Genomic DNA, 144,179 nt, shown 5'->3' with positions numbered 1-144,179 from the left:
TATGTTATGGTTTAACCCCAGCCAACAGCCACACAGCCACTCACTCACTCCCTCACCTACGGATTTGGGGAGAGAATGGGAAGAGTAAAATCTGGAGAACTCATGTGCAGAGATAAAGACAATTGAATAGGAAAACAGCCACACATGCCAGTGAAGCAAAGCAAGGAATGAATTCACTGCTTCCCATGGGCAGGCAGGTGTTCAGCCATCTCCAGGAGAGCAGGGTCCCATCATGGGTAATGGTGACTTGGGAAGACAAATGACATCACTCCAAATGTCCCCCCTTCCTCCTTCTCCCAGCTTTATACACTGAGCATGATGCCATATGGTCTGGAATATCTCTTTGGTCAGCTGGGGTCACCTGTCCTGGCTGTATCTCCTCCCAGACTTCCATGCCCTCCCACTCTCCTCTGCAGTGTGGCTGAATGAAAAGCAGAAAAGGCCTTGGCTCTGTGTAACCCCTATTTAGCAATAACAAAAAGATCACTATGTTATCAACCCTTTGTTCAGGACAAGTCCAAAACACAGTCACATACTAGCCACCATGCAGAAAATTAAGTCTAGCCCTGCCAAAACCAGCACAGACTATTACTTATAATTTAGCATTTTCTCTGGTCCTTCATGGTTTGAAAAGCATTGGTTGGGATTCCTAGGTAAGTGCTCAGTCCCAACGTTACTTAGAGATGCTTAACTGAGATTTTACAGCCTTGTTTCTAAAGCTACCTGAACTTTCAGATCTCATTATTTATTTATACGGTGCACTCATAGTAACACAAGACATAGTTTGGGGAAAGTGATACAGAAATTACCAGAGGAGATGTAACACAATAAAAGGGAATTTTTAAAAAATCACAGTCTCCAAATCTTTAAAAATTCTGTGTTCAAAACCTAAGTACGTTGTATTTACATGATGGACTCAGTCTGACTATCTGTTCCAGCTGTCACCCAATTTTGTCTCAAGAAGAACTTTAGGCATGTATGGTTCCTTCTTCCAGTCAACTTCCCTCCTCTTCTTTTCAAAAAAGTGTGAGGCAGGCTTTTGACTACATGGGAGGTGGGATGTGATCTGGTGGGGTCATCAGCCTGAGATGTTAGAGATTAGGAATTTGGGAAGCACTGAAGACCGCCTCACTACATAGTTCAGTAGTAGTCTCAGGCTATAAGTACCTAAACCCGTTTTACATTTTCTACCTGATTAGTCTTTTAAATACAAGTGGAGCTGCACAATGTAGAGAAGCAAGCAGAAGTTTTAGATTGGGTCCTGAAAGAACTGTATTTCTGTTATCATTGAATTGCCTTGGAGTAATTAGAAGAGACTGTCAGTGGCAACATAAGCTTGGGTGAAGTGACATGCTGATGACTTTGATCTCTGCCCTTTTGTGGAGCCTGGTGCAGTTATGGTGCAGACTCTGGAAACTATAACTGTTGCACATTTGAGAATGTTTTCCCTATTTTAATTTGATAGGCAGTGCACCCCAATATTTTATCTGTTCATTCTTTCTGCTCTAGGCTCTTTTCATGACAGTGTTGTTCATGTGTTGCTAGGATACTGGCATGTTGGAAAAGAGGGAGAGAAGTCACAGCTGTCTCCTCTTTATGCCAAGATCTTTAAGGCAGTATCTGAGTCCTTAGAATCAGAGATATATTTACTAAATTTGGACCAAGAGGATATGTTCAAGGTGTCCCAAAATAGAAATGTCAACCCCTTGGAAAGCCAGGCAAGTTTTCAAATGTAAACGTCCTGAGTTAGCAGAAAGTTTAAAGGAAGCAAGGAAGGTAAAAATGTCTGAACATTGTTAGGGGGTATTATGTTTGCACATGGAATGAAAGAGCACCATTCAAGTGCAAAGAGTGAGACAAATTATCTTGCTCAGAATGAAAAGTAGAGCGTATTTGCACCTGTTACAGAATACTCTACAGTAAAGCTGACAGGCTAACTTAGGGTGTCTTGTTAAAAAAAATTCAGTTTTATTAACTCCTCAATCATTAAAACTCTTTCCTTTTTGGTGCATCCTTGGTCAAACAGTCTTGCAAATACTTTGATCTTTGTTTCACTGGAAGTGTTTATAAAAAAATAGAACAGAGCTTGTTTGCTGCCAAATTTGATTCAGGAATCTAGTCACAGAGACAGAAGTAAAAGGTGTGTGAACAAACGTGGATGGTGATTAGAAAGAAAGGACACATAAGTTGTACCATGTCTGTAGATGATAGATGAGGTATTTTACAGAGCAGCAATGGGGTTGAAATCACAAATATGCTTAGAAACAGGCAATGTGACATAAAGAGTTAAATCTTGTCTCAAAGTCTTGCTAGTATCAAAGCCAATGTTTGTTAGTGGTTGGGATAGTAAGAATTTTTGAAGGGCTGGAGAACAATCTTTGTTCTAAAATTAAGAGTGGGAAATCTGGTAAAATTCATCTAAAAAAGTAAGCAACAGGACATGTGATTTTCGAATGGTTTATTATTAAAGGAAAGAATTAAAAAAAAACTAGGGCCATGCTAGAGATCCTTAAAATTTAAATCGATATTTAATTTAAACTTTACTAAACTGAAATCAGCAGCAGACACAGAATAATTAAAATGCAAACAAATAAACTTATATTTTTTAAAATTCCTAACATAAAATCAGAGTGATAACCCATTTGAATTTTCATAAAAGTACATTGCATGAATTGTAACTAGTCTAATATACACAAAACATGATCTTTCAAAGAAAAACAATAAAGTTTACAAATGAACCAATGAATTTTATAAATAAACTGTATTATGAATTTTTGGAATGCAACATCAATGTATTTCTCTAGTCAACAAACACCTAAGAGCTGAAAACAATTAATTATGTACATAATTCAGTATAGCCTCCAAAAAGGCATTACTCTATGTTCTTTTTTCCTTGCATCTTTACATTTGCTTGATATGTGGAATGGAATTTTTGGTAGTACTTTAAAAACAGGGCAAAAAAGTCCCGAAATAAACAAAAGCCATATTTATCTATTCTGATGTGATTTGAAACATATATACACTTAAAATGTCTGGTTTGTACTCTGGGTGTATCCAATTTGCAACAACTCTTTCATGCAAAGAGGAAATTAAAGAGCAGATTGCTAAATGGAATATAAACATGATTTCACTCAGGCTTGCTAATATATCAGGCTGAAAGCCGACACTCTCCCTTATTTAAAATTATTCTAAACAGTGCATGTCAAATATTTTAGACATTATTGAAAATGGCTGTCACATAAAATGTAAAAGGGCTCCACATATATTCGGCATGGCTTTACTGTCTGAATGTGTGAATCTCTGCACTGACGCAAAATTGCTACCCTGTCAGCATGTAAAAGGACGGATCATTTAATCTCTTTAGTGATGAAGTTTCAAATCCACAAAGCACAAGCTATCAGTCCTTTGAGATGATTATGATGCCTCGAACCTGACAGCTTGTGATGACAGCTTTCACAAATTCCGGAAATCAAATTCTTCCTGCATCTAACAGAAGAAGGCAGGTGTGTACATAACAAAAATGGATGAGGTTAAACATGGGGATAGTGTGATCTTTATGTTCAGTGTAATTGTTAGAAGTTATACCAGGGAAAATTATAGATTTTGGTTTTGAACCTCTTCATGATATACACAGATGAGGGCACCAATAACCCATATGGGTAAAAGGTTTGCCAGGAAAGGAATATCAAGATAAACAGATGGCTGTACCATTGCCATATGGCTCCTCGGAAATTGGACGACGCTATGGCATTTTGCCACAAGATAGATCTAGTGTTATTTCTGTGCCAATATTTTAAGCAATGCAAGGAACGAATACATAACTATCTGCAATTAGCTGTGTTATGTAAATATATAAAAACCTAACTGGTTTATGGGAATTTTTGTAGAATGATACATTTCTGAAATACAGATAGCAATTCATGGGAAAATTATTTGCTTCAGCTCTTTATTTGTCATACTTTTTACTCAGAAAAACGTGTTAAATAAACTAAGTTGCTGATGAGGCTTAATTTCGCAGTTTGTCTCTCTGTACAGAACAAAGAAACTGTCTCTGAAACACAGTGTTAGCAGTGCTAAAAAAGGAAAGGAAAGCAAAAGGAAACTACAGACCATTCAAAATAAGGTCAGTAATTCTAAAACTCAGCTCAGCTGGATAGCTGCATACATAACCAAATTATTCAGATATGACCTTGTACCCAAGGTCAAAGGTTTGCTGTTATCATAGAATGAGTACTTAGTAGAACTTTCTGATCTTTCAAACACTGCTGGCTGACAAATCAGGTGTATTGCTGTGTTTTCATGTATGCTGCACTTAATCAGGTTTTTGCACTGGCTCAGATATTTCCTTCGTTCTGGTTCAGACCAGTATTCTTTAGAAAAATAAATGAAAGCATAGCATGAGGCACAGAAAGGCAAGGGAGGATAACACAGGGTATTCCCACTTCATGGAATGGTAGCTTGGCTTATCATGTTATAATAGCAATAACAGGGCTTTTGAAAAGAAGTTTAGGGAAGAATATGTGAGTATAGGTATTACATTATTTTTATACTTAAATCCAAAGCACAAAGTTTACATTTTTATTAAGAAATTACACTCGGCAGATTAAGGTGAAAGCTTCACTTCTAAGGACTCTAATGCCTCTCAGAAAACTTTGCATTAAATAGTACTTAATATCCAAAAACATCAGCATGTCTTTAGGGAACAAAACAGAGCAAGAAGACACAAAAATAAATCCAAGTTTAAAAAAACAAAATTAAAAGGTCTCCACATCATTTCCTCCAGCATTTCAGTCAGGAGTTATACCTTCCAAGCACTAGATTTTACTGTTTGAATTCCTCAGCTCTACAAGTACTCAAAGCATTTAGAAACTCTGTGAGTATTCCTTTAGCTATAATTAGCACCAAACTTGATTCTCTCTTATTTCAAATCTTTGCCTGTAAACCATAAACACAATATCACAAAGCAGTAGGAATAATCAGAAAATAGATTCCACAATTAACCTGTGGGATGCCAGCCATGATTTTTTTTTGTGTAAGGAAATACAGAGAGTGGCTAGGGAAAAACAAAGCAAAACAAAACTCCAAAACACTAGAAAGTGGAAATGTCTTGGAAAAAATATTGCTGACCTCAAAAGATAGCTAGCAATTTTACACAACTTCTGTTCCTCTGAGCAAGCTATACTGGCACAAGTTGCCTTCACAGAAGCTTTGGAGAACCCCTTCAGAAAGCTCCTTTTAGAAATCCATGGGGTTTTCAGAAGATCTGTGCATGCTTCAAAGTTTTTGATCACTGGAGCTACTCAGTGGCCACAGAACTGCATAGCCTGCAGTACAGGTCTTTTTTTGACTCTTCATTTCCCTGCAGTATTGTAGGCTTCAGGGGAAATTTCAGCCATAACTTTGAAGCACAGAGATAGCTGAGCTGCTGTAGAAAACTCTGTGGGTTTTTTGCACTCAGCAAAATGTTTTTTCATGCACTTGCATTCTTTTCTTTAACAGGTCTCGCATCTCTACCCACATTTCATTAGAAAACTGATTCTACTGCAGAATATTTAGGAGTAAGATGAAGGCACATTAATATTTCATCTTTTTTACTGAGATATCAAGGCTCTTGACAGACAAATAGTGAGTTGACCACATCTTTTGGCATAAATGGATAATGGGTCTTCAAAACCCGCTTGCTCTCCCACCTAATTATTATTACTGTGAGTCACTGTTAAATTCCATTTGTATAATACTATATTCAGCTATATTCAGCAGATTTGTTCCACTAGGTTGGTTCAACAACAGCTCTTGGTCACAGTCTTTTAACACCTTATTCAAGGGAGGAGAAGTAGGAGGGAAAAGAAAGAAGGCAGAAAATGAGAAAAGGATTGAGAAAAGGAGCAAATGTGTAGGGAACCGAACTTAGATGATTGTTGTGGCTTGTCTGTTCAGTACAATGAGAGCAGTGTGCTCTTAAATGAAAATACTCTAGGCATTCTAAAAGTCATCTTTCAAAAACAAGATGCTGCATTTAATGCCCAATACATAGACCTCTGTAGGAATCTAATTTTAAATTTTCACCAGAATTCTTTCTACTTTGGAGCTGGGAGGAAAAAAAAAATCCATTATCAAAAACAGTGTGTTTACTTAATGGGAATTCAACCTCCCTTTTCCCTCCATACTTTCGTTCAAAATGGTTTTGTTCAAATGACATGCATCCTTGAGATATTTTGCTTTTAGCCAACTAATAATGTCCTACTTTTAGCTGGAGGGGTCTTCACTAGTGTTACTGGTATATTTGGGAGCTGTTTGTTCTGTGGTGCTGTAGTCCGAACACTGTGTTTTGGAAGCTAAAAATTCAGATGTTATTTTACAACTTAATCAGAAAATCAGCTCTAGGATGACCTTACCTAGACAGAAGACTGAGTATTGCTTGAATCCCCTATTTGCAGCAATGATTAGACTGGACAAGAGAATAGACATTAATGGCAATCTTAGGGAATAAAGAGGTATTTTTCTGGGAACACATAAATTGAGTTATTTATCATAGCAAAATGAAGGCCAGAAGGAAACAGAATTACTTTCTATAGCTATACTGGAAGAAAAATAAGGGAAAACCTGTTTGACTAAAGGACTGTATTAGCACAATAATTGGTTATAAACTGACTGTTGAATGCTTTCTGTCTGGCAGTAAGAACCTTTGAGCCCTAAAATAGATTGCATAGGGTGCTTAGGGAAACTTTTTACTGCAAGATTTAAAGTACAGCATTGACAAATGGTTATGAGCACTGTGATCCACAAAGCACAGGGAAAGATAACTCTGCAATCTCTGAAACGTCCTTTCAGCCTTATTTCTGTAATATGATTTCATATATGAACAAAGGGTTGGACCAAATTTTGTGGTCAAACTATTGCTTCTAGAACTGCACTGTTATTTTTAAGATAAATCAAAATCTCTAAGCTAATTTTTAGCTGTCAGAAAACTATGCCTTTCAACAAAATTTTTAGCTCTGCTAACCAGAATGGATATTTTCACATATATTACTAAAGCAACAATTTTTTCAGAAAGTTTTCAGGTCCCAAAAGAAGTCTTGCTCAGTACCTGGCAGAAAGGGACAACTTTTAAAAGTGCATTTCAGAGAGTAAGTTACATGAAAAACAAAGAAACCCAAAGAAACCTAATTACATGAAAGCTTGAAAAAGACAAAAATGGAGCTTCAGATGGCTTTGTCCATCTCCCAACAAAAGTCTTTTCACACATCTGGATTTTTTAGGTCTAAAACTTAATTATTGGATAAATTTTCTTGGGTATTTAATAAACATGTTTATCTGGTTTAATTTCTTTATGCTATTGTATACACTATCAAAATATATTCCTGTTACAATATGAGTTGTTTTGCTACTGGTTTCTTAAGTTACTTTGCCTTTTATTTATGTTCTGGTAGCACCATAAATCTAATCAAAACCAGAATCTGTTATCAATACATAATTATATGTAAAATTATGATTTCAAAGAGTTTAGGTAGTGATGTTAAGTAGCATCTGCTGTGGAGTTAACAAATACAACCATAACTATTTCCTTAAAATCAGGACATGCTTAGAAAACCATTTTTGGACAGAGAGTATTATACATTTCAGTTTGTGCATCTGCGATATTTGTTGCATGGGAACTTCATATACTTGGCTGAATTTGTGTGCTCAACTTCAGGATTCTGATTGCTACACTCATGGCTAACCCTCAAAAACCTGTACCTCCTAAAGTCAATTTTTGCTTTGTATAAGGAGCTAATAATTGCTACAGCACAGACACAGATCACTTGAATTTTGGAAGTATAATCAGCACTCCTCATGTAGAAAGAAGGTATTACAGACATTGAAAATGATCTGTGGGATGTTTTCTTTTCATCAATTTCTTCACTTGTCTGGAACAGGGACTTCCCCTCTGTGACTGAACCTGGGGAAAATGCCTGTAATGTCCTAGCAGCACATAACAAGCTGTGGATAAATGAAATCCTCTACTGCAGCAGCTCTCAGTTAGCTATACCCAGAAGCAGCGTGAGGATTCTTGAGATGTAGAAAGCTTTTCTACAGATGCCTAAGGACAGAGTGTTAGGATACCTAGGGTTTTCAAAGGCAGTATGCTGTATTAGAAATTGGGTTTTTGTTTGGTTTTCAGCTTAGACTATAAAACTCTCTGGGTGTTTAAAGGAAACTCATTTTCATACATTTGGTGGTTTTGTCCTCTTTTTAACTCCTGAAAAATGTCTAAAATTAGTTAAACATCTGTTTTTTTCTTTGTTTGAAGCAACTTTTTCTTTTAAACAGCTGTTTAGCCTATGATAATTGTCTTCCTCCTGGGAAAGCAGTCCATCTTTGTTGCCAATTTCCATTACCTTAGGATGTGTTGTTTTAAGTCACTAAATGGATAATTTCTGCTGAGTTTTCTACTACATATTTGTGCCTGTGTGACTGGTTCTTACCCTCTGGCATATTGGAACAATTCTTTTTATGTTTATTAAGGTGTTAGGCAATTGTTAGAGCTATGCAACTAATTGACCTTTTTCTTGGAGAAATGTAAGATATGAGATATGAATGGAGTGGTGAAATTTGTTCAGCTTTCTTTTTTTTTCTCCATTTTCCTGTGCATATACCTTCTTCGTTGTTTCAGTTCTTGTGTTCTTCTCAAAAAAAAGCTCATACTATATTATTAAATACAAGAGAATGCAGAAGGCTAGTTTTCCTCAGCTTTTACTAGAGGATGTGAAGGAGAGACTCTCAAAGCCTCATGAGTCAAACAAGAGTTCTCCAGAGCCTGAGAGAAAACACTGTAATGAAGGAAGCAGAAATTACTGAGCTTGCAGTACTCTCACTGCTTTTGTTTTCCTTGGGTTTTTGTTTTGGTGAAAATTATAATTTTTTTTATAAGCAGCTTTAAAAATTCCTCATGAGAACAAACCACTCAAGATAGCCTTCAGCTTTGACTTTATTACTACCCTGGAGTGTAGTCCATGGATCCCAGAAAAATGCTTTGTCTCCCATATTTTCAGTAAAATGCTATTTATAGGAAAAAATATTTTAACTCAAAGATTCTGGAAGATGACAAAAACTTCCTTCTACTGCAAGACAGCAAAAAGCAAGAAGTTAAATATAGTTTTTGCAAAGGTTGAGAGATCTGTTCCTTACTCTATTTTGTTAAGACAGCTTAGGATCTGCAAGCCACTGCCTGATATCTCAGTATTTTGACAAAAAAAAAAATCAAAGATCTTGAGCTTCTGATCAGCTCAATAATTTAGAGTAGTTGTTTTTCTTTGGTTAAAAATTTGTTAATTGGCTGATTATCTCCATTTCTGAACATCTGTCTACAGCATTTCCCCACAAACACTTCTTTAGCAACAGTTACTGGACAGGGAGAAAACTGCAACTTGAGAATAAAAATGTGTGACCATTTTCTAGAATGTGGTGAAGAAGCACTATGCAGAGCTGTAATCCTAGGTTCAAATTTGAACTCTGTTTCATGACAGCTTCCACTTTCCTGGTTTCCCTTGATGAGAAAATTGTTTGTCTTGAGTCATTCATCTTCTTTATCTTCACAATCTTAATTTCATTTCTGTATGGGAAAAAACAGTGTTGCATCATAGGACATGTAAGCAATAAGATCATACCAAAAAATGGATATCATAGGCATCAAAGTCAAAAGACTTTTTTTCCTTTGACACTACAGAGGTTATTTTTTTTGGGAGGACTAATGCCAAAAGATGTATGTCTCCCTTTGCATCTTCTCTCACTAATTTTTTCAGCTATGCAGTCATAATGACTAAGACTTTTGGTTGACACTTTTAGAAATGTTTCGAGTAAGCTTTCTGCTTCTTCATGAAAGCATTGGCTTTTTGCAGCAGAGCTGTAGTGAGAGTCACCACTTGCACCCCTTTGTAACAACTCCAGTTCACACAAAACCAATCTGTGTCAGTCTGATCTCTTAATTCAGAGTCTCTGGTCCACAGCACCTTGGAAGGTCCTGAGGCTTTCCTGCAGCCCTACTTTGATGAAGGCACATGAGAGTGATAGTATAGGGGTAAAATGTTTCTAAAATTGTGATAGCCAAAGTAGGCCTTGGGAACGGGAGTGGGCATTGAATGTACTGCAATTGTTAAATCATGTGAACCTGCACCTGCTGTACCTGTACAAGTACATGATGACATTGAATACGATGATTGCTTAGAAAATATTGGGAGCTGTCTTAGCTAAATCATGTGAACTAGCACCTGTGTAATAAATCAGAAATATTGAGGGAAGAGGGGGGTTAAAGTCATGCTTGGGAGAAAACAATAGAACAATATCAAGTTGATGATTAACATATGATTATACAACAGTTATGTAAGGAAAGGGTATAAAAATGTATCCATTTGAGTCCATGTTGAAGTCAGATTAGGGTTTGTCTTTGCCCCTGGCTTCCGGGCTCTTCAATAAAGCACCTGCATATCATCATCCAGGGATTATGTGTTTTCTACACTAACAGCAGCTAACCTTCCCCCTCTGTATTCAAGGAGTTGGGTTTTACTCAACACTAGGAAGGCATTTCTGTGTCTACATTTGATTTCCAAGTATACTTGTTAACCACTTTAAAAAGGACAGAGTTTGTCACAGAACTGCAGAAAAGTCAGCCTTCTATTCCATGACTAAGTGAAGCTGATATGCTTGTGAAAGGTCACAGGCAGTAGGACTAACCTTAGCTGACAGGTACTCTGGAAAGCTATCTGGTGGTGCAAGTGCTGAAAAGTTCATCTTCTAATATTGCACGCTAGAAGGTTGTTGTCAGAAGATAGCTGGGTCTTTCTTATTTCTCTTGATTACTTTTCAGGAGTGGGTTTAAGTTTGCCTAAAGGAATTGGTGAATCTAATTTATAAGTCCTTTATTTCCCTTCTAATTTGGGAAAAAAAAAAGGAAACATAATATCTTAATATTCCAATTCAGAACTTGAAGACTGGAATAAGACATAGATCTTATTGCTGGCTTTTTGAGATACTCAATTCATGTAAATTGTATTTAGTTTGAGTAATTCTTATTATAGCACTATTATAAAAATAATTAAGAGCCAATTTAAAACCAGCCTCCATGGTACTGGGCAGTATAGAAGGGATCAGTAGGTGTTCCTTTATCAACCTTCAAGGGGCAGAGAAAGCAAATGGGAGTTGACACATAGAGAGAATCACAGGGTGACAATAAACATTATTCTACTATCTTTTTCATACCTCTTTCTTTAATGATTTGCTTCAGAGTCAATAGTCACAGGGAAAAAAAGGAAAGTAAACAGGGCAGCAGGGCAGGAAGAGACTATAAAATGGAATTAAGCAGGTATGAAGAGGCTGTGAGGAAAATAAATGACTGAAGCGATTAGTAAGATAGCAAGTCAGCTAAAACTACAGGTTCAGTGAATGTTTGTTCAGGTGACCATGTCTTGCCTGATTCTGTGCCTATGACCAGGTATTTTTTCATTCTCCTGTGTGGATTTGAGGAACTGCAACTACAAGTGATCATATTTTTCTGAAAAATATGGATAGCAGAAACTCTTTCATTCATTTCTCATGGTATTTTTGGTCTTCCCATTCAGAGTCTTTTTTAACACAACATAACCTAAACACTTCCATCATTCAAATACAATGCTAACCTAGAGACCGAACATGAAATTGCTAATCAAAACTCAATCTAAATACAAAAGTGTTTATTAGGAAGACAACAGGGAAAGGAAAACATCAAGAATCTTGAAAGTCCTGCTTGACTTCGATACAATCCATTCCAGCAATAACTGATGTTTTCAAAAATGCTATGTCAGCAGTGATATAAAGCTGTGAACTGAAAAGGGTTTTTAAGTCTGTTTATTTTGTTAGGATCTGTTCTTCTCTAATGCACTTCTAGGTGAAAAGCACAAAATATGCTGTCTGTATGTATTCATGTATCCTGTATGCAAAATGCATATGAAATGGAAAGAGGTGATAAAAGTAAAGAAAACATGACAAGCTCCATTGTGCATTTATCCCTTAGGCCTTGCAACTTCTGGAGTATCAGTCAAAGCTGTAGGAAAGGGACATATGATTGCTGATATTATCTTCACTGTTATTCTTTTTATCACTGCTGCTGTCAGTCTATAACCAGGGTTACTGGGGTACTGTCTAGCAAAATTGTACTTGAAAAGCTGAAGTGGTTCCTCTCACAGGGAAGAAAGGTGGGTAGCTGGCAACTCTTCTGAACAAAAATTATTTCAACAGTTCCTGACTTTCTCCCAGAAAAATTTCATCCATTAAAGTCAATTCATATTTACGACAACAGAGGAAACGGTAATGGAGCTTTTACACTCCCAAAGTCAGTCCACATTGTGGAAAAGGTTCTTTAAAGTTACAGAGGCACAAACTGATATAGCTTTTTTCTGCCTCTACTAGGGCATCATCTGTAATGGCTCATCTGTCTGGATATCAGGTATGTTGTATTAAATTGTTACACCATGCTTGTTATTTCATTGCATTTCCTGTTTATTTGGATGGTCTGCTTACTACATGAACTCACACATTCCACATATATATGACATATATGGGACAATTACTGTAATAAAAATAATAATTTTCTATTAACATGTTATTTTATAAAGATGGAGGGGTGCATTACTCAATGTGCAGCCTTTCAGCTTGCAAGAGATTGTGTCATTCTGCTAGCTACATTCTCCTCTTTTAAATATAAAAGAGTGCCTGTCTCACAGGCATTATAAAGATGACTGCTGTTTTTCATTCCTGTTCAAATGTTGCATGTTCACTGAATTTTCTTTTACAGATAAATCCCATGTATTATTTTAAATAACCTTGAATAAATTATTCAGATGGAGAGGGATTTTTTTTTTTTTGCATGTAAAAACAACTATTTGTAGTGTATTACTTTTTGTTATTTGTATATTGGTTGTTAAAGACATTTTGGAATCTTGAGATGCATTTTCCCCTGTGAAATGTAATAAATTGTGGAATGGAAACACATGAAACCTGAGCATTTTAATTATTTGCCCAAAGAAGAATAATGTCATACGTGGTTGCTGAATCTGCAGTGAGCTCCCCACAGCTGGAAAACTGCAACAGCAATTCTTACAGCCAGCTGAGGCTTGACTCACTTATTTCACCTGGGATGTATGGAGAAACTTCCTGATTTTTCATGAACTCATGCTAGTGACAATATGGCATTAAAATACAAAAGTACTTTAAATGTTTGATTATTTACCCTTGGAAAAAAATTTTGTCAATGTAAAATCTGGCAAAATTCAAGACAGTTACACCAATATGGTTCAAAAACAGACTTAAAGAGAAATGAGGGATTTTTTAAATTTTCAAATGATACTAAGAAGCTTCCTCTGTGATTTTCTGTGGGAACTTGTTACTGAATATAAACTTTTATATGTAAATCAGACACTTGATATGTTTTTGAAAGTTTGTATCTATTGTACAATAATTTGCAATAACTTGTGAGGGAGTAAAATATCATTTTCTTGTTTATTATACTTTCTTTATTTTCCTTTGTGCTTTGCCTGTGATAAACTGCTTGTTTAATCACAAACAGTGTGTCAGACACTCCTGTAAAAATAGCACAGTTGCAATGTGTGTTTAAATTGAAAGGGTTATGTGTAATTTGACATATTTTGTAATCAGACATAAGTTGCATCAACAGCCTGGATGCAGGGTAACCATTAAAACTCCAGTTAGGGCAAAGGGAAGCGTTCTGTATAATTTATTACATTTACAGACTGTATTTGATAAAATGGTAAGAGATCTGGCTAGTTTTGCATATATCTGCTCCTTCACATAGATCAAATTTCAAAGCTTAAGATTAATCAAACTTCAGACTTTGAGTCCAGAGTTATTTTTTTTTCAACTGAAATTAGAGCAATGGGTGTCTGAATAGCTTCAACTTTCTTCAGATTTAAGGCAGAGTGTTAAAACACCTTGAATTGTCTGGCCTTCCAGAAAAATTACCATTTGGCTTCTCTTGCCACAGTCCCAAGTTATCCCATAGTCTTATCTTGGGACCATAATGTAGGCAGAGGCTTGTTGCCAAAACTTCTGGTTTCTGTAGCTATTCAAGTTTCCTCTTGGGTGAATTGGGACTTCACCTGACCTGTCATTTTCCCTCTCTGTCTCCCAGGATGGAGGAAATGTTCCAGAAAATGTACTATTTTCTGGTCTGGCTAAATTTTTGTCTGGCCAATCTTTTAGAAAAGGATAAGAAAATTTATTTCTTGCTGTAGAAATAAAGAGGCCCATTTTACAATTCACTTGGGATAAGAGGAAATCCAGGGTTAATCGCATATTTTAAAGTATGAAATTTAGCATAGTAGATGGGTCCCTGAAGTCTTTTATACTAGACGTGGTTTACATAATTTTTTTCTTATATAATTACACTTTTTTAAATACGTCATAAGAATTTACTCAAAACATTTTAGAAAAACAAAAATAGTGCTAGATTCTGCTTGGACTTGCATGGACTCTGCTAATTTTTACGTGCTCTTTTTTGAAGCATTATTTTGTGGTGCTTCTATTTTTAAGATAGTCACATAAAATCTCTGCAGTCTACCTTCACCAGACTAGAATATTTTGCTACAGGTAAATAATATATGAAAAACCACAGACTACTTAAAAACAGTTGATGCATGGAAACCAAGACAGACTTTTTTTTTTATGAAGGTTTTATTCTCTGTATATGTCGAGAAATGCTGTGAGAGTAAGAGAATTTTGCAACAATATTGCAGCTTTTTCTCACAATTGCTGCTTGCCTTTCAAGACAAGTTTGTTTACATCTCACAATTAGCACTTTTTCTCTTCATTAAAAAAATTTCCCAGATGCTTCTGAAACTAAAGTATGCAACCAATTTCACTCTCCTGGGAAAGAATAGAACCTCCTTTTTTTACCTCAGGCATCTTTCAGTATTAATCACAAGTATGTAATGACACAATGGTGACTGAAAATAAGTTTGGAGTGTTGAGGCTTGTCCAAGGATATTGTCTTATGTCACACATGGTGTCCTCCCACTACTGAGTTGCCAGTCGCCCAGGCAAAGGAAACTCTGAAAGTCGAAGTTTGTCTTTTTTTTACCATATCTCTGGTTGAAAAAGGCTGATATCTAAAAAACATAATTTCAGGTAGACCTGAAGACTGGAAAAGAGAATTAAATCTGCATGCTTGAGGCACACATGGCAGAAAAGCTTTCTTTTTATATATTCTTTTTTCAGGACAAGATAATTTGCATATAAAACCTGGTCTGCAACTCAGTCCTCGTTGGTCACTTTTGTTTGGGCATCTTTGAGAGAACTATATGGAACTTATATAGTACAAAACAAGTATTTATTAATATACCATGTCAATATTTCAGACCAATATTCTAAAAATAAAAGCATGAATGAACTTCCCACCATCTCAACTGGCACCAGACAAGCCTGGGCAAGTGGCCACTGGTCAATGAGGTTGCATCATCTGTTCTTTTCTAGGTTTTGTGACAAAGGCTTATCTGCATCCCTCAAAGGAGAATGCAGAGATGGCATCTGGGGTGAGGAGGGCCAAGCAAAACCTCACCTTCCTCCCAAGCCCATCACAGGAGCCATCTGTCCATCAAAGGCTCATCCCCCTAAACACAGAGATGCACAGGGGCACAAAGTCATTCAGCAAAACAAATTAAGGACTTGGAGCAAGAACTGCCTTGTCCAGGCCCTCCCATATCTGTCTCAGAACAGCCTGTCCTAGAGCCCAGTTGTGAAACACACCAAAGTGAGCCAATGCAGGAATGCTTTTTGCTTTGAGGGGGGCCAGTGCCTAGGGCTGTGAGACACGTTAGGGGATGCAGAGGAAATGTACTTCAGGATTTCACAGGAATTCTTATGGGTATAGGGGAGGGATCCAAGTGGTTTGGTAAGGAATTAGTGTGGGAAAGTAGAGTCAAAAGGGAATAAAAAGACTTGGTCATGTGCTGTTTTCTGGTTGATTGATTACTTGTCTGTCCATTCCCCAAGCCTTGCCAGTACAGTCTGTGTTATATATTAAATTTCTAACACTTTCCCACAGGCAAGATCACAGCAGTAGCTGGCTATTGGGGGACCAGTGTAGTGGCCAGCTCCTGGTGACACATGACACCATAGGGTCTGGCGGTCCCTAGAGATGAGAGCCCCTGGTCCTTTTGTTAGTGTCTAAAGGGAAGAACACAGAGGGGATGTCCACTGGGGGCCAAACATGGCATGGGGGCTGTGTGCAAGGAATCAGTGCCAGGAACTGGAGAGCCCTCAGGGGTTTGTATGTCCAAAGCACTAACTTGCAGACAGCTGAACCCTTGAGTTGTGAGTTGCATATCCAGATTTTTTTTTTTTTTTTATTTTACTCCATGCTGTTTTAGGCAAAGATGTATTTATGTACTTTCCAGCTCTTATCACTTGTCTCCCAAAGTATTACCTTTATCCACTTATTTGACATTAGCTTTCACTATGTCACTAATACAGTAATTCTCTAGATATTAGAGATAACACAAAGGTACAATATTTTCATTATAGGTAATGTAAAACCACCTCACTTTTCGTGTGACAATTAGGGCTGCACAAGTGTTGAAATATATGTGAGGGGATGCATATATTTTCTATTTAAAAAACAGAGAGTAAAAAGAGAGGTAAAACTGCATATAAAAAACCAAAACAAAACACTCTCTACAGAGAGGGAACTCTAAAAGCAGCACACACAGTTTGAGCATTAGTGATTAGATAGTACTTTCAAGCCTATTTGTTTTGAAAAATCTGTCCTTCCTACACAGTACCCTTCAGGATGCAATGTAAATTGAACTGCGGGGCACTCTGTAGCAAATCTACAGTCATTATCTCTTAGTTGATTCTGTCTTGTGCCTCATAACTTTTCAGAGGTACATATGAAGCTCCTCTCATAAAAGCTATTACTTTGTCTCCATGATACCTGTTGATATAAGATGATGAAATAAAGATGATTACTCATCCCAGCAGGCACCTGCTTTGACCTTGTTGTGCGTAGTTTATCACAAACATTGCTGTGTGGTATTTCAAGTCGAAAATTAGGCAGATGCAAGAACATAACATATGCCACTGGGCCATTTTATGTCTTCTGGCAGTACACATGAGAAGTTTATAATGCCACAAAAGCAACATTATACAGATGATACAGCAAATTTAAACTAAGCCCACTGCTAAAATTGGTCCACATGAAAATGGGACCTAACTACTTGCTTTCTCACTTTCAGAGCAGAAATTTTGCAGACTACACTGAAAAAATCCATCGAACAGAAAATAGACAAAGATTAAATATATATTTTACATGAATTCGAATAGGTAAGATACATCTGTTAACATTAATGTACACTTATAGTTAGTAATATATTCAAAGATAAATTTCTGTAATTTGAGGAGAAATAAACAATTTTTAGTGAAAAATTTTAACACCTTCAAATATAGAAACATTCCTTTTCCTTTTATGAGCAAGGCACAAATATATATAAAGGCACCAAAACCCCCCCAGATGTATAAATATAGCAAATACAAATTTAAATAAAATGTTTTTAAAAAGTAAAATATTCTCTCCAGACCTGTCCAGGAAAATATGTCCCAAGAATTTCACACATCCAACAAAATCAGATAGATTACAAAGCCTTCCTTTTTCACTAGAGTTTTCTTATGGCACTTTTCCAAAGCAACAATCATTTCTTCTCCTGATTTGTAACCTCCATCACTGCTCTTTAGGACAGCTAAACAGATGCAACAGAGGAAACAAAGTCAATAGGACCAGCAAAGTAAAAGACTCATAACTTCTATGTTTTATTTCACAAAACAGTTGTATTTCAGAAGACCACTCAGCTCTTGAAGAAATGTTGCTGGTTACACAACGGAGAAAACTGTTTCAAGATAAGATGTTTTTGTCCCTACATTATGGTGATTAATATATTCAGAAGTAACTAAAAAGTACCATAATGAGCCTTTGAGATTCTCTTCAGCAACTGTATTTTCCAACTAGACAAACATCTGACAAAAGACCATGAGATTAGCTCAGTTGGTTAGAGTATGGTGCTAATAACATCAAAGACTTGGGTTCAATCCATGCCTAGGCCATTCACTCAAGAGCTGGACATGATGATCCTTCTGGGTTCCTTCCATCTCGGAATATTCTGTGATCTGGAAATAATAACAAATCATTTTTTACATTCATTGTAGAGCATTCACATCAATCAAAGTTCCCTGAGAAATATTCACGAGTGTTTGCTAAAGTGTAAAAAAATGAAACTTAGGTTTGAATTAACTTAAAAGTATTAAATGCTCCTTGCCTCCCTGATTAGCAGAATAAAGTTGTTACTCTCCCCCACACACATGAGTCTAAAGTTCTGAATAGTACGTATGGATTGCATGAATAAAAACTGGACTCTAAAACTGCATTTAAGCAATTTAGACTTATACATCCTATTGACTTTCAATCACACTCTCCTTAGATAAATCATGTACATGGAAAATCTCATCCCAAATCCTGAGATTGAGTTTAAACTGTACATGGAGCTCCATAAATACTTTGCCACCAAATTAATTTGAAATTTTTGTAGCACACATTAAGGTAATTTTATCAAACCTACTATCCTCTTGTGTAGGCTGAATTTTTGACTTTTTTTTTTTTTTACAGTCTTTCTGTGTAGAAGCTGGAGACAGAGGTCACTTTCAAAGGACAATTTGTGCCATCCTAAAGTATCTTTCTGGAACATTAAGATCAAATCTTATTACTATTTACTTCTAATATACCCCACAAAGAGCACTGTGAGCTCCTGATTTGACATTGGTCTGGTTCCAGCCAGAGCGCTAGCCCTGTGTGCCACCTGACATTGCATCATATATTACATACCCTTAGACCTGTTCCCGTTTCCATTTGATTAAAGAGAGGCTTTCATAGATGCTTAAAACACTAAGCACTGGAGACCTATCTCTTTTACCCCAGTTCATGCTGTGGAAAATGCTACCTTCTCAACAATCAATATTATTAACAATTTGCTTGTTTACAAAGGAGACTGACGAGCATGTCCAATGCTCATCGTTGAATTTATTTGCTTTGCTTTGAAAAGTTTATTTTCCAGCCTTTCCACAGGTATATTATATTCCCAAACATTTTCTTAGCTGGAGCTTCACATCAAAAAAATTATTAATGACAAGAAATCTCCACACATCTTGCCCAGATTACTAGCAAACCTCAAGAATAAGAGTAGAATAGTAAAATAGGATGGGAGCTTATACTCACATCTTAGTAGGTGCCATTACTTAACTGTGTTTATTCATTGGACAATATTAATGGAATAATGTTTCTACTTGTAGAAACAGAAAAGAAGGAATATAGAGAGAATAAAGCTTAAATCTTCTATAGATATTTCAATCAGCTCCTGCCTTCTGTTTCCACACCTCATCCTTCTTTATTCCACTAAGAGTCTTGTCAGAATTCCTTAGTTTAAAGTAAGTCAATGCAATTTAAAGGCTGCAGACTTATTCTTTAATGAAAATACATAAGGGTATTAGGAAAGCCAAAATTTGGTAACCATTATACACAGCTACAATAGTAATCTCCCATTCCAAGTGAAGTGCATGTAGAAATAATGATAATCTTATATATAACCCTGTATAACAAAGGTTGACTTTGCAGCTGGAGAGTATACTGTGGAATGTTTTAAACAAAAGAACAAACTAGCAATAATTGTTTTGTGTATTCAGTAAGCAAGAAGACTATGTGTATATTTTATTAATGTTACCAGAATAATTGTAAAGCACAGATGGCTTGTCCCCAAGACTATCACACAAGACAATAATATAAGGTAGTTAAAATGTGAAATATTGTTCATCATGTCTTATTCTTTTCTTGAGGAAGTATTTTATTTCCTGTATAGGGGTAATAACACTTAAAAATAATAAGAAGAGAAATAAAAAGAAGACAAATATAACTGGGGAAAAATATGGAAGTCAAGAAAGGCATGCCTATTTACATCAGCCACAAGACATTTTTTCTAAAAACTCAAAGCTGCTTTAGGGAGCAGGATAACTGAAAATTTTTTATCTTTTTATGGAGCTGATATACAATATATTTAACTCCCCTTCCATTTCTTCCTTCACTTTCCACATAAATTCTAAGTATTCTTTACCTGGAAATACCATGTTACATTTGACAAAAAAATAGAAAATATTTGGAAAAGCAGTAACCTTTATTTTAGAGACTGCTTTTATGTGCATTCACACATGCTCTGTATTCCCAGATGGTTCAATCCAAATACCTGAAGCATTAGAGTTATCATGAGGAAAACAGAGCCACAATGGGTACAGAGAAAAGTGAGGTGGTTTTAATTCAGAGATGTGTCCCAACATTTAAGTGCTGTTCTTTGACCTGCACATCAAGACTCTGCTTTCACAATGTGCACAAGCATATAATTAAATCTGGCTTTATTCAAAAAGCAGTTCCCAGCCCCTGTACTTTTGTAATAGCTTTTCCTTATGTCACACTTAAGCCCTAATTCCTGACTGTCTGAAACAGTATTATGTCTGTAAATACATTGGCATGCAAGAAGTGCCTCTCTGTCTGAGAAAAGCTGAATTTGGGGTAAGAGAAAAAAAATACTTTCTTTTTATTTCCATCCTTTTATGACATGTGTAGAACACACATGATTAAGTCAGGGCTGGGTAAAATTGGCTCAGTCCTAGTTTCTTCCAACAGTACTCTAACAGACTTGGCACCCTTCCATATCTCCATACTGCACCTTTATTTGCCTTCAAAGTCATACAGCAAAACAAGCACTCTGTTTAATGCTCTCTAATTTTTTTAGAAGTGCTTATTCCACCATGTCCTCATTCAGTGGGGGACTCTGAACTATGTGGCTTTTTCTCTTGCTTGTTGTTGTTGAGCTGCTAGCAGAGAAGAGGATTCTAGTTCTCAGTGTAGCAAGAAAAGGCGTTTATTATTTTGATTTCCATATATATATAGACTTTTCAGAGGTCGCCCAGATTGGTCAGCCAGAACCCTCCCCCTAGGCCTAATTGGCCAGGCCTGAACTGTCCAAGTCTCAAGACACTGTTTGAAAAACATCCAGACTTTATCTTTGTTTATAAAACACAGCAAAATGTTCTCATGAGAAAGACCTGTGCTAGCCACACTTGCTAGCTTGTAAAATGAGTCTGTGGGCTCATTTCTCTTAAATGATTCTGTTCCCACTTTAGTCTAGGAGTATTTTATTTTGGAGTCCTGTGGAGGAGCATTATTCAGTTGAACCTTGTGTGCTCTTTTACATCTAGAAGCTTCTCTGAAAATGTTAATTCTGTAGTTGTCCCTAGACAGCCATCCTGCCAAGGAAAAGGGTTCAGTCCCAGCTGAGCATTCAATGTAGGCAAAATATACATGGGATATAAAAGGCATTGCAGCAAAGTGGCAGTAGAGTTGCTCTATGAAATTGTATATTTTTTTACAGTGGTGTCACAGCAGTGGTAGGTAAATCCAAAATCCGTACTCTTCATGATGCTACACACTGGCATATTGTTAGCTCATGGGGAAGAGGATATGGATGCTCCTTTGTGAGGGGGTAAGGAAAAGCAGTGAAAGTATTTTGTTTGAGAGGGTCCTCTATGTTAGGCCCTAGGGAAGTTCTCTGTCATGTGTATAACCTCTCCACAATCACAAATCTGATACTGAACTTCAGACACAAGATGGTTAAAGAGACAAGCTTTTATTATATCAAAAAATCATGCAATCATTTAGGCTGGAAAAGAATTCTACATTATCGAGTTGAACTGTTATCCAGTGCTTCCATGTTCACTACTAAACCATGCTCCTAAGCACCACATCTGTACATCTTTTAATTACCTCCAGGGATGGCAACTCAACCACTGCCCTGGAAAATTGTTCCAATGTTTGACTACAGTTCTAGTGAAGAAAATTTTTTTTATATCCAATCTAAATCTCCCTTGTTTTAACTTGAGGCCTCTTCCCCTTTTCCTATACCTTGTTACTTGGGAGAACAGATGGACCTCCACCTCACTACATCCTCCTTTCAGGTAGCTGTAAAGAGCAATAAGATGTTGATTATGATCCATTAGCAGCACACTAAATAACAAATAAAAAAAGAAAAAAAAAAGAAAACAAAACTTCTGAAGAACATAGTGCTCTTTAATGGATTCCTAAGCATAGAACAGAAAATTTGAACAAATCCCATCTAAAATAAAACAAATCCACAAAGATTACTATACTTCCCTTCTTTTTGCATCCTAGTAAGCTGTAGATCTACACAATACTTCCATGTAAGCCATAAACACTGTTTCATATGATTCTTACCAACTTTCCCCTTCAAAGAACTCTGACAGATCTAGTTGAAGGAGCATATCTGTCATTTTCTACCACTTCTCCAAATACCTTGGAATTAAAACCTCAAAATCCTTGGAGAACTGTCTCTTGTTAATTTCAGTGTCCTTCTCAAAGAGCTCCTAAGTCGTGCTAATGCCTTGCAGGTGTGGGAGACATGACAGCTTGGGTTCATATCAATTATTTCACACCTTTCTCTTTTTTCTAAAGTTTGTACATTACCATGTGCTGCATATTGACAGTCATGTCACTTTTCAGAAACTGTAGCCACTTTCCACAAGCTGTAAATCCTTGGTATAGCTCTCAATGTAAGCTATCAGTGTAGGAAGAGATCCAACAAAGATGGTTAAAACTCAAATTGTAAAATGAAGCACTTTTAACACTATAACTATACTTGTCAGAGCACCAATGCTACACTTTGATGCTTCAGATACAAGACTCATAGAAATATAATAAAATGAAACAAACACACTGCATTTTCTAATATTAAAAGCATCTACTTTTCAAGAAAAAAAAACAAGCAAACCCCGAAGCTATTAACTTATTCTGTAGAACTGAGAAAAAACACTCATGGAAGGCTAAGCGGAAAATTAACTAAAACAGCTAATAACAGATAATTACAAAACTACTTAGAAGGTCATCTATACAATTACATGTTCATGAAAACCCCTTGCTGGGAATTTAGCACAAAAATTTGTCACAATATCCAAGCAAAGCCCAATGTTGGATAATCCAGGAAAAGTAGATGAAGATGACACTATGCTGAGATCACCTCCTGATGCAATAAGAGAAGAACAAACATGAAAGAAGAAATTGATCCGTCCTTTGACTAGACTTGATTAGATTTCAGGAAGTATCAATACATTTCCACTATTCATTTCAGAAATGAATTTTCTAGGATGGTTTTCTAAAAAATAAAACAGTGGATTTCGTCTTCAGAGGACAAATCTGCAACAGTGCAGTGTGCAAAACATTTTGCTGTATCTATTTGTTGAGATAGAAAAGTTGATAAGACTAGGGAAAGTATTTACTACCTAGCAAGCAAAGACAAACAGAAAATGGAAGAAAAGTGAAAGTAACAAAATTTTATGAACTTCTGTAGAATATTATACAAGAATTTTAAATGCCAATGTAAGAGATGGGTGAGCACAAACCTGATTATTTCCATAAAATTATGACCTGGTTTGGAAAATTCAGCTTTGCAAAATTTTCAAGGCAGATTTCTGTTCTGAAGGTCGAGACAATTAGCAGTAAAATGTGGCTTACACTACCTTTGAGCAAAAGAGTTCTTCTTTTTGTTACCAAGCAAACAACAAAGCAAAGAAAATTAGTTGAAAATTTAAATGCAATGAAAGTATAATCAGTGCCTCAATGAAACAATTTTAATGTTACTGCATGGTACAAGACTACGTGAAAAGGTATTCTGACATGTTAATAAGACCACCTACTAAAGAATATTCCAAGACTCTGGGGGAAAAAGCAAAAACTAAACAAAAACAAACACAAAACCAAAACCAACCAACCAAACACCCCACCCCAAAAAAACCCAACCAAAAGCAATGTTCCCACAAAAAAAGCCCAAAAAAATCAAAACACCACAACCACTAAATTAAAAAAATAAAAGACTTCCATTTAAAAAAATAGTAATTTAAAAGAATATGTTAGAAAAATGAACTGGTGTAAAGTGTTCAGCAGTGAGATAGTTTTTCTGTGAAAGACAAACTAAAGTCCTTGCAGAATGGGATCCATGTTTCCAAAAGTTTGAGAAGTGAGATGTCCTAGGACAGAAGTAAAAAGAGAGAGATGGGTCAAAAAAGGAAGTAGAAAAAGAACAAACAAACCCCATTATTTAGGTCTATGAGACAGGGCATAATCTTTTATTAACATGTGGTGATGGGCTTATTATGATTGTTTTTCAGCATGAAGATTATTTAAAGACATGGAAATGAAGGAAGAAAAATAAGCAAAGGGATCCCCATACTTCAATTCACTTAAAGTATGCCCGGTAGCAACAGTAGCACATATGTCTATCCTGTAAATAACTATTCTTTTATTAGCAAAAACTCTGTGTATATAATTTATCTACTGTTGCATAAGATGAAGAAAGCAATATAAATATGCAAAAATCAGTATTTTGAAACCTGAAAAATAACATAAAAAATTAGAATAAATACAAATTCATTTGGTCTCCAAACATTCAGCTTGAAAGGAAAGCCTGGAGCCTATTTTTTAAAATCAAGCCATAGATTTTGTATTCGATAATACTGATTTATGTGTCCTGTTTGATGACTAGCAAGAATCCTTTCCCAAAAGTAGTTACACTGCAGGAGGTGCATTGTGTTCTCTCTCTATTAAGCAAGAAAATATTTATAAAACAATAATCAAATCAATATATATCACAGCCTCAAGATCACTTCCACTTCAGACAAGTTTGAAAAACTGGTCCTCTAGACATCAAAGCACTCATCTAATAAATCATATACAGGCTGCCAAGTAACTAGCAAACCATCCATATAACAAAGATGAATAATGACTTGCACAGTTTATAAAAATGTTCTTAGGAATGTCCTTAAATAAAAATCATGGCAAACATAAATGAAGTGCATATAAAACAACTCTGGGACCACATTGCTGAGCATGGCCATAAGTGATATACTGACGACAGTGAAAATCAACAAGAAATATTAGAGAAAAATCCTGATGAGAGAATGTATCTTCTGTATTCCTCGATACTGTGAGAAAACATATACCTGCTGTTGCTTCTTAATTTGCCTTCAGTGCAATACTATGCCTGTTATGAAATATATGTCTGAACTTTGTTCACATATACGATGACAAGGATAGTAAGTGCTTTTGATAGGAATATCTAGCTCTCTTAACAAGAGAGAGAAATATGAATAGAATGTGTATTTTGTGTGAATCCAAAGGTTCATTTCTGCTTTTACTTATGTCAGTGTTGGTCTTGACACTTCTGTTGCCTCTAGAAGAGTTGATTGGTATGTTGTAACTGGAAAAAAGAACTAAAAAATAAATTGTATTACAGAGGAAAGCACTTTAAAGAAGGTAATGAAAGGAAGAATTCAAAAGAGTTGATTATTCGGGTACACTAGACTGCAAAGACAGATGGAAATTGAAAACAAGCGTATCTGTAGCCTGGTCACATTTGTACTGGTTTCCCATTTTTCTCCTTTTATAATTTATAATCCCTTGGATTCCTTATTCATTCCCACCTGAATCACAAAGAGGTATTGTATGAATCTGTCAGCTGATATTTATTAACTATATTGAAAAGGTATTGGGTATCCCACTGAACATATTTAGGTTAAGCTTTTAAAATGTCAGTTGAAAATTATTTTAGAGCAATATATTTTCAGAATAACTTTCATTATGAGCAATGAAATGGGAGGTGACCAGAATAGGAAGGACTTAGAGAAGCATTAAATAGAAAAACAGAAAAACAAAAGCTAATGAATCAACCTGACACTCAAGAGCCTTCTCAAGAATGAAATACTGAGTAGAAATATTGGACATGTTTGTCATGTGAAGTGGTGGGAAAATGATGACATTCATGCTGAAGATAAGCTCTATAGGTCATCATATTTATTTCCTTCATGTTCAGTTCCTCACCAGGACTTAAAATAGTTCACTAAATTGAAACTATAGAAGATGTAGGCCCAAATGTCAAAACGAAAACAAAAGTTTATGTATGTTGCATATGCAGCTGATACTCAAGTGTGAACAGTCAACTATGTTGTTCCTGATTGGTAGAATATAAATGACCATTTTACTTCCTTTTTATCATAGAAAAATTCCCTCTTAATTATAAAAGAGCTGTTTTCATTGTGAAAGGTAGTGTGTGTGCTCTTATTCCTTTCAATAGGCTTGTTTTTTATAATTTTTACTTTCTCAATGACTAGTGAATGTCTGCAATCCTGTTTTCCATAACATTGTTAAGTGACAGAACTTTTCTTGGAATTTGTATGTTAATCAGGTTGTGTGGTATAGAAGATCAAGGAAAGAAACACATAGATTCTGGTTTCATCATGTCTTATGTCTCCCCAGATATGACATTTTTCTTTGGCTGTATGTCTAGCTTTTTCCTTTATATGTTTTTTGTGATGAATGATAATATTTTTGAGCGAACAAATTATGCCACCCACCTAAGAAAGATATATTATATTTTGATTTTATTTTCCAACAGTGGCACTAAGGTATATCAGGATATTTTTTAATGCATCAGAAAAGGTAGCCTGTTTTTGTTTCAGTACTCACACTGATTCTATTCTAGTTCCAGGCACTTAAACCACGCCCATCACAGTGACAGCATAAAATGGAAAAGGAACAATATTTTCTACTGTCTGATTATAGCTGAAGCTATACACACCTTTTTACTTTTCTGGGAGTTACATATATTAGTTGGTCTGATACTAAAATAAACTGATATAGTACAGATGATTTCAAGACAAGCAGTGACAAAACCAAGCCAAGGCTGAAGGCTGGGTTCAGCAGTGCCTGTTGGTACCACATATTTCAATATCACTTTCAAGCAACACAGAAAGCACCAATAAGACCAGCTTAAAAAAAAAATATGCAGAATTGATGTATCACAGTTGGAATTTCCATTCATATTATTCTTGTGGAACAAAACACAGAAGTTGGATGACATCTAGTTAATTTTCTACCACCAGTATAAGGAAGGCCATATTAACTTCTCCATCTAGAAACAAGGATTGGAGATGTCATCCTCTACTGATATATCACTCATAAAATTCTTTGTCATATCTTCCATTTAAAATTCTAATTTCCGTATTACAGATGCAAAATGTATTTTGTAAGTAAAGCTTTTCAATATTTCTAGCTTGTATGCTGGCATGTATTGCTTTCTAACCCATTAAAATTATGAAAAAAAGATTTTGCCTAGTGTGGAAAAGTTAAAAGCTTGTTCATACAGATCTCTTCTTCACAAGGACAAACAGCTAGAGGTAACTGAAGATTTTTCAGAATGTATGAATGCATATATATGTGCTTCACAATCAAATAGTTTCATTTCTTTCCCTTCTCAGGCTTGAAGGAGTATAACTCCCATTACTTTTTTTTAATTAGCAGTTATTTGTTGTGTTATGTAATTTAAAATTGAAATGACGTAGTGTAATAAAACGTTTTTAACTTTGTGGACCTAAAGAGTTGACAAAGATATATGTATCCTTTCAAGAAGGATTGTTGCTATATGCAGAAATCAGTACTTTATATAATGTTTACTACTGGCTCTACTTATGACAAAAATATAGAGTAGGGTCTTCTGTTCAGTAGAAGCAAAAAGATAAAAAAAAATTACTTAATTGCACTTCAGTTCTGTTTCCTAAAATTCCCATTTCAGTGCCTTCTCTCAGCACTTAACCACGACTCCTTCCCTAGTCTTGTCTTCCTCTCCTACCATGTGTTCTTTTCAATAAGCATATCCTTATCTTTACTCCTGATCTGCCATATGTCTAAAATCCTAGCTGGCTCCTTCACTGTTTTAACAGATATACTTTCACCATGCCTGAAACACAGTGTCTAGAACACCTGATGGCATTAATGAAGCCTGTAATGGATTTTGGATCAAAGATTTTCTTGGAAGCAGCCATCATCAGCTCTCAATGTATTCTGCATTAAGCTGCCTTTTTCTGGCAAAGATTTTCAAAAAAGCTTTCTAATCTGTGTGTAAGATTTACAAAGCTGCTGCCTTTTGATGTTCCAAAAACATTTGCATGATGGACATATCTTGTTATCCATATGGCTTAAATTTCTGAGATACTTTGGTTCCCTTCAAATGTTCATTTCATCACATCTCATGAGGTAGTAAGATATTATTATGCTTATTTAGGAGATGGGGAAAAGAAAAAGGGAAACTATAAGTCTAAAAGGCATCCTCTAATTCAGGTGTATAAAATTGTTTTAGGAAGCTAGATGTCTATAAATGAGTTATCTCAACAAATTTTATGTAACATCTAGCATCTACCTCTGGCAGGTATCTTAAAGATGTAGGATGTATGGCTCTTGTTCAGGACAACTTGAAATTATAGGTGTTTGTCCCATACCCATCCAGTTGTCTGTCTGCATGTGCATCTCATTGTCTCCCTGTTCCATTCCCCTCCCCATGTTTTTCTCTCTCTCACACAAACACACACAGAGGATTATATCTCTCATCCACAAATGCCTACTCTCCTTTCATTCAGTTTACAAGCTTGTAGGTTTTCCAGCAAAAAATCCGAAACTTATTTGTAATCTTTCTTTTCTTTTTAACTTGTAAACTCTCAATAGGGTGCTTTTAGAAGTATCATGTCTCATATCCAAGGATGCTAGATATTCATTATGACTTCCTTTTAAGTCACTGCATGTGTCTCAGAAGTAGATTTTACCCTTTTCCCTGTATCCATTTCATCCTGCCCATACCTAGACATTATAACTCTTCTACAAATCCTATTCTATTGCATATGTAACATTACATGACATTAGTTTTGTAGCAAAAGTTTCTATCATTATTCAGAATGCAGAAGAAACTTTAAGTCTCTTTGATGCATTACAGCTCACATCACATCATATCACTTTGAGCCACACAAAGCCATACGCTGACAGAATCAGACATAACAAGACACAATGCATCAAATCTCTTTAGTTTTATACTCAAAGTGCAAAGACAAATGCTATCACAGAGGCTTGTAAGGCTGCTTAATAAAACTCATCACCAGAAAGCAGTGTATCCTGCAGTAGTGCTGCTGTTTAAGTGCTTCAGTAGAGCACTAATACGATATTTGATAGCACAATGGCAGTACAAACTTACTGACGTGGTGAAATGAAGTGTTACTAAACATAAAAAGGCAACTCACTAAATAAATCTAGAGGCACAAGTTTTCTGTAAGGAGCAGTGTCAGTGAGACACAGTATTTTCCTCACCCCTTACCCTCCTACTGATTTTTCTGTTTACAACCCTGTTAACTACCATCCCATTTAGAGTACATGTTATTTTCACAGTACTCCTTAAGCTAGGCACATCCAAGAAAGACCATCTGTTCACATTTTAAAACTGTAAAAGGGTATGATTCTTGCTTGCCCAAAGTTTCAGTCTCCTTCCTAAGGATCTTTCAGTCCTGAAATCTGTTCCTACCATTATCTACCAGGAAAGCATTATGGCTCTTTACCAGGATTACTCTGCCCCACTGGAGCACTTTCAAGTCTTTGGAACATAAAAGACAGCATTTAATATGTGATTATTTTGATAGGGTACACTAGTCAACTGTTGTACTTGATCTTCGATAGTACAGTTAAAGGACAGGCTTTTTGTATGATCCTTCAGGATGGTTTAACAGCTATCAGCTTATTGTTAATAATATTCAGAGTAACAATGATTCGATTATAGTAAAATCTGTTAAAATATTACTGTATTCTGCAAAGCTACTGTGAAATGGCACATTTAAATGCTGAACATTAAGTATGTATTTTCTCTAGAGCATGACATATAAGTTACACAGTCTTAAAACATCACTCAAAATGTTTATGAACAAAGGTTTCTTTATAAAAATGGAAATTTTATGGAGGTTGATCACTTCATTTGACCAAAGAATGCAAGTAGAAAAACTGAATTATGAATAAAAAGGGTTCTCTTTTAAGAAAAAAATAAAGAATCAAATGAGAACACTTGAAAGCAATTAAGAAGATGTCATGATGACGACACATACTTGAAATAAAGGAAGTAGCTTTCTAGTCTTGAGTTGTCATTACTCCATTTATCTGTATTTACTTACATGGTGATATAAAATACAAAGATAAAAAAAAGTTTTAATTAACAATCAAGTGGTCAGCAAATAGCATTAAAATGTAACTTTCTCAATTCTGAGAGCTTCCAGAAATAGAATATCAGTTTAATTTCAACCTTGTTTGGCATGGTATACAAAAATTAAAGAATAAATTGGAAAAAAAGGTGTCTTGATTCTCCAAGAATGAAAATAATAGACCTTTGCTAGTATCCAAGGGATGCACTGAAAATCTTAAAGAATGGCTTTGTCTGTGTGTCTCAGCACAGTTATGTCATGTTTTAACATTAAAAAGTCAATCATCTGAGTTTTGTGTAAACACCTGTTGTGCAAGTGCCAAAAGAAAAGGGTTTGTCTTTCACTCAAGTTTTAGAATTACGCTTCTCTTCTTAAAATATAACAATAAAAGTAAAGGGTAAACACTTCTATCTTTGTAGGATGCTGATTGAAAAAAGGACTCTTTAAATAGCTTTCAGCTAAAAGCAAGTTCAAAAAATTTATATTGATTCAAAAGCCCAGAACAGCAGTTGAAAACAACAGTCTTGGAAAGATGTGGCACTTTTAAGAACTAAGCTTTATTCTTTGTCATCTTCTGCAATTGTACTTTTTCCAGGGCCCTTTCTGCATGAATAAAAAATCTTTCTTCAAAGCTTTAATTTCTTGTATATTTCCAGTGTCTTCTCATAAATAAAAACTAAGGGGGAAAAAATCTTAGATGATTCACAGTAGTCTGTTAGTTCCTGGCACTGTGGTAGATAGAGACTATGGAAGAGCAGAGGCAGTAGCTGGGCATGAGTATCTCTTGTTAGCCAGGTAAAAAGAAACTTGTTCATGCAGCAGCGTGTCCATTCAGAACAAGGATTAGTGAAAAAAAAGACATCTCTGATAATGACATCTTCACTCAAAAGTAAGGGATTATTGAAGTATTTATACTCCAGAATGGGTTTAAGAAGACTCAAGAGAAGAAAAACAAACCTTTGCAGTAGACCTGCAGTGCTGTAAAGACCTTATGGTGTATATACTCAGCATGAAGCTATCTGTCTGTAAACAAAAATGACACCTGAACTGCAGAAGTTAGATGCATATCCCAGCAGCACCTCATAAGTACACAACAAAAGACAGAGATCTGAATTTTATGTCTATATACTTTTGTCTGTGTCTACATGAATTAATTTTGGGGCTCTTTATAATCTTAAATGAAGTAAATTGCTGTATGATATCAAAAGTACAATATACTACAGTTTAGTAGTTAAATGAAAGTGTTTTATAAAAATTGTTGGAAAAAATAAAGACATTAAGAACTTGAGTTCTCATTGAAAAATAAATGGCAGAAATGCCTCTAGACTTTCCATGGTTTTAGAAGGAAAACTTCAAAATTTGGAATGTACTTGAAAGCCACTGGAACAGTGCATGAAATACTGTCCAGTGACCTATCTCCATGCATGCTTACAATTAGCAAGCCACTGAATTCTTCTGGAGAGGTAGAGTTTCTGAAAGCTTAAAATGTCACTTGATAATGAGTATGTCCTTTCTGAAACAACGCATGCAAAGAGAGGTAATAAAGACTGCTCAGTAAAGGAAAGAATTTTGAGGAAAGAAGCAGAGTCTCAGTTTAGAAGTAATTATGAAAATGCATTTTGCTTGTTTCTTCCAAGACAAAGCAACAAAAAAATCTAAATCGCCCTCAGAAGTTTTAAAGTTATAAAAGCCTGAAAAAACAGACATTCTAAATGACCAATTAAAACCTCAGAATCTTTTTGTTTCACTGATTAGAGAGTTATTCAATAGCTGAAATCCTCTATTTTAAGATTGAAGAGATTAAGACCAACCAAATTGCCTTTTAGTGATATATTTCTTAAACATTGAATTATGCTTTACTTTTCATAAATCTCAAGATTACAACTGTAAAAGTGAGACATTCATTCTTAACTTAATTATTTGATAAGATTAGAAATAAATTATTAATCTGAATCTCAAAGAAATCTCTATTTTTTTACATATTAAAAAGAATCTTTTTACTGTGCCTGTGGAAGGAAAGAATTGGCAGGCTAACAATCTACAACACATCTTCAATGGCAAGGAAAATCCATTTCCCGTATCCTTCATGTTTGAGGCATTTCTCCATAAATTCTGTTAGATGTCGCTTTTCCATTCGCTCTAACTCCCATGTGAGATGAGCTTTGTCTGACCAAGAAAGGACAGGGACAAGAAAAGGGCCAATTATCACTGTTCCTTAAGTTGGAGCATTAATAAGTTATGATATTCGTCTGGGATCAGTACCACACCATCTTTTCTACTCTCACCGTACCAGATCCAGTACCAGCTTAATCTTTGCTGGAGAGGGGATGTTAACAAAAGGCAAGCACTGGTACCAGCTGTACTCTACAGAGCTGTCGTGTTCTCTGAATGCACAGCAGAGCTGAATGGAATACACAGGAAGGGGTAAAAAACACAGCCCATGAAAAATCAAACCAAAGTGAACAAACTTGAATGCACAGCAGAGAGATAAACCTCCCGAAAAGTCTCATGTAAATATTTATCATCTTCTGTTAGGAGCACATGGCTAGGTGAGTGTGTTTGAGAACCAGAGCAAACTGACGATCAAGAAGAGGAACAGGTGGCTTGCTGGGGTTGGTTAAAACAGAGTGAGAAAATTCCCCTGCATGAAACTCACCAGCACTGGCCTGGTGAGATGTGCTCATTCAGCTCTGTACTGCTCACTTCAGACTCAGTAAAGTGCCACCTTTTGTTACGCAGCTTGAGAGCCAACGTTGCATCATTTCAAGAGTGAGAGGTTCAGAGGAATGAGATGCTCAGAAAAAAGAGTTCTAATAATGGATTGAAGTTGTGCTTAGATATAATTTTGATAGAAAAAAAAGAAGATAAAAGTAGAAATAAGATTAAAGAAGGACTGGAAGACATGAAATAAGCTTCAAATCCCATATAATATGTGGGAAAAAAAATGGGAAAAGCACTTGTCTTTATGGATAGCACAGACCAATGATTGTGTTGCTGAAATACATTTGTTTCTGTTCCTAGCATTGACTTGAAGAGATAGGCTGAATATTGTATTTCTAATTTAATGAACATCACAAAATGATCAGATGTTCAATAAGGATTATTAAGTAAGTAAGACAGATGGTAATTTGCCTATGAATTGTTTTGAATTTTTGTTTTTATTTTTATTTTTCAACTCATAACTCTCAAAAAAATTCCAAACTAAGATACCTTGTTATCTTTATTAATGAAGAAGAGTGTGCAGTTTAGATACATATCTATTAGTTCTTGGAATGCATAGCAATTTGTCAAGAGTCCCATTAGTGAGCACTTCTGTAAGATTATTGCTATAGAATTACAGAGATAAGCAACATATCACCAGCAAGGGCTTCATTCGCAAGTGACCATCAAAAGGTAGTTTTGTTTATTGTTAACTTGAGAGAAATTTCAAGCAAATTGAGAGTTAAAAAGTTCTACTTTGTCTTTGGAAACTCTTAGAAGTTCAGCTCCCTGTTCCTTAGAGGCCTTGGAAAAAGAGGAGGTTTATCTTTACAGCCAAAATATGTCCTAAGATCACATAGAAGGGTGCATTACATCTGAAGAAACACAGGAATTTTGCACTAACAGAGGAGCTTAAGCCCCAGTGGGCAGATGTTTGTATGGCTGTCATCCCACTACACTGGAGTGCAGTCCTGAAGGCCAAATATATCTCTATGGGTCATGGACACAGCAATATGTTGGGGTTTTGTTGCAATGGGCTTTTCCCTTCTCAGTCAGCCCTTGGTACTTAATGCTGAAGAGCAGTAAGGGAAGGGCACATCGGCCTTTCACCTTCTACAGCTTTACTTTTTGATTTGTGAAATTAAAAAAAAAAAAAAGGAGTTGCTTTATTTTGCTTTTTTCGTAAAAGATAAGTAATGCAAATATTTTGAAAATAGCAATAAGAAAAAGGATAATTTGCTTTTAAATTCTGTGTATAAAAGGTCACAAAGTCCATCCACATTTTGAACACCTTATAATATATTTAAATTACTTCCAGAGGTTGTAATTTGCTATCTTAATAATATTTAATCATGACTGTAATCAAGTTTCTGTTGTGGAAACACATTAATTACAAAACTGCACTGCACTTTCAAAAATATCTATTTTTTTCTTTAAAATTTAAGGAACAGAGGCCAGAAAACACTAAACATGCACCAAGAGAGAAACATGTTAAAAATGGACAGTACTATTGGTTCCCTCGTACTTATATTATAAAAGAAACACTGGACATTCGCCTAGTTTTTTCAAGGCTTGTCTTCTTTTTCTTTCTAGAAATTACTTGGCTATTTTGTCAGTTCTCTTACGAGTTTTTACCTCCTGCAGCCTGATTGGCATCTGATATGGATGAAGATATTTGGAAATTCTGGTCAAATAACAGCTGAGAACCAACCTTTCAAATCCACAGTATGGATGAGGTTAAATTTACTATGCACATGGCATGAAAAACAATCCAGTCATGTAATTTAAATATGATTTATTCTGGATGAGTTATATACTGGGCTTTTGCAGTTCAGTGACAGAGAAGAAACAGAGAAGAGGAAAATTAGCAAATCTTTGACTTTTATGTCACGTAGGCTTGCTAACTTTTCTGTTCATACCTGCTCTTAATCCCATACATGATTTTGCTGACTTTACAGTGATGAGTAACTTTCAATGTTTGTGTGATGATTGGCTAATTTTCCAGTTACCTCATTGCATTCCCAGGTGGAGTCTCTCTCACTGATTAATTCCATCCATCTCATAAATGACTGACATAATCTACTGATTCCTCTTATATTGATTTAGACTTTTAATTTTGTTATAAATAGATAGATTCATTTCTTTTTGGCATTCAGTCTTTTGTCACTCTGAAATTCTGTAGTGATTTTAATTCAGTTTTCTTATGTGTCTGTGAAATTTTAAGCCAGGGAGCAACTTTTCTTCAGTTAGGCTTTATTTTTCGGCTCATCCGTCCCTGTGCTGGCATGTATCTGAATGAAAGAAATCACTAAGAGGCATGCACATGAATATTTGATCTTACTTTTTTCTTCTCTACCATATAAGACAATCAAACATGCATTTTAGCTTCCAGATGAACGACAACTGTCTAACATTCCCATTTTTATTGTGGTTATTCACGTATTAGTCTTTTCTTTTTTTTTTTTTAGCTTACAGACAAAAGGCTAGAGTAAGTCTCATCCTGTAGACTGGATTCAAAGATTAAAAAAAAGAGAAGGGGAATATAGCAAGAAAGAAATACAGTCTGGAATATTGAAGTTGTAGGGGTCCGGCGGGGTCCGGCCGCCTGGCCCCAACGAGCTCCGGGGCTTCGGGAGACCTCGGGGGCCTCACCTGGCCCAAGCTCTCAGCCCTCCCGGCTGTTCAGCTCTGTCCAGAGGCGGCTGCAGTCAGCCTCGGTGTTCCCAGGCTCGCTCCTTGGAGCGGCAGGGACCACGCGGCGGAGGCGGGTGCCTGCCGGGCAGGAACGCCGTGGAGTCGCTGGTCGCTTCCCGTGATAAAGAAAGGGCGACGAGCTGAGAGTCCGCAGTGTGCAGTTTATTAAGGAGAAGCGGCGCGGGGGAGGCACACTGGGGGCTCTCGGGTGGGGCGGTCCACGCAGCTGCCGGGCGCAGAACCCGGCGGGGCTGGGGTCGCGGCCACACCACACCGAGAGAACAAAGGGAAGGGGTTTTTAGGGGGAAATACGGGGTTTCCCGGGGAGGAACAGCAGGGGCGGAGCCAACGGGGCTCCGGGACAACATGAGGGACAAGCGGGGGAGCAAATGAAATATAAGTAGGGAGGGGATTACAAGCAACTCATGGGGGAAGCCCGGCAACAGAACATTCTAGTGAGGGCAAGCAGCGGGGGCGGTGATAGGGGCGGGGAAGCAAACCTTAAACCAATAAGCTTAGGAAAAACTTTCCAGGGGAGGGAGAGAGCGGTTTACGGCCCGGCCTCCTCCGAGTCCCAGGCGATGGCATCCTCGGCAGCGTCCCCGTGGATTACGCCGACCGCCGGCCTCGGGGACTCGGGATCTGCAGCATCGGGCCGCCGCACCCCCACAGAATATGAGAAGAAACAAATAGGGAGAACTGAGGGGGAAAGGAAGAAGCATACATCGTGAAATCACAAGTCAAGAAGAAACCTATAACAAATTTCTTTTAATATCGTGCAGGATGCCAAATACCTCAGTAACCCACAGGAACCAGTAGGAGAAATGACACTTAGCAAGTTTCATGAAAATAGTAAAAATGATGAAATGGAAAAATTTCAAATTAGTCAGCACTGGGGCTTGAATATCTCAAGTGCATTACAGCTGGGCCCACAGCTATAAAGGTGAGGGTATGAGCAGAGTAACTTTAGGGATAACGGCATACTCCTAAAGATAAGAAGTCAATCTACTCGTTAACAAGTGCTCCTTACTTCCGTGGGAATATCAGCACTCTGACTTCAAAGGGTAGTTGGTTAGCCCATGATATTTAGCTGTTACCACAAGGACTGAATTATCAATAGCAAAGCTCTTGAATATGAAAGCAAATGTCTGCAAAAACTCCACAGGATGCTTTTCCAGTCTTATGAAAAAAACCCACTGAATATCTTTTTTCTTAAGCTTTAATAAATAAACACTTGTGATGGCAGTGACAGAAATTTCATAATAAACAGTGAAATTAGTCCTGCAATCAGTCTGACATTCAGTTTTGCTGCAGGAGTGTCAAGACATTCTGCAGTGCAGAAGCTGGGAACTCTAGGAATTTCTCAGTAACTCCTGTATTACTGTAATTAAGCTGTTAAGACCATTTTCCTTGGTTGTGTAAGATGTTTACATAACATTACAACATAGTGCATTCACAGTGATAGAGATTGATAATTTTGACGGGCACTTGACACAATTTTATTTCTGATTTTTCTGCCATATGCCATGCAGTAATGATAGTGATAGTTACAAAGGAACTGACTCTTTCTAGCCTCATTAGTAGATATTGTTCCCAATATTTATTCCTAAAAGGAGCAAATGCATTGTTACAGACTATCTGACTGAGTACATCTTGAAGAATTATATTTAATCATTTCAAAATCCCTGAAGAGGTAGTGTGTAACAAACAACTATTTTTGGACTAAGTTATCTTTGGCAGTAGTATCAAAGATACTTTCATCAATGCCTGAAGTTAGAAAAAAGAAGAGTCACAAATGCCATGTAATTTAACCATCTTCTGAACTAGAAATTTATTCAGTCAGAAATATCTGAAAATAAATTCTTTTGTCTCTTTTGTTTCTGAAATCCCTACCTATATTTATAGGATATAGTTTCAGTGATTTCAATGAAATAATTTTGAAAATAGATATCACAGTATGACTCTGGGAATGTAAAATCACATACCTGTAAGGAAATTAATATACCTTTAAGCAATGAAGTATTGATTATCCAAAACAAAAAAGCCTATACATGAATATAGAAATTACTCTGTCTAGTTTTTAATGATAATAACTTACGTCATTCGAACAGGAATTGGAACGACCAAAGCCAGAGCTATCAAACAATAATTTTGGAGTTCCAAGGTCTTTCTTCATACTTTCCTCTCAGCTACGCTCTGGTATCTGTTTTCTTTGGCATCCTATGGGGCTCTTTTTCTACTGAATATGAGTTTGAATGAACTCTCTTTACAATGTAAGACAAGAGTTCTTAATTCTTCTTAGAGCTCTGAAATGTGAATGTATTGCGTTTCGGTAAGTCATAAAACTGAACAAATACTACCTTGGAAAAAATAATTTTGTAAGTGAGTTTAAATATTAATGCTCTGTATGCCTTATTAAAATTCTTAGAATTAAATAAAAGTGAGTGATATTTCCCTAACATTGTTTGCAGAAGACAGCTCAAAAGCTAACAATATTTTTTATGCAAGAGGAAAATAAAACATGCTTGATCCAACAAGAAAAAAATTATTTACTACACAGAAGACCATATAGAACCACAGAATCATTAACTTTGGAACAGATTTCTAAGATCATCAAGTCCAAGTATTGACCTACAATCTGGAATTCATCATGTTCTGAATATATTTCGGAGGGCTGCTATGACATAAGACCCGTGGCCAGACACTCCAGCAGGAAAATAATTCTTTTGACCCTCTTTTTAAAAAGAGAAAAAAGCTTATATAGAAAATTTAATTTTCATAAATCAGTTAGCTCTGCACAGTTCCTCTACTGCTACCTGGCATGTCAGTGTCATTGCACCTGAAATGTAACTTTGGAATGTAGTAACCTCTTGAATGAACAGCTCCTCAGAGAAACAGTTTATTTCTCAACAGAGAGAGCTTTAATTTACCTTTCCTTCTCTTGTCTGTTCACCTCTGTGAGAATATCACTGGCAGAGAAACAGAGGTGAGGACAGTAGAGTTGAATTGTGTCCACGGCACTCTTACACTCTCAGGAGTTCAGTAAAGCTGAAACCTTAACCTCATTTAAGTGATCAGTGTAATGAAAGAGCCTGTGTAAAGGAGCCAGGCAGCAGCTTAGAAAATTTGCACCTTGAAATTGGCAGACGTAAACATATTCCCTGTAGTTCCTTGCATGCAGACTCTGATTTAGATGGAAAAATGGTAGAACTAAAGGGAGAAGGGTAATCACATTGATATGTTGTATGTACATATAAAAATGTCAGAGTGCGTGATTAAAGAGCAATCACAATGAGTGCAAAGACTGGTGGAAGAGCCCTAGGAGTGTCACCAGTGAAAATGGCACTTACTGAACTGACTATCCCAAAGCTAGCAAAGAAGCAAATTTGGTCATAGCTCCTGATGGGACACTCACCAAGAGTCACAGAATCACCAAATGGGCGAGTTCAGAAAGGACCTCATTGGGGTCACTTGAGCCAACCTCCCTGCTCAGCCAGGGTCAACCTAGAGCACAGGGCACAGGATTGCATTCAGGCAGTTCTTTAATATCTGCATCGAGGAAGACTCCACAACCTCTCTGGGCAATCTATTCCAGTGCTCTGTCACCTGCACAGTAAAGAAGTCCTTTCTCACATTCTGGTAGAATTTCCTGTGCATTAGTTTCTGCCTGCTGTGTGCTGTCCTATTATTTGGTCTAGAAAAGGCTGGCTCCATTTTCTTGAAACCCTCCTTCCAGTGTGAAGGAAAAAAACTCTATCATGAAAGTCACACAAGGTAGATGGTGTGGTTGTCCACAGAAGTAGAGAAGAACAAGTATGATAGAGATCTTGTGCCAGTATATTTAATTGCCGAAAGGTATCCTTCCTTTATCCACTTCTCCCTTTTTGCTGACACTGCTTCTTGGTAGAAAGGTTTTATCTTAAATGCTAATATTGGTCCACATGTTACAATAAGGAAAAAAAGCATAAAGATAAGAAGTATCACCATTTAAATGAACAATACTACTCTCTGACTAAAATGTCACAGAAGTAAATATGAAATTAAATGCATGTTTAGCAGTTGCAAGGACCAGCATGCAGTATATAAGCCTAAAAAATGTTCATATTGGTAGCTGTCATTCCCATACAAAGAAATTTATCACTGCTCAAATTAGTTCCCCTTTTTTCCTTTTTTTGCTATCTTTGCACAGTCATACCCACATCAGTATCAGTAGATTTTCTTGCCAAAATGTGCCTTATTCTTTCATTCCATGTAGGTAATGCAAACTTAAATCCATACCTGCAAAGACATTTCTACTCTTTTGAACATTACTGAATTGAATCTGTACTTTCTAAATGTGAGCAATGTTTCATAATAAATCTATGATACAACTGAGTTCATCTGCAGCTTCTGCATTGTATTGGTCATGTGGATTTGCAAGCTATGGTTATCTCATTAAAACCATTACATAAAAAAAAAGAAGAATATGAAACTAAACTGTCGTTACAGAATTAACATCATTAACACCATCTGCATCCTTTACTTATGAGTAGTTACAGAAACATTTTTGGATTTATCATAATCCCCTGCTTTTGAAAAGCCATATTTGTGCTTTTTAATTGAGCCCGAAATTAGTACACAGAAAAATGTAATGTATTGGGTGGGAGAAACAGTGAGACTCAATTCTCATTGAAGGACTAGGATTGTTCAAATCGTTCAGGTACTCTTTTTTTTGGTACCTGTGTTTATATATGGTTAGGCTTGATTTAACTGTCTAAACCCAAGCATCTTTTTGAGATTTTTTAGGGCACTCTCAATGGTCTAAATCTGCCATTGTAGAAAGATACAAGTTTCTGGTAGGACCTATGTCATATCCATAGGTTTGTGTAGCTATCTTGACTACCTTGGACCATCTTGGATGGACCAGAGGCCATGTTTTGGTTTCTGATTTGATCTGGTAGTCAGCACACTCAAGAAGCTCATCTTACACTGATGCAGGCACATGAGATGGGATTTGATTACATAAATACAACCTCCTTATACAGTTTTGGGCAAACAAGTCTCAAGTTATTAGCTGGTCAGCTAAATAGGTCCTTAGATTCTTCTAACCTCATTTACTATATCTCCATTAATTATGGATCAGTGCCCGTTTGACAGAGAGTTTGTCATTAAAGGTATTTTCCTCAAGCAAGTATTTCTTATTCAATATTTTTCATTATTCAGGTAAATTGAGTACTTTTTTAAAATAGGCCAATAACTGTATAGGTAATTAAAAAGACATGCATCGTACAATATAAAACTGCAATGCTGAACCACCTTAAAAATACATTTTGTTTACCTCTTTGTCATAAAATATACCTTCACATGTAGAGCAAAAGGTAATTTTTCAATATGGGTATATGACTTGGGCCATGTGTTTCATAGTTCATAAGTATAAATTATAAACACCCTCCCAACCCTCTCAAAAAAAACAACAACCTAAAACCCCCACAAACAAACATGCAAAAAACCCCAAACAACAAAGAAACAAAACAGACCCAAACTATTGGTACTTCAGTTTGACTTTTACATGGAATGCGTATTTCAAGAAAAAACCCTGTTATGAATATATTCATACTGCTTAATTCAGTTCTTACCATATAGGAGATTTACAGGGAAGTAGAAAAACTGTATTTTAAAAGTTGCCAAATAACTGCAGAGGATTAATCAAAGATGTGTCTCTCATACACAAAGAAAATGCGCACTGGAAACAAAAATGAATAGCTAGTGGGCAATATATTTACCCCATTATTATTTTTGGAACTAGGAAACCAAAATATAAATACTTGGTTTAAAAAAAAACCTGTGTTTTTGCTGAAAATTAATGAAAAATTTAGTACTTTACGCCTTCAAATGTGACCTGAGATAGAAATTTTAAGAGAACAATAGAACTTACACTAAGAAATTAAGTGTTTTATAAGCCCCTGGTATGTTTTATCAGACCTTTTCATTTTTAAATATTTAAAATAGCTGAGAAGTATAGTATCATGAGAAATGGCAAGCAATTCCTTTGGAACAGAATGTTGAAGCCAGCTCTGTAGATATTTCTTAATACAGCATCCATGATATTTAAAATATTTTAGGTGGTAATCAAAAATATTGTCCCTCTGGGCAAGAAAAATGATGTATTCTCTAGTGAAGCAAAAGGAAAATTAAGAAAAAACATATTAAGAATTAAGAGTGGGGTGTTTTGGGTATTTTTTGGGTTTTGGTTTGTTTTTTGGGGGTTTTTTGTGGTTTGGTTTTGTTTTGTTTTTTGTTGTTGTATTTTTTTATAATCTGGGCTATGTAAAATCCTAATTCTTTTGGTTTTGGGCAATCACCATAATGGTAAAATAAATGTACGGCTAAATACACAAGTTGTAATCTGCAGGAGCAAGAATGGTCAATAGTCCCTGTTATTTAGCAATTTAAGCAGCCTGCTAGTTCATCAATATACCTGAACTATTTACACTCCAATCCAGCTCAAAATAGAAGATTAATTTTGTTTTATTTTAATTTTTCCCCTAAGTCCTTCCATTCTTGGAACATGGCTACTTAGTCTTTTCAAGGATTTTAATTGTTTTAAATAGACAATTTTCACAGGATATATAGGAAGAAATTTTCCTTTCGGTAAATGGTGGTTTGAACATTCCCAGTGTGTTGGCTTTTCTGGCAGCGGGGAACAGAAAGCTCTTTCCCTTAACACATTTTACCAAACTCTTAATTTCACATTCTTGGTTCTTTGACAATAGGTATCCCAATGCCCTTCGACTACCATAGATTCTACTAAGACTCTGTGAAAGAACACCAGAGCACTTGTTTCAAGTGGAAAGAAAACCCAAAGAACTAATTTCACCAAATCCAATAAAAGATGCTGTATGTTGTATTTTCATATGGCAGAACTGAACCCATGGAGCTCTGCACAGAGATTCATATCATCAGAGTGGAGGCAGTGTTGCTGCCACCTGCCTTTCCTTTCTGACAAGAAGGAAAAGCACTTTATTGATGCCGATCTCACCCTCTGTACAGGGTTTTCATTCCAGACAGAGAAGCTCTTTTAGTGGCAGTGTTGGCTCCAATCCTCTGACTGCTTTCCAAAAAGCTGCTGCTGAGGGCTAGTATCAGACTTATGAGAAAAGGTATCATAACTAGTGCTGCATGAATCTGACCAAAAATTTTAAAAGATTTGAACACATACATAGAGAGAAGAAAATTATAAATTTTAGAACTTGGCATTGTCTCCTGTCTATGTAATTTTATTTTGACTTAAGAGAAAAAAAAAATTTAGGTACTGAGCATATTATTCATAATTTTTATTGAATTGATTTCATATCTGCCATGTACTTATGCCATTAAATTCTACTATGCCATATAAATCTCCACAGCTATGATTACTCAATGATAACTGTATGCCCTGTTGAACCTTCCTGCCTAATTGGTAGTTTACAAGGAAATATCTATGTTGGTTTTGAGATTAGCATCCTGTTTCCTCAGCAACAAGTAATATTTACTTGACATGCCCAAAGTTATTAATGTTGGTGTGTCTGCTTACGCAAAATGTAAGTAAGGAAATATTCTGTTCAGATGAGTAGGGAAAATAATAAAAACATTAGTTGTTTGGAAGGGGAATATTTTCTGTGTTACTACAGAATTTCTTGATTCCTGCTCTGGTGCTCATTTGCAGCAGTGAAAACTAGATAAATCTCAGATGATTTGAAAATCTGGAAGTCATCAAAGAATCTGGACCATAAAGTACTGCAGAACTCTCCATTAGGCTTCACACAGGTGCTACATGTAGGAAGTATCTGAAGAAATATCTCTGCCAGCTTGGTTAGAAACTGGATAGCCTGTACTAACTTTTTTAATAAATGGAGTTAAAGGAGTGTCTTGGCTGTGTAATACCACATGCAACCAGCTAAGGCATGGGACTGATTTCCCTGAAATCTGCTGGCCAGGATGCACGTAGATGATTTGGAGATTTTGCTATTTATTTGCATTTTTTCTTCATGATTCTCCAAACAGCAGGAGGAAATTCTTCATCCTTCACAGTCCTACTTGCTCTCTCATTCTCCTCTGGATCTACTGGAGCGCTTCTTGTGGAATATTCTTTCTTACCTTCTTAAGTTACCTTCTCTTTACAAGTGGGTTCCCACAGCCAGCTGTAAGAAGGGAGTTCTTGTTGCTTCAGTTGTGCTGCTGCTCCCAGCGTCTCAGAAGCCATTCCCTCAACCTCCATATCTTCACTCAGTGCAAATGTACAAATTCACGGGCACTCCCTGCAGTGTCTCATGCTCCCACAGTAAGGCTGTTTCTGGACCAGTGGGCACAGTGCATAGGAAAAAAAGACTACCATCTGACTTATGGAAAAAAAGGAATAGGAAAAAAAGGAAAAAAAGACTACCATTTGACTTATGTGTGACACTATTCAGTATGGAAATTTCATAGCCAGTAATAGCATTCTTATCTTTAGGTGTATGCATTTTAACCTCCATAGCAAACAGTCCTTGAGATAAGGCAAAACCTGAAAGATTCAGTTGAATCCTACAAGAAACATGTCTGTTACTTCTCATGAAGATTCTTTTTTTTTAAGTTCACCATGACAGAAATACCATCTGTTAATTCTCTTAGATTAAGTTCACAAAATCACCAGCCCTATTTCCAGTAACATAAGAACCTGAGTAGTTTCCGAGTACAGGAAGATTCATTTTGAGACAGTTTGCTTTGTCCACATCACTTGATTTTAATCTTGTTCATTTGTCACTGACAGCATCACCTGCTGAGCTAAAATGTTTTTCAGACTGAAACTGGAGGATGGGCAACCAAGATTAATGGCCCACAAATCACATGTTAGGAAGTGGTTTTCTTTGACCAGCACTGAATCCCCATTTATGTTATTGTTGGATGGCAGTAGGAAACTGTAGTTAGAAAACAGTGCACATTTTTCCTTTATAATATTTCATTTTCGGTCAACTAACCCCCAAAAGTTGTCAGATTCATCACTTAAAGACACCATCTGCTGACCTGTCATGGAGGGTGGTCAGAACTGTTGCAGTGGAGCATTTTTTCTCCCATATTTGTGTCTAAAAGCAGCCATAGGAGAAAAGGGTTTATTTAAGATACAGACCTACACTTAGTTGTTTTGTTGGAGGATTCTCCACATGATTAACATTTACCAAGGCAACAAAGAAATAGATGAAGAGGGAAAGTAAAAGCAGTGTGTTGCACGGGACAAGGTTCTTGTATAAAATGTGAACTTTAAGTGTTTTTTTCTGTTCAGCCAGCTCTGCTAGACACACACATCTCATCCCTGGTTCACTGGGATTTTATTGGAGCCACTGAATGTAATAGAGTGCAGGCAGATGGTGAAGCCAAGGAATATCATTGGTGCAATTTTAGTCTTTTTTCATGCCATACATTCAAAATTTCTGGTTTGCTGACTGTGTGCATTTGAGAGAAATCTGACTTTGAGGCAAGGAAAAGCAAACAATATGCACTTACACATTTCTGGTGCAACTGGTTTTCAGTCACAGCAGCACAGACCACAAGATTTATTACAAGACAGCTTACAATTTAAGTTAGATATTCCAGAGATGTGCCCTGCAAATACTACTCCCAAGAAGTCCAGCAGCAAATATCCAGGCTCCCTATTGCACTAAGACATGTTCTTCTGAAACCTCATGCAATTTTTCTTAGATCACTAATTATTTTGCATTGTAACCACAAAAATTTTCCTGTTCTTTTTCTTATGACCTACAGTTATGTAAGAAAAGCTATAATAAGTGTATAAAGACCACATCTATTACTATCAAAAATACAACTTTGATTTAACTACATATGAGTGCTAAACACAATTTAAATGTAATTTTGGCAGTAGTCATTAGCATGATATCCTAGCCAAATATGCAGATATCCAATGGATAAATACCTTTTTTCCATGAAAGCTCTTTCCCTCACCTACAAAACTACATTATCCTGTTTCCAGCAAATGCTAAACTGTCTTCAGGCAAGTCTGCCTCTCATCCCTTTAGAGGTGTTTCCCATTCCTCTGCTCAGGACATATAATGTAATGAGAATAGATGATTTCAGATATTTACTAGCTAGATAAGAAGAGCCTCAGAGACCATGAGGTTCATTTGTTTCATTCTGTGGGTCAGCAGAGTCTTTCTCTGTGTCAGTTCAAAGGAAAAAAATACTACCATCGCCAGTGACTACAAAAACACCCCAAAGTGAAGCACCTTTGTGTCATTTTTTACCAAACAGTATGGCATTCTGAATAATCTGGGATCACTATGGATGATAATAGGACTCATAATAGGGTTCAAAAGTCCTTTCCAAGAGGAAACATTTTCTTATATTTTGACAAATTGTTTAGGCAAAAAATTCTAGGTTTCTAGAATATTATGACTCCCAAAATTTTGTTCGAAAACCATCAGGCAGAAAAATTCTCTGTGTCTGAATATTCTTTGCTCATCAATGGACAGAAGCAAAGGCTTGCTTTCCTTCTGTTGTGGCTATTCACCTGTGGTTCTAAATAAAGAACATATGGAAACTCAGTGCCTCTGTTGGGGTTTTGCCTCTGCTCATCATCAAGGAACAGAACTCGTTATGATCCATAAAGACATGTCCCAGGAAGTATACTTATATCAAAAGCTCATTAGTCTAGAAGTAGTAAATACTATGTTATCTTTCCAGTAAGACATAAATGAGCAATATCTGCTGAGTCTGACCTTTCAAGTATTTCCAGTTCTACCTTGATCAACTCAGCAAGAAGAAACAGAACATGGAGGAAAGAATTTACATCATCGATTCCTCAGAAAGAAGGTTTATAAATCATCATTTTAGCATTTTTGCATAAATGTGAGCATGTTCTTATAATCTAACTAGGTTTGTCTGAGCATCCCTTCTCCCTTCAAAAACTTTACCTATATGACACTGCCCTAAGCATCTGTTCAGGGGGGATGGCTGAGCCATTGCTATTAAAAACACTACTAAATAACTGGAGCTCTCCAGGAAGGGGAAAAGACTGGAAACTATGGCATTTTCTCCTCTGCCTTCTGCATTTTAAACAGGCATTGTGCACCATGACTTTGGGGCAGTAACCACACAAAGAGCCATTAAATCACATTTTTAGAAGTTTCCTTGGGCAGAAGGAGGTCCAGACCTTTGGTTGCACACACTCCTGGTGCAGCTCTGCTAGTCAGCTACTCCAAGGAGCAAAGTGGGGACAGGAGATTTGATCCTTAACATCCTCTTGTTCCTTGCCATGCCCCCTCTAAGTGATAAACTTCTCTCACCACACCATGTTGATGTCAAGGTTGGTGTCTCTAAAATGGACAAGAACATGTCAAAGTCATACTTTGACATACATTGCTCCCCTAAACTGCTGAGCACTGAGGAGTGGGCCTCTTCCAGAATCGTGAATTAGTAGCCTGGTTGCCATCATTTTTCTCAGATATATATTTTAATAGAATTTTGTTCTGGCTCAATTCTCTCTTTGTTTTCACTTTCTTTTTTTTTTTTCCCAGTGGATGGATTAACATGGTAGCTGTTGCTGCTTCATCACTAACAGATGGTAATCAAAAACTGTTTAAAGAAATCTAACAAACATTCAAGTGTGATTTACTGAGTGAAACTAAGAACACTGCCTTCCTGCTGCTGATGTACATCATCTTTTCAATAATTACCTACAGATTTCTTTTCGCATTCAATAACGCTAGTTGTGGGAGTAACGCTTATATCTAAAATATTGTACTGGTATTAAAAATTAGAGGGAGAAAACAGCGCATTTCACCTTACTATAGCAGGGGTTTTTTTTGTTTGCTGGAATGGACTTGTTTTTGTAATAGTTCATTAATTTTTCTTTTTTAAAGAGCTGTCTTTAAAAACATATATATTTATTTATTAATTTTTCTTTCTGCTACAGTTTGTGGTTGGCATATTTTTTTTCCTAGTGTATTTCAGCAGCTACTTACTGAAGAATATTTCTTATATGTTACTAAGAAGATATTCTTGGCTCTCTTGGACTTCAAGTGGGACCTGTTATTCATGCTTCTGAACTTTGAATAATGCAATGGCAGCTCGTAATCCTCTTACATGTGAGGATTTTCAGCAACGATTCAATGCCATGTGAGATGTTTTCTTTGGCTTTTGAAACTGGCCTTCACATGTGTGCATGTTACCTGAAAAGCTCTTTTATTCAGAGGGATTTTCTTTTAGTTTAATACCCATGTGATTCTTCTTAAACATAAGCCTGTGTACCTGTGTAATTCAAAATGCAAAGCCTTCTCCAAAACAGTGAGATACACATAAACTGTTTACTAGCCACCACACATTTTTTACACTGTGAAAAGTGCATTTGTGACCTTAGTGCCACCATAAAGTCCAGAGAAAGTTTTTGGGACTACTAAATCTTTGGGTTTGAGTAGTGGCAGAATTACAGTCAGTGGAATTTTTAAAATAGCTCTTTTAAGCATGTTTAAAGTGATAACATATCCACCCCAATGATTTGATATCTAGAAGAATCTTGCCATAGTTAAAGCTGCAGAAAATCACCTGGGAAAGTATTTTACAGCAGTGTTTTGTGACCCAGGTCTAAAATTGGGCTCTGAGTTTAGACATTTTTGTGACTATCACATCTCACCAAGCATAATACTCAGTCATGTAGAGGAATGGAAATTCCTGCTGCAGTACTTCAGGCTTTCAACTGCTGTGTAAGTAATGTGCTGGTGCACAACCTGCTCATGAGGTGCTCAGAGCCAGCCATGAGAAAACCGGTTGCAAAACGAGTTTAATGTCTAGCTGAATTTAGAACTGACATAAATACCAGGATTAAGTGTGTAACAGCTTCCAAATGTATTCTTAATTACTGTTGTATATTTTAATGTGTTCAAAGAGGATGTTCCCTAAAGGCATCTGGCTATTAATGAGTTTTATTATGGGTCACTGAACAGAGAGAAAAAAAACAAATATAGACAAGCACAAACTCAGGGTTGGGAAGGGACTATTAAATAATTAGCCATACAGTAAAATAGCAAAGGGACTCACCCATCTTTCAACCACATGGAAAAAACCTAATTGATGCACAGGTTGCCTAAAAAGAGCAAGAAGCAAAAGAATTTAAATTGCCCCGTGAGAAACAGTTCAACATAAACTTAATGTGAGATGAAGGAATAATCACTCAAAAGAGATATGACCATGGTTTACAGTGAGCTTCTTATAATCAAGGAAAACCACAGCTGATGTCATGTTGATTCCCACAGCTGCAAGCAGCACTAATCTACCCTTCTGTAAATCAGTGTAAAAGAACCACTTGCTTGCAAATACAGGAAATTAGTGTGTTGATAAGATTAGTGAATAATAAACTTGATGTCACTGACATCTCTATTTCCCCACTGAGTAGAAAAAGCCTTTATGGAATCCTGTCTTCTCCTCGATGTCTCTTTTCAAAGATTTGTGACTGCTGAAATCCAAGGCAAGATTTTACAGTGAAATAGACTTTGGCTGTGTGCACAGTATAGAATTTTGTAATCTCCTTTATAACATGCAGTCATATTTCCATTACTTTGTATTTCTTTTTGGTACTGATGAGACCACCATAATATGTCTGCCTAATGCAAAAGAACTAGACTCTTTAAAAAAAGTGCATGAACTTTCAAATCTCCTGCTTCCCTCCTCCCCTCCTCCCCACCTCCCCCCAAATTGGAGGCTATTAGAAGTTCCATATTTTAAACTATCTTTTGATTACCTTCATTAAAAATCAGTTGGTCTTGATGGAATATCTTTTAATCAAGACAAAACCTGCAACTGAATCAATGACCTAAATGTCTCATTCTTTGTGCTCACACCAGACAGTGCATATGGCTGTATGAAATGTCTTAAATACACTACAAAATTAAGGAACATTACAACACAGAGATAAGATTCTGTGACCCTGTGGTGGGTCAATGCTGGAGCTGTCTGTTCCTGATGGACTGAACCCCATGGAATGGACTTGTGCAGGAGCAATTTGTGAATGACTATAGCCTGTGGGAAGGACCCTGCACCGGAGCAAGGGAAGTGTGTGAGGAGTCCTTCCCCTGAGAAGGAAGCAAAGGCAGGAATAACATGTGATGACCAGAACTCACATTTCCCATCCCTCCCCAGCACTGAGGGGAGGAGGTGGAGAATCAGGAACAAAGTTCAGCCCAGGAAGCAGGAGGGTTGGGGAAAGGTGTTTTTAGGATTTGGGTTTGCTTCTCTTTATCCTACTATGGTTTGATTAGCAAAAAATTCAATTAATTTCCCCAAACTGAGTCTAGTTTGCCCATGATTATAATGGCTGAGTGATCTCTCCATGCCCTTATCTCAAAGTATGAGCTTTTTGTTGTAAATTCTCTTCTCTATTCAAGTCAGGTAGGGAATGTCAGAGAGGCTTTGGTGGGCACCTGGCATCCAGGCACAGTCATCCCACCACAATATGATCTTACTTTAGTATGAACCCTGCCCTGAGCTGTTTATCAGTATAAACAGAGCAGGAGGGCCATGGCTCTCTTGGAGAACCAGTAGTCAGTACATGGGTGTTACAGGATGTCCTATTTGTCTTCTGGATGAGAAGGTGGCTGGCACTTCTTTCTATGCCACTTTTATCTGGATATATATATATATATATTTTTTTTTTTTTCTGTAGGGAAGCTTAACTTGGGGCTTTTGTGGCTGTACCTGCAAAACAGCTAGAAAATTCCTGAGTTTGAGGAGATGCATTTTTCTTTCAGGATACAAAGGTACCTATAGTAAACCTGATTTTAGAAATCAATAGGAAACAGCAGACAACAGCACTACTGATGCATTATTCCTGTTTAAATTAAAAAGTAAATGTGAAGTTACTAAATTTTTAAATGCGATGAACTTCACTTATGGTCCAAAGTATAAACTGAGTATTAGACAGTTTAACAATATTATAAAAATCTGGAAAAGAATAACATGGATACATTACAGGAATCCAAAAAGAAAACCTCTGGGAGATGAGCTAATGGTAGCAATTATACAATATGTAGCAGGATAAAAGTTCAGCAGCATAAATATTGATGGCAATTAGCTAAGAATTAAATGCACATTTAAAAAGGTAAGTGCTCCATGAGAACTGAATGCTTCAGCAGAAATCTTGTTTGGAAAATGCAGTGGGAGATTATTTCCCAATGTTGTACTGTATCATAAACACACCACTACTAGAGGTTTTTGATTAAGTGGAAGAGATGAGATTTGTTTCTCTGAAACTTAAAAGCCTCACACAAGCATACAAAATGAGAAGCAGCTTAGAATTAGACTGCAACAAAGGAGACTTGGTTTTATTCCTATAACAAAGTCACTGTAAGTCGCCCCAAAACTTACTGCATCCCCAGCTGATAACAACTGTGGTCTCAAATATATATATATATATCCTATCTAAATATTTGCATGTTAGTTTATATAAGGATTGATATGAGATACATTTCAGCTACTTAAGTTGCTTCACATGGATATCTGCACACCAATGCCACAGCTTCACAATTTGGGCAGACATAAATAGGCTCTTCTGCTGAACTAGGTATTTTGCCCTCTCCTCTCCCTGGCTGCACTACTCCATCCCTATAGCACTGCCCCTTCCATTTTGGCAGAATTTGCTGTAATTTCAGTCTCTTTCTCTGGGTTGATTCTCTGGTTCAGACCAGAGTTGTGCAAGGACATATGAAGGGCAATGCCAAGGTGAGAATGGGCAGACCTGAGTGGGGGGTTGGTGTTAAGTTCCAGCAGCGATGCCAGCATATTCCGGTTTGGGCTGTTTGAGGAACCGTGCCATCACTAAGGAGAATTAAGGTGAGACAAAGACTGATCTGTCAAATTCAGGAGACAACAGCTGGTCTAACAAAGCAACAGATGGTTTTCTAAGAAAGGGCACTAATACTTGTTTTATTAACCCACTCCTGAAATAGAAAGTCATTCTGGGCAGAAAGATGGTAGGAAGATTTACAGGTTATGGCTGTTCTCAGTGAATCATCAATCGTTCCTCTGCATCTTCTGGAAAAGCAAAAAAGGTTTCAGTAACTCTATAATGGGAAATATCTTTGTAAACCTCAGCTTTTTTTATCCTGTAGAGCCATGGGAGGCAGACACATACTAATTCACTGGTGGCAAGAAGAGTTGGTAAGACTTATGGTGCAGAGAATACTTGGTAATTCATATACCCAAGAAACAAAGAAGAAATTTTGGATGGAGTGACAGAATTGTCCAGGTATTGTTCAAGCTGGTGCTTTCTTCATAGCACCAGTAAGCAGAAAAAGCACAGCTAATATAACAAAACCAAAGTCAATTTCTATTTGGTGGCCCCCTGGAGAGGGGTATCTAGAGCCTAGCCCTCAGACATAAGAGATATGAAAACAGGCTCCTTGATCCTGAGCTGTCACTACAAATCAGACCATGGCCAAAACTCTATGTATGGTTGTGGAAATTACCTCCACAGAGGAAAAGATCACTCAAGAACCTGATGGATCAAGGACACCGGGATTCATGGCTGAAGGGAAGGAGGCTACCTATTTCCCCAGTGCTAGGTGTGTCTGGATACTTCCCATGCCAAATATCTGTGCTGTCCTTCACCAGATGTAAACACTGGGTTTGAAGACTTGAAAAACTGTGTAAAAGGATAACTGTAAGGCTAGCCTGTTACTTTAGGAAGATATTTTACCAAGAAATTTAACACAATGCAAATGTCAGTGAGACAGAATCCTTGACAAATGGTGACCTTCTGCAGCTGGATAGAGATCTTTCTTTTTCAAACTCAGCACAATTTTTTTTAACATTTTTATCTAGCATTTTTATTTACATCTCTTATAAATATTTTCTAACTTGTATGTTGAAAATAAGTACTTTGCATTTATGCTAACACTGCTAAAGAGTGAATTTTAAGAGGAACTGATTACCATGACTTTGTTTAAGATGAAAAACATAATACTTGAAGCCAGACAGTGCTTAACATCAGCTTCATAGAAGAATCAGAAATTATGCTTGGTAATCTATTCTTGAATGCTCATATTTATTCACATTATACAAATTTATATCAATGTAACTTGCAATGTTACACATTGCTTCTAGGTATCTTGAAAGAGCTCATCTTGCCTCACCACTTTTATTCCCAGTTTTAGCAAGTCTCACTTATCTCTTACTCTTCAAATGATGAGGCCTGTGACAATCTAACTTTTGTCCCAGAGTGAGTAGCTTATCCTCTTTAGATGGTGCCAGAATGTCATAAATGTTTATTATGAACCTTTATTATAAGACTTAGCAACTTACTGAGTATGATTTTTCCACTACTTTGCACAGTGCAGAATCACTCACATCTGAGCAATGGGAGTGTTCGGTGACTACTGAACGGTTTTAATCAGCAAAACTATTTGAAAACTATTTAGCACTTACTTTGCATGAATATAAATAACAGAATATACAAGGAAGTAGGAAAGAAGAGAATAAGATGCCTTAATTGCTCTTTATCAACTACTTTTGTTGCAAAGGAAGTTTTCATTTGAGAAACATTTCCTATGTTGATGTTGATGTTTTTAAAAATCAAAGCTATATTAAGAAATTACGGCACTGGAGGAAAAATAGCCTATGTCATTGAATTATACAAGTATCAAAATTATCTCTCTTTTCAAAGAACCTCAGATGAGAGAAAATTGTGTAGATCTCAGATGCAGTTGTACAAATAATGAGAAAATGTTTGGGTTTTTTCTTTCCATGACAACTGGAATACTTCTTGTTATACCTAGCAATTAAAATGGAAGCTAGAAATATGAGGTAGAATACGCATATTCACTCAAAAATATAGAAGTATCTATAAATAAGAGAATAAATAGGTATAGATTTGTGGAGTTACCTCTCGCAGAACTGTGAGTGAGACTCATAACCTGGGTATCCCCGAAGAGGGTTCTGAGCAGCATAGCATGCCAAAATACAAAGAACTTTAAGAAACCTACTTCTTGTCTTCACCTGAAAATATATCATTATAAGTAACATAATAACTATTACTTACTATAATATATGAAATGTATAATAACTAAAAATGAATAAGGAAATAGCTATAGGTATTAGATTATAAATAATGGGTTGCAAAATCTCTGAATTATATCACTCATACTTTGCAGGAAAACTTTCTTCTAGCTAGTAGTTCTAGAACCCTTTACTGTTTTCTTAAGCCCCTGTGTTGAAACACCTCAAATTTTCTTATAAAAATAAGTGGGACAATTTAGTGTGCAAAATAATAATTATGTACGTGTCTGAAGGACTGAAGTTCGAGCAGCCAAATTACTTGATTTGTGGGTGCTCTCAGGCAGCTAGAATTCTTAATGGACAAAATTATGGATGAACCCACTGAAGATAAAAATAACACTCACAGCTTTCAAGAGCTGTGTTAGAAATGCGAGCCACCAAATAAATTACCATCTACAGATTTACATAAATGGAAATATGAAAGTATCATTCTTCAGACATTCTGAATACCACTAGAGCAAGAAATGATTTACTTGAAGCCTGAAATGGGTTGTTGCTGGATTCAGAGAAACACTTTGTCCTGGTAGATCAATATCATATAATGGTCTAGAATTCCAGCACAGTCCTGAAAGTTTACCAAAATGATTTGGAATGAGTACTTGTCTGCTCATAAATATAGTAAAATGGTTGTATTCTGTGATGAAGGGGAAATTCAAAATCAAATAGTAATTAAAATTTATTGAAAGACAACAGCAAGGTATCCAAGGTAGCTAACAAGAGATACTTCACTTTCTTAAAATGGACCTAGATTCTCACTGAGACTTGTTGCAGTGGATTAGCCCCGTGTACTTCCCTGCTTTTGTCCCATTTATGACTTATGTTCCAGAATGTTCCCCCAGCAAAACATCTCATTGGTTTAAAGCTTTGTACCCTTCCTCGCAGTACAGTTTGTACCCCTGTCCTTCCCCCTTGGACCTTCTCTGGTTGGCCCTTTGGGGCTGGACACGCCCCGTTTCCCCCCCTTTTAATGCTGTGCAGCCTTTGTTCTGGTCTTTTGCGTTCCGGATTCCTGCTGCCCCGCTACCAACCCCGGTTCTCCGCCTTGCTCGCCTTCCCTGCGATCCTACAATAAACCTGCTGGAATCCCAAGCGCAAGAGTCTACGCCTCCTTCGTTTCTACCGCATTCCCAACGCGCTACTGTCCCCCTGGACGCAGCACCCGCCCGTGTGCTTCCTAGCCATGGTGCGTCCGGAACGTGTTCAGCGCAACCAATCACCTTTCGTTGCCACTTTTCGGCGTTCGGCCACTTTTCGGAGGGCAAAGCAGCAAAAACTGGGCAAATGTTTTTGATTTTAAAAAATATGGTGTTTTGAGAATTGTATTTAAGAAACTTCGATATTGTATTATCTTCTTTCATGAAAGTCTAAAGGATGAATAAAAACCTTAGATAAAATTATCATCAATTTCACTGAGTAAAGCTACTCTCTTCTAGTTAATACCCAACTGTTTATTTTTCCAACATCAGATCTGCTGGGAATAAGGTCTAAAAGTGCAATAGACTTTTCATTATTATTGCTTGATGTCATATGGGTCTTCCAGATAGGAGCAGGATGAAGGATTTTTTTTTTTTAAGTTTCTTTAGTGCCTTAAGCCTGTTTCCTAGTAATCTCAACAGTGTAACCAACAGGACTGTAGAGTCAGGCAAGGGACTTGAGCATGTCTGTTTTAGCCAGTAAAAGTAGTGGAATCTATATATATGTATGTATATATATATATGATATATGTGGATGATAAACTATTATCAGATTTAGCAGTTTAAACAGTTGTATGTTTAAAATAAAGTAGAAAGGAAAATAAAAATAACATGATTAACCAACAAACTGAAGTAGTCTTTGAAGCCAGGAAGACACTGAAACTCAGTCTTGGTGAAATAAAGAGGAAAATAAAATTATGTTACATAAAACATAAATTAAGTGGCTTCAAAGGCAATCTGAAGTGCAAGGTTTGAAAGCTTACAGAGAGAAGGAAAATAATTTCACTGATATAAAGGAAAAGATTTAGTAAGGAAAAACTTTCTATTCGTCATTTTTTTCCATATGATTCAAGTTAATGTCACGGAAACAAGCATATTCATAGAAATTTAAAATGAATCCCAGTTTTCCTTCCATATCATATTGCTACTTCCTACAGCTTTAGATGATGGGGGACTCTTAGTCACACCCACTCTGCCATATAAATTCAAGCTCCCAGAAAGTTAGGTTACTTAGAGAAACACATAGCTTCTCAGGTGCCAGGTGTTGTTGAGGAGCTCAGAGCCTTAGTTCTCAGTATCTCAGGACTGAAAATATTCCCTGTTCCTCCACAGTGCACCAAGCCATCTACTGAGGGATGTCAGACTGCCAGCTTGGTGAGATGCAGACGGGCCAAAGACTCTGACTTTAGCAAACAGACAACCTGGAATTAGTTCTGCTTAGGTTAGCAAGGAGAACAGCACAGCTGGCAGACTACATGGTGCTGAGGATTGGTAACTACATTACGTATGCTTCAGGAGGGGTTTCAGACTAGCTCTGCTCTGTGTTGGGAACAGAATGCCTATTATGACTGAGATACTCAGACCATTTTTGCTAGTTTAATTTCATCTGAAAGAAACCTATTTTTGGTGCTTTGTTACAGCTTTGTGAAGCCAGCCAAAAAAAACCCAAAAAAACCCCCAAAACCAGAAAATGGAGGGTATTGGGAGATTTATTTAGAAAAATTGACCCTTGATCTCAAGTAAAATGCTCATGCAGAGACTCACTCACTGATGATTAACTTGAAGAGAAGCGTCTGGTCAGATTCAAATTGCTTTCGTTGGCAGCAATGAAAATGGATTTTTGGCATGCTGAAAACATGGAGGGAAAGATCTGAGCTTGTGGAGCTCTCTTCATTTTTTCTTGATCAACTTTTAATTAAGGAATCAATTTTAAACCAGATTGCCAGGGAGTAAGAAGACCAGTGTTTCCTCCTCAATACTACAGAAAAAGCAGATGAGTTCTTTTCATCCTTCTTTACCAGACTTGGCAGATATACACCTACCCTAAAGCTAGTCTTGGCTAGTAATGAAGATGAAGCACTGTCAAAAATCAAGATGAAAAAAAGATTAAGAAGTTGATGCCAGAAAAAAAGTGAGAATTTAAATCACAATAACTAGTCAGAACTGAATAGTAGAATTGGAATGAATGAAAATACTGTATTGCTAACAAAACAAAACAACAACAACATAAAAACCAAAACAAAAAAAACCCTCAGTCTTTACTGGACACATATGTTTACAGGAGGTGATGCTGTGACTTGCTAACCATGAATGTTCACTGCATTACAAGGTAAATTAATTTTAAAAGGTGTACAAGTTCTTAGCTGATGAATATGATAAATAATGCTGACCTCTCATGGATTCTTTGCAAGGTAATATGCTTAATTTTACTGAAGCCCTTTGAAACCTTAAAATACAGCAGATACAATGTTTGATGTACATAGAATTTTAGCATACCACATTGGTTTTGTACTTTTTAGAAAACATAACTTTTTAGTCTTTTACTCAGGCTTTGAAGCTTACAGGTTGTGGAGTGCAGTTTTTCTGTGGATTACAAACACAGCTCTGCCATTTGTCATGGACTCACCCAGACTGCACTGGAACACAGCATAGCAGAACACCTGCAATACATCATTTTATCATTGTATGGGGCAACACCACAGAATAGGTTTTTAGAAGAAAGAAAAAAGGAAAAAATAGCCCAAATTCTCAACACTATTTTTGCTATAAAACAAAAGTAAAGGGACCTGCATTGGAAGTCTCATTCTCATTTTTAGGAATAAAATGGTGATATGGATGTCATCAGGTCTCAATGGATGCAATCAACAGAATAATATTGCTGTCTCTCTACCAACTGGCAAAATGAAACCCAAGCTTTCTTAGATTTTGCAGGGTTTTGGAAAATTGACTTTTCAAATTACAGACTGACTACAAACCCTCTCTATCAAGTGACCTGGAAGAAGAACAATTTAAAATGCAGTTTTAGATAATGACAGGCTTTTAAAAAAATTAACCAGGAAATATTTCATGCAGTAACTATTCAGCCAGTCCAGGCAGGACAAAATATTAAAAATGTGCTCTACATGGCAATCAGGCAGAATGGCTCTACCTGGAGTCTCTGGCAGAAGGCACTAGGGAAGACTTCAGGTTAGACTTTATTGGAGTTGGGGATACAAAAATCTGAGGCCAACTGTATTCCAACTGAAAAAGAAAACTTGGCAATGTATGAAGGAGTTTGAGCAGAGGTTTGAGCTTCTTCAGAATTTAGTGGCCCTGAAGCACAGCTTCTCCTGACACTGGAGTGCTTGCTGTTCAAAGGGATTGTTTCTTTTGCAACTTATGCCATGTGGAGTAAGTGGGTCTCACTGATCACACAACAGATTCCGACAGGACACCATAGTCACCCAGGAATTTTGGAAATGATCATGGACTGGCCAAAAGGCAAAGATCTTGGAGTACCACCAGAGGAGGAGATTATGTATTTTGAAGAGGCCCCACTGTAAAATGAACTACATATTGCTGCTTGGGTAGAAAACCCGGTTGTAAAAGTAAATCACAAGAGTGAGGGCACTGAAGAACATTACCAGCAGGTAGATCAGGCTGCTAGTATTGAAGTGTCTCAGGTGGGTGTGGGATCGCAACATAAGGGTTAATTGGAGGGCTCCATGACACCCAGGGCAGCAAGGCAGGGATGCAATATGAGATGGGGTCATGATCAAAGTGTGGATTCAACCACAGATGCTGTTGCACAGGTTATCCACAGATCTGAAACATGCATTGCAATCAAGCAGACTGAGCAGTTAAAGCCTCTCTGGTATGGAGGACAATAGCTGAAATATAAATGGGGAGGCCTGGCAGACTGATTATCCCTCACTCCCACAAACCTGCCTAGGCAAGTGCCATATGCTTACAACGGTGGAAGCAAACACCAGATGGCTGGAAACATATCCCATGTCCCATGCCACTGCCTGGAATAAAATCCTGGGCTTTGAAAAGGAACTCTTACGGCAACATGAGTCATACAACAGGATTAATTCTTAAAACAACCTCAGACACCAGGGCAAAGAGCATGGCACTGAGTGGGTTTATCATAGAGCCTATCATGCACGAGCCTCTGGAAAAACCAAACGTTACAACTGTGTGTTAAAGACTATATGACAGCAATGTATGCTTGTGCTGGGATGTTCAAACACTAGGATACACATGGAGCAAAAGCTGCCTGGTTAGTGGCCCCACCCAACCAGAACTGGCTTCATTAGACAACAATCAAACAGACCAGACCACCTCTCGTGCCTCAAAGAGCTACTGTGATATGTGGAATTAAAAGCATTGTATATTCAACTCAATGTATAACTTCAAGAAATGCCCCACAGGTTTAGGGAATGGTATCTTTGTGTGTATATAAAAGAAAGGAAAGGATGTATTGAAAAATGTGAGACCTGGGCATGATATAAGTAGCATAGAATAAGGAGTGGATATGATCCTGATTTTGGCTGGGAGGGAATTAATTTTCTTCCTAGTAGCTGGTACAGTGCTGTGTTCTGGATTTAGAATACAAATAATGTTGATAAGCCACTGGTGTTCGAGTTGTTGTTAAGCAGGGTTTGCACTAAGTCAAAGACTTTTCAGGTTTTAACACCATCCAGTCAGCAAGCAGTCTCAAAGGTACAACAAGTTGGGAAGACAGAAAGGCAGGACAGATGACCACAACTGGCCAAAGGGTTATTCCATACCATGTGGCGCCAAGCTCACTGTATAAACTATGGAAAAAGCTGGTCAGGGACCACTGCTTGAGAACTGTCTGGGCCAATGGTGAGCAATTGCATTGTGCAACAATGTTTTCTGTAATCTAGCTGTTATTATTATTATTATAGTAATTCATTTTTAAATTTTTTCTTTTGTTTCTGTCTTATTAAACCATCTTTATCTCAAACTAAAAAAAATACTTTTTTTTTTTCCAATTTTCTCCTCAATTCCACTTTGGGAGAGGAGGGAATAAGAAACTGAATGGTGTTAGCTACCTGCTGGATTAAGTCACAAGACCACTGATCATTAATGGTTAAAATGCATGAGAGGAAAGAGGAGAAAGTGAACATAGCATGAGCAACTTCTTTGTGATATTTCTTAATTTCTAGTTTTGAGCATTCTTAGTTTTGTGCTCATGTAATTTTTATAAGTGCATCATTACTGCTAAAGTAGCTGTCATGAAATACAGTTGATACATAGAACTGTAGGGTTCAGAAAAGAATAAGAAATGTCATCCAAACAATAGAAATCACAACTGCCTTGCCAAGGATTAAAAACATTCTTGTGATGTCATTCTTCATGCTTCACAACACAAGTCCTAACAGTGATTGCCTGGGGTTAGGAAGAGATGTCCCTTTCATTACAGGTATCTCACATCCAATTCTGAATTCTTCAGCATCACAAGAACACCATGTCTGACCATTAGTCTGATTCAGCATGTCAGCTTCTGTGTTCCCTTTCTCTGTGTCATTTATCCAAGGCAGAAACTCTGCTTTATTACCTAGTGATAAGAAAACTCTTAACTCTAATAGCTGTGCCTTAAAGGAAACCAGCCATGAAAGAGCGTGCCAACTCTTGATTAGTAACATATGCAATTTCCCTTCCAGGCCTCTAAGCAGAGGATTTGGCAGGTGTGTGTAGTTGTTATGATAAGAGAAACATATACTGCATATTAGGAAATTATACAGGAATGAGACATGAAAACTGAGGTAGAACTGGGGCATTATCACAGAATCTATTGAAAGAAATAGTCTGTACAATTATAAAAGTTATATTTAGGAGATAAGGTAAAAGAAGAAATCCAGATGTCATAATATAAAAAACAAACAAAGAAACAAATGGAAAACTAAGTTTATTGAATCAACTGTACAGAGAGATCAATAAGGATTTGCCAGAGCCAACCTCCAGAGAAGCACGGTCAGTTATTATAAGAAACTACCTCTTTCTCTCAAATAGCTGAAATATCTTACACTGTAATTTAGCATGAGTATGCAATGAAGACTTTATCTTTCAATATGAAAAAGTTATAAAAATAGAACCATTTTAATCTCCAAAATGTCACTGATAACTTTTGAAAATACACTTGACTCTAAGTTATTGTTCAAACTAGTATTCTTGCTGTATTCGAAATCTTCAGAATCTTAAGTTGAAATCTTCTGAAACAGTGGTTGAAATGACAATGCTGCCTCTGACATGTAAATGTTTTGGCATTTTTAACAGCTGTATAATCTTCTACATTAGCCCAGTTTCACAGGCACAGTAGGCACATATTCCTATCTGCTCCCTGTTTCACTGTCCTGCATTGGCACAAAAAAGGCAGATGAATCACACTTTGCAGTACTTAGCTCAAAATGTGTCTCCTTCTACTAGATTCCTCTCACGAGTCTGTCAACTAAAAGATATAGTACTAAGTTTTAGATGCACATTTCTAACTTGAGGTAAGCTCTGAGATTCTTGACCCTTGAGTTTCCCAGATTGGATACAGTTTGGATTCTCTCTTTTCCCTGCTACTAGGTCATCTCTATCTACACAAGATCAAAAATTGGTAAATTTTTCTGAATACAGGTAGTCCCTTATGACTATCCATTCAACAGCTGAATGCAACTCAGCCATTTTTGTGTGTGTGTTTTCTTAAAAGGCAGCTGGAAATCCCAATCACACTCTAGTTATTGGACAGGTCTACTTCATGTTAAACCTTGTTGAATTTGCAGTTCAAACTCCAAGAAACTTAACTAATTTTTCTAGTTCAAAAAGAGGAAAAAGATTCTGTTATGTAACACAGATTTTTTTATTTCCTGGTAAGATTTTGGCTTTCCCCCAAAGAAGGATTCAAGGGTCAAGCACCTTTTCTCCTCAGGCTTGTGTTTGTGGATATAGAGTTATTAACATAAGTTTTTAAATAGCACATATACCCCTCTATAGGAGACATCAACAAATACATAGCAAAACAGTTCTGCAGCTACATAAAAAACACCTTTTAATATGAGTGGAATTTTTTCTTCTTAAGATGACACTCTTCTCCACAGAAAACTAATCAAATTATGCAGTTTTCTTTTACTAGAACATGTAAAAGGTTAATTTTTCATACTGATGAGCACCTACAGTCTAGAAATCAGGACATATCCTGTTGGAAATGTAAAACCACTAGCAAATGATAAAAAATTATCTTCCTTCCCAGCATGAGGTGAGTTGCAAAAAATGAAACTGTTGCTGTCATAGTTACCATTGCAGGATGATTGCTGTTAAAATATTTTCAAAAGAGTTTGATCATACTTTTGATTTTCAATTTGTCTTAGGCCTCTTAACCTTCTGTAACACATTGTGCTGGAGGATTAAAACCATTAGTCTAATAACTATAATTAGTCATAATTATCCTAATAGGGGATATTAGTTAATGAAATCTCATTTCAGTGTTCTTAATAAATTTAATTAATACAATATTTATGTCAGCTTGAAAAACAGAGGCATTTTGCAATGCACCTAAATCTTTATGACTTACCAAGAAGTATTAATTTAATGGCAGTTGCCAAAATACAATCAAAGGTGAACTCAATGTCCCATGAATTTATCTTGCACCAATCACAATAATGTCAAGATCTGTACGCCTCTTCCCCTTACTTTTTTTGAAAAGAATTTTCAAATATCCCTGCTTGGTACTTTTCTAATGATTTGTCTTTCTTCCAAATGTCTTGGGTTTATTTCTGCCCTTCTGCCTCTGAAGAAATTCAAATCCTATTCAGTCACTAATGTACTTTCCTCACAAATGGCCCATTTTTCCCTTTCTAGGAGATGGCAAATAAAGCCAAACGAGTAGAAAAATTTCCAATAGAAATGCAGCAATAGATCACAATGTGGAAAGGATCTCTATATCAATGTTGCCTCTCAAAAGCTCTGGACTCAGCGAATTCATGCTTACATTTATGAAATACACGCTTAAACCAGCACGTTGAATTTTGCTGTCATAGCTCAGGGCCTGAAGCAGTGTAAAGAAAGCTTTAGATTCACAGAAATATCCTTACCTGCAAACAGAGGCAGCTCTAACTTTGGGTAAAGTGAGGAAGGCCCATTCTCAACTGTAGTCCTCAGTAAAATCTTATTCCCCATCTTTGCTAACCATGATGATGCGCAACCATAGTAGCACCAAGCCTGTCACCACAGCATGTTGGAAGTATACCCTGCCTGTGTATCTGCCCTCAGGTGCATAGCACCAACAGCTAAAAAGCCTTAGAGTCCTATGTTTAAGTATGGTCAGTCAAAGGAAGACAAAAGTTTAAGAAACATGATAGATTCACCAGGATAATAAAATATTTCTGACTAAAAGGAATTTTTCATTGTTTTGAGTAACAGATTGAAAACTCTTGTGAGGTTTGCTTTTTCGCTAAGAAAAATTGATAGGAGTCTTTCATCCTTTCAGCCTCACTGCCAAAGAGCCACGGATGCTTAGTCTGCCTGTCCCTGATGAAAGCAGCAAATGGTCCAGGAACTTGGACCATTCATGTAAAAATTGAAACTGATAGCAGTCTTCTAGGTGAGCAACAAGGGACCCATCATTTTCACTCTTTCCACCATAAAAAATGCTTCTTAAAACATAAAAAATATATACCCTACCAGAAATCGATTTTAACACAAAATTATCAACTACCTCTAAGCTTATAACACTTGTGCGTGAACTCTGTACTAAGTAAATTTCATCTCCAAGTTAAATGTTAGCATACCATCTAGCACAGAATTTCTAAAACGATGTAAGTAGGTTAGGAGGCAAATTTTGTTTTCAGCAATGACTTAAACATTTATATTTTTCTTTAAAATAAAAATTTTAATGCTTTGGAAATTTAAGTCTAAGGTTTTCAAATATTTGTCACTAGAGATAAAATGTAAAAGTGAAAGGAGAAAAAAGCAAGCACTAATCTGAGAGTTGGAGTATTAAACCTACAAAGACAGTTAAAAAAACAGTGCCACATTGAGAGTGACTTTTCTATGGAAATGGGCTGATATGGATTAATAATTTTGATAACTTTTACTTTGCTTGTGATTTTTTTATATCCTGAGAAAATTGTTAGAGGGAATCTACTGAGCTCTTAGTTCCCACTTCTCCCCAGTCACACATTCCATCCCATTCCCTTATGCCAGCCTTTGAGGTCCAATGGTTGCATGATGTAGTCAAGTAGGGAGCCGATGTACTGGGACCTGATCATTTATTCCTTTTTTTTTTTGTTTGATTTGTTTAAAGCAGTGTCAGCTCATTAAGGACATGAGAGTAGAAGCATGACAGGATGAGAAGTGGGATCTGCACTGGCTGCCCCATTTTATGCACTGGAAATAAGATGGGTAAGGGAAAGAAGTGAAAAGCTAATGAAACTCAGAATAAAATTTCACAACTGGCTTTTTCTCAGCTGCACCTCTGCACAGTTGTCTGTTCTTAAAATTGAATGATTAGGACTGTCCAAAGAGGCAGGTTTATCTTGATGTAAATCATGCTTATAAAACTTCCTCTTCCATGTCTATGATTTTTGTTACCTTGTATGCCTGAATGTCACTGTGGGAGAAAAAAATCAGGAGTAATGTCTACAAGCTACTTTTGCCTTATCTTTCCTAAACAATGCATGTCTAAAATCAACGGTGATGTGCAAGGTAACACAAGTAGTCAAAAGGCAGCCCATGCTGCCAACATTAACATACTGAAGAGCCATAATTTGAAATTTTTTTATGTCTTCCAAAAGTGTTCCCCTGAAGAAGGTTAAGCATAATAGTGTTATGCATCTCATTCTTATGAAAAATTAAAAATTCCAATGGGTTTTCAGCTGAAAGGAGTCTCTGCTACACAGCCTGACTTTTTTTAATTACTGAATAAGTAAGCATACTTACATAGAATTCACAAAGGCCTCCTTGAGCTTTCTTTACCTATCAAAAAGCTAGAAGCAACATGCACAAAAGAACTAAGCTAGTTACCACCCAGAGACTCAGGAAAAAAAAAAAAAAAGGGGTTTGTCTTGAGTTCTTATTCTTGGGGTTTCTCACTTATATCAATCCTACTGTTGAAATTTGCCCTATAGGGAAAGCAATCTCCAAGCTAATGTATATGCAAAGCATTCTAACTCCATTTTTGAGGATTTCAGAGGGACTTCAGAAGCATTTAGCTTTGGGCTATCCCTCCATTGGGAAGAGAACCCTGCCCAAAGAGAAGCTTTACAGTAATTATCATCATCCTGGATTTTACAAACAATGCACATGATAATGAAGAATGCTTTAAAATATCACCCTAATCATTATTAATTCCTCTGGTATTTATGGTAATAATGGTAATTGTGATGAACTCATTTTGCATTAATGTGAGTGCTTCTGGAACTCCACATTAATTTGTAACATTATATTGAAGTGTTATTCAAGAAGGATATTACACCATTTGTTTTTAAAATGTTTGCAAACTCTTTAAAATCAAAGACCTCCTGAAAAAGCACTTTTTTTGCAACTGAAGAAATTGTTTTTGTTTGGTTCGACCCATATTTTCTGCTAAGATTTAACAGTGATGAAAACTGACAAGGTTGAAGGGAAGAAGCTGAGGCTCATGTCACAGGGAATACATACAGAGAGAGAAGAAAAATCTACTTTTCAAAGGCATTTGCTTAAATTATTTTTGCTTTCATTTTACACCTAGTGACAACTGCCAGATTTATGCCACTGGAAATTAAAAATTATAAGTATATTCAGTATATAAAGTACGCCGGCTTCTGCTAATGTTGACTGTATCTGATTGAAAGGTTGAATTTATAATGAGACTTGGCTGATTCAGTTTGCATATCTGTTCCAGTGTACCATCATGACTGCAGTATCTTTACTAATGATTGGAGTGTTACAGATGTCTTAGTCCACTATGTTCACAGTATGTCAATTTTTCTTAAATTAATAATTTAAACTGTAATCCTTCAAACTCTTGAAGTTAGCTACCTATGGGGTTTATTTTTCCACTCAAACTGCCTGTTGCACTTAGGCCTGAGCATCTTCTGCATGGGTGAGAGGCCAAATCTAAAGTAGATATGTGGTTTGTTCTTTATTTTTCAAAGCGTCTTTCAAAATCTTAGCAGGTGTTAAGATTTACTTTTCACACACCATCAGCACAGGACTATTGCTCCATATTATTTCCCCTGGCAGCAAGGCTGATATAAGTAGCCTCTGAATCCTGCCCCCTCCTTCTCCCTTAATATCTGCATGGCAAATTCATATTATTTAAAGCACCTCCTTTATTTTTGCAGTGTTATTGTCAGTGCAGCTGACGGGAATTCACAAGGGGTGGAAATCTTTGGCAAGGGAAGAATAATGTGCTTAAGTCAACTTTGCTTCTCAGGGAAAATGGAAGGACTAGTCTCAGGTTTCTGTATCAGTAAAATTCACCGAGGGCTTAAACTAAATGTCACTTAAGTAGTGCATAGGCTGCTGTTCACAGGTGTTTGTGCCCTGCCAAGGAAAAACTGGTAAGAATTCATTCAGATTCAATAAAAATGTCAGTACTTTCAATACCTTTTCATTTTCACATTTTATAAACACTGGAGTTTGTGAACTTTTTATGCTAAAACACACATGAAAATCAATGAGCAAAGTCAAATGAGCTTTGTTAAGCCCAAACTCTGTTATTCTAGACAGGACACAGCTGGAAATCCTTTGAGCTTTGCTGGCTAGTCCTCTGGAATAAAGAATGTGTAACCCCTTCACTCTCACAGATATTGCTATGTGCCTATGATTCCTGGTTACTAGCTTCTCTCCTCTGAGCAACGAGCAAACAGGCAGATCCAATTGCAGCTTAGATACTGCTAGCATCACACTGCTGCAAAAGATGTATTTATGCTCCCTTTTTTCCCAAACCTTTCTTCATGCACTGCTTACTTCATCACTGGCAGCTGAGGATATCTGTTGCATTAATGGAATTGTGTAAGGAAGGTTAAAAAAAAAAAAAAAAAAGTGAGAGAGAGAGGGAAGATTTCTTGTGAAAAGATAGATTCCTTCATATCTTTCATATGCTCAGTGGTGCTAGAATGTTTCCCTGTAAAGGAAACCTTTGCTTTGACCCGTACGTGTATACTTCAAAAAAAGACAAAAGCAAAAAAACAACAAAAAAGTCTTTAACCTGAGTTAGACAGCTGTCCAGAAACAGGCATACAAAAATACCCTCACAAAAGTGAAAGTGAGCAAAAGATAGTAGGCATTTATCTAAGGACAGCTCTTCTGTATCTTCCATTTTCCTACATGTTTATATGTCCATCTCTACAGCAAAAGTTGCAGGAGGAAAGGAAACTTTCCATACAGGGTTGGATAAAAGTAGTTTGTAATCTCTGATGTTGTTGATCATGACATCTGACAAAATGGCAAAAGACTACATTTTATAGAAACTGAACACATATTTAGTTGTTCATTTTTTTGATACTTGAAAGAAATCAAAAGATTCCTGCTCTTGATATCCTCAGCATAGGAGGATATTTTCCAAAATGCCAAGTGAATTTTCCTGAATAAATGCATTCAACTAAAATGAGTTGAGAATGTATTTTTAATACCTTTAAAAATTTTATCTATTTTATAAAGTTAAATATATGGGTGTGTAAAACTGTTTTCTTTCATACAAATAAATGTAAAACCCATGGCAAGAAAATTTCCAAAGGAGCGAACAAAACTGACTGTAAAAGCAGAAAATTGTATATAAATAAAAGAAAGCTCAAAACCTCAATTAATAAAGGTAGCAGGTTTTTTAGAATTTTATAAATTTGTAATTTTTCTACAAATATATGAGCTTACTCTAACACATAGTAAAAGAAAAATATCTCTATATCAAATTCTAATGCAAAGAAACATTGAATATACAGTGAGAAAAGAAGTTAGCACCTAAACATGTAAGACAAAAAATAATAATTGCTAATATTTTGGTACATTCTCTGTCTTATAATCTAGCTTTCTAAAGTGAATATGATTGCTGCTTGTTGCAAAAGATGGTTTCTTTCCCACAGCACTAGATTTTTGATTCCCATATTCCTTTCACGCTTCCTCATCACTGTTTTGGTTGGTGTTATCTCTGTATTAACTCCCTTTCCATCAGTTTTTTATTCTTAGTGTTGTTTGATAAGCTTTACATTTCGGCATCTTTTGCATTTGTATTGCCATTTTTTGTTTGTAAACAAAATGGATTTTACAGTACCTTGCATTTTAATTTAAAATACCATGAGAGCCTATCAAACTTTAAAAATTTGCTTTGAAAGTATGTTGAAATTAGCATTTGTATTTACCACTTCACTGTGCTGGTAATAATCAGTGGAACGAGATGTTAAACCACAGAAATTCATCTTTTATGGCTCGATAATCCCATCAAGAGGGAACAAGAATAGGCCGTTCTCGTCTTTAATAGACTTTGAGATGCGTCTGTCTGACAATGGATGTCAAACAACATCAGTCATATTAAAAAATATTTATATTGTCATGATTTAATTACTTGAAATGAGATTTATAAAGACCAAAAACTTACATATTGGTTTTGCTCAGTAAATGTACAGCTTTTTACTCAAAGGGTTGCATAGAAATACGATTTAAATATAAGAAATATAAATTTGTACTCATTGGTTTCATTAAATCATATTAATGCTATAACCATAAGATTAGAAGAAAAATAGTAGAGAAAATCCCATAAAAAAAGTAATGAAATAGTGCAAATAGGCTAAAATTATTTACATTTTTCTAAGCCAAAGCACAGGGGGAGGGTTTAGGGCCATATAACTATAATGAATGGACTTCCCAAAACTTCACATTGTGTCATTGACTGTTTTTTGTCTCCATGTGACGAATTTTCATCTCAGAATTGCAATCTTTCAAATTAAAGTTAGCGTTTTGCTCCAGCATCTTTAGAACAATTGTACCTCTGCATATTGATTACTGCTCTAGATCCCATCTCTGAGATGAGTACTTGATATAGTGCCATCAGTGAAGTCAAGAGGTCAGAAGTGCATCTTCTATGGTATTTTTCAATTAAAAAAATTAGACAATGAAATTAAAAGGCAAATGACAGGGACAGAGGGTATAAACAAGACTTTTACACAAACAGAAAATAGGGGAGTGAAACTTGCATGAGGAGGTATTGACTAGCCCCACTCAGCTCCTTACTGAAATCTGTCACCACACCAGACTGAGTTACAGATGAGATTAAATTCTTCAAGATGATCTGCCCATGGTACCTCTTGATTCAAGAACATAATGAGTCATTTTTCATATACGACTCTAAACTCAGTACCTGGCTTGGGATCCTAGCAGTGTATGCAGGTAAAAAGAATTATATAGGAACATAGCAAAAAATTTGGCATTGAAGTTCAGAACCTCCCAAACCTGGGCTTTGAGGTGGCAATTTTCAGGTAAGGAGAGGGAAAAGGGATCCCTTTCTCAGAAAGGCCCTAGCCCACATGGTAATCACCCACATGTGTAGCAATGTGGTTTTTTAGGATTCCATGTGGCTTTTCCTTTGTTCCCCTGCTCTGTATGTTATTGGCTGTTTTTGAAATATGCACCCTGCTTTACCCAAAATCTATTGGTGTGTTCCCCTGCCTGTCTTGCCTTCAGACCTCCCGGGATAGGCTCCGGGGGAGCCAATTCTGCCCCCTTCTCTTCCCTTATAAGCCAATGCCTGCGTCAGCTGATGGTCTCCATCTTCGAGCTGCCAGCCCCTCTGACCTTCCCCTGCTTTCCTTCTCCTCTTCCCTTCCCTGCAACCCCCACCTAAGGACCCCAAATAAACTTCCCTGGCAGAACGGAGATGGAGTCCAGTTCGTTCTTTCGTCTTACTGCATTTCCTGCTGAATTTCTGTGGCCAGAGACCCACGCCACGCTGAGCGCACCCCAGGGGCCGCCCGACCCGGACGTGGTGGAGATACGTGCCCCAGGGACCTCGTTTTGTGAGGCCGCTGCCTCCTGCCGTCCTCCCGCAGAGAGAAACATCACACATGGTTAGCTGTGTACCCACCCACAACTTCAGCAACTCTACCAGCTGTTGAGGAGCTGGCAGTGAATATCCCTGGGGATCAAGGACAAGGAGGGATCATCTGAAGATTTGTCCATGTCCCAGCTGCAACAGAGAACACAGTGGCAGCACAGGGTTGTTTAGCAGTAGGTCTGCTTCTGTTTTTCTACCCTTTCCCCTTCCTCATATACCCTGCTCCCAGCCATCTTATGGCAGGTCAGCAGAGCATGTTAAGTGATCCTACAAATCCAGTTTGTCTGATAAATTCCTTTGCAAACCTGTTACAACAGATAACTATGTTAGATATGAGCCCTTTCATGCAAAGGTCTCCTTGATTACACACATCTTAAATATTTGTTATAAAATATAAGCAAATATTACATCTGATGCCAAGTTCTTTGTGACATTTCATTGCTGGTGTCCAAGAGAGATGCTGCTTTAGTTGAAATCAAAAGGAGGTATACTAATACCTGTCGTTTACTTGAAAAATAAAAAGAAAACCAGCATTTTTGTCTAAAACAAACAGATCCAGCTTGGATGTTTTCAGATTTTTTTTATTTTTTTGTCTCTGAAAGGCAAGGAAACACAGTATGTAAAAACCAACAGCAGCTTCCTTGGAGACTTTGCTACCTTTCTGGTAAAAAAGACAGAATATTTTTTAAATAGAATAATTCATCACTTTGTAAGGACCAGTCAACAATACAGAATAGTGATTATGCCAGTGGGAAACTATTTGAGAGTAAATGTCAAAGCCAAAGTATGAAAGTAGGAAATACACATTTTAGAGGAGAATCTACATAAAATTTTTTAATATAAGTGACCAGCCAAGAACTCAGTGTTGGGGGCTATTTTTAATACTGAATTCATGACTCTAAAAGATATCTTCTCTTATATATTTTGATTATGTTAAAATACAGTGCATGTAAGAAGGATTTTCTTGAAAACATGAATAACTACATATGCCATATCAGATGCCAAGGTTACACCTGACATATGAGATTGTTTAATACCACTGAGATGGATGCACAATCAGCTAAAGGACTTTTTAAAAATTGGTAGTAATTTGTTTGATAACTTGCCTGAGCTCCCTAAGAAAGATTAATCTGTTTAAAGGGAAGTATCAATTTCCTTCTTCCCAGAAAATTAGATCCTTTTCAAAAAAACTAATTTAGGAGAACACAATTATTTCTCAACTAAAATAATTACATTATAAAACTATTTTTGTTTATGAGCTTTTTAAATTCGCTAATACTTATGTATAAGGATATTTTTAAGAAAAAAAAGCTATATTTTCCCAAATAAAAAAACTATTTAAGGTCACAACTACCGCCTTAGTACAGAAACAAATCAAAGTCAACTATTTACATGAGAAGCCACAGCTTCTACTAGTATCAACTATCTTCCTAACTAAAGCAGTACTTTAAAATTGAAAAGTTTTTGTGCTTTTTGGTTTCTTTTGAAAGTTACTATTTCTTTATTCTAGGATTTTTTTTGCTGTAACTTACTGCACTTGGCTGTTACTGTCAAGGGACCTGGCTATCCTATAGAAAAAAACTGCATACCTTGTGGGCTTTTCCATGCATCAATATTCTATTGGCTCAGAAATTAAACATGACACCGAATTTTTGTTTTTTCTGCAAGTCCTTTGCCTTCATTGACCAATGTAAATGTGACTAGTAAATAAATTCATTGGAAATTTATTTCTTAGGGCCCACAGCCATGTGGGTTTGAGTCATATGAAATGCTAACATTTCTAATAAAACATAAGTGGAAAACATTTGTTGTATTCAATTTAGCATTTTGGAGTGTGTTGCAACTGCTGATAGTGGTTTAAATTGACTTCCAGCTAATGACATTAGAAAACTACTTAATTCTGATTACAAAATGAGAGACTTTACAGTCTAATGAATTTTTAATAAAGCTTCTGTGTATCATTGTATGGGCCTGCTCCTTAGCGCATGAGATGGAGATAACAGTCCTCATATTTCGTTTCCCCATTTCAGGAAAATGATAATAAATCATCTGAATATTTGCAATTCCACCTTACTCTCCTAATTATAATCTCTCTTATAGATGCAGGATGAAATTCTTTCCTTAGTTAGACCTCTACATTTGAAAAATTGATGCTTACAGCTTGATTTGTTCTTCAGAAAAAAAAAAGTGGTTATTTCTTAAACCACACATACAAAATTCCACAAAGTTCCAATCATGCAGAGTGCACTCAGATATCTCAACATTATCTGCCTTAAAGACAGGTATGTAATTTGTTTTAGTTGACTCAATTACGTGCATTATCAAAAAAAAAAAAAAAAAAGAGATAAAATATTGCAAAGTGTCCTAAAAGAGGCAGTATGCCTTCTTATTATCCAAACGGGAGTTCAGCCAAATATGTGATCAGTGATTAGTGTTGCTCAGCTTGAACCTGAAATTGGTGAGCCTGCTGCACTTCATAGCAAAAGAAAGAGAGAATATATTTTAATACAGGACTGATAGATTTGATGAAAGTTTGGAACATTTCATTGAATGTTAGTGGTTCACATTTGTAATAGAAATATCAAACTTCTACACAGGAGACAATCTTATAAATACACTTTGTGAACAAAAGATCTGAATTAAATGTGAACCTGCCAATCAGAACTAATGTGGAAAATCAAGCACTAGTAACCTAGTAAGAATAAGCAATAAAATGGTTATATATTGTGCAATCTGGAGAGATTTTTCCTCCACTTGGAAAAATTATTTCATGTATTTTGATGGAAGTCTATGGCTTTTAATGTCCAGTTTGTGATGAACTTAGTACCCAGGCTTGTCTTTCGAATTCATTCTGTAGATATTCCTTTAGACATCCTGGACTGAGAGGTCAAGTATAAAGTATTTCTTGTGAAAGATATCCTTCAAGCTGTGTATGGGTGTTTCTATTGTTTATTGATTATATGATTTTATTGTTGTACAATCTTCTTTGATGGAGTCAATCCACTTAGTTTCTAAAAAAAGCTTTTAATTAACTGGATATGATAGATTGTATGTATGTAGGATCATGAACTTTCATCCTCCAGCTTCTTCAAGGTAGTTGGTGACCCTCAACAAGATTTTTTTTTTCTTCTAATGAGCTTAACAATAGTGGAACTGGGATATTATAGGCTATAGTTGATAAAATTATTTTCCATGCAGGTTTCAGTGCACCATAGCAATCAGGTCCTTGTAGTCTTGAATTTAAGAGGAGAAATTTATGCTGTAAAAACAAGCAATCTACTGTATCACTCGAATTTGTTTTGAGGTGTAGCCTGCTATAAAGACTGGTATTAGATTGTGACAGTGAAAACTTAACAGAAAAGGATAATTCAAAATTTAGGAGACATTCTTTATTTACTGTTAAAAGCATCAGAAATTTCAGGAACATAGAACTTTGGTATCTGAGATGTGGTAATCTAAAGACAACAGTTTTGATCTTTGGTGTTTAAGACCATGATAGCATAAGCTTTCTTGATTTCTGTCATATAAAGTTGTACCCCTGAAATTTTAATCTTCTTACTTGCATTCAGAAACTGCATGCAAATTGCAATAAGTCATATCTATTTTATAACTAAGGTCCAGATTATTTCCTGGAGTGTCACCCATTTTTCCTTTTAATGTGCCTCCAGAAAAAAAAAAAAAAGTTATGTGGTGCTTATGGTGACTGTGTGCACTAAATGCAGTATTTTAATGGATGTTGCTACAGTGTGAGAAATTTTTTTAAACAAAATTTATACTTTCAGATTAAAGCTAATGGCTAGTTGTGCACTCAGCATATGGTTTTCACAAAGTGCTGACAAAACTCTCCTCCCACTAAAGGAAATAGGAGTGTTTCTGCAGAGTTCAGCAGAAGCACACTAAGACAAAGAAGAGGACTACAGCAGTAACTAAGGTGCTATCCTTCTTAACAGATGAGACACAGTGATATGACAAAGAAAATCCATTCTGCAGAATTACTGTACAAATTAGGCTTGTGCTTAGGGCTTAGAAAAATAATGCTCTCAGCGGGTGATTTAGCACAGGTGAAGTCAAGGTGGTGATACAAGCACGGCTGAATTCTCTCTGCATGAAAGCCATGAACACAGTCCAAGTTTCTTACTCACCTGACAGCTGCTCCATGTCGTAGAACAGTGATGTCATTTTCTTCCTCTTGTAGCTGTAAGTAAAAATTAGAATACCAGCAAAAACAAGTGCTATTACTGCTGCCAGTATGGTTGTAAGGCTTGTCAGAAAAGAGGAGAGCAAGTAAAACTGCGTGTAGGCATCAAAGTCTATACCAGAATTCCACAATATACACTGAGAAATGGTTGTATAGAAATACAGGCTTACAAGAAGTGCACTGCTTTAGTGTAAAAAGTCTATTTGCTCTTCTGTACCCCTTGAAAATCAGAAAACAATTTAGTAATTCTACACCCAGAGCTCCTGTCCTTTTATCTGGCTCTTCTAGAAATCTATGCAGCCACTCAGGCAGTACTAAACCAAAAAAAAGCATGGTCATCTATAAGAACTGCCTGAACAAGGTGGACAAGGAGCTCTTGAGAAGTCAGTCTGTGGTCCATGCTCACTGTGGTCAGTTGCACTTCTTGTCCTTTTTCCTAAAGAAATTAGTGCTGCTGCTTCTCCTTTTTGCCCTCCTTCCTTTCCTCTTCCTTCATCCTGAGTCAAACCTCCCTTCTGTTGGCAGCTACTGTTCCTTTCTTCCTTAATGTTAAGAGTCGCCTTTTTTACTACAAGTGAACAGCAAAAACCCCATGTATTTCTCAGGGTCTGTGTTCCCTTTATAATATAATCTACTATTAATAATACATGGAGGGCTTATTTAAAATATCAACTCATCTACTGGAAAAAGAAAACAGCAGCTTCAAACTGTTCCCCAGCTGAAACTAGGAATTTAACTACAGCAATAAACTGTATGAAAATAATTCTCACAAGTCAAAGGGGTTATTCACAAGGCAGAGGCTAATCAGGCCTCAGTACCAAAACAGAGACACTAATTGCCTGATTTTCAGTGTCACTGGACACCTGCACCTCCTACTGAAGTGCACATTGTGGGCAGAGGAACAGGATAATAAGAATGTATGGGGTAGTTTTCTGTTATTTTGTAGATTGCAAAGAGAAATGTACAAGAGCAGATAACAGTACCAGAAATAGTTTATCCCCAGTGTACTCTGAGTTTGCCATTTTAATTCCTGTTTGTAAAAGTGGTCAAAATTTGTAATGTTTAATGTTCAATAGTCATTATTGGTACAGAGGGTTCAGCAAAACAATGTTGAAATTAAAGCTAGAACCAATGTAATGTGAGCTTTAAGTCATATATAAGAAAATGACAAATAACCCAGCTCAGATTTTGAGAATGTTGTGCGATAAGCTGCATAAAAATTTCCATGGAAACACAGACAGTTGGCCTTTTAACAAAAAATCTGTATGTTGAAATATCAACATGTCTTTTTTTTAAATGGACAAATGAATGAAGATTATGTTCAGTTTGTGTACAATAAAATAGAATTGCCCTGGATTCCACAAACAAATTGTTTGCTGCAAATAATTCATTGATGTTTCCTTCTGTACCATAAAACTCTAATAATTTTCCAGTCACTTCAATAAAGCAATAGTTCCATTTTTTTTTCATTTTCATGCCTTTTTGCAGTGATAGTTATTAAAATATTGTTTTATTTTAATTAAAAACTGGTTTGTAAAATGTTTTTATTACTCATGCAGCAAAGTTTGGTTTAGCTGGTTGGACACCTTTAAATATAAATATGTTTCAAGGCAAATGAAAAGCAACATTCAGTCCAATTGCAGTAAACAATTTTAATGTTTAAAGAAATTGTGAACCACAATACTGAATTACACTGTATTAATCTACAGATACCTCAATGATGCCAAAAGTAAGGTGCTGGAGGATACATAAAGAAAAAAAATCCAATTTCCAGACATTAAGAACCTCAACTACTTTTTAAACACTCCCACCTGCCTCCGGGTTTGTGACAATATATTTGTGCCCTATCTGGATGTGCTAAATTTTGCTGGATCTACTTAAACAATTTTCTTTTGCTAATGCTAATTTTAAGGAAGGGAAAAACACTTTGATCCAGTATTTATTATTATTAAGCAGTGTTTGAAATCCTGGAAAAGGAAGAGAAGGGAAAAGAAGGGAACGGAAAAGGGAATGGGGAAGAGGAAAGGGGGAAGGCTGAAGAAAAACAAGAAAAGAGATAGTAAAAGTAATTTTACATTCCAATACCATCTAAATACTGGTCGTAGTCCGCTACCTGCAGAATCATTTTACAATTTCATCCAAGACTATATCTGAACAGATATGTTAACAGAATACTTTTTTTATATTCCTCCATTTAAAAACCATACCTAATTCAGACACCCTGACATTCTGTCAGTTCTACATGCCTGCTAGCACAGAAAATTTCCAAACAGGGAAAGAAACAAAAGGTATAGCAAGAGAGAGCTATACCTAATTCATGCATTCTATGAGTGAATTTATAATATTTTTCCAAAATATTGTAAAATCACATATATCACATTTTCAATAAAAATGCTGCCTCTTTTCCCGCACAGATAGCTGTGAATGCATCAGAATTGAACATTGTCTGGCTTTGTCCCTTCTGTGCTGCAGAATTTACTGGAAATTCTCTACATGCTTTTTGCAGCTTCTCTCATCCAAGGGCATAAGCTGGCTACAGAGAAATTATACAATCCTATACACAAGAATCCTTCTCAGTCTGTTTATTTACTTCTGGAATTGGGATGATTTTTGAAGCAGAGGCTATGAATCTGGTTAGAAAGAATTTGAATAAAACACAGATGTCTGTTGAAAGACAAACGTATGAAACAACTTTCTGTATAGATGACCTAAAGGCAACATGCTCCTGAATAAAGTACTTAGGTGTAAAAACATACATTGCTTACTATTTTCCACGTGCAGAGGATATAATTTTGAAAGAAATGAGGTTTTGCATGGTGCAAACTGTACTACTGTTGCTCCTAATTCAAAATTTTTTGCTAATTCAAACTTAGCATTTTAGGGCTAAAACTTCTTTGGAATGGTGCCTAATAGCTTTTATTTTCAACAAAAAGATCAGGATATATTAGGAAGCCAAGAAAAACATCTTGTAGTATTAGCATCATAAATAATGAACAAAAAGACTTAAAGGTAATGAAGTTATCATTTGTGGGTTTGGTGGGTTTTATTTTTTTAAATGCCTGAAAATTTAGTTGGCTGTAAAGCAGAAAAATTCATTTTGGGAACAAACAATATTATCAATTTCAGCCTAGTTACAGCCCTGAAGTGGACAGATGTAACAGTTTCTTAGGCAAGTAAGCTCAGTAACTCAAAGGTTTGTTTAAACATGTAGTGCTCATGTGAGTGATAAGCTGTAGGATAGAACTTTCTTGTCTTTGTTAGAAATATAGAGTTTGGTGTGTTGCAAAAATATTTTCATTTGGGAACAAAACCAGGTTTTCAGAATGTTGCTTCCCACTTAAAAATTGGGGGGTTTTGTATTGAAATACAGAACAAAAGCTTTATGTCTTTTTAGGAAACATCATTGCTTTGAATGTTTGGGGGGTTTTCAGGTGAAACAGAACAAATGGTTATTTCTCCAGCTAAATTCACAATCTTCTGCTATTATTTTCTTTCAAGCTAATTTTTAATTTAATTTTATCACACATGATTAATACACAGCAAGGATTAATTGCTTAATCTCTTTTGAAGAGAACATATTAGAAGTTGACTGAAGCCATCTAGAACTGGCTTTATGAGTTAATTGTAGGAGAGACCACTCTAAGGGTTCCAGAGGGACTATTTGGGTTTTGTCTGCTAATAGTGCTGTTATTGTTCTGTGGATCCTACTCTTTGAGGGAATGTGAAAATGAAGCTGAGGGCATCTTAGCCTTGATCATTTTTTCTCTTTCCCATCTACATCCCTGGACAGAGTTCAAAATAAATAATCTACATTTGAAATTACCCCAAAATACTTTCCTCTCTGCACCTCAGGCTAGAAGGAAAATCTCTTTCTAATACCTGCCCTTGGGGAGATTTCTGCCATTATTTGTTGCAGCATAAGGGCCCTTCTAGTAGGCCGAGTTCGGAGAGGCGGGTGACTACTGCCCAAAGGCAGTGCCAGAGAGGTGAAATCCAATGGCTCCGAGCTATAACCGAGAACCAGCTCCCAGGCAAAGAGAGGCGTAGTCCGTTTTGCCGAAGCAGGAGAAACTTTATTGAGGACGAAGTTGAGCGGGGTAGGAGGGAACCTGGCAAAATGGCCCCGAACCTCTCGGGACAGGGCTTTTTAACGGGCGCAGGAAGGGGAGGGCAGAAGCAGGGAGAGCCAATGGGGAGATCAGGATACGGGATTGACAGGAGTGTGGTACAATCAGGACTTACGAGGGGAGGGCTGACACCAATCATCAACCAATCAGAGGACAGCGAGCAACCGAACAAAGAGGAACCTTCCAGAACTAATACCATAACGGGCGACAGAGGGGAGGGGACAGGGCCCGTCTCCACGCCCAAGGCAGGACCATCAAGCTGCAGGCCTGGGGGTGGTCAATCCCATGATGGTATCTCCCGTGGGCCTGCAGGGCTGGGCTGATCCATGCAGGCCAGGGCCACCGTCACAATTATTTTAAAAAGTCAAGAAATACTATGTTATGTTACATCATCACAGCATGTAGTATGTATTAATTGTTTTATTTCTTAAGAAACTTCAGCATAGAGGTGCCATTGAGTCAGGCTAATTTAAAAAAAAAAAACAAACCAAAACAAACAACACAAAAAAAAACCCCAACTCCCCCCCCAAAAAAAACCCAAAAAAACCCCCAAAAAACCCAAGCATGTAAACCCAAGCAAGTAAAATGCCCTTTTACTACTTTGGTTATTTGGTTTGTGATGTAAGCAGCCAGATTCTTCAAGATGGTTAAGGACTTCTGTATCCAAGTGTTTTGTTTGGCCCTTCAATAAGTGAGAACATAAATGCTGAGAAAAAATATATTATTAACTAGTCATTGTATTCACATAAGAGGGGCAGTGCACTCAGTTAAAGTTTAAATTTAGTTTTTTAAAATTCAGCTTGAGGAAAAATTGAGACATATTGGCTGTGACTTCCCAGTAAACTTATTGAGAACTTTGCCTTCAATATCAAGGAAGGCAAAATGTCACTGATTTCTCATAGGACAACATCTATAGGTCTGTGTGCAAAATGCCATGAGATGTAGACCTTTTTAGGAGCAGGGTAGACTGGCTGTGAGATTGCCACTATTTTTCTGTTATAAAGATCAAACTGAAATTTGGAAAAATTCCTTTAGATTTTATCAGTTATTAATGTGGTATACTGTCTCTCTTCATCCATACTGCAGACAGAATTAAGATTGTTTTGTAATAGCTTCAGTCTTTAAAATAAGTTTGAATGTCAAAGTCAGCTGATACATTTTTTTCACTGAAGTTGATGCAAATTATTACTTTTCCCAGCACAAAATACATTACAAGTAACTCTAGTCTCTAGGCAAATATTTCTTATATATCAGAAACAGACAATTTCCTGAAGAAATTTCCCTTAATTTTTGTAAGACAATATGTGCTGTACCCTCAACCTAACCTCTTCTTTTCAGTTTGGATTTGTCAGAAAGAATTATTGACATTCTTGGAGACAGGCAATATTCACAGAATATACAGTAGTGTTTACTTTAAAAAATGAGACTGTTCAATCAAAGAAGGTAGACAGCTAGGACTTTCATCTAAGCCAAAGTCATCTCAATGGGAACTTTCCTGCCGTGCAATGCTCCATATTCTAAATTGTTACCATGCTGTGCCTGTCTTCTTATTTTTAGGTAACAGATGCAGCTCATTGCTTGGAATACAATTTACAGATTTCTATAATAGAGGTATGAATTATTAATCTGCCTTTCAGTTGTAACTTTTTGTGTATTGTAGCTTAGTAAATAATGATAAGCAAGAAATCAACAAGAACACTATGGTATGTTTCCTAAAATCAATCAGGTACAAGAACAGAGTTAGCAGGGACAATGCCTAGACAGGGTGTAGGCTTAGTGACCACTGCGAATATATTTATTTGCTGCATCTTAGGAGCAAAATATTTTGCTGGAAAAAAATTTAGTCTGAAAACCTTCAATATATCTAGAAGATTCCACATAATTCAAGCAGCATATAGTGCAATACTTATGTAGGTGTTTGTTGGTCTCTTCAACCTGGAGGAGACTGAGGGGAGACCTCACTGCAGTTACAAATTCCTTGTGAGGGGAAGAGGAGGGGCATTGATCTCTCCTCTCTGGTGACCAGTGACAGGACCCAGAGAATGGCCTGAAGTTGTGTCAGGGGAGGTTTAGGTTGGATATCAGGAAAAGGTTCTTCACCCAGAGGGTGGCTGGGCACTGGAACAGCTCCCCCGGGAAGTGGTCACAGCAGCACCAAGCCTGGTAGAGTTCAGTGAGCTTTTGGACAATGCTCTCAGGCACTGGGTGTGACTCTTGGGGATGATCTTGTGCAGGGCCAGGTGCTGGACTTCAGTGATCCTTGTGTGTCCCTTCCAACTGAGCTTATTCTGTGATTCAGTGATTAAAAAAAAAAAGTGAAATTTTGTCCTTTTGGCACCAGAGGTTATTTACAAAAACAAGGAGATGAAAGAAACAAAGACTTCTCAGTGATTTTCTCTCAGCATCTTAAGCCTCACTATTAAATAATCAGTTGAATGTATTTTGTATCTAAAATAATGTTAGCTAATATAGTTTAAGGCTACTATTTTCCTTCTATTCCATAGCACTTAAGAATCCAGAATTCACCATGGTGTTATTTCGTCATTTGAAATGTGGTTCCTATTTCCATTTAATCTACTCCATTTTCTGTAATGGGTAAGGTCAAAATAACAACGAAAAAGTTTCATTGACTGTACTATGAATGAAAGCAAAGTAATTGGCCCACTATTTCAGCCATTGAGCAGATAATCAGTATTTTTTATATTTTATAGGATTCTTTAGTATCCTTTAATAATCTCTTGGCACATGGCAACATTGTAATTTTGTCGTATTTTTATAGGCTATGATATTAATATAGGCTGATGAGTCATCCAACTTTTGTGCAATTAAATGAGCACACCCTATCTCTGAAGTATGGTTCTCTAACTTTAGTAGACAGCATTTTCATAGAGGTCATGGTCATAATTTTAAAACATTGATCATTGAACTAAATTTAACTCATGACCCATGAAGTTATTTTTACTTCTGCTGTATGCCTAACACCATATGGGAATCAAAATCATTACTAAATTAGCAAAATGAAAATCAGTACATTCAACTGAGTCTTACTATAGCCAGACTTTCAATAATTATGGAAAAAAGTCATAAACACAAAATTTCTATATCAACAGGACAAATGTAATCATGGTAACAAGATATCATGACAGAACTATATACAACTATCTGTTTATAAATTAAGGCTTATGAAATAACGCATATAAAACACTAAGTAAAGTGGCACTACAGACCTTGAAACCTTGTCTGTCTTTTTGCTAGTCTTATACTACTAGTAATATTAACAAAAAAAAAAAACAACCAACCAAACAGGGAAAAAAAAAATAATAACATTTTTTTAATGACCCTGAAAGTATCTGATATTTAGAGAACTTCGGCTCATATGTATCCCCATAGCAAATAAATACTTATTCTTAGATTTCTGTCTTCAGGCAAGGGCCTTTCAAAGCTGTTTTGCATTTTATTCATTTCACACCAAATGCATCTGGTATTCTTCTCTATTATTTGGGGTTAGAAGTGCTTGAATATTGCTGTAACTTTAGAATTCAGACATGCACGCATGAGTGTGGGTACAAAGTTTGCATACAATCTTCTCAGGATGTGCGTATGAATTTCATGTATTAGAAAGGCTCAGAGCAAGGTATGGATTTTCTGCATGATGCTTCTCTACTTTCTCTTGCAAGCCTTTACCAGCAAATTTTGTACCCTCATTAAGCACTGACAGTAGCAAACTGTGGATATGGAAGGAGCTAACTGAATTTAATAACCATGGAGAAGATACATTGAAAACCTTGAAATCTCTCTCATCCACAGTTGTTTTTTTCTCTTGTCAACATTAGCTTAAGGTTTGCTCTCAGTAGAGGATGATCCAGATTCTTCAACAATTACAGATCCACAAAGATAGCAGCACTCTGCCCTCACTAATATCCTTTGGCAGACTGTGCCACATGCTTTGTCATAAATTGCATTAAGTCTTGGCAGAGCTGCTCATTTCAGCTCTTTGTACCCAGACACTGTCTTTCTATAAAAGTAATCCACAAACACCACAGAATCAGTCACAGAGTCACAGACAGGGTAAGGTTGGAAAGGACCACAGGGAGTCATGCGGTCCAAATTCCCTGCTCAAGCAGGAGCATCCCAGAGCATATTGCACAGGATTGCATCCAGACTGTTCTAGAATATCTCCAGAGAGGGAGATTCTACAACATCTCTGGACAATCTGTTCCAGTGCTCGGTCACCTACACAATAGAGAAGTTCTTCCTCATGTTTGGTTGGAACTTCCTGTGCATCCATTTATGACCACTGCCTTTTGTCCTATTGCTTGGTATCACTGAGCAAAGCCTGGATCCATCCTCTTGGCACCTTCCATTTAGATATTTACAGATATTGATGAGGTCCCCTCACAGTTGTCTCTTCTCAAGTCTGAACAGACTTAAATCTCAGCCTTTCCGTCTAAGAGAGATGCTCCACTTCCTTAACCATCCTCACTGCTCTCCACTGAAACCTCTCCACAAGCTCCATGTCTCTCTTGTCCTGAGGAGCCCAGAACTGGACACAGCACTCCACATGTGCCTCACCAGGGCTGAGTAGAGGGGCAGGATTACCTCCCTCAACCTGCTGGGATGCTCTTCCTAATGAACCCCAGGACACCACTGGCCTTGTTTGCCACAAGGGCACTGCTGGCTCATGGACACCTTGTGTCTAACAGGACCCGCAGATTCCTCTCCTCAGAGCTGATTCCCAGCAGGCTGGCTCCATCCTGTCTGGTGCCTGGGGTTGTTCCTTGCCAGGTGAAGGACTCTGCATTTGTTCTTGTTGAACTTTAGGAGTTCTTCTCTGCCCCTCTCCCCACCCTGTCGAGGTCCCTCTGAAGGGCTGCACAGCACTCTGGGGTATCAGCCACTGCTCCCAGCTGTGTGTCATCAGCAACACAGACTTCCTTCTGATACAGCATCACTTTCACAAACTCATGAAAATACACTAAAAATACAGAAGCATCTTTGGTTTTTTTCTTTTTTTTCTCCTATATCATTGTGTTTCAATGAAGTTTAGTACTTGTCATGAAACACAGGATTTCCTAACCAGATGAAAGAGCCCTAAGACCTTTCTAATCAAGACCTAATAGTTACCTTCAACTCAGAAAATGAGTTCTACAATTTATCTATTGATCTATCAGTATTGAACAAAGAAAAAAATATTTTTCTATAATCATCTCCTTCACTGGAATAATTACGCATAGCCTCATCAAGATTCCTTGAAAGATTTTGTGACTTTGCACAGGGGTGTGACAATAGTAGCTCCCTAACCAGACATTTCATTAATAATACACATGAAATATAAACAAAAATTGCCTTAAAAGCTACACTGAAAAAAGTAAAAAATGATACAGAGAAGCTTCTAATTACTATCATCTTCAGCAGACTGCAGATGAAAACAACAGCAGCCTCTGTTTGTGATGCATAGCTGCTCTGCTCCTTCTCTTTCCTTTGAGAAAACCCTAGCTCTCAGATTGAATATACCAGCCAACCAAGTACCTACCAAATATTGCTTTTTTAGACAAGCTTTTTTCCTTTCTTAATTGTCCACAATATTTCACCTATCAATACCCTGAATTTCCTCAGAGATAAAAAGAAACAATCTAGACAGCATCTTTCCCCTCAGTAAAAATAGTAACCGCACTATGCCATTAAGAAACCAGAGCCCTATTTATTCATTTCACACTTGGTTTCTGGAGGAGACTGGTTTGTTTCTGTCCCTGGAGGAAGTGCCTGGTATGAGGTTTGAAACGTCAGGGATAATTAAGACAAACTGTGCTTTTTTGCCCCAACAAAGGAAATATATCCCTTAAAATAACTCCCTACTGAAATCTCTGAACAAAAGCCAGCCCAGCACTGTTGAGGTAGCTTACAATGCTAAATCAATTGTCAGCATTAGCAAGACTCTGAACTGGAGCATCTTGCCGTTTCACTGCAATCCAGCAGCTACTGTGCTATCAGCAGGTATGAGTACAAATAGGATGCTGAATAGTCAGGTATGAAAGTGTCAGTATGGGGATCAAATAAAAAGACATATAACAAAGATGTTTATGTCTCAGACACTGAAAATATAATTACTGTAAGGTCAAAGTTTAGAGCTCAGAGGCATTCAATAACATTTTTCATTCAACCATTTTAGTGTCAGTAGTCTTTAAGAAGTGTTGGAGTTCATGTTCACTTAAGAATTGTGCAAATTACTGTATTCTGTACAGCTGGTTCCCCACTGCACTGTAAAAACATCTCTAAGAAACACCAAGAAAATTTCTTTGCCAAAGTGAACTGGTGTCAGACCTTGGTTTCATGTCTGCTTATTGAGTTTTAAGACAGGAAGGTAGTAATTTTCTTCATATAGTTGTTTACTAATCCATCCTCAGGACAATGAGTGAGCCCAAACATCTAATTTTTTTGAAAAAAATTTCCATCACACTGGGTTGTTACAGTGACTTTAATTTGTCAGTGTTTGATTTTCCAGCAATAATTCAATAGATCTTGGATTCCAGGTGCTGAAATCTTTTTGGAATTACCAGTGCAATGTTAATCCTCTTGCATTTTCTTAAACCATTATGGCATGTAGTTTACTTTTTTTTTATGTTTTAGTTTCTTTTTAAATAAAATTAACACAGTAAAGAGCTTTTTTGCTCCAGCACCTTTTCCTATGAACTAATGCTACTTAGCCTGAATAAGACATTGATGATAGAGTGTTTTGTAAAAGCAGTTTTTCTGTAATATAACACAATGTTTAATACAATGGAAAACATAGTTTAGAATGCTAGAAAAACAAGTCTGATTTTCAGTTCTTGTAAGATGTATGACAGAATAGCACACAACAAGACCATATAGAGGATGATAAAAACTGTGATTATTACATGAACACTAGAATTTGTTCATAATTTTTAGATCTCTCTCATCGGACCACTTTCATACAAAATGCATGAAAACTGGATGGAAACCTTTGTTAAATTGTTATAATAAAACCATGTTAACATATTTTGTAATGGTGATGGCATAAAGGACTTTAAGAAAGGTATTCACAATGAACTTGGTCTCTGTTGAATGTTTCCTTCCTGCAGCTTTGGTTCCCACTGTGGATGATGAAATTCTCTCTGAGACAGAGAGACTCAGTGGTGTTAGATAGGAACCATGATAGAAACAGCACTGCGCTTAGGGACTAACTGAGAAAAACTGGTAGGAAAATATTGAAAAAAGGTCTAGCCCCTCTTCAGGTTTCTCTTTTCTTTCTTTAAAACACAGGTGTTTTTCCTGAGAAAGCTGACAGTGCTGTCTTTTCTCCACCTTTTTGATTGTGCCATAGGGTTCAGTCTGACTTTTCTAATGTCATTTAGGAAATAAGAAGGTCACGTGAAAGCAAAATTTCTTGAGTTTCATTTTATGCTTTACGAGTCTCATAAATCCCCTGCAACTGAAATACACAGCCTTTGGAGCTGGAACTGGAACAAGGATGCTCTTTCTGAGTGATAAGACACTGATTCTTATCTTATCATGATGAGGTCTTTCCCCTTACCTCCTGAACACAGCAGACAGTTACCAGACGTGAGTATACAAAATTTTGAAAAAACCTAAAAAAAGGCAAGAAAAGAAAATTGGTTATGCAGAAACATGTTTAGGGAAGAAAATCTTTTTTGACATTGTCTTCTTCAGACAAATTCCTGATTCCAAAACACAAGAGCTAGTGAACAGACAGCCAGCATCTTTGGAACAGATATTTAGAAGCAGTAGTTATAAACATTAGCCAGCCTCTACCATGGACTTAAGGACAGAATTGGTTATACTTGACAGAGAAAGGAAAAAAGAGTGGTAAAAGAATGGACTATTTGACACATGACTGTGTTAAGAATGGCCACAGTTCAAGTACTGGTCATGAATATTGCTCTTCAAAGAGCACAGTAGGAGGAAAATAGTGATTCAGAGGGAGAGATGTCCCTGTGGAAAAGCCAGTAATTCTTTGAACTTGTCAGACTTACCTTGCAAGCTCCGCATAGATTCAGATGAAGCAATGAATGCACCAGTGCTTGATGGATATTTCCAGGATAACACTGTTCTCTTTGCCAATGCATATTCTTTAATGTCTTGGCGGCTCACAATAGCTCTTTCTAGCAAGTCCTGCTTCATATATCTCAGTCTCAGAAAATTCTTATGAAAATCTGCCTGCCAAGTTACAAAATGTATTCTCTCTGGTATTATCATAACCTTATAAAACAGACTGTCTATTGGCACTGGAACAATTTATGCAAGCAGAGAACATTGCCCAGAATTTACCCTGTGACAAAAATCTCAATAAAAGTATGTTTTGGATGAAATTATTTATCTCCCACCTGGTAATAAGTAAATAATGAATATATTGCCATTATCTTAAAATCAAATATTGTGAGCACAAGACTTCTGGATTTAAGACTAAACTTGAAAAAATTTATTGTAAGAAAAGTACTGTGACAGTTAAACAATGCTAGCTTGGCCATAATCTTGTTGCAGAATTTTTAAGGGGTTTTTTTTGTTTGGTTGGTTTTTGTTGTTGGCTCGTTGGTTGGTTGTGTTGTGTTTTTTTGGGTTTTTTTTTCCTCTGGCACTCAAATTAAATTAAAGCATGCTGTTGCCTTGTTCTTCTGTTCTAAGTACAGAAATTTTCTTTTATAGGAATATCTTCTTGTGTATGTAGAACAAAATTCATCAATTTAAATTATGAAAAATCCATTCCTTGGGGCCATTGCTTCAAATAGTTTGAATATGGTGGTCAAACTTCTTTATGTGTGAGCAAGTATGAAGTGCATTGTATTTCACAGGATTTTCATGCAGTTTTAGATAATGTATAAAAATGGTTGGTCTCCTAAAAGTGTGAAAGTATGTCTAAGTGCAAAGGTTTTGGTACTTAATGGCCTGAAAATTCTTTTATGTAACTAGGAAAAAGGAACATATGGTTTAGTTCAAAGACTGATTGTACTTTAATTGTATTGATGGGTTTTGTCTTTTAATCAAGTGAACAAAGAATGAAAAAGTGCATGTATCTTCTGAGGCCAAAGAAAATTCACTGAAACAGTAGAGAACAACTAAGTATTTTGCAGATGTCAACTATTAAAAAAAAAATTTGACTTTCTATTCAAGCACACAATTGAGGCCTCCAGGAAAATTTGTCACAACCTTAGTTTAAGTTCTTATCATTGGCAAGCCAATCCTGACAGCAATTTATTATCTGTTTGATATGTTTGATCTGCATCAGTTTGCACATTTTTTATTACAAAAAACAAGGCATGCCATTTGTGAACAGACTGGAGAAGAAACTCTTTTAACAGAAGGAATATCTGCAGAAAAAAAAAAGGTAATCTTGCTGCCTGAAAAACAATAGCCAATTATTCCAGAAAACAAAGTGGAAAAAACATTCTGTTGAAGATTAAAGACAATTTGTATGCTGAAAAGGTGAGACATATGATCTGCTGACCATATATCTGGTTGATATCTGGATGTCTATAAGGGAGAAAAACTAAAGTGTTCTGTTAAAGTGAGCATTCCTATGGTTTGCATATTTAAAAATACTTTTTACGAATGTTCATCTCCTTTTCAGAAATATTATGATTTGAGTTGTCATAATCAGATGACTATAAAATTGAAATTAAATCAGACACCAGTACAGCATTCTAAATTTATTTTTGATTCAAATGGTTTTTAGTATGTGAAAATCATTGAAGTGTTAATCTATGCTTGAGGAGTATAAGGCTTGCTTCAATATTTTATAGGAGGGATTTTGATCTATGATTTATCAGTCAACAGACAGCACTAAAGGCAGGGTGGTTTTTTTTTTATTTGGAATCAATTATCCTCTTGGAAGATAATGTTTCGTTTTTTTTAATTTCTGTTTTGTTTTCTGCCATTGGAAAAAGGGTTTGGTATATGTTTGTCAAGTTGAGTGACCACCCATGTAAGTAATATAAAATGCAGATTTTCTTCTGAACTTAATAACATATTGGTATGGCATTAACATCTGGACATAACACTTTTTTTTATTTGCAAGTCCTGTTCAACCCTGTCACATATCTTGACTTTTCCTCTCTTGTGCCATTAAATGTTATTTATCGTTGCTTTTTTTTTTGTTGTTGTTGTTGTTGGGTTTTGTTTTCTTCTATCTCTGATCCATGTAGATTGCTAGGCAAGAATTTGACAAGTCCAACAGTTTTCCCATTCTTGGCATTTGCATCTCATAATGTATATAACAAGACACTGTAGTCAGTGTATACTTTTTCTTCTGCTGCTATGGCTACCTTGAAAGTGTTAGGAGAGGTGAGTAGTGTTAATATTTGACTGAAAAAGAAAACAGTCTGAAAGAGCAATATCTGAGTTACAGATTTCATAACAAATGTCACTTTTTTTTTTTTTAACTATTCAATGACAACAACAACAAAATTCTAGGAAACGTATAACACTGTTTCCTAATTGAGTCCCAGTTCTTCTGAAACAGCATTACTCTTCTGAAGTTCTGAAATAGCATGACTTTGGGTTCTACAGGGAGCTGTGCCTGCTGGAGAAACATTTTACCTACCAGTAAGAAAAAAAAATTCTTACCCACCTACAGAAACTACAACCATTTCTTCTTTGGATATTCAGGTGAATATCCCCATGTTTTGCATATGTAGATGCTGAGGGCTTTCTGAGATTGCTTTGTTATTGAATTAGACCCAAATGAACTATTTCTGACAAGAGGCAACACCCTTAGTGAGGGTTTCCCAGCACAAATTTTGCAAAAGTCCTTTTAGGTGTAGGAACATTATCCTGTCATCTGAGGTTCAAATTGCCTAGAAGAGACAGAAAAGAAAAAAAAATAAAAAAACAAAATGCAAAAGACAAACATTTTGTTCATCTTGTGAGAGGATACACAAGGATTAGGAGCATGCTTATAGTGTGGTTCTTAAACTTTTATCAACTTCTGATAGCACTCCAGCCTGACAGATATTTCTCCTCAGAAAAGTCAAGAAAAGGCTGTCATCTTCTAACGACCAATATCTCTAAAATCCAGCAGTCAGTCATAACTATGAAATAAACAGTTTATATCTTAAGAAAAAAAAAAAATTGCTGCCCCCTGAGATATGTGATGTGAGACTGCACTGATACTGATCTACTTACTTCAGGTCAAACAAATATTGGTTTGGAAATTTTCTTGTCTATATACAGCCCAAAGCATCAGACATGCTAAAATAATTCTCTTCCTTTGGACTATGCAAGCAATACAAGAATCATAGAATTCAGTTATACATTTCCAAAAATACTCTCTGAAGCAATGAAGTCTCAAGTGAACTTTGACCCAGTTCCTCACACGTATTTCATATTTTCTGTAGTGTTTCTGAGGAGAAGTCTCTACCAGGAGCTAAGACCACAGCCTGATTGCCCTGGCTGATGGTTATTGGGGTCTGCATGCAACAGCAGTTTTGTTATAGGTGATGCAGTTTTATTAAGATTCATAGCTGTGTGTGACATAAAGGCACATAACTGAAAAGAAAGTCTTCTGAACTGTTCTCTTATTACGCAGCATCCAACTTAATTGCAGAGAATAATTTCTTTATGTGAGTTACTGTTTACATGAGGATTCTCCCTAGCCAAAATGCTAATGCAAAAATTCTATTATTAAGAAAGGTTGGGGTTCATGTCTTTTTTTCAGGGACAAAAATGGGCTAGCTGTTTGCATTATCTGCATTATCCCTATGGCAAAGCAAATGTAGCAACAAAGCTATTCCTTTTTAGGGATGAGAATCTTGCTGTGCAAGATTCACAGCTTTTCAACAGCTCTGCAAAAAACTAAAAGTGATTAATAGCATTGAGAAACTAAAGTTTTAAACCCCACATGGATAAAGTTGCTGAAAATCCCATTGTGGTCACAGAAATGTTAGTACACTAATATATTAACTTCAGAAACCCTGAAAGAAAATGAAGTCTCTGTTTAGTTTAATTTTTCATGCATATATACTTTTCCATGAAGCTGAAGTAGCAAGAAGACCAGCATTCATTTTGAAGCCTCATCAAAAAGTTATAGCAAAAAGTTGATAGCAAATTTTTGAGTGAATATCTTATTAAGAAGTATATTAAATATACACATTTTCAAGGTAGCTGGAGTTTGTGTGAATAGTTTTTTTCATATGGCTTTCACACATATTTTGTGTGCTTGCTTATGTGAACATCTGTTGTGACCTGGATTTCACCACAGGATAATCTGGCTTTATACATCAATTAGGAGGACCAGTTTCTGTTTTATGAGAACTATAAATCTAAACACATTGCAAAATATTATGAAGAAAGGAAGGAGACATAAAAGAAAAGGGCTAGCTGCAACTGTAAGGGTCCAAGATATTACTCTGAACGTACCTTGATACGAATTTGTGTAATGTTCATGCTGATTTGTACAAGATCTGAAACACAGTGTTGATGCTGTTGCTGCTGATTATGCCCTGATTTGTATTTTTATGGTGTAAATCACAGCTTTCAGCATGCAACTTTGTACATTTCTGTAATGCTGGTGCTGGCATTGTGCTTTCAAACATATTTTAGAAGCATCAGTGCACTGCTATGTATTTTTAGAAAACTAAAACAGGTTTTGCGGGTGCTATGATATATATCTGCTACTGCTGCTATCTTTTTGCTTCTACTGTTCCCTTGGCTCACATAAAGTTAGATTTCATTTAGTTCCCAATCCATTTTTGTTAATTACAAATACCTTTCATCAAAAATTATTTGAATTTAAAGTGAGAGGAAACATAATGATACTTTTGAAAGCAACACTTTATGGAATGCATTCCTAAAGCTTTTATGAACCCCAGATGTGTATTTACATGTATGCAATTTATCTTGTGGATGCATCATAGAAGACGTTAGGAAATTATGCTTCATCTTTAGAAATTCTGTTATATGCTTTTATTGACTTTTCACAAGCTCTTGATGAGCAACATTCAAAACTGAATACGTAGAACTAAGTCTGGAGCTGCATTAGAAAGGGATAATTCAGGTATGAAGGTATGAATAAACATCCTAAAATACATCCTCGTATGGCTTTCATTTTGCCAACACCGTGTCTTGACATAACAAATACAATTAACCTCACTTTCTTACCCAAAACACACATTAGCAATGAATTCCTCCCTGTGGTACTCTGTGGTTGCAAAGATTTCTAGCAGCATTTTCTAGAGCCTGAGGGGGATTCTAGCCCAGCACCTGCTCCTCTCTTTGATGAGGCGTCACCAGCAGCCCCCTCGCCTTTGGGCTGCATCTCTGATTGTCGCAGTACACCTGGAAACTCCTTGGAAAGACAGGATGCTTGTGTTTGGGAGTTCAGTTAGTTTTCTCGCCCACAGCTCAATGCATCTTTAACAGCTTCACTCTTTTGATGGTTTTCTGTGCTTCAGCCCTCTCAATTTTTCTGATTGATTTATGACATAACCTTATAATGTTGTTTATCTCCTTCAATATCAGTATTTCAGTCAGTTCTGATAAACACAGAGTAGGACAAGCTAAAATGTAGGAATGTAATTCACTTTATTAAAAAAGGATTAAACTGCTTCTGAATTTGGGACCTAGAGCCATGAGTCTCCTGACTGCTCTTAGGAGTTTGTATATACCTTTTGTATTCTGAATAAAAACAGAGAGTCTCTGCCTCTAGAAGATATTTTAATGAATTGCAGGGGATAAGCCTGCAGTTATGTATATTCTACAGGCTTCTGGTTTTGAATGATGGGTCTCAGGTGGATATTAATTTTGGGGGTAGAAGGTAGCTTGCATCACTGCACACACTTTTCTGAGAGGCACATATTTTCTTTCTATTAACAATCTTGTTGACAGCAGGTGCTTTTTTTCATGGATAGTAAAAATAATTTAAAAGAATAATCTATTACAATATTTTTTACTTTTTTCCCCCCTCTTCTTGGTAATAAACTCTTTATTTACTGGATAATTATTTTCTTCTCTTTTTTAATGCATAAACAAGTATTCTTTTCTGGACATTTTTGATTAAAATAACGCAGTGGTTTGTCGGAATTCCAAAGTTCTCATTGGATCCACTTGACACCTTCTTGTATGATGATGGATTCTGCATCTGGATTTACATTTCCAGGTACAAATAAATGAGCTTGAATCACATTTATCACTTTACACAGCCATAGTGAAACAAATGCATGAAAAGTGGATTGAAAGACCAATTAATAACTAAGAGCTGCTCCAGCAAAACACAAAATTAGCAGAGGTTCTGGCTTATGGGTCTGAAGAAGATCTTTCAAAAAACCCCACTGAATCTTTCACCTTTCTCAAGTTTTCTCAGTCGGTGTAACAAAAGCTGGTCCAACTTTCCTGTACACACCTTGTCTCATTTAAGGACCTTCTGACCATCACAGCCATAACTACAACACTACTACTACCTAAACAACATAAATATGTACATTGTTTCATTTTCTTGCTGACCATATGTCTACGAAATGATACTAATCAGTCAAAATAACTATGTTCTGGCAAATTACACCCATTTCCCATTATTTTACTTACAGTTTTTATACTCTAAGGATGAGTTGCTCTGTTCGCTATGGTATATGTGAAAAATTAAAAGGACACAAACTGAGTTAATTGACAATGATGTTAACATTTTCAACTGTTGCTCAACTTTATTTTGCCGACAACACTTGAAAAAAACCCACACTTTTAGTTTAAAAAATACCTTAGGCACAGCTTGAAAATGAAGCCCAGGCTTCCAGAGAGGCTAATGCAATGTAAAATTATAAGCTACCAAACCCATTGATTACTATATACCTATGCTACTTGTTTCTTATTGAAAACTTCATTTTACTTACAGAGACAATTTAGTATAGGAAAACATGAATCCTGCAAATGGTCTAAAGGCCCATCCTGCAACCATTTATTAGTAGATTATGTGTTTGTTGTCATGAATAATCCATTACCCTCTGAGTAGTGAGCATAATGCCAGGTAGTGACTGCCTATAAAAATAGACCTATTGGCTGCAATTCATAAATTGTCTCACTGACCTGAGTAAGCACATGCATAAATGTTTGCGGCATTGCACTTACATGTTTTTGCCTTCAAGTAATCAGATGGCATGCATCTTTAGTACTCAGGTTCAATATCAATGAAATATGGCAAAAATGTACAAATTTGCCTTTGTGTTCATGCTATTCTTAGCATTTTATCGTCATCAAGGTTTTAACCCATCCTCTGACAAACCTTTACCAAAATGGAAACCACATTATACTACAAAACCCAACATGTCTAATAGATTTCCACTGATTTTTTTGTTCTGTTTTGTATACGTAAGTGCCATTTCATGCCTCACAAAGCAAAAAGCTGCTGTGCTCTTCTAAGAAAATCATCTTCATCTATAGGGAGAATTATGGTTCATAACATTTGAATACTTTCACAATAAACTCTCAAATAATATTAAGAATCCTTGCCCAGATCCTTCAGCCACAAAAAATAAGCTATCTCCATCAAATAAACCAGTGGTGTCTATAATGATTACTTGGGGACATCTATGCTTACTGCCTGCAAAAATTATGTCCCTGCTATTATTTTATGGTTTCAGCAACCATAAAACTACTTAATAGAAACCATCCATGTTCAAAGGCCAAGTTATCCCTACAGTAGATCTGCTTTTGTGAAGCACAATTAATGGACAGAAGTAGCAATTGAGAAAGTACAGCATATCCAAACCAAGATAAACAAGAAGAAAAAATTATTATAAAACTGTGGCTTATTCCTTAGTATGTTATTAAATACATGAAATATCATTTTCTAAGGTATGAATTACCAAAAGGTTAAAAACAAAAAAAAAGGAAAGAAATATTTTTTCCTTGATAGTTTATATAATATACTGTTTCCATGGATCTCTAAATAAAAGGCTAATTTTTATTTCTCAGTTAGTATATCTGTAGGCCTCAGAGTAACTAAAGAGGGCTTTGTTCCAGAATGTTTCTATGTCCAAGAATTTGTTTAAAAAACACAGATATTAACTTCTCTTGTACTAATTTAGAGCAAGAGGTAGGAAGATGAAAACAAAATCATATTTTTAAGGAGTACAGTAATGACACGTGCAAAAACAGGTTGGATAGTGCATGTCTTTTTTTTGCACACCAATATTCAGGGGCTATGATGTTTTCTTAAAACTCTGAAGATGAAATTTCTCAATTTGCACAATTACTGTGTGCAGAAATCCATCCCTGCTTTTTCCTTTGCATGTTTCTGTAAAGTTTTGCATCCACGTCCTGTTATGACTCAATTCAGTTTTGAGTGAAATAGCATATGGACCCAACTCCCCAGAATAACACTAATGAAAAACTCTTGCATTTCAGTGGGTGTCACAGTTAAAGACAGAACTGAGAATGAGAAGATTAAACAGACTCAGACACAAAAACACTTAAAACACACACACCTATGTACAAATTTAGGCACAAACAACTTCCCTGCCCTGTGGGTCAGATGGCACCACCCTGGCAAAAGGGTGGGAAGCTGAGTGTGTCAGTTTTTATACCTGTAAGTTCACCGTAAAGTAAGTCTAGCCCTCCTGGATCCCATTGTTATTAAGGTCTGTTTCCCAAGGTACTCTCTGGACCTTGCTCAGTGTCTTGAACAGGGCAAAGTCCACCCTCCAAAGTACAAGGTAGAGTTTTTGTTCATCTCCTTCCTTAATTCAAGGCCTTGTTAGCCTTCCACTGCATTCTTTTAGCCTCACATTGATCATTCTTCCTTGCCAACAAAGGGATTGAGCAAAACACCACCTCTCTGGTCCTGTACATTCATTCAGCCTTTCCAGTACCTCAAAGTCCTTTTTGGTTGCCCTAGGAATTCTCTCCTCAACCTTCCCACTGGCAGCAGAAACAATCAGAAGGGGGCAATAATTAGAGGGCCGAATCAGTCTGGGGTGTCTTTTAGTATTATCTCTTATCCAGGGCCCTGGAGGCAGCAGACTTCTCTGTGGGATGGGTCCAGGCAGCATACAGGACCCTCAGTTCCCCTCAGAAGGGAGTCACCTACAATAATTACCCTTCCTGACTTCTTAACAGCCACAGTTGTAATGCATTGGGTTGACTGACTTCCTCTGTGAAACCCCCAGGAGAGAGCTTTATCTTCCCTATCATTTGCTTGACCCTCAAGTTCCAGAGCCTCATATCTTCTATTCTGTAAGGGCAGAAGGGACTTCTGCTGTCCTGAGCAGGATCTGTTTTCATTTCTACCTATCTTTTAGGTCCCCTCTTTCTGCCTCATGACAAGAGGGTCAGAATTCCTCTGACACTTGCTAAGCTTCCATCTGCCGCCTTTCCCATGGATGGAAGAGTGTGATTCCACCATTTTGCCTCAGAGTTGCCATTGCTGTTGCTGCTGTCCCTGTTTATCTTGCTAACAGAACTGAACATAGCCTTTCACAATTTTTTTTACAAAGCATTTAAATGAGACTCAATATTACATCATTAATGTTGTGACACTTTCTGTCCTGTTACTGGTCTTTGTCTGTCCAATTACTCCATGTTGTGACTCTCAGCTAGCTGTTGCCACCAATCCTTTCCCATTAAGTGACAACTTTGTAGGGTGCTCTGAGAAAGCTGAGGGGTGGCCTCATCACAGTGCACAGCTGTGAAGGGTGACAGTGGAGAGGGTCATGCTGGCATCTACTCTCTGATGACCAGCAATAGTACACAAGAAAATGAAATGAAGGTGCATCAGGGAAAGTTCAGGTTGGACGTTAGGAAAGTGTTCTTCACTGAGAGGGTGGCTGGTCACTGGCACAGGCTAGCCAGGGAGGTGGTCACAGCACCAAGCCTGATAGAGTTCAAGGGGCATCTGCGTGATGTTCTTAGTCACACAGTTTAACCTTAGGTACTCCTGTGAGGAAGAGGGTGCTGGACTCTTACAGGTCTCTTCCAGCTTGAGATATCCTATGATGCTATGACCTGCACCATGTATCAGAATTTTCATGCTGTCAGTCTTCCAGGGTTTAATCCTTGTCTTAACCCCTCATTTATCTCATAACCTTTCAATACTTCCTTTCTCAATCTCACTCAGATGTCACTTTTATGCAGATGGTGCCAGGATTTAAATTCCTTTCACTGTTCTGAATATAGAGGCTTCACATAATGGCCTTAATATCATCATCATCATCTCTTTTTTCCTTATTTTTCCTTCAGCCTAATTTGGATGGTTTTGGTAACACTAAAACATAAATGGTACTTCATGTTCTAGATGCCATGCTAAGAAAGAATTAGAGGAATAAGTAACAGGATCACAAAAGGAGATGGATTGATTATCTGTCTGGCAGGAATATTGTGTTAAAGAGTTAAAGCACCAGAGATTTTTCAAAAAATAGAATAATGAATAACCAGAAAGATTATAGATTTTCACTATATATATAATTTTAACCTAATGGCATTTGCATTTTTTTCTGCATTGTCTGTGACCGTTGAAGTCATAGCAGACTTAGAGAAACATTTCTAATAACAGTTAAATAATTTACCTAGAATTTTCTGGTTTACCCTGTAGATACATAGAAGCAGGCTCTATTTTTCCTCTAGCAATCAAGTAGAGGCCCCTGCAAATGTTTGTACCATTAAAAGTTAATGACAGAAAATAACTTAGACGTTTAACTGAATGCTCCTTTATTTATTAAAATAGAAGTGTGAAAAGAGCATTCCAGAAATAATTACTTCAATAATCTTCATTTTTAATATCTCCATTTATGATGATACTCAAGATTTCATGTATAAATATATACATGAAATAAATATACTTTTAATTTATAAAATTTATAAAGTAAATATTAATATACTTTTATAAAGTTATATATATTCTATATACTTTAAAAATATATAAAATATTTTTATAATATAAAATTATAAATATAAATATAATATATATATACACTTTGTATATCTAAATATATTTTAGATACTTATAAATATACTTTTAATTCTGAGAATACTTTTAAAACATGCTATTATTCATGACGGTTTGTACTTTTACTTTATGTATACTCTATGTATGTGTTATACATACAAATATATATGATACAAACATATAAATGTTCTTTATGCTCTAAAAATACTCTAATGGTCTTTATATAGATTTCTTCCCCTTCATTCTCTTACTAAATATTTTTACATGTAGTTTTAGCAATGTGACCAGAATGGCAGATTTACTGTGAAACACACAAAATTCATTCAGAATGCTTTTTTCCTATTTCTTCAGCAATAGTATTATTTAGCATGTATCATATGGATGCTTTCGAGACGAATTACACCAAAACATTTCTTCTATAAACACTTCGGAACTCTTTCAGAAAGCTACATGTCTGAGGTTTTCAGCAGCTAGCAGAAATCCAGTCCTTCAGATAACATTTAACTTGCCTCAGTGGCCACCAAATAAGGATTCAATAACTTATATGGAGTCAGCATATGAGAAGTCTGTTTTTCTGAGGTTCTCACTTCAAAAGACCTAATTTCCACATGTGTTCAGCAAAGTCAATTAAAAATGCATATGCTGTCTTTCTTCCTGTCTGCTTTGATATCTTCTTAATAGTGGCTAGATTCTAGTTTAAATCAACTAGCTTGCAGCTAAATCAAAATTCTGCAAGCCACAAGTCATGGGGCACTTGGGGTAATCCCAGCTTTTCTCCATAAAACTTTTAAATACGTTTATTTGGAAAAATGATCTTTATATGAAGCATTTCCTTACTCATTGAAGATGACTAAAATCGTAAGACTGATAGTATATCCCATATTTTACGTGGCACAAGTGTTTAACCCAGCCTTTAGTATTATCAGCTTGCTTCATCCTGCAGGGTGTGAAGACCTGTCCTTTGCCCTGCCTGCTCAAACTCCCATGGCATTGCTTGAGGTGGTAAATATCTGTGGGGTAAACATACTTATTGCCTGTGTACAAGAACCCTCTCCTATATGGCTTAAAAAATATGCAGTCTGTTCCACAAAGCAAATTCCATAGTTACTACAGACTAATTTTGGATGTTCCTGAGAGGAAATACTCTGTTTTATATTCTGCATAAGGACAGAGTTGACATATTAGGCAGGAAAACTCTACATCTTCTGCATTCATATCTTCAGAAAAATTAAATTGGTAAAATCACATGGAGTAGTAATACAGAAGTGGATTACAACAGCTGCAAAACCTTTATAGTATCCTTGGAACATTAACAAATAGTCATCAGAGAAGCTAATAGCTTAAACTGAATTGGATCATTGCATAATCGGCAGTTAGTTTAAAAGAAAAAGTAGGAAGGAATATCTATTATCGGTATTCTAAAGATGGGACTAGAAACAGTGATTTAAAGTCTTTTTTTGTCTTAGTAAATCTTTTCCTCTTTCTTCTTTCTTCCTTCTCCGCCTTCATCTGTCTCTCATAAGGCTCAGTAAAGAAGTTTGCCATGATTTCTACAAGAATCAGCAAACATAAAATATGGGAATCCTTTCTGGAGCTATTTTGTATATTCAGCTTATACATATGAGCTGGTACTTTTGCTGCTTATTCCATCCTATTTACCATTCTTCTGTTCTGGGTAACCTCTAATTGCGTACTTTTCTTGTGTCTCAGTAAAAATATAAACTTTTGAAGATGAAACCACTTTTGCTTTCTGTTTTGAGATGTTTAGTCAGGTTATAACAGAAGTTTTTCTGTAAAGATGTTACTATATATAAAATATAGGATATGCCAATAATACAGTGCTACTATAATGTTAGTACTATAACATGCAAAGAACCTCCTGTTATTCCCTGCTGAACCCCTGCCTTCATTCCCTCTCTTTAACCACTTCTTCCTCTGTTTCTCCTCCTCATCCTCTGCTGTGCCTTCTGCCTTCTTCATTTCTGTTTCAAGTTGTCTTTATTAGCATCCATTTCTTCTTTCTTTTTCAATTCACCTCCTTCCTGCCTTACAAAAAAAAATTATGTGAAAATAAAGCTCCTTTATCTTTCACTTCATGTGTGTGTGGTCCACCTGGGATATGGTCTGTCTACTGCTTTTTATTATTCATTTATGCCATTGGGATAACCTAGGAAAAAGCTACCTGAACAAAGCTGATGCCCTAAGGCAACTTTGGGGAAGTTTGCTTGTTTATTTGTTTGTTCATTTAGTTGTATTTTTATTTGACATGGATTAACACCCTGAAGTGCACATTTCTTTGGCTATAACTGAGGGGTTTAATATAATTATCTGACTTAATATGGGAGTTCAAGTCCAATGGCCTCACAGTTTTCCTAAAGAAATCACTTATTTCTGTTTTCTCAAAGACACAGTTTTCTAAAACAGTGTTAGTCTGATGCCCTAAGCTTTTTTTGCACCAAGGGCACCTTGTCAGCTGAAACTTAAGGAACCAAAGTGATGCTCTCAGATATTATTTGAATTGCATGGCCTTGGGGCTTCCTAAGGCAAAGATGGCTGCAAAAAAGATAAATTTATGTTCCAAAGCCATTTTTTTCTGTTGGACAAACTGATGTGTTCATAGAACAGACTTTTCTACATGGGCCTTGAAAGACAAGTAGGAGAAATTCTTTAAAACTGGATGCCCTTGGAAATGCATTTCTCCTGATATAAAATGATGCCCCAAAGACATTAGGAATATCTTACACTACCCAAACCCATAAAAGTAACAAAAAGAGTTTTCCTGAACTTGGGTGAGATATTGTTATAATTTCTGTATTCTGGTTGCATAAATTTCGTATTATTTAAGTGTCTGTATTAATTATGTTGCTTCTACATGTAGAAAAAAAATTAGATATATAAAAAGAGTGCAAGACACTTTGCATTCTTTCAAATACTGCTTCAGTGTTTAGAAGATGTCTTCTAAAGATAAAGGTTTTGTGAGTTCTGTCAAAGAAAATTAATGTTGAGGGGAAGAATCTTACAAAAATTCAGGTAAGGAGAAAGACTACTGACAAATAGTTTGCCAGTATTTGGCTTACTATTGTTTATCTTGTTCATCAATGATTTGATGAAGGGGCAGATGCCTCCTCAGCAATTTCATTGACAACACAAAGCTGGAAGGAGTGGCTGATAGCCCAGAGTGCTGTGCAGCCCTTCAGAGGGACCTCGACAGGGTGGGGAGATGGGCAGAGAGGAACAACCTGAAGTTCAGCAAAGGCAAATGCAGGGTGCTGCACCTGGGGAGGGAATAACCCCAGGCACCAGCACAGGCTGGGGCCAACCTGCTGGGAAGCAACTCTGTGGAGAAGAACCTGGGGGTCCTGTTGGACATCAAGCTGTCCATGAGCTAGCAGTGTGACCTTGTGGCCAAGAGGCCAGTGGTGACCTGGGGTGCATCAGGAAAAGCACTGGACTGTGAAATAGGCTTCCCAGAGAGTGTATGGAGTCTTCCTCACTGGAAATATTCAAGAATGGTCTGGATTCCTGCGCCATGTGCTCTGGGATGACCCTGCTTGAGCACGACCAGATGACCCAGCAGTGGACCAGATGACCCACTGTGGTTCCTGCCAACATTACCCATTCTGTGACTCTGTGATTCTATTAAACAGCTGTTTCTTCAACATACTACTTATTGGATTGAAGGAAATCATCGTTTTTGTCAGTCCCAGTCTGGGACTGAGGAATCCAGAGACAGTTCTCTTATATACTCTAGAATATTATTTTTTATTCTTCCCCTAAAAAAAAGTATGAGGAATAAACCTTAATTAAAAAAAAAGAGGATAATAGCTTGTAAATAATTTTCAGTAAATTATATATATCCTAAAACTTTAAAATCAATGCACATTTTTTATTTATAAAGTAAATTTAGATTTATTTAAATATTAATGTTTTATATTAAAATTAATATCTAGAGTACTTTTGTAAACAATCACACAAAAGGGCTTTTTCTTCTTTATTCCAGAAGCACAAATTGTAAGTAATAAAGGATTCAAAAGAATACAGACGATCTTAAGAAAAATGTTTCTTTTTTATATGTTTTAGAATGTGATAAAAGAGCTTTTCATGCCTCATTATAAGCTCAGTTTGCCTTTACACTGATGTAACTTGACTGATTTTTGTGGGCAATTTCACATGATAAGTATTAATAGGAGTGAAGAACAATGTACTTTTTATAAGTAAGGAAAAAAAATATTTCTTTTGTCTTTCTCAACTATCACATGTACTTCTGTATTTGCTTAATAGCATGAAGATTTTAGCACATTTCTAAAAGTATTTCAGTGAGATTGTTGTGTAACATCAAACAGATATTGATCTTAAATGTTTGCAATATTAATTGAACTTTTTTTGTTGAGTTTTTGCAAACAATATTGGTAGCTTTCTAATTCACTATAATTTTTTATGTAGCCGACTCTGAGGATTCCTTTCTCTTCTTGAAAAATGAATCCAGAAAGTGTCTATAAAACCAATGGAGAAAGTCAAAACAAAAGATGCTACAGCATTTTTTTTCTGGATATACAGATGTAATTCTAAATTATGAACTTTTACTGCTAAAGAAGCATGCTTATATAAACTCAATTTTAAATTATGAGAGTCTAGATGATGGAAAAGAATATTCTGTGTTTTCTACATTTCTGAACATGCTTTTGGCATTTTGGTATTTTGGCATGGTAGAAAAACATATGGGCTTTTGTCAATATTACATTGGCTAATATTGTCAATTGTCCAGCTAATACATTTATTTACATGTGCTATTGATAGCTATTCATAAACAATTTGAATACCAGACAAAAGAATAAGATACTTAATTCATATGAAAAGTATATTCAGCACAGAAATTGATTACTGTGCCATAATATCAGTTCTAACTTCTCTGAGTGTTTGGCTACACTGAAGGAGATTGTGCTATCCATCGAAACCCCCCACAACAAAAGTTTGCTTCATTATTTGCCACCTAAAGTACAGGGACTGGTAATATTCAAGGAAACTTCTGTAATATCTGTATTGTATGGTATAATCTATTAATTTTACCATCACAGTTTAATTTTAAAAAATCAATGAAATTATTAAAAGAACAGACACATATATAAAAATATATGCATATGTGCATACCTGTGCATTTTCCTCTTCTTTGCGTAAAAACTTCAGGCAAGGTAAAGACTCAGTATTCCTATATATTAGGTTCAAAAATATCTACATTTTATTCTTATGTATTTGAATGAAGTGAGCTAGAACTTCATGTAAACTCCTTAAATCTTTCAGGGTAGTATTTTATTAAAGAAAATAATTTTCCAAATATTTCTTCATCTTTTGCTATATTTATTGCTTCACAAAACTTGTTTTTATTTCCTCTTCTGGATCCAGTCACATAGACCTGTTATCTCAGACATCCTAAGCTTACAGAAAACTAAAATGTTGATATTTGTGTTTAGAAATGAGGTCTCAGAGGGACAGTGTAAAGGAAGGAGTGAGTTTCACAACCCCACAGAAAATGGTAAACTGACAAGTTTAAATGGTCAAAATACTTTTGACAACATGTAATCTGTCAAAATACATGGTTTTTCAAAGTCAAGTTGTTCTGCAATGGTTTATTGATTTTTATGAAGATTTCTGTAATGAGATTTTTGACATTTTTTGCTTCTGACCAGAAGGACTAACTTGAAACTTGAGGATCAAGTATTCTGACTCTGTTTCACTCAAACTCACAAAATATTTTGGTTTCATTGCAAGTAAAATTAAATACTTTGAAAGCTTTTAAACACATATAAAATCTATAGCATTGCTATGCTAATAAGAGTCTCTCACACAAGCAGAGCCCACATCACTTCAGGGTTAGGGATTTTGGCTAATATAATACAATTCAACCAAAACCCAGTAAGCAGTCTGAGAGCTTCCAGCTATTTTCTGTGTTTGAAGGAAGATATTCCATTTGATAAGTCAGATGTGTTTGTTCTGCACTATGTTGAAAGACAATCCTATACTGCATAATCCTGCTAGTCTCAGCGTCTTTGTGTCTTTTCTATTACCTTTCTTCTTTCTTCTTGAAATTATCACTGTCAAAGTGATATCTCAAGGTCTCCAATAATTCTGGCCTTTCTTCTGTCTACTTTCAATTCTAATTGCCATTCTCATTTACCTTTTCTCTTCAATTGGATGTCCCCATTTTTTTTTGTCTTGTGGCAATCTGGAAATCTCCACTTTACTAGCCTTTAAATCTTCAATATTTTCATCTAGAATGTAAAAAAGTTCAAGTGCTTGGAAGTACAAATTGTATGCAAATTGTTAGGGCAAGAATTATTGCTGCTAATAAAATGAGACCTCTTTTGCTAAAGAAGAGGTTACTTTTTTCTCCAAAACTGTATTATTCAAGAAGTAAAGGCCTGTGTTGCTGCAAAGAAAATAGCAAAGAAAAATATTCAAATAATGCAAGGAATTCAAATATAAAGACTGATAGATGGTGTTGTCATTTTCATGTATTTCCAAAAATATTTGAACAAGTCATATATTGTAGAAGGAAGTTGGAAGAATGATTAGTCTTTGTAGATATTGTGTTGGACACAGCCAGTGGTGCCGCAAAATCTTCTGCATTGTTGGCCAGAAAAGGATTAAACTATCTTTAGAAGATAAGCAAAACAATATTTCTTTTCAGTAAAAATTAAAAGGTTAATGAGCATATGTAACTAACACTATACAAGTTAGTAAGGAAGAAAATTCCATGCTCTCTGACACTATCTTCATGAATGATACCCAAAGAACTATGCTAATTTGCCTCCCAACTTGTCAGATGAGATTCAGGAAATAGTGATAACTGAAGAATGGAAAGCAAATTGGTGAACTTCACAACCAAAAAAAAACCAACCCCAAAACCCAAAAATCACCAAACCAACCAAACAAACATGTTTTAAATAACTTCTAACAATCAACCAGATAATTACTTTTATATTGAGGAAGGATATCAAAAAAATTCAGAGAATTTGGAAAAATGTCTAAATCATCATGACTGTGTCAGAACATGGAGGACTCAGAAGTTAAAAACAGAATAAATTTGACAAAATTCTCTGTTTGTATGTTTTGCAGCATGTGAAGAAGTCAAAAGTTACTAGAGAAATCATAATAATTAAGGGAATTCCTATGTGCTATTTAAATTTTTCACCACGTATGTTTACTGACCCAATTTTTTGGTTACAGATTGAAATAAAAATTCTGTTAAATAGCAATATGACACTTTATGATAATAGTAATGATTTTCTTTCTAAATTTCATGACAATTCCATATACTCAAATGCTCAGAATCAGACATGTTGACCAGAATATTCATCATAAATTCCAACCTCATTCAGAACCTCAGGATGTGGTATTACAGTTAAACAAATATTATTCAGTCAGTACTAGCAGATCAGAGTGTAATCAGCTATGCAAACCACAAGTACATATAGTACTTGGCTTTAGAAAAATTAACAGGCTAATGTCTTAACAAACCCTGCTTAAAATGTAATTTAAATCAGTCTGTACACTTCTAACAGACTCTAAACCTCTTTATAGTCAATGTTCAAAATACAGAAAGTCCTTTTTGTAAAAATTCATCTGAAAGGCAATAATCCACCATTTAGGGGAAGAAAAAAGAAATCATTTGTATTGAGAAAAAGCCTAAAAGACTTTGTTCCAAATGTTTCATAGAAAATTACAAATGCCATGAGCAAGTGCTAAATTAAAAAATTTCTCAACTAAAAATTAGACACATCAAGGCTAAAAATAAATGTTGGTAATAGTTTATTCAATTGTCCTGTAATATTTACAGAAAAGTCTATTAGTAAAGTTATTACTAATAGAGATGTTTATTCCTCTAATTGAACTTAAAAGTTATTACAGTGCTATAGAGTTATAAAACTCATAGTTTTATTAAGAACTTGCTTAGTACATTTACTTTAAAAAAATCTATATACATAAAACTGACAACAGTGGAAGAAATAATGCATGTATGAAGCATCTTCTTCTCTATGCAGATGAAGTGTGTGTTCACATCCTTGGTTTAACATTCACAGAAAATCAACTAACTTAAAGAGTAATATGAAAAAATATTTGTGTCAGCAGTTTTAGAGTAATCGTATTTCAATATAGCAGTACACAGTTTAATGAGAATGCCTTCAAAATAAATCAAAGCACTGGTGTTCTTTTTGAAAGGTTCACTCATCACTGAAATATTCCAAAGAATAAAAGTAATTCCTGACAAACAGTAAGGAGATCTTCAAAGAAGAATGAAATATGAACATAGGAAGATTTATTTAGTGTTTCTATTTAATAATGTATTTACAATTAAAGATATTTACATAGTTAATAAATTCTAGACTGAAGCACAACTTCAGAATCTGAAATCTGTTTACATTAAACAAAGCAGCTTTTGATTTACTACTCAGTTGAAACAGATTGTTGTAAACAATCTACAAAGTGTCCAAGGTTATTTATCTTTTTTTCTTCATTTAAGTGTAATTTTGTTTCTATATTTATGAAGGAACCCAATTCTCAACAAATAAAAATGAATGGAAAACAAATATTGCAAGATGCATCTGGGAATAGTGTGTTATCTTCATCTTCGAAATTCTTTCTCAGCTTTATTTGCCTTCGGGGGGCTGCTGCTTTCTTATTTTCTTTAATACATGCATTGACTAGTGCAATTTCTCTCCCTCTCAGATGTGGCAGGAAATTTCATGTGTTTTGATAATAAGTGAGTAGACACCCAAACTCAAATCCCCACAAGCTTACTTCTGACATTCTCTAATATTACTATGATTTATCAAGTATTTCCACAGTTCCCTCCTGGCTCCTTTAAAAGATATTTTAAATGGCTTAACAATAAATCTGTTTAGTGGCTGTCTAATTTGACACACATTTTGACACAGTCAATTGTCACACATTTAACATATCACATGATAAGAAAACAAGCTTATAAAATTTAAATTTTGCTATGTATGAAAAACATAGTGTTATTACAGAACTAGGATTGCAAGCAGTGACTGGATGATTAAAGAATCCAATTTATAGTTAATTATCTTTTAAATACCATTATACTACCTTAAAATCCAATTACTTATACACCTGTCAGTATCTGGCTATCAGACTAAAGGTTCTCTTGATGTATAGTCTAATTTGCCTTAAAAAGTTAGAATTGTATGTAATATGGAGAACATGTAAATTCGTTCATAAATCTATTAAGAAAAAAATTGAAGGACATATAAGGCAATTAGTACATTAAAAATATTGGATGCAAATAAAATATTTGCAGAATATAGAAGTATGAGCACCATATCTAACAATGTGTTACCTACCAACTTCATGCTCCACTGATCTGAATTTTAGCTAAGAATTTTTAGAGTTTGGTTTTAGAGTTGGTTTTAAAGTTATCATTTAATGAGACTTCAAAACTAATTTTCATAATCTTCAGAGAAAATATTGTTTAACATTCAAAAGAGCTATCGGTATTCTTTTTCAAAGCTCATACTAATGCCAGCTTCAAAAAGGGGGATGTTTATGACACCAAGATAAGAAAATACAAATACAATTGTTAATCACTGTGTAATTACAAAAAAGATTTTTCCTAGAGTCATAGCAGAGATACCTTGCAAGTGTTTATGTCACATTCATCTACTGACTGTATTCTTTCATATTTAATTCTTGCATAGGAAATTCGTACCAGTTTACAACAAATAAACTTTATAAAACTGAAGAAAACTTTGCGAAAGCAAATGCTTCACCTTTTTAAAATCTTTTGGAATGTTTGCATGTTCTACAATATGTTCTGGTGATACACAGGAATTCTTTGAACAACCTTTGTTCAGAAAGATCCCAGGGACTAAATGGAGCCTTGAAATGCAGTCACTGCACTTATGGATGCAAATTCATAATCTAAAAGTGACTTTAATTAAATATATACATATATATATTTAACAGTTAAATGCTATTTCTGTGTAAAAACTGAGGCGGAAGGCTTTTTTATTCACGTCAAAACAAGGCACTTTCACTATACATTGTTTTATTGGGTTGTCTTCCTGTCTCATGACCCATTATGGAGGACAAGGTCCTGAACTGTAATGCTGCATCTTCAGTATCTCAGGAGAGATCTGTGAAGAGCCAAAATTATAACCTTCAATACCTTCATTCTAATGTGAGAACATTCCCAACACGTTCTGGGGTGCTTTGCTGCTTTGTCCAGAACTGTTCACCAGTCTTCCTGAGAAAAGGTCTGCAAGCAGATGATTCTGCCAGAATATAGAGATAGCAAGTTACAAATATAGCCATGGGTTAGGGTGTCAGCAGACTGCAGCTGGCTAAAAGTGAATCATACTTTATATCTTCAGTTTACTGGAAAGCCTAATATATATTCCTTTTTTTTTTTTCTGCTGACACGTTTGAAGGAGAACATCAAGCCAGACATATAGGTCCTAAGAGGGACTCTCAGCCCTGGGCCCAAATCAATGGATAAGCAACAGCTGTAACTTATCAAACTCATTCCTTTTACTGATGTCTCAGGCAGGCATATTTCCTCTGAATTTCTTTCCTGCTTTTTCAAAGAAGCAAGGGGAGACAAAACCAGGCCTTAAGGTAGGGTGAGCACATAGAAATGATCTTCTGCTACTGACTTACCTTTTGGCATAAAAGCTAAAAAGACAAAACAAAACATCAGTTGAGGATAAGAGTTTGAAGACCAACGTGTAAACAGGGTGACTGATGTCACTGTTTCCCCCACAAATATTTTTATGAATGAATTGAACATAAAAGATGAAATTACTTCTTCACTTTGTTTAGACTTGGGTAGACAGTCAGGCCACACCACTGTGTCGAGCAGGGCAAGAAGAAACTTATTTATTTAATTTTAAGTAGTCTACTTCCATACAAGAAACCTTTTTTAACTGTAGTCTTTTCAAAGATTGAAGGATTTCTTACAATTAGATAAAAAATATAGAATTGTTTGACTACAGAAGGCCACATGTTGGCATAAAAATGACCCCAGAAAATCTATTACAGGGACTCTTGAAGGAGTAAAGTAGTTTTATATTTGCTGGTTTTTCAGTTTCATTCTGTCATGTAACACACTTGTCAGCATATCTTAAAGCCTAATGTTAGACATATGCACAAATGCTGATGAAAAACCAGATATGTTTAGCCTTTTGAAGAATATACACTATTCAAACTATTCTGAAAGCCTTTAAGTTTTCCTTTTCCCTGTCTGATAGTTTTCTGAAAATTCCTGTGAGGTAAAGTCCAGAATGGAGATATTTTAGAGGTGATATAAGTGGCATTTCAAGGTGCCAGGGATATCTTCTGTGCTGAGAAAGAGGGAGAGCACATGTGAGGTCTATTAGGAGAGGCAGCCAAATACCACTGTATAATAACCTGGATTCTAGGATTTATTACATTGGAAGACATGACTTGATGTTTGCCCACAGGCTGAAGCTGGGTGAATAGGTCATGAAAGGGAGTCAGAGAGACCACTGCTTGAAAGAACTAAGAAGGGGACATGATCCATTCTGTACATAAAAAAAAAGTCAGAGCAAATTACAGATTTCCTGGAGAGAACAGTGTTCCTGCCCATGCCCCCTAGGTATAGATATTTACTACGTGATGCAGTTTGACAAGCTGGCACGTGTGATTGCAAATTAGAAGCAGCCCATTCACCTTAAGTTCAGGCTGCTGAGACATTCATCTGACAACTGACATTTAAAATTCCTTGTCCCAGTGGAACACCTTTCTGGTGTCCTCAGTAAACACACCAACACACTCTGGTACATTACCGACACCGGTAATAATAAACCTATTACCAGTACAAAACTGTGTATGAGATTTAATCCTCTGAGCTGCTGATTATCCTGAAATAAGCTGATAATTAACTTTTGAGGTGCATTGTTCAGGTTGGGATGCATGAGGCAAGGGAAGAAAAAGTGTGAGGTACAAAGTATAATCAATATTTACACCCTGGGATCTTCTATTACTAGAAAGACTTGTTCAACTGCATCAATAAAAGAAGTATGTGCTCCTAGTGCTGCATGTGTCAGGCATTAGGGCCAGTATTAGGGTGGGAGTTCTGCCTCCAGCTACAGAAAACAGACGAAAGTACCTTTCTCAGTCACCACCTGTCCCAACAACCACAGCAGACATCATTTCTGGGTGGATACTCAGTCAAAAATGGTTTCTCCTCACAGAGATGAGTAAGGTCAGGCATACACACTAAATAGTATGAGTAGAAAAGGATTTGGGTATGTTTGGCAAGTCCTAGTTATTTTCTGGGGAGGATTGGTATGGGTGTGATCAGGAGGAGTCACATGTACATGGGGTCCTACTGACACCAACTTTGGCTTGAGAATATGAATCTAAACTCAAGCACATTTGTCAAAGTCAGCACAGATGGAGATCTTTGTGTTTTTTGAGATACAGTAATCTCCTAAATACAGTTCAAAGAATAGTGTGGATGTAATTAAACAAAATAGTTATATTCAGTTTTCATTGGAGAAGTAGTACTGGCTTGAAACACCTAGTAGAAAAAACCAGAATTTATATATTTTGATACAAATCAGGCAGGTAGACTTCTACCTTTATCATTACTCCACATTAGAAAGTTTTTTTTCACACAAACTATTTCTTTTAAACTGAAACCATCATGTATCTAGTTTTTACACTTAAGTGCCTGAATTCCCATCCTTTCATGACAAAATATGTGGATTTTCAATTTAAGTTTTTTACTTGACTTTCTTTTCAAAACTAATCAGTTTTAGTAATAAATTACTAATATACTCAAATAATACTAATTGCAATATCATATGTTATTTGCAGTGGATAATTGTACAGGTTTACATAAGGATTTGGATGTTATGATAGCAGTATATCAGGCAGTATGTCTTGAACTGTTAGGATAAATCCTCTTATTATTTTCCTGCGAATCACTGGGACTAGGTTTTGCGCTCCTTTAGTCTTTGAAGCTCACTGATTTTTAAGTTTTGTATTTTTTTGATGTAATTTGATTTTAAATTAAACCATATGGGGCTTTACTCTCTTTTGCAGATGTTGTCCAATAAGCATACTAAGTTAAGCAATCAATATATATGATATATGTTACACATCTGTAGCCTCCAGAGATATTTGCCAAAGAATTAAGCACCAATTACATGGTATTCTTCACAGAGGTTTTTTATAAAAATCCCTGAAGGTGCCAGTGGTGAATAAATGCCTCAGGTTTAATATTTAAGAAAGCAAGCATCTCAAAGAACAACTGCATCATGCTCTAGGGAAGAATAAGCCAAAATGAATAGATTCAGCAAAAAATTAATTCAAGATTTGACTTGGCACCAAAACCATCTAAACATAATTTGCCATGAGAAAGGAAAGCAATGACACCACTTCAAATTAAATGCTGGCGGTTTTCCCTGTACACTGTTCACAAAAATGCAGTTAAGATTTCATACAAAGTATGTATATACTTTCTCAAAAGGCTTTTTTTGACAGTTAGCAGTTAGAATTTTCCATTTAGATGTCTTGAAAATTTTAAGGAGATTTTCTTCAAAATTAGTATTGCTGAATAATGTAGATCTGAAATAGATGTCAATGTGGATAATGAAATTATAAAGCTGAGATTTGGGGGATTGGGAAATAAGAGATGAAAATAAGAATGATTTTTGATGCTTATATTCGTTTCCAATAACCTGCAGTCACAAAACAGGACGATGTAGCAAATGCTAATTAACCAAGAAGACACATCAGCAGCAACACAAATGTCAATAGTTGTCCATGGATTGTAAGCTTAGCTGAGATGACAGAATTCACCCAGAGTAGCCACCTATTTCTGTTTTGTGATAGGTCAAATTATATATATTTCATTAAAACAATATTTTCCTATCACTGCTAAAATGTCAAAAACTTTGTGGCACTTTGATACCTCCAAATGTCTCTTACATTAATTTTTCTACAGATAAGAGAACATTATGGCAACTAAGTGGACAATTTTGTGTAACTTTTTATATGTACTACATAAAATTAAACTTGGGCTTGGTTCTTGCTTTAACAGAGAGAAAATTACTCAAGGTTTAAGAGATATCCATACACAGATAAAGGAATATAATTTTATTGCACCTAGTAAATTACTTCTGAGAATGCTAAGGTTCTCTCTTATCAATTCCCACTGTTATTGATCCCTTCAACGTATTATGAGGAATAGCATTCCTAACTTCTTGGTATTAATGTCAGATGTGGATTGATTAAAAAGTTATTTCTTCTCAAAATTTCCTGAAGTTACATAAAAAATTGCACACAGCTTTCTATGAGAAACATATATTTGTCTTTAGAGGGTGCACAGTTGCAAAGGAATCACATGCTCTCATTTTCCAAACTATTCTAAACTACTTAATAACTTAGCAATATGTCTAACATATAGCTTCTCAGTTCCATGTGTAGCTATGAGTTCCAAGGATTTTTGATGTGTTGTTGGAAAGTGTCCTACTGTTAGTTCCTTTCTGTTTAACTGGGCTTTTTGAAGCTATGATGAGAGGTTAAGTAGCACCAAAAATCTATTTTTCTTAGTCCTTATTGTATGCTGACATTTTTTATTACTTATATAGGGGTCTAACTGAAACAGTTTCAATCATTTTATTTTTGTCTCACAATGGGATTTTTATATGTTTACTATTTTTTCTTATGCTCCCCTGCATGTTCGTTTTCCTGACAGGGATCAGTGCCACATTAATAACATGGAATGAAAAAGGCAGGCACAGCTATGGAAAAGAAATCTTCATTGATCATATCAATAGGACAGAGTTACACACTGAGAAGTTTGAGTTTACCTGGAAAAAGCCTCACTGCCCATTCTCTCCCCTGAGGCTGTGGTAATACAGCAATGTCCTCATAAGCCTTGAGTTTTTTATCTCCACTTCAAGTCATCACTTCAGAGCCAGAACTGATCAGACCTCTTCCAGCTTTTATATTTTAACTTTTTTTACTAAGTTAAAATTTTTAAAACTAAGTTTTACTGAGTTTTAGCATGCTTAGCAATAGTAACTGCTAAGATTTTGTTTATACACCTGTCTTCATTACTTCATTACTGTTATCATGAGAGAAACTTGCCTATAAAGGATGGAAACTCTTAAAACCTAAAGAATATATAGACTGCTGCCAGGTTATATAAAGTAGAAATTCTCTTACCCATGGGAATGCTGTTGCAGTGAAGTGGGCAAGGCAGTGTTCAGCCTGTACTTGCACATAGTAATTTACTTATGGAATTCAGAATTTGGGTTCCACATCTAAATATTTGATCAGATTGCTGAACTATGGTAGGTTCAGAGAAATTATGTCTATAAATAATATACTGATAGCAGCTACCATACTTAAAACTATTTAGAAAGTCACCAGTGCTGATGTGAGATTGCAGATCCAATGCAAATGTCTCCCTGTTTGACAAAAAGGGATCTACTGTAACTAGCATGGAATAATAGTTAGCTGAGTCTGTGCCAAATTTCATTCAGACACAAATCAGGTAAATTCGTGCACAACAATCTCAGAATCACCTGGTTATATGTTTTCAGTCTCTTATAAGCCTGTTTCCTGTGTATTGTCATAATCCTCTGCTCCATTTCTCTGTTGATATAGCTGATCATTAAAAGCTATTTTCCAAGGTATTTCTTTTCTTTCTGGTCCTTCTGTCTACTTTTCTACTACATATGGTCTGAGAAAATGAACAATTACTTTGGTAATTAGTGCCTAAGAGTCTTCTCCATACAATAAATAATTAAGAAATAGCTACCTACCAATGATTCATTTCAGTTTCCAGAACTTTAGTTGCTCTGCAATTTTTTATTTTATGTGTGTGTGTTCTTGTGAAGCAAGCAACTGTTGACTTACAGAAAAATACACTATCATTTTTCATGGTTCTATCAAGCTTCTGTGCAGGTAGCACCAGTATTGAATCTGATTCCCAAAGTGATGAATGTAAGAGTAGTTCTTAGGCTTTGGGATTCCAGTCAGAAAATATTCTTCTGGTGTATCTTTTAATTTTACTTTTATAAGAAGTTTTGAATCAAAATAATATATTATGCCCTAACTGTCAAACGCCCTACCCCAAACATACAAAATTGTCACCCATTAAAAAATCCAGACAAAGAAACAAACCCAAACAGAAACATGTTACCCATTAACAAAGGAAAAATAGTATTGAACCAATGCAGGCAGTTAACTTGCATTATAATCAATCTGCAAGTGAGAATAAACATATTAGAGTGGAGGTTTAAAATGCCTATTTACTGAGTGACCAAAGTTAAATATCTCAGGACAGCATTCACCTTACCCTCTGTACTTGAAATAAGATGCTTCAAATAAATAATATGGAATGTTTAACAGAGAAGCATATATAACATCTTTTTTGTGTCTTGAACTTTTGCTGTTAAGTAACAGCTTGAATTGTGTATCCCTTTTTAAGTTTCTTTTTTTGTGTGCTAAAATACTTCTTTCCTAATGTTCTTTGAAAAGATATCGGAAGGAAAGGAAAGGACCATGTCTATTTTTGTGTATCTTCCCAAGTGTTAATGCATCCCAGATTTGCTTTCCTTCTCCGTTCAAAACTATGTTTTATGTTCTTCATTTCTGGATGGACAAATACAAAGGAGAATTTCCCAATCCCCTTTTCTATTAGTGTATCTATGTGTGTAAATGAAGGCATCTTAGTGTGTGTTTCTATATGCAGACTGCATTTCACAATGTGGGTACTGTTCTGGGGTATACTAGATATATGATTTTATTACTTGTTCGTCTTATAAATTCTATCATCAGTTTCATGGACAAGTATTTTGATAATTAGTTTCACATACAAAAGTCAAAGCTCTTTCTCATCCAGCTATCCCTGTTGTGGTTGCGGGATGTAATTTATTAAAGTAAAAAAGAGTAAATGAAAAGCTGTTGTCTCAAAGTTTGGTTTACTTGTGTGGCTAAAGCCCTCAATAAAAAGCAAATTTGAGTTTAGGGTATGTAGACAAATTGTTAAATTACAGTTTATGTTCAGCCCAGTTTCAGATTCTCACGTTCAAGCTTGCTACTTGTAAGTAAGGATCAAGCAAAGTTTCCCAAAATTTGACTCACTACACACTTAGCTTTGTTTTCTCCTATCTGGACCTCTGCTATTTACTTAGTGGTAGTTTGCTCCATAGACTGAAACAAGTATCACTTTTAGTTGGTGCATGTGATGATAGGAGCTTTGCTCTGATCTAGTAAATTGGACAAGCAATACATAAAATAAGTAAAGTGGCATCATTGAACAATAATACATTAATTGCATTATGATCTCCTACTAAATTTTAGTGGCTTGTCAGGGACAACACAAAATTATTTGAGGACCACTAGTAAGATTAATCTGAAATTAAAAATGTAAAATAAATAGTTATTTTGTACATATAGACTTAATAATTATTTTCTACATAGTCTTCAGACTAACTTCCTTTCCTTTTTCCTTCAATCTTGTCGTTAAAAGCTAAGAATAGAAGACATGGGTGAAAAATGGTACTTTTATTTAACTACCCTCAAAATAAAACACATTTTTTACTATAGAATAATGAACATTTGTCTTGAAAGTCTCTATACTGAGTCACAAAAAATGCTCCTGACTTCTTTTTATGGTTTTTGTGGTCTCAAAAAAAGCAGTGAGAGTCAGTACACACAGATAAGAAGTGACCATAAGTGACATATTTGTTCTCCATAACAGAAACTACTCACACAACAGTGTGTGGCAGACATTTGAACAGAATGTGTACATAGAGATTCATACCTTTGTGTGTGTGTGTGTGTGTGTGTGTCTATCAGATAATTTGGGATGACTGTGATGGGAATATTTAAAAGGCTGGCGGATAAGGACATTCTTGAAACTTTTAAATCAAAATTTACTAACTTCATTAATTCATAAACCTCTTTGTCCTTCTTATATATTTTTAATCATTATCACTGCAAATAGGAAACTGATTGCCACTGAAAATCATATCCTGAATTATCAGTGAGCACACAATACCTTTAAGCTGATACTGTCAGTTTATTACATGATAGCTGTGATCCATAGATGACCAGGTTTGTGTGCTCTTTGATAAGAGAAAAGAGAACAAAGATGACCTCATCTCTTTTTTTAAGGTCTTCATTGACACATCATGCCTCTTGCTGCTACCACCCGAAAGGCATCTCGGTGCTCCAAAAGCTGTTTATCTTAATTTAATTTTTGATGGCCAATATTTTTGTATGTTAGGCAGGGTGTTCTACCTATCTGCAGTCCCCTGTATTTATTTTGTTCATTGTTCTTTACCTTGAGATTGCAATTTCTGACACTGATTCTCCCGCATGCAACTTCACATGGCTTTGCTAGCACCTTTGCTGATCACGCTGCTCCCATACCTGGGTCAAATGCTTCTGTATTATGTCTGACATACCACCAGTGTCACAAAAGTTTTATACACTGTTGCTGGTATGACTATTTTGATAGGTTTATATTTGCATTTGAGGCAAGTAATATATAATATTGTTTCACTTAGTGCAGTTTTTATACGTAGGTTTCACAGACCTCTGCTTTAATTGCAATGCCATCTTCTTAATTTGTTTGTTTTACTTTTAGCCCCAAAAAGTGGTCATGCCATTTTTTGAATAAGACCAGGCTGATCTTAGAATCCTAAGCCTTCTGTATGGAAATTAGAAGCACTATCTAAAGTGTATTGGATCTGGCTAAGCTGGAGTTAGTTTTCCCCATAGCAGCCCTCATAGCACTCACATTGGGTGCCAAAAAGGATCATAGTGGATTGGCCTTGGCTCGATGTCAGGTGCCCACTGAAGTAATTCTGTCACTTCCCTCCTCAGCTGCACAGAAATAGAAACAAAAGGCTTGTGGGCTGACATAAGGTCAGGGAGAGATCACTCAGCAGTCACTGTCATGGGAAAAACCAGACTGGACTTAGGGAAATTAGTTTAATTTATTACCAATGAAATCAGAGTAGATAATGAGAAATAAATTCAAATGTTAAAACACCATTCCCCCACCCTTCCCTTCTTCATGGGCTCACCTTTTCACTCCCAATTTCCCTACCTCCTCCTGCCAGCTCTGCAAGGGGAGGAAGGGGGTGTCAGTCAGTTAATCTCATGTTCTTTCTGCCAGTCCTTGCTCCTCAGGAGGAGGACTCCTCATGCTCTTCCACTGCTACATTGTGGAGTCCATGCCATGGAAGTCAGTCCTCCACAAACTTCTCCAGTGAGAATCCTTCCCACAGGCTGCAGTCATTCACAAACTACTCCAGCATGGGTGCCTTGTATGGGTGCAGCTTTTCGGGATCAAACTGCTCCAGCATAGTTCACCCCTAGGATAACGATGTGGGCTGCAGTCCTTTGAGAGCAGCCTGCTCCAGTGTGAGTCCCTCACAAGTCCCATCAGGAAACCTGCTGTAGTATGTGTGTCCCCAGGTGTCTGCCAAGAGCCTGCTCCACTGTGAGCCTCCTCCATGAGCTGTGGGTGGATTTCTGCATACCTGTGCTCCTCCATGGGCTGCAGGGGCACAGCTGAGCTGCCTCTCCATGGTCTGCACCATGGGCTGCAGGGAATGTCAGCTCTCCTGCCTGGAACACATTCTCCCCCTCCTTCTTCACCAACTGTGTTGTCTGACATAAGCTGGCATATGCAGACATAGCTGTTCTTCTCACATATTGAACAGTATTGGACAAAAGCTTTCTTTTTCTTCTTAAACATGTTATCCCAGAGGCTCTACTACCTTCTCTAAATTACTTGCCCTTGGCCAGTGGAGTGTCAGTCTCCACGCTGGCTGGCATTGGCTCTGTTGGACTTGGGGGAAGCTTCTGGCAGCTTCCCTCAGAAGTCACTCCTGTAGCCATGCCTGCTACAAAAACATTGACACGCAAACACAATATATTAAGAAAAGCATTTTATTCCTTTGAAGACTTTTCCCTGTGATGATACACAGAATAGTTTGGGTATAAGGAACAAACTGGTACTGAACATTGTCTTATAAAGTTGGTCAAAACATAACTTTAGCCCTAAAACATTAGCTTGGTCAAGATTTCTCATCAAGGTTTAGTCAGTCCATCATTTATTATAAATTTTAAGCAGAACATAACTGTAAAAGTTCTTTAATTTTAAGCCTAAAGTCTCTCCTGAATGTCTGGTAATTCCAATGTAAATCGACATGTTTATTTGGTTTAAAAAAATACTAAGCTGCCCTGTGTATAGGTGAATTTACACTAGAGATTTTATCAGTGTAATTATTTAATAAAAAATCATATACCATCCAATTATTATTCTGCTAGTGAACATTTTCTATGTAGATCAGACCTAATTAATTTTATTGGCAGGCAGAGCAAAGGAGTCAGCTCTCCCTGTTGCTATAGATTCATGGACTGCAGCCATAAAAGTCCATTCAACCATCCAGCTTTTTTTTTTTTTTTATTTGTGTAATGTAAGACTTCAAATTAATTCCTGCTTGAGTTAGTGCAGCTAGGGGGAACCAACCTGCATTTAAGAATAGCAAATGCTTATCACTTGATAAAAATGTATCTCGTGCTGCTCTTAAAACTATTTTATTTATAGTTTGAATATGTCTCACTTCAACTGCAAGCCATCTGGCATTATTATGTAATTTTTCTGATAGACTGAAGAAACTTCTCTTGCCAGTCAGTTGTCTCCTTTGATTATAAAACTTAGTTGCTACGAACATTTTCTCCACTTCTTTATTTTTGCTGCTCTTCTTTTAAGCTGTTCCATTAAAGTCATGTTTGATGGGAACTCCAAAACTAGATGTTACTAACATTAAACTACGGCAGACTAAAATAAGAAAGTTTGGAGATTTTCCAGAGACATTAGATCACAATAGTTTTACTTAAGGAATCACAGATTGCATTATTCTTATGAGTTATAACATAACAGTCAATGTTTATTCTCAACTAATTATTCAAATTACTCTAAGTATTTCTCAGACCTCTGCTTTACATGATAGTGTCCACCCCATTGCAAATAAAGCCTAATTTTTCTTTTGTATATTTTTACTGTATGCTTAACAGTAGTTAACATTTTTCATTGGGTAGACCAAAGCTTATTGAAAAAAATCAGACTTTACAATATCAGTAACTGGTCTTATTCAACTATTTTAACCACTTTTCTCTTAGCATGCTCAATGAGGAGTAATGCTTTCCTACCAGACATATGTAATAAACAACAGTAAAACACAAAAAAATACCAAATCCTACTAAAAACTACTGAAAGTTTTTCAACTCTCAGTTAATTTTGAAACTTTCTACCTACTCAGTTTTACAACTATTTATATTGTGTGAGACTGATTTTGTATCTTCATTTTTTATTAGACATGATGTGGTATAATATCAAGATAAAAACCTGTGGTGCAATGGGTGTATTTCATCAATCCAATTTTAATTGTTAGCAAAACTTGCAGTGTTGAAAAAGTTATCAAGTCAGTTTGATGAGATTTATTTCCCATAAACCCATTCTGACTGGCATTAATTATATTTACTTCCTCTATTTCTTTATTAATCAAGTGTTCTCTCAGCCTCTTTCCATCTCATCTGTCTGAGATCAATGTCAGACTGACAGGCCTAACCCAGGTCATCAAACTCTCCTTTCTTTAATGTTATCACAATATCATCTTTCTTTCAGTCTCTGGAGAACTGCCCCAGTGTTCCAAAACTTACAGAAAATCAATGTCAATAATGCAGAATATTCATTGGTCAGACATTTTGCAGCAAGTTAAGTATACTGTTTGATTAAAACCTGTTAAACTTCAGCACAAGCTGTGTGACATTAATCCAACAATCAAGTAAGAAAAAGTATACCTTTTTCAAAGTAATCTAAACACAACAACTGATATTTTCATAAGCAAAGAACAGGAAAACATAAATTGGATTATTAATGGATAAAACTTACAATTAGAATTAGAATTGTTTCTGACACACACAAAACCTCCTCCTTTTTAGCCTTATATTGACTACATTTCTCCATGTGTAGTCCAAGCTTTCTTTCAAATTCCTAACTTCTGATTTGTATTCTTCCATTGGTAACATAGAGAGGCCTTAATTGATTATTCAGCTGCATTGCATTGCATTTGCGTAAGTTTACTTATAAGTATTTCTATGGAGCAATTATAACTATTTCTATGCAATTATCAACTTCTTGAATGAATAGTTCTTAGTAACATATATGACTGATATTCTTTCCTTTGAACTCAAGGTGTTTCCTATCTTGCACATTTTCCCAGTACCTGAGAAAAAGGTGGTTTTGGTGGAAGAAAATTGTGCATCTTGACTGTGGCCTTTTTACTTAATTGATGTATATTTGCAAAAGTTATTTATATATTTAAATTTTCAAATAAGAGTTTTTGTGTAATGTAGCAGAGTCTTTGAAGCAGCAGTTCAAGATTAATTTCTCATTTCAGCTTCCTGGAGAGGTTACTTTTTTAGATAATGAAAACTGTCTTTTCTTATTATATGTCAATAGGATTTTTTTCATATTATAATTTTGGCATTTCAAATTCAGAATTTTCTTCATATCTTCATGTTTGCATTTTAATTGGATGAGACTATCCAGTAGATAAGAACAAAAATGCCAACTTGTATTTCTAACCTTATTATTTAAAAACTCTGAGGAACTGTATGACTTTGGCATTACCACAGTGCCGTTGTTTCAGTGCATAACCAAGACAGACAGAGCGAATTTATGACTATTTGGAGTATTTGACAAATACTAAAGGAAAATTGCTATATAAGCAATGTATAAATACAGTCAAGCAATTTATTTCTCATTTTCTAAAAAGCAATTTGATAAGAAAATGTTTGCAGAATTAAGTGAATGGCTGCATTATACATGTTAGTAAACAGATTGGATTATTTCCTTTTCTCCTTGTGATAAGCAACTTTGCACTTCTCTAGGTGTGACTTTATTGGTGTATGAATAATTCAGTTTTTTCAACTAATTTATCTCAAGAATGAGTGCTATCCAACATTTTTCTTTCCCTTTCCTGCTATAGCCTTTGTCAATTCCTCCTTATGAAGTAAATTGTTGAAATATAGACAAAAGAGAGATAAAAATTCCTCAAGGCACAGTGAGTGAAACAAAGGAATATTCAGTTTGGAGAAGTTATTCTTGATTTATTCTTGACAGGTGTAATTGAATTAGATTTCTAGGGGAAATAGCAAATGTTGATTAGAGATGACAAGCGCTTTTTGACACTTTTTGTAGCTTCAGCATATTGTATGAGTATATCAGTAATATATGAATGGAGGTGATATTACCAAATTCATTACTTAAGGTCGACAGTCATGCTTGTCAAGTAGTCGAAATTCAGATTGAAATTACAGTAGTTCATATAAACAAAAGTTACACCATCATTCATGAAATTTCCATGATACAGTGTCACAGAGAGACCTGGAATTAAGTACATGTGCAAAAATATTTTGAATAGATTGACTTATATGCTGTGAAATGAAAATTCAGGTCAACATCGGTATACATAATGAAAAGGTGAGTATAATTAATCAATTATACTTAGATTTTCACATAATTTATTTTTATTTGAATGAGAAAAACAAGGCTTTTTTAACATTTCAATAATATGCGCAACAAATAAAAAAGTCAGTAAGTCCCACAGAGCTATTATACATAGTGAAGCCCTTATACCATAGTGATAATAGTTAGTAGTTAATAATATTGCTGGAAATTAGAGTTGCATTGGTCATTTTCTTCAGCTTGCGAATTTAAAATGTGTGCTTCAGGATATCTAAAATTAACATATAAAGAAGCACACGGGTTTCCACACATGTTTTAGATAACAGCTGTGTGAAGCTATACTTCTGAGAAATAAGTTACCTTTTTTGCAGTCATAATAAATTAGGCCCCTGCTTGTTAAAGCTCATTTGAAAACTCTTTTTCTTAGTCTTGCCTGCTCTTTTGGTCATATTCTGAAACCAAAATGTCTTCATATAAAAAAAAGTGCCAGCACTCCTTGCTTGACCTCCAAAGCTCCCAAGGCCTATGTTACATATATCTGATGATTACTAATTATATACACTAATTTGGCATATATAATATCATATTAAAAGCCAAATGAAAACATTCTGCAGCACATAATCTCTAAAGTCTTTGAACATGTTCAGACATACATTTTACAATTCTTTCTGCATACTTCAACTGCTTAAAAGCTGACCTTACAGAAAGCCTTTGGGGTAAAATATGTGAATGTTAATAATCCCCTAAACACTTATTTACATTATAAACTCTTAAAGCTTCAAAGGAACTGTCACACGCTCCTCTCCCAAACATTTCAGTCCCATGTCCATTCATCATTTGCTTTTATCATGCAAATTCTCAGATAGAAAGGAAATTCCAGGCTGAATGAGACATTGGCACTTAGAACAAATACGGGGGTTTTATTCAGTGAGTAATGTTCTTTAATTTCAGCCTTTGTTAAGATAATTTCAGTAACAGTCTTACAGATTCCAGTCATAAAAAGCCATGAATTTCGTGTGAGTTGTGTAAAGTCAATATTATCAATATAAACATGACACAGCCTTGCCAGGGAGTCTGATTAGGAGGGAACCTCAGGACTGCTTTGCACAGCACCGGCAGCCACAGTCCCTTCAATGAAAAGTTTATAATCCAGTTTAAATCACAAAGTTTTAAGTGACTGCAACAGATTGGAGAAAAGCAGTGATGAAATAATGATGAGAGCTGCTGAAATCTGTTTGTTAGAATATTTTTTATTGCAAAGTGTTGTTCTAATCACACTGTTAGCATATGTGATATTATGCCATCTTAATTTGCCTTACCAGTATCTTCTAAATTAAACTTCTCATAAAAAGCTTAAGTCAATTATTTATTCTATATTATTAATTCTATATTATATTTTATTTTTTAAAATTTCTTTCATATTTCTGCATTCTTTAGTATATTTATTTTATTAGTTCTATATTTTGTGAGTTTAGCAATAGTAATAGACAGTATTTAGAATCACTCCTAAATGGCATAATAAATAGCTCAAATGTGTTACCTGCTTTTATGTAATCCTCTACATCTTCAATGCTACCTTAATTAAAATATTTATTTTTCTAGATTAAGATATCTTTTTTTCCTGGAATTTCAGATCATTTCATTAGAGAGCAAACACGAGTTCTGTAGAAAATGAGATAAACTCTCCATGTACTAACTGGAGTCATGGCTGTTTCAAATATCTTATGTATCAGACCAGAATATTTTTGGATAATTGAAATGATGCTGTGTTCAAACCATCTTTTCTGAACCTACATTGTTAAGAATTTGGACTTTAATATAAAAGGTTCAAAGTTGTGGCAAAAGCGCACACAAATTCTACTTATCTTTCTTTACAGGTGTACAGATCCTTGAAAATCCTTGCTGTTCAGGTGTGAGCCTCCTTTCAGAAACCCTTCAATAGAAAATAAATAGGAGAAAAAAAATTCTAAAGGCAGAGCTTTGCCGTATGTTCTTTATAGTACCTTTTTTCTCTGATTGTCACACAGAGGAAGGTCATAGTTTGTTTTATTTCTGTATCTTAGAAGAGAAAAATGCAATTAAAATCTCTTATAAACTTATCAGAAAGCTGAAAATTAAACAAAATTTAAAACACTATATTAACTGTATCATGCACTACGTAAGATATTGTGATATTTTATAGAAATCTCACAGAAACCATCATATTATGCAACAAGAAATAAAAAGCAAGCCTATTTGGGTTTACATTCTTCTAATTCACAAAGGATTTCCAATTGAAGGCATAAATCATGTAGCATATTTAGAAAATACAAAACACTTTTAAAGGAAATGGTTTAAAGTGAAACAAACTCCTTGTAGATAGTCGCCATTTCAGTCTATGTAAACTTAGTACTACAGGTTAAAAATAGAGATAAATAAATCAACCTACTCTTACTGCCTCGGATCTGAAAGTTCCTTGAAAGCATTTAGTCACAAAACTCATCATTTGGAGCATTCTTTGCAGTGTAGGTGCTGTGTGTGAGCACATAGATGTGACTTGTAATCGCTGTAGGAAACTCTATTTGCAGTGGATTAACTTAAGTTTTCTAAATTTCCAATGGGGAGAAAATAGTATAGCTATTTTAAATGGCATTTTATTTCTGACTGAAAAAAAATATCTAACAGAGTACTATGATTTAGAACATGTTTTTTAGGGATATAAGGTTGATACATTTTCAACTAATCTGGAAAAAATCATGTTACAGCTTGTGACATCAGCAGTATCATTTCAGTGTGACAACTTTTTATGATTTCTGTACTCTGTACTGGGGAATTACATTTAGTGTACTTTAAAATTTGTTTTATCATCTTGTAGTCAGTGATTGTGAGACAGAATCCTAATTTTTCAAAATATTTTTTTAAGGTCTAAATTTATGTTACATTTAATTGCTAGAATGCCCCACTGAAATGAGTGATAGAAAAGCTGAAATAGCACTCAGAAAATGAAAACTGAAAAAAGCATTTAAAGCAATAAAGAGGTCTAAAAGGGAGAGGTTATAAGAGCAAACAACTCTGAACTACCAACATTTTTGAATAAAGAGATCTGCAGAAGAGCAGTGTGCATGCTTAAATCCAATATCAAAGAAAAATGTTGTCCTGAGCACATCCACTGTCTGACTTTGCCTGAATACTGGATGAAAAGAGAAATGGGCAGTTTTATTATGTGCAAATTTGGATGCATTGCAGCTTTGGACTTACTGAATGCAGTTCTTTTCATGGGACACTACATCAGCATTGATTAATGAGGTTTGTTGGAAGCTATTCAGTTGGCAACAAATAATTAGTGGAAGGAAATTATCAAGTTCTTCTGTATCTCTGTGTTCTCCATTCATTTATTCAAGTTTGAATGCCTCTTAATCTAACCCTGGCTCTGAAAAGAATTGCCACAATCATTCTAAGCTTACTTTTCTAGGTAGAGCATGTCATTCATCAGATTTCAGATATGGTGAGTCCTATTGACAATTGTTCTTATTTTTCAAAAATATTTTGAGGTCAATGAGCTGTATCGTGTTCATGATGGGCAAATTAAGCATTTCTGTCATTTTATTTTAAAATGAGAAAAACCAGTTCTGAATATTTTAATTTACTTGTCTCTCCTGCAGCACATATTTCCCCAGCAAATTAAGTTGTAATGTTTGTTTTTATTTTAGGTGTTAAAACTAAAGATGTGAAAGGAGATCTCATGTGAAGAATTCAAATAAAATTCTCCCTTCCAATCTGAGCTCCAGCTGTGCAGTTAGTAGGGCAGCAGACAGAACAGTGACAGTGACAGAAGGCACTACTATGAGTGGAATTGAAAAGAGATATAATATGAGGAGTACCCTTCTCCAGTACCATGAGTATTGCTAGAGTAAAGGGGACACTACAGTATCTCTAAACTGTAGAATGTGATGCTGTACTTGTGTGGTAGATCCCTTCCCAATTGTTTTTTTGTCACCTTTTTCCTAATTTAATTCAAAGAATGTTTGTTTAAGGCTCATGCTTTCCTGGACTGTCACTGGAAGCTGACTCTCCACCTGTTTGCCAAACTATCACATAAGGCAGTAAACATCTTTTCAGCAAGATTTCTCCAGTGTGAGCAATTGATTCAGTTATTACACTCACATAATGCAATCTAGAATAGAAAATAAATTGAAAAATTAGGGGAAAAAAATCATGCTTTAGCCTGAAAAATATTGGGAATTCCTGATAAAACAAGTTTTATGCTGCAGTGGGTGAGAAAATGTAAGAACATATCTTCAGAAAGTTAACACATACAAGAAGTATCTGTCTTCATACCCTGTAGTTTAAAAATTATTTCCACTGCACTTGGAATTGAGGTGATGATACTTGAATTGAGTGTGGGCAAACTGACTGGAAAAACACATGGGCAGATAGAGGAAAACTGTACACAACCTTGTCAGCAGTGTGGCACAATGTCAAATTTTGATTCTTATAGACTGACTATACAAAACAGTATTTGTTAAACAGTTACACAATATATTGATAACTTTATTTACCCTATTTCACTTCTTTTGAATTAATGTAATTATATAGCAACTATCAAAAAGAAAGGTTGTCTTTATAGTTATCATTTATTTCTTCCTCCAAGACATTTTTGATTGGACCTATAATAACTAGATAAGTTCAACTTTCATGTGAAATTATTACAAAAGAATTATTAATACCTGATAATAATTTCTATTACTGTTTCTGGACTTTTAGCACCTGGAGTACCCACAATATCTGAGTCTCTGCTGTGCAAATCTTTGGTCAGCAATTGACTTTCAGAATTAATTAGCCCACTTTTTAAGACAAACTCTTAAAACTTCACAGTAAAAGTTGTCTGGCTTTCCATACTCCTAGGTACAGACAGTTTCAATAACCCTATGATTCCCAAAATTCAGTTGCTCTGTTGCTTGGTTTCTTCCTTAGTTACATTTTTACTGCTCTCATGAACACAGGTTTTTAAATTAAACCTCAAGTTGTCAAAGCTGGGCAGTTTAGTTTAGACAAACTGTAGCTGTTCAGTGCAAAAATGAATTTTCCTGCCAGGACAACTAGCTGCTTCTCTCCGGCACGGAGAATGCCCTGGCTGAGAAGCGAGACTGGAGGAAAACATGCATGGGTTATGGACCTCAGGCCTGACCCCTCACATTGGCCCCAACTAATATGGCCATAGAGGTGCAGAAAAATCTATAACTGAATAGAAAAATACCAGGTGAATAGAATCTTTTACTGAAAAATCTTTCTTTTCTTTTTTTTGTTTTAATTCTTACCATGTAAGAAAAGTCCTAAAAGTTTCTTGTTGCTTGCAAGTTTTAATGGTTTATTTTGACTCTTCCACTTCTTTGCAGTACTGCCTAGAATCAAAAGACAAAAACATTCCAGAAATATTGAGTGGTAAGAAAAAAAGCAATTCTTCAATGAAAGCTTTCAGGTGCACAAATGTGGCTATGCACACGTGTGATACAGGATTTCTATAATTTTTATAAGATTAATGAATTAGTACATCTAGCAGGTACATCCAATAAGAGGCCATTTTCCCCAGCAGCCCACCCTTGGGTCTGCCTCTTGGAGTTGGTCCAAGGGTTCATTGTCCTATGTCTTGTTATTTCTCTCAAATTCTGGTTAAAAACAAGATGTCTTTGTTAGAAATTCTCTCCTTGGGAATAAGACCAAACAGAATTTCAAGAATGTGTTAGAAAAGGTTAATATGAGAAACGACAGGAAAAACACTAGAAACTAAACAACTATATATAAAAAAATCCACAAAGCAACATATATATGAAAAAGCTAGAAATACAGACATCAGCAGAGATTTAAAAAAAAAAAAAACATGTAAAAAGGAACATATTGAGAAAATTGTAACAAATATTATGCATGAATAGTTAATATCTATAGATACCTTTTTTATTCCCAGACATGGCTCATATGTCCTCTACAGTAAAGTGTTGAAAACGTTCTGTTGTGGAACTTAGTATTCCACTTCCAAAACCAATATAATCAGACTTTCAGGTAAAACCCTTCAGCAGTTTATTCCTATGTAAGTACCTCCTGAAAGAGCTTGTACATCCCTTCTTTGATTCATTATTTATGTGAGTTATTTCAAGGCACTAACATTACTAGCTCAAGAGAATTTAATAATATACCATATTCACTTTCAAAATCAAGTTATGTTCTTACCTAGAAATCATTCTTCTGCCCTCTCTGTAAAGGAAATTTATAGAATTCTATAAGAACAGCTCAAAACACCACACTGGTTTGGAGAATGAGGAGTTAATGTGTCAAATTTTTGGGGGAGGGGGGAAGAGATTAGAGTATGTCTTTCTCATCGTGGGCCATTCAAAATCTTAAAACTTAAAAGACATAAAAAGCAGTTGCAGGCCTTTCAGAAATTCACTGCGAACCAATGGTCTGCTGAAAAAAAAGGAAAAGCAGTTTTGTAGAACAGTATTTTGATTTTATTTGGGCAGACAAGCATTCATCATGACTGCAGATGAAGACACTGAATACCTAAAGAAAATAAGTGAGTTACCAATCTTTATGGGGAAAAAGATAGCTATTATAGAGGTTCTTTGCCTAGAACAGAAAGGCATAACAAGAATCAATGCTGAAGTCAGAAAAATTGAAATTAGAAGCACAATATATTTTAATAGTATTATTAACCTTGGTAACAAGCAACAAAGAAAGTGACAGATTCTCTATCTTCTGGGGTCTTTTAGTGAAGATTATATTTCTTGGAAGACAAGTATTAGCCAATGATCCATATCCAAATGCAGATTATCAAGTTCAGTGGAGGTTGTCTGAAATGTAATGGCCTGTGATATACAACACAACAGACTAGCTGATGCAACGATGCCTTCTGGCCTTGTGCACTTCGAATCAATAAACTTAAAACTGAAAAAAACTTACAGAGCCACAGTGATGTTATATATGCTATAACCTATTCCTCCCTCATGAGCTTCCAAGGATACAGAATTTTAAATAACAGTTCTTTCTTCTTAATATAATAAGAAAAATGCAGTTTTCTTCTGAAAGAAATAACAATAAGGGTAAAAACCTTCTCCTTCTTACATTATTGGAAATGCTGATATTAATTACAGTAAAGTCAGAACTTCAGCCCAAATCTCTAGCTCCTATGGTTGAAAATAATATACACCCTGAAGTTCTAACATTAGAGAAGGAAATTGTCATGTGTTGTTTGAAAGCTACATTTAAGCACAAATACATTAAAAAAATTAAATGATATTTCTTAAGTGCTGTATTTTTTAGTAAATTTTTAGAATTAATTTGACTGATGGAACAACTTTGGTTGCCTTGACTTTGCAAAGGTACATGTAGTATGTACATGATTCTGTTAGCTGCAATTCAAGAAGGTAATGCTAAACACAGGAATTCAACAAGGTATGTACCAAGTTCAGTGTCCTGGTTTTGGCCAGGACAAAGTACATTTTTGCAGTAGCTGGGGGGCTGTGGCTGTGGGCATGTCTAAGAGGTATTCCAGACCATTTAACCTCATTCCTAGAGGTCAGAGAGAAGGAAGCCTCTTGAGAAGGAAGCCTCTTCCTCTCTCTCCCTCTCTTTCTCTCTCTGTCTTATTTCCAAGAAAACAGGCATCACTTTCTGTTTGGGAAAAAACACGATGGAGAGAGAGGAGAGGTGGTGCTGGCTGCACATGCATTGCTTTGGGTTAGATTCAGTAAGCATTTCACATGTAAATCACCTTCTTTTGTACACTTTTGTTATTAATATTGTTGCTGTTACTATTCATTTTTCTTATCTCATTGTTATTTCTGGTAAATTGTTTTTATCTCAACCTGTAATCTCTGCCTTTTGTATCTCCCACCAGAGCAGGGAGGGGAGTGGGACTGTGAGGGGAAGAGAGCACTGAATTAGCAGGTGCCACTCCTGAATCACAACACCCAGTAAGGAGAATCTGGTAATGGTTATTATGTTAGGAAAATTGTAACGCTGTAGAAAGATTAATAGATTTTTTTAAAGCATCAGTGTTTTTTGTTATTTCTATGGGTGATGCTGGCCCAGAAAATAGAGGAACTCTGATGACCAAGTTAAGAGATTCTGTAAGGACAGAAAAAAAGGCAGAAAAAAAGACGCATAGATGAAGAATTAAGAACAGGATAATTAATGATATTAAAAAATAAGCCAGAGAAACCAACCAATATTCTTTAGAGACAAAGTAAGGCAAGATGGAAATAAAACTTACCTTCAACTGTCCTTCTCACATGTCTTTCAATCCAGTCAGTGCCATTAATTTTTAGCCTCCTATATTCTGCTGAGCATCTGATATGCTTGTACTAAAGATTGTTCGTTGCAATGCATTTAAGTCATTATCTAAAGTATATGTATTAACATTAAAATTTTATAGAACATACATATATTGTGGAGTTGTGAAGTTTTATCAAAGGTGTCCTGTCAGTCTTTTCTTAGATTCAGCCTTGTTGGCAAGCTTGTTCTTTTTATACCTCTTCATTTTCACCTGGGGTAATTAACCTCTCTGTGTGGTGACAGTTTTAAAAAAATGTGAAGTTATTAATGACCATCACGATTCTATTAGAAATGCAAAAGATCAAATTCAGTAGGAAATTTTGATCAAAGCAGAAAAGGTAAGATGTTAAGCTTGAGTCTCTTAGCATTTTCTCAAGATAGATACATAAAGAATTTGGAAGACCAATAGCATAACCTTCATCAAAATTCCATGAGAACATTGCTGTGTTCTTAGGACATACTGCAATACAACACCTTGCAAACACTTACAATCTGCTTAGGTATTCAGGGAATATCTTGATTGCTGCCAGTTTCATTTATCATTAAGATATGCTGCAAGAAGATAGAAGAAAAAAAAAATTAACACAATTCATATATATGTACTTTTATCAGTAGAATTTTTATAACAGTATTAAAATCAGCTGTTTTACTTATGATTTATGTGGCAAAACTCAATAGACGGTTGCAGCCTGAAGTTGCCTCACAAAGATGTATCTGTCTGGAGAAGTGATAATGTCTATTCATCTTGCTCATTTTAGTGAATTCCTCACCTCCGTACATAAAGATCAGATTAGCTGGCTGAGTTCTGGAAACACACACAAAGACAAGACTGGAGAACCACATTCACACCATCAATCCACAGACGGATTACAAGGCTTCAGGTTTACCATACATTTACAATTTTAAATCCTGCTATGGGATAGAAGCGACTTGCTAATGGAAAATTCAGCTGACTGTATAATGGAACAACAACTATATAACTATATAATGGAAAATTTAGATGACTCTATCATGACTTCATGAGACTGAAGGCTCTTTTATCACTGTCTAATACTGCATGTCTCCTAGCACATTCAGAACTGACCGATGGCTTCCTCTTCTGATTAGACAGGCTAGAAAGAGTTCTTTGCAGTTCAAATCCTGTTGGAGTTGCTACTCATATCCCATTTATCATACTGCTACCCTCTCAATTAATTAATTCACCAGTGTCAGCTAACGGTGCACTCAAAGCTCACAGTGTGCTCTGCCTCTAAACCATGCTCTTTTGTTTAGTATGCAATATAATCTAAGCATGAGAAAATGAAAAGCATTCAAACTCTATATGCTTTAATTCCATATCCCCAAAAATGCAGCAATCAGTATTCTTTTCATTTGCTAGCAAAAAAATAAAATGTAGCAAAATATGTTTCAGAATTATTTTAAATACTACTAATTGAATTGCTTCTAATCAAAACCTTCAGGCTAACCATGGAAAACAGGCAGGAGGACAAACAGAAAAAAATTTAATTTTATAACACACATTTTGGATAAGCAAGTAGGCAAACAGAAAAATAAATATAATTCATGAGCTTCCAAAAGAAAAGGAATGGATTCTTAGTCCACCAGATTAACCCTGCTGTAAATACTACTGAATTTAGTAGACCAAAACAGTTTTCCATATATTAGAAATCTTTTCAGCTTTAGAGGTAATTTGACACTGGATTTACAAACTAATCAGCCTTCATCATGGTACTTTATGACCAATGGTTTTGAATTTAACACTTGCCTAAAAACTGGTTTGATCAGTCCAGAGTAGTGTATCAATGATGAGAAGTAAATTAAATGGGGTTTTAAAAATAATGAAGAGTGTTTAAACTTCTAGGATTTTTTGTGTCAAAATTGTTAATTGGTACAATAGACAATATTTGGAGAAAACAGATGAAAGTGGTCTTTAAATATTGAGAAATTTAAAGACAAGTTACAATACACTTCTTAAAGTTCAGCTAGGATTGTGAAGTTTTTTTTTTTTTTTTAGTATGTAAAGAAAAGTCTCCAGTGAGGTATTTACTCCTATGTCTAATTCACATTCACACTTACAACATGAAATGATTCTTGCGGTACTTTTTGGAAGTGTGTTCCATTTTTAGGCCATATACTAAAAAGATAGTAGTCCAACAGCAAACAGATGGGTATGTAAACACTGAACAGAGCCACATGGTGACAAGAGCTCTGAATTCTGAGCCCTCAAAGGTGCCACATGAAAACTATCTCAAGACCTTCACACAGCTTTAGTTACTTAGCTCAGTAAGTGCTACTGCAGAGCTAGGCAGGTAGGAGAAAGGTGGGCAATCTCCAAGAGATTTCAGCTCTCTCAGAGCAGAGATGCTGCCCAAAGGCACCCCATCTCATTGCTCAATCTGTTTGACCAAGAAGCATTAACCTGAATAAATTTACTAACTGCAGCTTGACAAGAGAGCAAAAACATGTCCAAAGGCTTGCTTACATATTCCAGCTACATCCAATAAATCTATTACTTCTCGAAAAATTTGCTTCACTTATATCCCTTAGGCTACTGCAGTTAGGGTATTGCTTCAAAAGTTGCCTCACAGATGTACCTGGGGTATCCTTAATCAAGACAGCTTTCACTGGTGTTCATAGAAGTGAACCAACATGGACTTTCATCATACTTCCTACACTCAAAGGCTTTTGGATTGGTTTGTTTGAAACATGCATCAGATTGACTGCTGGGATCCCAGTTCCTGAACCGTGGCTAGCACAGACCTTTCCCGTGAGAATTCTTTTCTCTCTTCCTGTGTTTTATAAACAAAGATAAAGTTTGGATGTTATTAAAAACAGTGTCTTGAGATCTGGACAGTTCAGGCCTGGCCAAGCTGCCTAGGGGGAGGTTTCGAACTGACCAATCTGGGTGATCTCTGAAAAGTCTATATAAGTTGGAATTAAATAATAAAATGCTCTCTTTATGTCACACGGAGAACCAGGTCTTCTCTCTCTGCTAGCAGCTCAACAGCAACACTGAACTAAGTGCAAAGGTAGAAACATATCTTCTTCAACATATATTGTTGCTGTCCTCATTATTATCATCATCATTGTCATCATCTCCAACAGCCTTAGAGGAAAATGTATCACACAGCTCACAACAGCTCCAGAGATGACAAGCTGCTGCACCTCTACATCCCCAGCCCAACCAGCAGGGCAGGTGTGATCCCACCAGGAACATGAACTCAGAGCACCCATGGACACCACATATAGGTTCACCAGGCCACACAGATCCCAGACAGACAGAGCACTCCAATGAGCACAAACAGCACCAAACAGCACCAAAAGCCTGAGGAAGATGGAGGTCCAAAGTACATACATACAAATATAATAAATATATTTAATAATAGTAATAATAAAAATGTAATTCAATATAATTTAAATGCATAATAATATTTAATCATATTATTATGTTTTATGTTATGTTATATTTAATATATAATAACATTATAGAACAATTTTATTTATTTAAATGATTGATTTTATTTTCCCCTCCATCTTACAATCTGATTCCTCCCTCCCTCCCTCCCTCCCTCCCTCTCTTCCTTCCTTCCTTCCTTCCTTCCTTCCTTCCTTCCTTCCTTCCTTCCTTCCTTCCTTCCTTCCTTCCTTCCTTCCTTCCTTCCTTCCTTCCTTCCTTCCTTCCTTCCTCCCTCCCTCCCTCCCTCCCTCCCTCCCTCCTTTCCTTCCTTTTCAGGTTGAAAAAGATTTCAATAAGCTAAGAACACTTCAATGCTAATCAGTTTTGATCACTAATTACCTATCAAAAAGTTTAGCATGATGATCACCAGGATGTGCAAAGGTTTTTATGGCCAGCAAGAGATACTGAAATTCGAAATATAAGACTCTGCAGAGCAGCAAAAGAGATGAAAGGGTGACAGATTAAATATATAAATTAACTACTCTAAATAAAGGAGGCAATGTTGATGTAATAAAACTTTCTTTTCAATATGCACTTATATTCGATTAGGGACATCAATAAAAAGGAAATGTTGTAAAAGGCCAACAGATGCCTTGAGGCAAATAAAAATCCCAAATGTCATCTTCACAGATGAGACAATAGTTCCAATATTGTATATTTCCTATGAAGAGACACAGCTCCTTTAAAGTGTGACCAAAATGCTTCCTGTAAAATCATGTGACAGAGGATTTTGAGAATAGGGAAAGGTTGAATAATATCTTGGAATTTGGTCTGGCTTGCTCTGTGGTTTTGTGCAATGTTTATAACTTTTTTCCATCCAGAAAATGTAGTTTATGGATAGATGACTTTTTGTACATGTTTCAGATAAGATTATATTATAGTTTAGGATATGTGCAAATATTGATTTTTTAATGGTTAAAATAGCAAATTGTACTAAATAATCTTTCCTTGTGGCTTTGAAGCCAGTGACCCAAAGTTTACTTGGACTATAATATTCAGTGAAACTCAAAGAATTATACAGGAAATGCAACACAGGAATAGGGAGGGTTAGTGCAGAAAAATCCTACTCTTCTAAAAATATATAGCACTTTAAGCCCAAGGAAGCATCTGTGTTATACTATTTGACATGAAATTCTTGGACCAGATCCCTACCTGCTGTAATCTGATAGAATTGTAACTTATTCAGAGGTAAGGCAGTTTGCTGTTCTGCTCAACAAGTCATTGGTAGTAAACATTATGTAAATTAAAAAGAATAGGAAGTAGCATAAACCACAGGCCCGAGCAAAGGTCTTCAAAATACTTAGAGCATGTGTATAAATCTGAAAAAGAAAAAATTAGCAAATCAGGAACTAAAATTGCTCACTTGCATTTCTAGGGAAAAAAAATAAAAACAAAACCAACATATTTTCCTGGAAAAAATTGAATGTATAATCAATAGACTTTAAAAAGAAATGTCTGACATGGCTGGTCAAAGGGCTACAAACAGCATATTGGCTGATGAACTACAAATGGCTTTTGCATCCATCTTCTATGATGGAAAAGAATTTTTCTTATTGTGTTTGAGAGCCAAAAAGGACATGGCCTGAATCTCCACAATTTGCGCATGATGTTTTCTTAGATTTGGGGTCTGCAGCAAAGTAAAGATTTTTATGGAGTTTTTTCCCCTCTTTTCATTTAGTGGTGATAGAAAACACATCATTAATGTATTCAGACAGTAAAATCATTAGAGTCACATCTTCAAATTTCACCTGTATTTCTTCTCTTAACAAGGATGTTGTGCAAATGCTGCAAAGGTATTTGCAATCATTGAATCAGAAATTCTGGAGTCCCTTAAGCAGCCAGAAAAATGGTAGGGGGTGGAGAAGCTGATAAAGGCCTGTCACTCATCTGAAGAGATTGCCTTCCAGGGTGATTTCCCAAACAACAAAGCACAGCAATTCTAAGGCTAATAATGCCTATAGAGAGCAAAGAAGAGCAGATGAAGTATTATGATATTTAGGAGCACAAATGTATTTACATCTTTTCACCAGAGCTGCTACAAAGCCATTGAATAAATATAAGATAACAGGCTAGAAAGACTGATCTGGAAGTACTCAAGGACAACTGAATCTGCAAACCAAATGCCAAATAAAAATATCAGCCTCAGTCCTGTGTGCTAAGTTACAAGATACAAACATAGTTACTCAGATATAATGTACACAGCCATGAAAGTTTTCCACTGAAATATGTCTATGCCATATCTAGGAAAGGGCTGCTGCAGTTACAGGACTTCTGTGAGGCAGAAGCTGTCTTTTTCCTAGTAAGGTGGAGTAATAAAGTATTAGTGTATTATATTTCCTACCTGAGGAGGCTTAAGCAGCCTTGTGGAGGCTTAAGAGTATCAAGACACTGATTCATTATTTTACAACTCAGTATACTCTGATGCTCCCCCTCAAAAGTGACACAAAATTCTGAAGAAAAAGAGCTATGTCCATCTCCCCCTTCCCAAATATAACTCACAAGACACACTTTACTCAAAAAAGGTTCACTGAAGATACATGACAATTCCAATATATTACCATACCATTCTATTCTATTATAGATATTTGGGATATATATATTTAGAATCCCACCTTCTAAATTCTTCTGGGTATGTGGACATTTCAACTCTTTTGCTATGTATGTCTACACTTATTTATGAGAAGTTTTAGTGCTACTGAAAAAGGCTGGATTGACAGCCCCAGAAAAGAAAACCCTACATAGAAAAAGGATAGGGTCAACACGTCTCTCACTAGCTCATCAGAGTGTTTTGGTGCTAACTTAGAAAAGAAGGTCAATTCCGTTGCCCACTTAGTTTTCAGCCTTTCTGATCAACCTGCTGAGGTTGCCAATTAGTTACACTCAATACGATCTATGATCTGCTTTCTAACATACCCAAGCTGTTACACAAATCTGCTTCATGTAGGCAATCAAAACCAAATATTATAGCATTTTAAAGCTGCTTATAAACTAACCATTGTGTTCATTGACAAACAGAAAAAGAAGCTTTGAAATACACTCATATACATTGTATAAATATATATGCAAAATTCACAGAGAACGTTTTGGTGAATTCTGAACAAAATCCCTGTTTACCACAGCACATTACCTATTTTAATATAAATGAAACACTTCTGGAATCTGTAACACAGTTAAGAATAATTTACAATACTCTAAATGAAAAGGATAAGTGTTTCACACTGTATGCATGATAAAGGAGATGAGAGGGCATGTGGGTATACACTATAAGACTGTGACAAATATTGGCATGAATGAAAGGCAGGGAACAATAAATAGGGACATATCAGTCTGAAACACCGCTTGTCTCCTACTATTCCATCCTAATCGCATATTACATAGAGTTTGCTGGTGTCAAGAAACAAAAAATTCCACAATACTTGATAGCAACAGGGTATGAAGGGGGTGTCTTTATACAAAGAAGGAAGAAATTGTGCTTTGAGATTTTTTTTAAAAGTTAATTCCCTGGTATAGCATACAGAACAGGCTTGAACAGAAGAATGATAAAACTGACTTTATGACTTTTGTGGATTGTGTAAAAAAATTAAAATACAATCCACATTAAATTAAATTCAGTCTTGGCTGTGGGGGCATTTGTAGGGGCAAAGGTAAGACTGTCATACATATTAGGTGGGCTTGTTTGTCAGGTATGTTTCTTTAGGGATTGTCAAGGATGTGAAATGGTCTTAAATTTATATTACATTAGCTATTTGGCTGCGGCAGCCCTAGGAATCCAGTTACTCTGTATCATCTGACTATTGTATTCATATTATACTGCCTTTCTAAAAATGGAAGAGAAGATAAAGGAACAATATTTTTGATGTGCACATAATGAAAGGTGTCAGAGAAGAGGAAACACTTTCTAAGCATTCTGAGATCCAGCAGTAAATTTAAGTACTGCACATAAAAGCTTTAATTATCATTTTAAAATAAGTTTTTTGCTAATACTTCCTATATGCCAATTTCATTATAACCATAATAATTCTTATATGTCAAAAACAAAGGAAAATCCCAAAAGAGAAGAGTCAGACACATATCATTACTGATAAAAGACTGTTTTAACTGTGGTAAAACTGCCCACAAAAGACAGAGTTGCCATGTGCTCTTCAGTAATATATACTAACGTCAGAAAATCTTAAGAATGGATCTGAAATTGTGGAATGAATTCTTAGTTAAATCAGCTAACTAACTGAAATTAAGTAGAAAAAAAAGAACCCTGAACTTATTTGGCTCAGTTGGATGCACATTGGATTGAGTAAAAAATCTCGGTACTTGATTTACAGTCCTGGTCATCAAAAGGACTTTACAATTTAAAAAGTACTTCAGGTTTTCATACTCCATCTGTGGAGTATATGTTGTAAATATTGTGGTGGTGTTATAGCATAGCAATATCTATCCTTGTACAGAAGTGTCTGAACCACCCACATAAGATCTCTAGGTAGCAAAATGTTACCAAAAGTTTTTGTGCACCTTTTCCCATCTCAGAAATCATTCCCTTTCTCATATGAGGTCTTTTTGATTCTGTTGCCCTCTGTGGTTTGTATTACAATTTATCTTTCACTGCGTAGCAAGGAATATCACTGATGTAGTTCAGAGTGAAAAGGCACATAAATACAACTCTGCAGATGTTGACAGCTTGTTAAAAACTTAAGAAAGGTTCAACAGCTTTTTATTTTTTGAGCAATTTTGAATTATTGTTGAAGGTTTGTGCAAACCATGAGGACCATATCCTAAAGTTTCTAGTAAACTGATTTTCCAGGAGTGAAAAGAATCTTTATAAAGATAATGCTATGAAAACCAGTTTTGTAAACAGCATTTTTCTTTCTAGTTTTTCACTATGGATAACTCAGATGTGCTTTTGAAGTTTAAAAGACTTGGCCTCGGATAGTTGTCTTGGCTTTGGATTTCAGTCCCATTTTAAGTAACTACTCATGTATTTGTTTAAACAATGAATAATCCCAAACTGTCAGTATGCAAAACTATTATGTGTATTTTCTGGCATATTAAGCAGTTCTGTCCACACAATCTTGACCATAAAAAGGATTCAGCTTGGAAAAAATTCCTTCTTAGATTCTGACCATGTATTTTCTTTTAGAAGAGGAACAGCTCCAACTTATTTCAATGACTTATAAGAAGAATGTGTTTGTTGGTGAATATTATGTGCTTCAAGGAAGTGTATGTTAGTCATTCAATCTTTCATTCTCAAATCAGCAAAGGTTCAAGAAGGTCATAAAATGCCTCTCGTGGTGGCTACTATCAGACCTCGAAACCTGGTGTGTTTATTATGAGTGCTCCATTATATTGGTGCTATGTACGGTTGAAACCTCTATAGATAGAGTGCTATTAATCACTCTGAGTTGTGTTCCCAGCTACTTTTTATTGACTGGGATATTAAGAGAAATAAATTGGTGTTACCAAAGCATATTATTATCAAGTGTTTTATTGTTGAAGTCAGCAACACATGAATACAGCAGAAGAAGATGAAAGATTTCTAAAAAAATCTAATGAAAATAATAGTGCAAAATGATGAAAGAAAAAAACATTTTTAATTACAGAAAAAAGTGCTAATTCTTGGAAAGCTTGCCCAAAAGCACTTTTTTTTTTTTTTTTACAGTTGTGTTAGCACTGCAAGAGTATGAGCATACTAAAATAACAATATGAATTTTCTGGGTTTATTGGTATTGCCTAAATGTGTGCAACTTTGTCACTCCTCTCCTTTTGAGACATTGGTTATATTAGATGGTAAATGCCACAAGTAATTCAGCTGCTCTTATCTACCTCCAATAAAGCCTTCCATTATCTCTCCTTTTCATTTTTACCATGTGGATACATAGTAGTTATTTGACTGAGTCCAAATCACTTTCCTGTCCATGCTGGAAGTATTTTCTAGTGCCCCTGGTATTTAAAGTTTTCCCTTCATCCCAGAGGTGAAACATCAGCAAATGGTAGATCTTTTGCCTTAAGAGTGCTGTATGTTTGAACTTCTTGGTTCTTTATGCCTGGATATGTGATGGAAATACTTCTGGATCTAGGCTGTGAAGATGTTTACAACGATCAAGCTTCTGAATATATTTGATGATTTGTCACTTTTATTATTGTAGAGCAAACCATAATGCACCTGAGTGTATGAAACTTACTCTAAGAATAGTAACATATCTGTCCTCCCAGCCTCCCATGTCGCTGTTGAGCCGCTAGCAGAGAAGAAACCTGGATTCTCAGTGTGGCATAGAAAAAAAAGCTTTATTATTTTGAATCCAACCTATATAGACTTTTCAGAGGTCACCCAGATTGGTCAGTCAGAAACCTCCCCCTAGGCCTGATTGGCCAGGCCTGAACTGTCCAAATCTTGAGACACTGTTCTAACAACATCCAAACTATATCTTTGTTTATAAAACACAGAATAATGTTCTCATGGGAAAGACCTGTGCTAGCCACACTCCCACACCTTTACACTCTGAGTTTCAAGAGGCCCTGTCTTCAAAAAAGCAAAATTCAAATACAGAATATATTTCAGGGATTGTTATTAGTAGTATTGTTATCCTCCAATTATATTACTAAAAGACATTGGAAATGCTAGTTTTGGTGAAGTTATTATGTATGTACACTTATTATCTTTGGGAAAAACATAAGCCAAAAATATGTTTGCCTGTTGTCCCTTTTGAGTCCTTTTGTTTAAATATCCCCTTTAAAGTATAGATTATATATTTAATCTTTTACAAAGTTCCTGAAACTTTTTGCTCTTTCATAAAGTGGTTGAGTGGGCATCCATGAAATTACGTGAATGAAAATTTTTTCCTTTCAGATGATTATGGATTTTACCAGATCACTAGCAGACATGGATCTCACCATGTGCAATACTTAAAAATACAGCCAATTAAACAAGAGTCAACCATTTCCTTGGGGTTGTTGCTGTCCTTGGCTCTATTAATTCCTCCTGTATTTGTTTTATTTTCTGCTGAATTCTTAAGTCCTGAGTTCTCTGTAACACATTGGTAGTCTGTGACAGACTCTGCTTTCACATATAATTCAAAAGATAAAGTAGTAAAAGGGAAAATTTGGATAGAGTCACTCTTCTGTGCTTGGATTCTGCAGGATTTACTGATTGAACTGTTTTCTCAGCTATGCCACAGTCAGTAGGGTATATTACATCTACACTTGCTTCAGCAGCTGCTCCTTAATGTGTCACTGGCGTGCCATTCAGAAACAAAAAATCTCATGAACCTCATAGTGCAAAATCTGGCTGCAATTCAGAGGAAAGAAAACATGCCTTTCCTACTAACTCCAGGAATGCACAAACATTTGAGTCTCCAGTAAGATTAAGAAAAAAGTTCAAGTCCTATGTCAGTGAAAACTGTAATAAAAAGATGCAGTTCTTGCAGATGATCAGTCACATCCATTAACTTGAAATTAGAAAGCTCTTTCCCATTTTTCCCTAGGTGTTCCACTGAACCTCTCATTTTGAACATTAAATGTTTTGATCAAAAAGAGGTCTTCATAAATCTTAAACTTTAAAGGTAGATATGGCTATTTAAATCACCACGACTATTAACTGGTCAACAAAAGTCATAGAATCTGTATTTTCTCAATGGAGCTGATAGTTTTTCCTTTTTTTATGCTGTCTTCATAGACTATTCAATTAAACATCACACACAACACCTTCTCAAGATGCTTCTAAAATGTAGATTATTGCATTCACCTAATTTTTTTCCTCATTAGTTAATTTCTTCCTAAATGTTTATTTTTTTCATAAAACAACTTTTGTAACTACATATTTAAAGTCACAAACACAATTGAATCAACAATTGTTCACTCCATTTTTATGCTCAGGCAGTGAAGAAGGTCTTGTAATAGACTATATTTCCAATACTATTCAGGAGTCAGTCAAGAATGGGAGAGTTTTCCCAAAATATTTGTGCACATTGTTTCAGAGAATGTTGTACCAAGTCATGTGAATATAACCATCTTTCCAGGACCAGCAAAACCACCTACTTAAGACCTGATCTAAGATTCATAGAAAACAATGGGATTTTTATACCAGTCTCTTTTGGTTTGTGATTTTACAAAAAAATGAGAAGTGGGGCCCAATAAGCAAGCTAAATGAAATACATCTACTTTAACACAATATTAAACATGTCAGTATAAGCAACTTTTTTTCTACTTGGAGAGCAAATTAGAGATGTACAAATATTTTATAACATAAACAACCCTCATTTCTTCCTCTGTCTCCTTATCCTCTGCTTTCTTTGACAAAAAATATCTTTTTAGAAGCAAAAAGTAAAGGTACCTCTTCCAGAAGCTTGTGTATATAAAGTTTTTCAAAGAGGTATCACCAAATGAAACTGCTCGAAACGATTGACATTTGTCTGCTTAGCTAGCCTAAGTCAAAGTTATCAACAAAAACCTACAAATGCAGTACACCAGTGCAGCTACATTAAAACAGAAAAAAATGTTCCTTGAGGTATAGAGTATACAAAACAAAGCACACTTGTAATTATGATTTATTTAGAGCACGGTAGTTGATTCCCTGGGGTTTATTTTGCTGAGAATTTATTGCCAGTAATGTGAAAAACAGAAATTTTTGCATCTGGCAAGGTTAAGTAGGGAATACTTGCTCTTCATAAGGATCCCAAATGACTTCAGCATCGCTACTGGAATTTGTGACTGAAATTTGCGACTGAAATTTGCGGGGAATGAATACACATATGAGAAATTGTTGGTTTGGGTTTTAAAAGTATCCCACTCTATGTTTCCGTTATAAAAAAGACTAACTGGACAAAGAAAAAAATTTTGAATCACTATTCTGGGCTGACTTAAAGCAAAGTAATAGAGTTTGTGAAATGAGTGTTTAGATTTAGCTAAATTCTTTTCATGGCACTGTTTTCTGATCATTCATTTGGCTTGCATTTTTTCCATTTTTTCTGAAACACAGGTACTCATTATGAAACTAGGCAAAAAAATGTACTCTAGCAGGTTCAGACACAGGGTCTTGTGCATTCATTTCACATTTTGTTCCTGTGGAATTTCATGGGAAATGCTAGTTATTGCCACTTGGTAATTCCAACATTATATGTTATCTGTGAGACACTGCAACAGTACAGTTTACAAAATGCCTTTCAACAAATGACTAATGTTATCTGCTTCACTGGAATATATAGATTATTTCCCATTATCGCAAATGTATTATGCCTTATCTACAACTGTAGAAAATGTGATCTATTTTTTTGCAGAACTGTATGCAATATAATAATTACATGATTGTTTTTATATGTATCAAAACTGCACTAATTCATTTAATTTTGACTACATACATAAACTGAAAAATTTGCTGAAGTGTAACATGATTGCACAAAGCAGAACACATAGCCTGACAATAACTTCAGCTTGGAAGGGTAGAGGTTCAACTTCTCCACACACACAAAATGTTGGCATGAAGAAATCTGGACAGAAAAAAATAGTAATAGTAATAATAACAATAATAGTAGTAGTAGTAGTACCTCAATTTCCTCAAAATACATTTCAAGTGAAACAGACCAAACTTGCAGTGTGACCTGAAATTTGCAAGCAGGGGGGGATTTGTTAGGTTAACAAAAAGAGAAAAAAGTTGTTTAGTTATGAACTGTGGAAAGAGTTAAGACAAACAGATCATTTGTTAAATTTTGGAAAGCAAAGTATTTGGGGGGGTTTATATCACTCTGATACCTAACAAATTATTTTTACAAAAATGTGCAATCATTTTACCATATCTATCATGGAGTATTCAACAAAACAGCAACTGAGAACAACATCAGAAACAGAAGTGTTATTATTTAAATGACAGTTTATTATTGAAATGTGAGTATTTTTTTAACTCACATTTTCCCAGAAATTATTTTTCGTCAGCCTGTGGGACCAGGCTCCATCTGGTAGAAATGGGAATAGCTTCATTGCAAGTGAGCTAAGACAATTTACCTCAGCTGAGGTTTCCCCAGACAATGGAATAAAATCATTATTTCCTCTTTACTGTGCCATAACAGTGTTGCAAGTTTGAGGGTTTCTGTTTCTTTTTTGGTTGTTTTGTTGTTTGTTTGTTTTTTTTTTTTTTAACTCCTCTAGCCATTCTTTTCCTTCTCATCTCCTAATATGTGCCCTCAAGATTTTTTTTGCAATTCTGTTCAAAATTCTTCACCTGCTTACAATTCATTTGAAGTTTTTACTAATAGATAATTATTCCTCCTTTTGCAGAAACTCATCACATATATTTACATCTATTTTACATTTAAAATATTTTGTGTTCCTCTTATATCTCTGTGAATAATGCCTTTATGTCAATTCCAAACTGAAATCTCTGGTTAAAAGCTGTAATATAAGAGTATTGTCTACATTATGCAGACCTGCATTGTTTTCTCTCCAGTGTTTGTATTAGAGACATTCAGCTCTCTGCTTTTCTTAAAATCAAATAAGTAAAAGATTATTTTGTTATTTTTTTACATGAGAATAAAACAACTTACACAGTGATTCAAACCTACTTCCCTTTCTCAATACTGCATAGCAGCCAATCAATATTTTAGCACGCAGATTAGACAAAGATTTTTGCTTCAAACCTTCTATGGGTGTTTCCCACCGAAGAGGATGTGATTCAGAGCCATCTTTCCTCATCAGATTCACTTTCTGTGGCACAGAGTGACTATTTTGTTCTGTCCTCACACAGAATGCTTCCTTCCCCTCTATCTTGGAAACAAGGATGAGGAGCAAAGATGTCGCCTCTGCAGCCCCTCACTGTAGTCTGTGATTAGAGACTAACATCTCCCTTTCACTCCATCTTTACCCTTATAGATTTAAAGATGATATTTTGAGAATTTTTGGTTCCAAATGGTTTTCTTTATTTTCTGTGTTTACTTAAACTGAAGAGGCTACATTTGGAATTGAATATTGAGTACTTCCCAGGAAAGAAGTAGTCTGTATTAACTTGCTGAGAAAAAACTCGTCCATATTCACCTGCAAGCATTCCTACTGCAATTTCAGTACAAGAGGCATTGTCCCATCACAAAACTCAGTATTTCACCTAAGTCACTCTTTTAGTGTTTTCCTCTGGTAAGACTTTCCTTCTTTCTAAACAATTTCCCTAGTACTGAGGAGACAACAGTTTTTCCTGCCATCTGAAAAAGTAGTGAATGTACACCTGTTCCAAGGGGTACAAAGACAAAAGAAAATGGAAACAGAAAGAACTTTATGTAAATACTGAAATATAAAAGAGGGGAGATGAGATGCCTTATTACTAGGTAATATGTTACCATATGATTTATCCCTTCTTTTGTACTGTCTGTGAAACACAGTGCTTGACACGAGTTTAAAAAAAAACTTTGGAAAGATTTAAGAACAAACAGACCAAACATATCAAAAACTCTTCAAATATATCAAACAAATCCCATAAGCCAGGCTGAATCTTTTAGACCACCAGGGTGCAATCAAAGAGGATCAAAAGTCTGTAGGAAAAGTAAATGATTTATTGGCATGGGTCTGTACCAAAGAGGACATCACTATCCTCAGATTAGTCTTTACAGGTAATGCAAGTAAAACCGCTACAGAGATAAAAGGATCAAAAAGAATTGATGGAACAACTTCAGAAACACAACTGAAATCAATCAAAAGGACCAGATTGTGTTCATCTAAGAGTTCAGTGGAAACTACTAGGAGTAGCCAACCTAGTAATATGCACATGGTATAAACTCATGCTGAGAAAGAACTAAAATAAAAACCAGCTTAACACTCTAAGTCTGGTCAAGAAAGATTCTCAGAATGAATCTAGGAATTCCAGAAATGCCCTGCACTTCTTTCCAGGCCTAAACACTAAAAGCACTGTAATGTATACTATTGATTGGGAGTCATATTGTAGATTGCTAAATTTTACAAATTAGTAACAGAAATGAAAGAAAAAACATGAAAAACAATGTTTCCCTTCCATTAAAGTAAATTAAGTTTTAATTTTTTTCTGT

Source organism: Lichenostomus cassidix, chromosome 4, assembly GCF_008360975.1.
Source record: "Lichenostomus cassidix isolate B80296 chromosome 4, HeHo_3.0, whole genome shotgun sequence".
Lineage (NCBI taxonomy): Eukaryota > Metazoa > Chordata > Aves > Passeriformes > Meliphagidae > Lichenostomus > Lichenostomus cassidix.
The sequence above is the reverse complement of the archived record's forward strand: the minus strand, read 5'-3'. Positions refer to the sequence as shown.